Source organism: Thamnophis sirtalis, unplaced genomic scaffold (genome assembly GCF_051295495.1).
Source record: "Thamnophis sirtalis isolate CommonGarterSnake01/CBP01778 unplaced genomic scaffold, rThaSir2_p1.2 scaffold_6, whole genome shotgun sequence".
Lineage (NCBI taxonomy): Eukaryota > Metazoa > Chordata > Lepidosauria > Squamata > Natricidae > Thamnophis > Thamnophis sirtalis.
In genome coordinates, this window is record NW_028261386.1 from 18646973 (window position 1) to 18778492 (window position 131520).

Here is a 131520-nt window from a genome sequence, read left to right on the forward strand (position 1 = left end):
GCACAAATGGACCATGATCAGTGTACCAGTAGCAAAGGTAAGAGTAACCCACCACTGGATGTTACCAAGCAACTGGACAGCACCCTGATTGGACCATGTGACTGTTTGGGAAAAGGGGGGGGGGGAAATGTTTACTTTTAATTAGGTGAAAACCACAGGAACCTTTACAGTTGGTTTTCACTAGACCATGCCAATATGATCTATCCAATAAAACTGTATTTTAAGGAATCTACCTGCCTCAGAGTTCTGTTTGCTATGAGTATAACTTGGCACCCTGACACTCCCCTCTCCCATTTATGGACACTGAATAACTGGCTGGCTCTTGTCATAACTGTACTGCATGACTTTATTCTTACAATTCTGTCCCAAGAATGTTGACTTTAAAAGATTCAGATTCAGATTTAATTTATTTGTATGCCGCCCTTCTCCGGGAGGGACTCAGGGCGGCGAACAACTCAAAAGGGGAAAGGGGATACAAACACAATACACATAATTAAAATACACAAGAGTCATATGGCCATACAAGTTGAGAGGGGAGGGGAACTCATCAACCCCAGGCCTGCTGGCACAGCCAGGTTTTGACGGCTTTCCGGAAGGCCTGGAGAGGGGTGAGGGTCCGAATCTCCGCGGGGAGTTCATTCCAAAGGGCCGGAGCTGCAACAGAGAAGGCCCACCCCCGGGTAGTAGCCAGATGGCATTGGCTGGTAGACGGAACCCAGAGGAGGCCGACCCTGTGCGATCTAACGGGTCTGTGGGAGGTAATTGGCAGAAGGCGGTCTCTCAAGTACCCAGGTCCAATACCATGAAGGGCTTTATAAGTTACGACTAGCACTTTGAAGCGTATCCGGAGACCGATCGGTAACCAGTGCAGCTCGCGGAGGATAGGTGTAACGTGGGTGTACCGAGGTGCACCCACAATCGCTCGCGCGGCTGCATTCTGGACGAGTTGTAGTCTCCGAATACTCTTCAAAGGCTGCCCCATGTAGAGCGCATGTAGTAGCAGGCAGATTATTTTTATTCCAGCTCTGTGCTTATCACTTCGTCAGATTTAAAAAGATCACTGCAAGTTAGATTAGGTAGTGAGATAATTTATTGCACAATACTGACACAACATATTTCAATACAGTTTACACATGAGTAGTTTAGGGGAATCACATTTTGTTTTAGCATTGTTTGCCATTTTGACATAAAGAGCAACATCCACATTCCAATTACATTTCACTCTTTTCTTCTTCCCGATGGCATTTTGGCTGCAATTTTAAACCCATTTATTGAAACCCGCATTTAGATATAGGACTGCACAAAAAGATCATAAAGTATCAATGCATATGACTTAAAAAGTTTTAAGTATCTAAAGAATAATCATAACAGAAATTAATCACTGAATTAGTGTAATGCATTAAGGATTACACATTATTTATGCAAAGCGTTTATATCCAGATTATATTTTTATGCACGTTAATTTATTTGTATTGAAGGGTAGAGTGAGAAGAGGCTTTAAACTCACAAATCAACATAGTTGTAGGAAAATAATAATCCTGTGTTTTCAAAAGTGTTCTACAGTGATGATTCTGTTCTTTTAGGATTGCCGCCTAAATAATTTCTGAGAAAGACGTTTTTCTGAATAATTCTTAATTGCTGCTATGTGCAGCATCCCATCTATAAACACTGCAATGACTATGGTACAAGTTATTTTAATAAGTATACTAAGATTCTTCTTGACGAATTTTAGATTTTTTTAGATTGGCCAGCGGCTATCTAGGGTTGTTGCACCAACTACCTGGATGGCCCGATACATAATTAATCTCCAAGCAAACTGACTCTAAGCAAAAGATAGGCAGCTAGCATGCTAACCCCTAACCATAAGCCACACAGGTTCTCATGTATTTGCTACTTGTGCTTTTGCTGGTACCCTCTTCAATCTCTGGTCAACAACTATGCACTGCATAGGAGCCCTTGCGATTAGCTACTGGCAGTCACCCAAAGTAACAAAAAATAAAAATGTCAGGAAAGAAAAACCTGATGGGACTACGTAGGTTTGATGGGGACTCATCAAATATTTGATGAACATCAGGATTCAAGAAACAGAAAAGCACATTTTTTCTTTTATTCCTTTTTCTAGAAATTCTTCAGCCACTATATTTTCCTCCACCATGGTTCTCTGAAAGAATTCTTCCACCATCTGTCTTCTATACACTACTAAAATTCTCCTGTTTGTGCCATTCAGTTAAAGAAAATGGCACATTAATTATACCAGAATAATATTTGAATAAAGGTAACTCAAATCTGCTAAATTAAGGGGTATGTAAAATATTGGGACCCATTGCGCCTGTGGAATTGAAATTTACCCATTGTTTATAGCTGTCAGGCGAAAGCAATTGGAATCACTTGTGAATAGGCCCAAGTAGATAGTTTATTGTTGATCACTTATATTACAAGAATCTCGCCAAACTGTCTGCTTTCCCTTGGGAATGGCAACTACAGACCTAAGGGTTTGACCTCAGACATTTCCTTCTCCAGATTTCTAATCTGGAGATTGGGGTGTGTGTGCTCCAATTCCACCAATGGTTCCACCTCATTACCATTTTTAGTTCCAAATTTCTGGTTGTTGTAGCATCCATGCAGTCATATCATGTACTTTTGAGATGATGGTGATGGTGGGAACATCCAGCATGGGGATAAAATAAATATGGTCAGCCTAATTATGCCATGCGGAAAGAGAGGGGGGGGGGATATTATGATCAAAAGATGACACCAAATATCAGGAAACATCAAAGGAGAACACAAATCAGATGGGAAAATTTACTGTTCATTCTGGTTACATCAGACTGCACTACCTTTCTCTCAAAAAATGACCCAACAGTTAATAGGTTGTCTAATAGATCTCCAAAAGGATGGCAACTATTGGTCCAATAGAATACCGTAAGAACATGTGAGACTTTGTCAATCAAAAAGAAAGTGAGCATATGTTGCTAGCTCATCCATCTTAATTTGGGTCAACCTAATATATCTTACCTTTACTGAAATACATTCTGCTAAGCCACACTTTAACTATTCTCTTTGAGTAAGCTGTGATTGGCTGAATTAGTGCAACACACTGATCCAAAACAGTAGTTTACAAACCATGGTAACAGAATCCACACAATCAGCCAAATTCAGCCAGATCACACTGTAGTTCAGCAGTTGAAGAAGCAGAGTACTATTGGACCAGGAGATCTGAACTATTTTTCATTCCTCCTGTTCACCTAACCTTTATATCGGGACATCAACTACTGTGATTAGCTCAGTTTCAGAACATAAATTGCAGACCCATCTCTGCAAGAAAACATGTATTTAAAAATTGTCAACAGGTAAAAGCTGTTGGTGTAAAGAGCAGGCACATTTTTGTAATCATTTCATTTTTTTATGAGGAATGCAATTTGGATAGCTTGAAGAAGCCATGACACACCCAACAAATGAAATCATTATTCCTTAGCAGGAAGATGGAAATAAATTAATTTTTAACAGATCTATACATACCCCAGCACAGATTTATAGTTAAAATAATAACTTTAAACACACTTTAAACTTTAAGAAATTTTTCAGCCATTTTCTTCTTTTAAAAAAAATCACCTCCGTACTCAGAGATACTTCATTCTTTTGTTCTAAAGGTTGTAACAATGAAATCATGAGCAGCAGACATGGAAGTTGTACAAAATAAAGTGCTGCTATATACTTCTGCCACCAGGTGGCTACATCAACAGCCAATTGAGTCTCTGCAGAGAGAATCTTTCGTAACATTTCACCCCAGCAAGATCCCATCCATTGTTTGCAAAGCAGTGCAAAGCAAGTGAGGCAGTTGGACAGTGGAGGTCAGCTGTGTGTAAGAGCCCTTTAAGCACCTGTGTAAGCAACATGATCCTCCGGCTGTGACTATTCTGTAGTATCCACAAAAACATGCTTCCTTTTAGGATTTTTCTTCTTTGAAGCAAGAAGCATTGGGCAAATTCCAGTGAGCTCCACAGCTAGCTTTGGAGGACAAATTCTCCTGCAAGGTAAACATATTCCAACACATATCAGCAATACCACAGTTCACAGAACCCAGACTGGTAATACACAAAGGTGGTTACACACCAGCCTGCTCTCTTTCCTTCTCCTTGTGCTAAGAGCCTACCACCACGTGATCTTGAATTCATAGATTGGGCGCTTGCAGTAGTAATGGTTAATCAAGTGTTTGTCACACACCCCAATACATTGCTGGTCCACTGTGATGCCCCTGTCAGAAAGGTCCGTCACAATGCAATGGAGGAGATCGTACACATCTGCCACGGCTTCCCATGGCCCAAAGGACACATCCACCTCACAATGGTGCTCAAAAAGCTTGGCCTCCCCTTCACTCCTCTCAAAACGGAGGGAGTTGAAAAGTGGGCACTCGTAGGGTGTGATGGGCATCTCTTCTTTGAAGACGCAGATCTTTAGCTTAGCAAATCGAGCTTTCCTTTGCATTGCCCGCAGCTTAGCTATTTCAATGATTCGCTCTAGATGCTCTAAAAAGCAAAAAGACAAACAATGACTGAAATATGGTGAGAACGCCTTTCCAAACAAAATACTCTTGCAACTGATAATGATGAGAAACAAGATAATTATAGTTAAACCGCTGTCTTGGTTTTTAAATTAACACTCATCTAAATCCTTAGCACGTCTTAGCATCTGGTCTACCAACATACATATAACTTAAAATGGGGCTTGCTGCATTTAGTAACTCATCTCTTCCTTGTGTCATTTAAAGTGCTATCCACCTATCCTTGAGCCCACTGTTGGCATAAGCCGAGGGTGTCAAACTGAATTTCTTCAAGGGCTGGATCAGCATTGTAGTTCTCCTCTGAGGGCCGGCTGGGACAGATGCCTCCTGTAGCACCCTGCTGGCCAAAACGGGGCACCCGTGTGCCCCGTTTTCACTAGCAGAGGCACCGCAAGCCGGTCCTTTGCTATTTTCCAGGCTGGCCCCACGGGCCAGATCCAGTCCTCGGGCCTTGAGTTTGACAACCCTGGCATAAGCCTTGCTACCAATGAAAATCCCTATCCTGCCGCAAGTGCGCTACTACCAAATAGTGATAGCCTTATTGACTGTCTACAGCCCAGATTAAGGCAAGTGGCTCAGTTGTTTCCTTTCCCTCTATCCAAAAGTCAACTACCTCTTTAAAAAGGGCTGCAATAGGAAAGGTGGTGGGCTTTGATGGATGATGAGTAACAATACATCTCATCTCCTCAACACCACCACTACCTCACCTGTAATTGGAATTTAATGTTTGGATTTATCTTATTTGTGTCTGAGAGTGTGTATATACAATAGGTAATTAATGAATAGGATAGCATTTATTTGATTGCTATAACCATCCAACTTAGCAAATGACTGTGGGTGGTTCATAATTCAAAATATGTTACAATTAAAATCTTAAAAACATTTTAAAATAAAAAAAGCAATACAATACAAAACAGTAAACAGTAAAAAAAACCATTAAAACATCTAATTCAAAGAACACACAAAGCAACTCCATTACTGGAGGTTTTCAAAAATAGATTGGGACAGTCTAAGACTCCTCGAGCAGGGATTTGGACTAGACAACCTCTGAGATTCCTTCTAGCCTTATGATCCTGGACTAAGGTCCTTTAGTCTTGGAAAGCCTGCAAAGCAAAGCAGGAAGGAGTGTTGCCAATGTATCACACAACTCCTTCCTCCCTATCTATTTGTTACACTATTTTTAAACATGGACTGAGCTTTCTTGAAGAAGAACATTAAACCCGTGTTTAAAAATAGCCTCTGCTAACAGTTAACAAGGATGCAGAAGGGATGCCCGTTGCAGTACAGGTGTACAATCTCAACTATTAGGAGGTACACACAAGTGCGCAGTGTGGTGAATAGAAAACTATAACGGCATCATACAGCATCCCTCCATAACACCTGTCAGCTGCTCAGAAGGTTGATTTTTTTTAATATTGATTTAAAAAAAAATCTTTTATGGCACTAAACATCTAAAACTTGATTAAACTTCACATGATAGGCTATGAAGTGGCAGTGTGAAAGCCAGCTTGTATCTGTATTTTATGCACAGTCACTACGAGCAGCAACCATCTGGGATAAAGGATAAAGATCGACCCAGAACCTACCAAGCTAAAGGGGAAAGCCTAATTTGAAAGAATTGAACTGTTACTGTCTATCAGTCCACCTAGATAAATCAGACAGGAAACATGAACAGATGAGCTAATTACATTAATAGAATCTTGCACGTCTAAAGGTACAAAACTCCCCTGTCCGATCAATTAGGCTGGGTCCTTCTTACGTTCCTTCCTCTGACCCATTAAGTCACTGGGAGCTCCTCCCTCTCTTGTGTGAAATTTCCAAGGCAGCATCTCTTCTCCTCATCACTTGAGATCATTCTCAGAATGGTCCTTGGGGGACAGTGCCTTGGGATAGGAAGACACAGGTCTTCTCCAATCTAAAGAGGCCAATAGTTTCTAGTTGATTCTATGCCTTACACTCATTTGACAGAACAATTACTTAAACCTATCAGTTTAGACAATAAAGGTATTGTATTTTTTGGAGTATAAGACACACCTTCCCTCCCCCCCTAAAAGTGGGTGAAAATTTAGGTGCATCTTATAGACCGAATATGGGCGTTTTTGGCCTCCTAAACCCTCCGTGTGTCGTGTTTTCGCTCTCCCTGGGCCCCAGAAGCACTCTGCAGGCCAAAAATGAGCACCTTTTAGGTGAAAATGGGATGTTTGGAGTACTGCAGAATGCTTCTGGGGGCCGGGGAGGGTGAAAACGCAATGTGCGGAGGCCAAAAACTATTTTTTCTTGTTTTTTTCCTGTAAATTTAGGTGCATCTTATAGTCCAAAAAATACGGTACTATGGCTTGTTGCCTGCTTTAACAGGAATATACTATTTTAAAACCAGAAGAGCTTTAAGCTGTTTTAGGTTTGGATTTGGGATCAGAATGAAACCAGAATCATGATACTGGAGAAAGCAAAGGATATATGTTTGAGATATGTACCCTGACTAAACATAAGTAGGAAAAGTCCCTAAATTCACTAAAGTGAGCAAGAGCCAGAGAAGAGATAAAATAAAAGGTGTAAGATGTAAGGTGTAAGAAACTAGCCCAACATTTATTATTTTTTAATTTTTCATTTCTGAACTTCTAAAATGGTGACTTGGCAGAAGGCAATAAACCACCACAATGGCTACATTCTCAATTTACCTTTGTAATAAGGCATTAAGCCCAGGAAAGCCTGCCGGACTTTCTCTCCTTTCAGGGGCTGGAGCTCTTCTAGACTCTCTAGCAATGGTCCTATGGAATAATACTGAGCTTCCTTGTAAACAGACCTCACTCGTTCTCTCGGAGGTAAGTCACCAGATCGTAGAAAATTAAGTACATCACTAAAAATAAAAAGGAAACAAACAGAACTGCTGAAATAGTGGCTCCCTCTTCTCTTGTGAGAGATGTTATTGAATGTAGCAATTTTGTTTCTTATTATTTAAATATTTTAAAAGCAATTAAAAACTCATCAAATAGCACATTTTCATTTCAAGTTCTTAAAAACATAAGACTGCAAGCACCATTTTTAAGGGCCATTTCCTCTTCACTTGTGCACAGGAAAAAGTACCTATGATGAAGCTTGAGGTCAAGTATGTATGGACTATTTAAAGACAGAAAATGCAATACATTGTTCAGGTAACTAAGACCTATAAAGACAGTTGCCTGAGAATAAATTGCATTGAAAGTTGCAGCCTAACATATTGAACAAATAACCTGAACTGAAACTACGGACAACTAGCAATATTAAGAAGCAAAAAATGGATTAAGTGAAAATGTATCTAAAACACTACTTTCTAAAACACAGTACCTGTTGCAACATGGATGTTACTTAACCATGCACCTAAACATTGTTTTCTAAAACAGAGTAGCTGTTTGCAATCTGAATGTTACTTAAGGAAGTAGCAATCCTTGGCATTTTACATATTTTCTGTGGGCCTCACTCTGAAGAAAATATGACTGCAAAGGAAGAAGAGGTATAGGGATAGGATACAAAATTAACCTACTGGTCCAAGTACTTTATGGGGAGAAAAATAGCACGTCGTCAAATATTATGTACCCAAAATATGTTCCATCTCTGTCAATAAAATATCGGCCTTCAGCATCTGTTGGGATGTAATGCCGGCCACTGAACATGGCTGACAACATGGTGTCTTCATGACGTTTCAGTGTTGACAGCCTGGTCATGAAATGGGTGCCTCCAATGTTTAGTGGAACTACTTCAGGGAACTGGAAATAATAAATGGCATTGAAAGTTAGATATGGCATGGAGAAAACAGAAAAGTGTTTTCATTCTCACGTAACACCAGAATTTGGATCACTTAATGAAGTACAGGTAGTTCTCAATTTAAAGCAGTTTGTTTAATGACCATTCAAAGTTACAACTGGTGCTGAAAAAAATGACTTATGACTATTTTTCCCACGACCGTTGCTGCATCCCCAAGGTCACATGATCAAAATTCAGACACTTGGCAACTGTCTGATATTTATGACTATTGCAGTTTCCCAGGATCGTTTGATCACTTTTTGCAAACTTCTGACAAGCAAAGTCAATGGGGAAACCAGATTCATTTTACAAACCATGTTAGTAACCTAACAACCGCAGTGATTCACTTAATAAATGTGGTCCCAAGGAAAATGAGGCAAAATGAACTTAACAAATGTCTCGCTTAGCAACAGAAATATTACACTCAATTATGTTAGTAAGTCGAGGAGCACCTGAATAAAACCTTCTAAGGAAAGTATATCTGATTCCAATGTTTTCTCTTAGACAACAATTGTGGATATAACAACAATTAACAACAGACGTAAGACTGCAATAAGAAGGGCTGCCTTAGGTGATTTCAAAAAGAATTAGAGACAATTTTAAAGGGTTATCAATAGTTACAAGTCCAACAGCTATATTTCATTTGAGATCATTTGTGGAATGCCTATTTTAATCACAATGCAGGAATAAACATTGTGGGAAACAAAAGATAGGGAGTTCCTAATAAATCCTATTTCTATTACTCTTAGAAGCAAGCAGGCAGGCTGGCTTGAGAAAAAATAGTTGTTTAGGCAACTTGTGCACAAACCATTTAATAAAATCATCACAATTTTGAATTGTGCTGAAACCCAACTGATAATTAGTGTAGCTGCGGTATAGTTAATGCAGTATCAATCATGTGAATGTCTTTGCTAGCCACACTGCTACAATCTGCATAAATGTTTCTAGATCATAGGTATCAAACTCGCCATGTCACGTTGCCATCACGTGACATTTCGCAACATTTCCCCCATTTGCGGAGCTGGAGTGGGCGTGGCCTGCACATGATGCATCTGGCCTGCAAGCTGCCAGTTTGACACCCCTGTTCTAGATAATCCTCAAAATAGGTCCTTTATACAGCATTCTGTAGTAAAAGCACCCATGTAACATGTGTTTTAACATGTTTCACCAAGGGCAGGTCTGACATTCCCAAGAAGAACCTAAGCAGGGTAAAAACATACTGTAATTGGGCACAGCTGCTAACTGAGCATCCAGAGACAAAGCATCCCAGATGTATTCCTAATTTAAAGATTAATATGCCACTTAATAGCGATTGCTGGGGTTCTATAAAGCAACCCTATTTCTTGAAGTATTTGGTGACAAAGGGACTAAATGCTGGACTAAATTGATCTAATTCAGATAGCTGCAACTTTTATGTTACCATGAACATTGAAACTTAACTCATGTAAATCTCTGGGGAGAATACAGGATCAGGTTGTATACAGATGAGACAGAGAAAAGGAACATACAGAAGATTCAAAGATCTTCAATAAGAACGACCAGTATTCTCAAGTCTATTTGTCTATCTGCAATAGCAAACTTATCTGTGAATTTAGGAATTTTTTACCCATTCCGAATACTAATAAAACAGATTTGGTAGTCACACCTTTCGAACTACCAAGAAAATGACAGTTGGTCTTACCTGAACTATTGTTTTAGGAGGTTTGCAGGATTAGCCAGGACTGGGTATTGTGATGTCCAATTGGCCTCGAAACAGAGTTAAAACTGAAGCCACGCCTCTGTGCTCCTTGCTTCTGGTTCCCAGTTTCAACAAGTCAAGTCCACTGCAAAACACCTGAAAACAAGTCATAAGGGGACAGGCCCTACCCCCTGAATTCCCCAACTCCTGGACCAACGCTAGGGTGGGAACCTGGCTAATCCTGCAAAACTCCCAAAACAACAGTTCAGGTAAGACCAACTGTCATTTTCCGGAAGAATTTGCCAGGACTGCGACATACCCAAGTTAACGTCCCTCAGGGGGGACACTATTGTTCCTGGGCTCCTCATGCGCTACCACCTGTTGTAATATCCTACGACCAAACGCCGCATCAGCTGATGCAAAAGCATCTAACCTGTAGTGCCTGATAAAGGGAGACGGGGACGCCCATGTAGCAGCCCTGCAAATCTCCGCAATAGGCACCTGTGTGGCCCAGGCCACCGAGGTAGCACTCCTTGTGGAGTGTGCTGTCATGCCCTGGGGCACCAGAAGGTGCTGAACCTCATAGGGCAATGCAATGGCCAAATTGATCCACCTCCCTATAGCAGAGGAGGACACCCTCTTCCCCAAGGAAGATGGATAAAAGGAAACAAAGAGTGCCTCAGATTTCCTGAGGCTCTCCGTGCGCCTCAAGTAAATGCGCAAGGCACGCCTGACATCCAGCCTGTGCCAAAGGCGTTCCCTATCAAGAGACGGTTCCAGACAAAAATCCGGTAACACCACCTCCTATGATCTGTGAAAAAGGGAGTTAACCTTGGGAATAAAGGTCGGATCCAGTCGCAGGATGACCCAATTATTTTGGAATGTGCAAATATCCGACCTGGAGGACAACGCCCCCAGTTCGGAGATGCGATGGGCCGAGGTGACCACCACAAGGAACACTACCTTAAGGGTCATGAACTTCAGGTCAATCGTCCTCAGAGGTTCGAATGGTGCTCCTGTCATCGATTGGAGAACTGTAGTGAGGCTCCATGTTGGAAACCTGTGGACTACCAGGGCAGAGATTCCCGCACCCTTCAGGAACCTTTTAACTAACGGAACCTGGGAAAGTGGAAGGAGCCGCCACCTGCCTCCTAAGGGTGCCATGTGAGAGCCCCTTATCCAACCCATCTTGGAGAAACTCCAAGATGTGCGGTACCACAGCCTCACAGGGATTCACTCCCGAGACCTGGCACCACTCTGCAAAGACCCGCCAGGTGGAATCATAAATCCTGGTGGTGGAACCCTTGCATGAAGCCTCAATGGTGGAGATTACCCTCTGTGAAAGCTGGGCGGCCCTCAGGCGCTCCCACTCAATCTCCACACAGCTAGCTGCAGCCACTGTGGCTCGGGATGCACCAGGTTCCCCTGCTTGAGGTCCACATCCCTCCCCGGGATCCTCCACAGGTGTGACACCAACAGGCACATTAGGTCCGTAAACCACACCCGTTGTAGCCAGTAAGGCACCACTAAGATGAGTTCCGCCCTCTCTGAGATCACCTTCCAAACTACCCCAGGGAGAAGGGGAAGGGGAGGGAAGGCTTAGAGCAGACTCTCCAGCCACGGAATCCGAAGCGCATTGACACTGTCCGTCCCCCAAGTCGGGAACCGAGAGAAAAACCGATCCACCTGAGTGTTCTGTGGTGTGGCAAACAGGTCCACCTCTGGATGGCCAAACCTGGAGCAGATGGTCTGGAACAGTTTCGGAGAAAGGCTCCACTCTCCATGGTCGACCATGGCCCGACTGAGCCAGTCAGCTTGATGGTTGTTCACTCCTGTGATGTGCTCCGCCCTGAGCGATCGAAGATGCCTCTCCGCCCAGGCGCCAAGTGCCATTGCCTTGGTTTGAAGAGCCCTGGAGTGTGTGCTGCCCTGTCGGTTGACGTGGGCCTTTGCTCCCACATTGTCAGTTAGCACCAAGACGTCCTGATCCCGAACATAGTCCTTGAAGTGCTGCAGTGCTAAGTGAATCGCCCGCAGCTCCATCCAATTTATATTGTGCTGGAGGTCCAACCAGGTCCAATGGCCCTGCGCCATCCGGGACTCCAAGAGAGCTCCCCACCTATACAAGCTGGCGTCCGTGGTCAGGATGAGGCACTCCGGCTCCCTGAACTCGCAGCCCTTGTGCAGCGCCGGGGAGAGCTACCACCTCAACAACAGCTGTACCTGCGGCGTCACCGGAACCTTTTCCTCGGAATTGCTGGAGTTGGACCTCTGATGCGGCAGGAGATGCCACTGGAGTGGCCTCGCATGCAGACGAGCCGAAGGCACCACGTCTATGCAAAAAATGGATTTCCCCAGCAAACTTGAGAGCACCACCACAGGAACGAAACGCTGACTTCTAACTTGTCTAACTAAAGCTACCAAACTAATCTTACAGTCGTGGGAGAGGAACACCTTCCCCAACCTGGAATCTCTGATAGTCCCCAGGTGAAGAATCCTGGTGGTGGGGACCAGGGAACTCTTATCTAGGTTAGCTGAAAAACCTAACTGTTGGAGCGTGGACACCACTAACGAAATGTCCTCCTTCGCACGCTCAAACAACGACGCCTGAACCAAGATGTCATCAAGATAACATTGGATCCTGATGGCGCGCTCTCGGAGGGAAGCCGCCACTGCAGCTAGTACCTTAGTGAAAGTCTGAGGCACCGACGCCAGGCCAAACGGTAGGGCCCTATACTGATAATGCCTGCCTAAATAGGAGAACCTGAGATATTTATGATGACCAGGGAAGATGGGGACATCTCCGTCAAGTCGATGGAGGCCTGATCACCGCCAAGATGGATTTAAGGGATGCCATTTTGAATCTCCTATAGAGCAAGTGAAAATATAGACATTTTAGATCCAGTATCGCTCTCCATCCCCCCAAACTTTTCGGAATGACGAAGAGGTTAGAATAGAATCTTGACCCTTCTTGGTCCGGTGGAACCGGTTCCACTGCTCTAATGTCTAAGAGGTGTCGGATCACCTGCCTCATGAGAGAGCGTTTATCCTTACTCTTGGCGACCAAAAACATCCGAAAGTGGTTCGGGGGAATGGAGAGGAACTCCAGGCTAAATCTGATGGTGTTCAGAACCCAGGCATCAGAAATAATCTCAGCCCAGGCGTCAGCAAACAGGATCAGTCTGCCACCTATGGGTGGGGTCGCTATTGACCTATCTGCCCCGGCAGTAGGGACGGCCACCTGCCCGCTGAAAGGGCCTCTTCCCCTGGGGTTGGAACCTAGGCCTATCCCTAGTGTAGTGCCTATCCGACTGCCTATCTGATCTTGGAAAATACCTGCTGCTTTGTTGAGCTTCCTGATCTGACTGACGATAGGACTGCTTCCGAAAGTAAGGTGCAGATTTTTGCTCCGACTTCTTAGCAGGCGTGGGCATGACCTTCTTCTTATTTTTGTCCTCAACGAGGATCGGGTCCAATGGGGCACCGAAAAAGGATCCCCCGGAATAAGGTGATGAGGCCAGATGCCATTTCGCCTTGTTCTCAGCTTGCCACCCTCACAGCCACAGGAGACACTGGGAGGTCACCGAGGATGCATCGCCCGGGAGGCATACTTCATGGCATGCAGAGTGGCATCAGCAGAGAATTGTGTGACAGCAAGCAGCTTGTTGAGATCCTGATGAGTACGCACCTCCTCTGGAGGAATCCACTCCTGCATCTGTTGGAGCCAAAGGATAGCCATGCAGCTGAAGAACGACACTGAGGTAGCTGCCTTGATGGCCCACGCAGAAGACTGGAATGTTTTGCGAAGAGTCAGCTCCGCCTTCTTGTCATCGGTCTTCAGGTAGTCAGCCGGACACCACTGTAGACATGGAAGCTAATGCCACCACTGGAGGGTCAACTGTGGGCACCTGCAAAGCCTCAGAAAAACTAGGCTCCATGTTAAAAAAATCTCCTATCACTGCTACTAGGGTTAGGAAATGTCCCACTGCTTCTTAACTACTTCTAAGAACAACTTAGGGGCAGGGATATCTTCCTTCGCTGGAGGAGGCTCTGAGTAAACTCATTCCTCTGGCTTCTTTTCCAGGCCACCTTCCTTGGCACCTGATTTGGCACTCTCTGTCTCATCCAATTGCACTGTGGCCCTGGCCTTGCGCAACACTGATTTGAACAAATCCGGGGGAAACAAGCCTGAAAATGCTGGTGCTTCAGGCTTTGAGGGATCCTCATCATCGGACATATCTACTTCTCTCTGAACCTGATCCCCAGCCATGGAGCCTTCAGTAGCCAGAGAAGGAGAAACTGGCCGGCGCACACCTGAGGGGGAGGGTCTTGGCCTGGCCTGGACATCACTGCCCTCCCCAGTGGCTTTTGCCAATTGCCGGGCTCACAGTTCCTTTCTGTAACCCAGTAGAAATTCCATGTGAAATTGCAGAGGAAATAAATCTCTGAATGCTTGCAGGAAGCTGCTCCATGTCTCTAATGAAGGAATCCTCCTCCCCCACCTGTGCACAGTCATCACGCTGTGGAGCCAAGGATGGCCTAGTGGGACTATCCCCCCTGGCCCCGCTGCATTGAAAAGGATCCCTTAGATTGGGGCCCTGGTCTACCATGGGAGGGGGAGGGGAAATATCCCCTGCACATTCCCTGAGATATATTGGGGAATCCCCCCTTGGAGGTGACTTAGACCTAGATCTAATGGGCGATCTGGACCTCAGGGGAGAACTAGGCCTACCCCTCTGTTCAGCCCTGAACACCTGCTTTTCCAGGGCCCTGTGCCTCCTTTCTTCATCTCTCTGTAAAGCCTTGGAAGGCTTCCCATCAGCCATGGTCTTTCGCAGCCTTACAGAAGCTGTGGGCCTTTCCCGGATCCCACTGGAAGTTCCCTCCTCAGGAGACAATTGGGGGGGGGGAGGGAATCAGGCCTCTCCACACCATCTGCCATGATTCAGGGTCAGGAGCTTCTCAGGCTCAGCCCACCTGACCAGCAGCACAAACCAGCTTTCCCCAGTCACTCATGGCCTCCAGACGATGATTGCAGCCACCAGTAGACCTTTCCGGGCCCCTTTATAAGCCGCGCGGCTGCTGCACAACGCGGCACAGTGCGCGTGATCCCCATCATCCCGCACCGCTCCGGGCCTCTTGGCCTCACTTTGGGCCTGCTGTGGAAGGGATTGCCCCCAGATGGTAAAGATGAGATCAAGACCCCCATAGCAGCCTCTGCCCCAGCCCATGCGGTTCTCCGCAACACGAGGCCCAAAATGGCCAGCATAATGGCGTCCTCTAAAAAGCCCCAACAACGAGTTTAAAACCCTTACCGGCGGCCAGGAGCCAGCCACGCCAAGGGAAGGCTTCCAAGAAGCAGATGGAGGCAAAAGGGGGAAGGCAGGGAGGAGGATAATGCAGGATGGCACTGGATTGTTTTTTGGATTTTCAGGAACCAAAAGCAACTCATCCTTCTTCGGCCAGACAGAGTTGAAACTGGGAACCAGAAGCAAGGAGCAGAGGCATGACTTCAATTTTAACTTTGTCTCGAGGCCAATTGGACATCACAATACCCAATCCTGGCTAATCCTGCAAATTCCTCTGAAAAACTGACTAGGTCTGAGTACTGGTGTACTCAAGTTTGGTTTAGGTTTGGTTTAGGTTTGGTTTATTAGATTTATATGCCGCCCTTCTCCCAAGGACTCAGGGCGGCGTACAACATTAAAAGAAACACATAACACAAAAGTTTTAAAAAATTAAATAGAATATCCCAAACAAACCCAATTAGAATTGACAATAACATTTTTTTAAAAAAATTCAAATTAAAATTAACAATGATCAATTATTTTGTTTTGTTCAGGCCAGGCTGGCTTGCTGGAAAAGCCAACATTTTAGGGCGCGTCGGAAGGACCGGAGGTCATGGATTATACAAAACTTCGGCGGCAGCTCATTCCAGAGGGAAGGCGCTCCCACAGAGAAGGCTCTCCCCCTGAGGGTCGCTAGCCAACACTGTCTGGCCGACGGCACCCTGAGGAGGCCAACTCTGTGAGATCGCACTAGACGGTAAGAGGCTACCAGTGGCAGTAGGTGGTCTCGCAGGTACCCTGGGCCTAAGCCATGGAGCGCTTTAAAGGTCATAATTAGTACCTTGAATTGCACCCGGAAGACAACCGGCAACCAGTGCAGGCCACCTAAAAGGGGTGTAACATGAGAGCACCTAGGTGCCCCCATGATAACCCACGCAGCCGCATTCTGGACCAGTTGAAGCCTCCGGGTGCTCTTCAAGGGCAGCCCCATGTAGAGAGTATTACAGTAGTCCAGGCGAGAAAGGATGAGGACATGAGTGACTGTGCACAGAGTATCCCAATCCAGGAAGGGGCGCAACTGACGTACCAGGCAAACCTGGTAAAAGGCCACCCCCTGGTCACGGCTGTCAGGTGTTCTTCTAAACTAAGCCGCTTATCCAGGAGGACGCCCAGATTGCGGGCCCTCTCTGAGGGGGCTAAAATTTCTCCCCCTATCATCAAAAATGGAACAAGATGCACAAATCGGGATGACGGAAACCACAGCCACTCAGTCTTGGAGGGATTGAGCTTGAGCCTGTTCCTCCCCATCCAGATCCGCACAGCCTCCAGGCATCGAGACATCATGTCGAGGGCATCGTTTGGGTGGTTTGGGGTAGAGATGAAAAGTTGGGTATCATCAGCATATTGATGATACCGTACCCCAAAACCACGGATGATCTCACCCAGTCGTTTCATATATATGTTGAACAGGAGGGGTGAGAGAACCGACCCATGGGGCACCCCACAAGTGACACGCCTCGGGGTCGATCCTTGCCCTCCAGTCAACACAAACTGCGACCGATCTGACAGGTAGGAGGAGAACCACTGTAAAATGGTGCCCCCCACTCCTAACCCCTCGAGTTGTCGCAGTAAGATACCATGGTCGATGGTATCAAAAGCCACTGAGAGGTCTAATAGGACCAGGACAGAGGAGCAGCCCCTGTCTCGGGCCCGCCAGAGATCATCAACCAACATGACCAATGCCATCCCCACGCTGTATCGGGGCCTGAAACCCGACTGAAACGGATCCAGGTAGGCAGCTTCATTCAGGGACTGGGGAAGCTGATGTGCTACTGCACTCTCAACAACCTTCGCTACAAAGTGAAGGTTGGAGACTGGACGATAGTTGGCTAAAGAAGCTGGGTCCAGTGAAGGCTTCTTAAGGAGGGGCCTCACCACCGCCTCCTTCAAGGCAATGGGAAAGAACCCCTCTCTTAACAAAGCATTGGTAATCGCCTGGAGCCAGCCTCATGTCACCTCCCGGGAAGCCAAGACTAACCAAGAGGGACATGGGTCCAGCATACAAGTGGCAGCACTGAGTCTCCCCATAATCCTGTCCATCCCCTTGGGGGTCACAGGATCAAACCACCCGAATGATGAATGAATGTTGCTTACTATTTTACTTCTATGTATTGTTTGTGTCTATTGTCTGTATACCCCCGCCCCTCATTTTATGTAAGCCACCCTGAGTCCCCTCAGGGAAAAGGGCGGCCTATAAGTATTAATAAATACTCAAAAAAAATAATACTCAAACTCATCCCAGATGGTCTCCACAAGATTCATCCCCATCGACTCGCCCAAATCTACCCAGTCAGAGTCCAAGCCTGTCCGGATCTGAGCGATTTTATCCTGCAGATACTGAACAAATTCTTCAGCCCTACCCTGCAAGGGGTCTTTCCCAGCTCCTTGGTTAAGTAAGGAGCGGATCACCCTAAACAGGGGGGATGGGCAGTTATCTGCAGACGCGATAAGAGCGGGAAAATGTTGCTGTTTTGCCGCTTTTATCACCACTAATTTAATATGAATTCTTACTAGTGTTCGATCAGATTCGGACCGGTTGGCCCTCCAACCACTCTCTAGTCTTCTTCATCTGTGATTTTCCTTAGATTCCAAAACTAAGAATATTGTTCAACATGTGGTAGGCCAGCCACTCAGCTAAAATCAACTTCCTTGAAAACTCTACTTAACTTAGAACACACATTTGGTAGACTTATTCTTAGATGCAAAGAGGCAGCTTAACACCGTGGTTACACTGCCAGACTGGAAAGAAGAAGTTCACTCTCAGCCATAGAAACTCATTTGGTGATTTTGAACCACATATTTTCCATCACCTCAGTGGATTGTTATTGGAAAAAATGGAGTGCTATTTAAGATGCCTGGAGCTTCTGAACAAGAGACTGGATTAAAGTCTAATTAAATAAAAATAAATACATTTGAAACCTAGAAGATATGGATAACTTGGGAAATTCTTAGTTTTCAGAATATTTAAAAGCCAGGACAAACATATTCTTAGGATTTAAAATATTGCTATGTATGTATGTATGTATGTATGTATGTATGTATGTATGTATGTATGTATGTATGTATATATGTATAAATATTTAAAATATTGCTTTAGTGGAGTTATTTATTAATATTCCACTTTTGATCAGAATGAATTATAATAATAGCCCATCAATAAAGTATACTTCTATTTTCTTACAATAATTATCTCTAACTATCACCAAACGTTTTCTGGGTAATTTAAACCAAGCCACTAGCACAAGTAGCCTGAACACAGAAGAAGTTTGAAAAAGTAATTCATATTCAAAACTGCTCTAGAGAAACTCCACTGGCAACTCCAACAAAGAGAGTATTGCTATGCTAGCTCAAACAGAATAATGTACAAGGATACAGCATGTATTAAGTCACTCACCTGCTGAGGAAGCAGGGGTAGGGAGTGCTCTGCCTGGGTTGCTGTTGGAGTGGCAGGCTCTTGAAAATCATCCTCTGCATCTGAGCTCGACATGGCATCGCCCAGGTGTCCACAAGATTTGGTCTGCCCCGTGACTACAACCATCCCTCTGACTCTTGTAACTGGGTCTGCTTGGCTGGCAGCCGTGGCAAGGCTAATGGGAAGTTAAGAGCCATGTTCATTCAAGAGCCTTTCTTTTAAGGAAGTCTAATAAGAATGGACCACTGTGGGGCAGCAGGCACTCAGGGATGCTCCACATTGGCTGTTTACAGGTATCACTGCTATTCTCAGGAAGTGAATCACAATCAGTATAGTTATTGTGGCTGCAATTATCTACAAGCTCTGAGGGACATGCTGTGGGAGGCCCCGCATTTGCACAAGAGCACCAGGAAACCTTCCTGTCGGATTTCATAGCCAACCAAATCCCCAGTGGAAATATGCTTCACTGACTAGCTGTTCAACTTGCTTTTAGTTGCAGGACTGTTATTTGCTTTTCCAAAATCAACTTAACAATTGGGAATACCTGTTGCTGAGTAGCCATTTGGTAATCCCCAAAGTTGTCAACCACAGCTGCTCTCAGACTGGGCAGACTGTTTTTGAGGGCCACTCCCCTACTGAAAGTGGTCCCAAAATCACAATACACAAAAGGAAATATTCCTCAGCCAGTTCTTGCAATAATCAGTAATTCACAGAAATCTACTACCATTAAATAGAATTTTATCATACATCGTTTGACAGAAATGGTTTCCCGGGAAAACGGTGTGTGTGTCACAACACCATGTATAAAAATGTGGGCTGCCACATTTAAGTAGCCGATTTCTCCAGTTGTGATCAAGAAATGGAAACAGAAAATTAAAAGGGGGGTAGTAACCTGAATTTTTATCCCTGCATTCGGAGATTTGTGATACTGCTTTTAATTAGCGTTTCATTTTCTTGGTCACTTCAAACTTCAAGACACACAATGGAGCATAACATCTGGACTGCAAGTAAAGAGCCCCGGAGGGAAGGAGTTTGTTCATATGTTTGAAATAAAAAATAAATTAGCTTTACTTTGAAGATGTATTTCTTGGACTAAGAACAATCTATGCTGCAGAACACACTTTTTAAATCTCTGAGGGTCATAAAAACTATTTTTGCTCCTATTCTATAGCATCTAGGAATCATATACTTTTCCTGAATAGCAGCATAAAAGAGAAGCTAATCCAAGTTTATTCTTACCCTAGAAGCAATATAGAATATTTGTTCTAAACTGATTTTAAAATTATATCATATAATGGATTTCATGACATGAAAAAAATGTTCTGCCAATTTGCAAGCCACATACCTATTTGATTTGTCATATAATCTTTGGCTGGTGCTTCATAATTTGTGTAAATTAATAAATCTGTTTGTATCATTTGCAGAGTGGATAGTCATATTAGTAGGAGGAACAGCAGAGTCTTTTGGCATTTCAAACTGTTTTATAGCAGCTTTAATGGGCTCAGCCAAGATCCTCTTTTCCTTTTTGCTCTTACTCAATCTTATTCAATTAGACACAACAACCTACAGATCTCTTTTCCAATTCACAGAAAGATCTTCATAAATCCATCCTACAATAATAAGCCCGCTCTGATTCTTAATCTTATTGAATTAACCCAAAAGCATTAAGGGATTATTAAGAACTAAAATACAAAGACTGAATTTGTACCACCTTTTTCCATCGGGTAGATCTTCATCCTCTTTGGCTGCTTAAGGAAAGGTGAATGCAGATCATAACACCCCTGCTGCTTTATCCTTAGGGACTTGAACACAGGTGGGTCTTTTTATCTTGTTGATGAGAAGAAGCCTAATGCTATTTCTTAGCTGATGCTGCATGAGGTGCAAATTACAATTACTGTAAGGCACAGCTTTCCTGGTAGAATGGCACCCAGGCTAACCATGGGACAAAAAAGTATCTGGGCTGCAACCTTGCCTTTAGACCAGGCGTGTCCAACTCCAGGCCAACAATCCACATGCAGCCCTAGACAGCTAGCAATGCAACCTCACAAGATTGTAAACTTTTAACATTTATGTGCATTCATATACATTATATGCAGTCCAAGATAATACCTCTTCACTTCTTGCGGCCCAGGCAAACCAAAAGGTTGGACACGCCTGCTTTAGCCTCAAGTTCAAATTTCACACGAAAGCTAAACAAATATTAAAAGCAGTGCAGCCCAATAAAGACAATATCCTTTGTTCCCCTATCCACACACACAGGCCTCAACTTTACTGCTCCTTGTCCAGGATAAGGTAATGGTAAAGGTTCCCCTCTCACATATGTGCTAGTTGTTCCCGACTCTAGGAGGTGGTGCTCATCTCCGAGCCAGCACTGTCCAAAGACATCTTCGTGGTCATGTGGCCGGCATGACTAAACACCGAAGGTGCATGGAAAGCTGTTACCTTCTCACCAAAGGTGGTCCCTATTTTTCTACTTGCATGTTTACATGCTTTCGAACTGCTAGGTTGGCAGAAGCTGGGATAAGGAATGGGAGCTCACTCCGTTACCTGGCACTAGGGATTCGAACTGCCAACCTTTCTGATTGACAAGCTCAGCGTCTCAGCTACCGAGTCCCTTGTCCACTATACTGAAGTCTTAATAACAACAGAAACAGCCAGCAGCTGGTCTGGCTCCAAGCTAGCCTCGCCTCCCCTCCCCTGCCTGGAGCCCACCAGATATGGGGCTCTCTACAGCAGCCAACTTGTCCCTTGCCAGCAAAACCAAAGGTCAGGCTGCTTATAGTTGATGGGGATTGTCATCTGAAATATCTGGAAGTTTAAGGTTACACAAGAGAAGGGGCTTCCTTTTCCTCCCTCGCCCTCCATTCTCCGCCCAGTAAAGAAAACAAAATTTGCTTGGCAGAAGGCAGTCAAAAAGAAAAAAAGAATGGGGAAGTTTGGCCTTTGGTAAGGGCCATATCCCAAAGGGGAAGGTCTCTACCACTTCCACGATCCCAAAGGGCCCAGAGAGAAACTGGGCTTTTTCACCTGCTCCTCTTTTTTTTTTCTTTTTTTCTTTGTCCACGCCCCGAAAAGGGGCGGGGCCTCGGGATCACTTAGTGCTCGGGGCGGAGCCAGGTTGCCGTAGGAGCTTCTGAGACTGGCCTCCCACGCGCTCACCTGTTGGTCTGTTCGCCGATGAAAAATGGTGGCGATATTTGCCGCCACCGAAGCTGCTCTTCCTCGTTGCCTCCTGGATGAGCTGGAGTGATCTTTCGGCGCTCCTCAATCAAAGCCCGGCTCCCCAACCGCCTTTCCTTGCCCCGCAGGCCTCCGCCATCCGGGTACTTTGGGATTGACGAGAACAAAACAGATTATAGGCTGTCCAGTGGATGGAGTGAGGCCCAAAAAAAAAAGCTCCGCCCCCTTCCCTGCTACCTCCTCCAACTGGCTCCGGCTCTTTCTCCGTCTCCCATGGCGACGAGATGCAGCAACGGAAGGTCTCCGCTCCGACTCTCGCGCTTCTTCTGGTTGCCAGGGAGACGGGGGCTCACAACCAGCAGCCGAAGTGATGTAGGGAGAATTTGACTTTCTCCACCAATAAATAATGAGCACGTTTGTCTCTATTGTTCGCTACTTCAGATTAACATATCTCCCCCCTTGAAATGAAGTACAGCGATTCTCCTGTGGCGGAAGGGGAGATAAATGTTACAAGTGATGGGTGTGTTCAGACAATGCACTTAACTTCTTCAACCCATTTTCTGGGTTTGCACAATATACTGAATAGGTGTTTTTTTTTTGTTTTTTTTTTAAAGGGGGCAATTGCCCAGAGATGATGGTGGTGCAGTCTGTCCACTGAAATGTAATTTAGTATATGAAATTGCATGATTCAGGAAGTAACAGACATCATAGGAAGGGATCTTGGAGGTCTTCTAGTCCAACCCCTTGCTTAAGCAGGCGACCCGATACCATTCCAGACAAGTGGCTGTCCAGTCTCTTCTTAAAGGCCTCCAGGGATAGAGCACCCACAACTTTCAAAATCAAGCTGTTTCACTGATTTATTTTTCTCACTGCCAGGAAATTTCTCCTTAGTTCTGTTGAAAGAAATGTCCTTTTTGGTTCAGCTCCAAGTGGGGAAAAAGACACTGGAGACATGGAGGCTGCTTGGAAAGATGGTTTATTGTTGGACAGGGCCACATGGCTTGAGTCCTGAACAGAAAAGGTGATCACATGCTTCAATGTTGATGGAGAAGAAAAGGAAGGGCTGAGGAAGGGGCTTGCTAGGCTTTTATACCCTGTTCAGTCCCACCTCTCTGTTTCCTGTTCCTGTGTAAGAAATGTGTTCTGACTGGTTGTTGGACTCCCATGGTGCCATGCAGGGGGCTACTCTCTAGGCTGTGATGAGTTCTCAGTTGCCTTGTGGTCAGTTGAGTGATATCCCTTCCCCCTACAGCTGCAGTGAGGAGAAGTCTTTATTATGTAAAGTGGGCTAGCCTGGCCATCTTAATGGCCCATTAGCTGGGGATGGGCAGAAAGCTATAGGCAACTATTCTGTCTTTTAAAACGTGTTTCTTTTCACATCCAGAGAAATATTCTGCCTTTTCAATATTTCCTAGGATATTTCATTTTTCTGGGAGAGGGCTGGATGATAACTTCCCACAGTTCTAGGTTGGGTCTTTCCTTCATTAGTTTCCAAACATTGTTTCTTGTCTTTCCTTCTGGAGCTTTGGAAAATAAATTGATCCCCTATTCTTTGTGGCAGACCTTCAAATATTGGAACACTCCTAGTCCTTCTTTTCACTAGACTAGACAAAACCAATTCCTGCATTATTTTATTCAGAAGTACAAAAGTGGATAGTTAAAATATATCACCAGTAATTAAATTTAAATGTGGTTGGGATAAACACATGTTCATCAAAAAAGGAGGGGGGCTTACACTATGTATCACTTGGTCTTTTTCTGCATTTTCTGTTTCTATGAACATACAGATATGAACAAGACCTGAATTTTCAAATGGAATGAAAGAATAAAAAATATTTGATGGCAATTAATTTAGCTTCTATTTCAGGGATATTGTTGGAAATACTGTATTGTTAAAAAGAAAATATCTAGAATCAAAAATTTCCTGAAACGGAACCATGGATTTCACAAAGGCTACTTTCATTACAATTCACCTCCCTGGAATAAATTGCAGTTGCTCTTGCGGATTGGCAACAGATTAAAAGACAGAAAGAAGTGGAATTAAGTGGATTTTTTTTTCAAATGGGAGAGAGACACATAGTAAGATTTCCTCTGCGAATAGTGATAGTACAGTGTTTTTGAGCAGTGCATTACTCAAAGTTATCACTTAAATTGTTCAGGGGATACTGTTAGAAAGAAATATTGCAAAAGAATCTTTTCAAACTGGGTAAATAGGCTTCAAAATGACAAATGCAGTTCAATATAAAGAATACAGGTAGTCCTTGACCTACAACTGTTTGTTTAGGAACCATTCAAAATTACAATGGTATTGAAAAAAATTACTTATTACTGTTTTTCATGCTTATGACCATTATGGCAATCTCCTGGTCACATGATCAAAATTCAGATGCTTGGCAACTGTCTCATGCTTATGGTGGTGACAGTGTCCCAGGATCATGTAGTCATCTTTTGTGACCTTCTGACAAGCTAAGTCAATGGGGAAGCCAGATTCACTTAACCTTGTTACTAACTTAACTGAAGTGATTCACTTAACAACCGTGACAAGAAAGGTCGTGAAATGGGGCAAAACTCATTTAACAGCCATCTCACTTAGCAACAGAAATTTTGTGCTGAATTGTGGTCATAGGTCAAAGGACTACTTGTATCTATTGGCACAAAGAATCCATTTCTACATTAATGGGAAAGGATGGTAACTGATCAGAAATAGATATGACAGCCAAAGAAAGCTGTCAGTAGCATTTTGGATTGCTAGTTCAATGAAAATATCAACCCAGATTGTAGCTCTGTAAAAAAGAAAATAAAAACTAAGCAATTTCCATGCTTGTTATCATCACTAGGAGAGAACCTGAAAATAGAAATGTGTGCTAGGACTGAGATAGCATTGGTCACTCTTGTGGATAGATGACCTTTTTTGAAACCTGGATAGAAGTCCTGCACCTTTTCTGGTCCTTCTAAATCTTTCAGACTTATTTAATGCTAATAACAACAGTAGGTGTCTCAACTGCCTGTAAGGCCTGGGGATTAGCAACACTGCTAGTGCTGAAGGTTATGTATTGAAATTAAATTAACATGGATCAAGCTGTCAGTAGGGAAAAAAAGGCCAGCCTTTCACCTTACACCTGAAAACAGAGTCAGAGCCAGATACTTTTCAGACTATAATGAATTCAGAAAGGTCACCTTAAAAGAGTGTTGAAACACAGGTAAACAATTTGTTCTCACAGGAAAGCCTCTTTATTTTATGTGCCAGACAGATTTATGAGCACACGATTTTTGAAAAAAATAAAAAAGATACTTTGTTCTCGAGTTTTATTTTGGAAAGCTTTATTCTGAAGCTTGTATAAATTTAATTATTAGTACTCTTGTTGCTGTTACTATTGTAATGTCAAATAACCATATTTTAAATATTATTTTTATGAGTTGATTTGGTAGGATAACATTTTTTAAAATGTATGTTTTTATATAACCTCAAATTGCTTTTTCTCCCCTTTAATTCAGAAATCAGACTCAAAAAATTGCCACATTTAAAGCTTTTATTTTGAAAAATAAAATACAAAAGGCTGTTGGATTGTAAACCTTCAAGTTCTTTCTCGCATCTCAGAAACCATTTTTAAATAATTAAAACATAATTTCATAAATCAGCTAAATTGGTAAAAGGGTGTGGTGACAACAGGAACAAGCACCATTTCCCACAAATTAAAAAATGATTGCTCAAGGAAGGAAAAACAATACAGAGAGAAGAAGCGGTCTGCTGTATGGTGTCCTAATGATGGATGTGAACTACGTGTGGAGAAAACAGTTCAAAGGAGACAGAAAGGTGTATTTAAGAATTAACATAGACATTCTGTGCAGTGGTTCATTTCCTGTATTTTGTGTAGGAAAGCAAGGGCTAAACAGGCCATTCCTCATTTTTTCATCCTTATGAAGCCATGACTGCCAATCATCCCTTTGGAAGATATGCACACAGAGGAACCAGCATGCATCAAAATAGACACACCCTGCAATTCACGCATGAGGACTAATGTGTTAAGTTAGCAGTCTTATGGAAAGCATCTTAAAAGTTAATATATCTCATATCCTAAATCAATACTGAAGATATACCATTCAGTTTCTTCTGAGGTTTTTAAAACAATTGTGAAAATGGGAATCACTGCAATTTATAATGCTTGAGAGTCAATCTTGCAATGTATCTTCTGTATATTAGTGTCACAGAGATTAATAGGCACACCACAACTGCACGACTCTCACAACTCCAAAATGTTTTATACAGGAGATATTCCCACCTGGAGTCCTCCCACTTTAATGCCTTGCTCCCAGAACCATTCCCTACAAACATCTCCAGCATTTCAGTACAGCTGCTCTCAGAAGGAAGATAGACGTTTACATGTCATTATGAAATGGGGACATATTCTGAGGAAACAGATTTTTGTAGATTTTGCCATCGTGCTTTCTTTAAAACGACTCCAACATTCCTAGTCAAATAGAAAACAAAATATTTCAGTACATTTCTTCAGGATAGGGCAATGTCCATTGTACATGTACACTAATTTATTTAGTCTCCCAATCTTAGTACAATACATAGTCATATGGAACTTACATATTCTGAATCAGGCCCAAGACTGTGTCCAAGGTAAAGAATCTAAACAAAAGTTCCATGTGTGCCAAGAATGTGTAAATTAATCGTTAATCTTATCTGTTTCACTGTCCTCAGGGCAGATTTGCACTAACAATTGATGTCTCAATTTTTATTTAATAGTATTGCTCTGATTTGGAACAGATTATTATTATTATTATTTTGCTAATTTCTGGAATTTTGAGGTCGCTGTGACTGTTGGATTTTTATTTCTTCTCAGAGCATTAATCTCCATCTGGCCACTAGAGTAAGGCTGTTCTCAGAGGCCATTTTATCTTTATAGCTACTTCCAGGACTGGTCCTGTAATTTGTCGAATTTACATGGCTAGTCTAGAGGATGATGCAAAGCGGAATCAGCCATAGAAAATACCTCCATGTACTGAGTGGACAGGATATTTTTACCTCTCCAAAGAAGAACCAAGACTGTCAACCAACTCACATATTTTCCAAAGTTAGCAATATTTTGTTTCTGGGAAAATAGAAACGCTATTGTGCTGTTGCAGTTTTAAACTACCCTTTCCCCCCAAAGGGCCTGATGGCTGCCTACAAATCAGATCGATCTACCATTACTAACAATACAAAGTGGTATTTTAAGCAAATTATTTATCTTCCTTGCTAGTAGTAGTGATCCTCCAATTGGTGGCAAATAAGAACCCAAATAAGAGAGGTTCCACTTCAAAGGGTGTCAAAACCTTTAACCAACTCACAATTTAGAAAGAGTGATTCTCACAAATTTGGAGTAGGCAGATTTATTGCAATGAGCACAGGATCAGGTTGCAGAATCTTGAAAACTGGTTTTGTACACTTTGTACATTTTGGCTCTCAATAGCATGAATGTCTATTATGCTTGATTTTTTTTCTAACTGACTCATTTAAAGAGAAGGATTCTAACTACTTATTCAATACCAGAATTAATAGTGGTATAATAATGATAATAATATCAATAATGTATAACTGCTCTTATTCTGCAATATTTTGGAAATTTCCATTTTTACTGCCAGAACCAGAAAATTCCACCGAAAAGGGATTCCATCCAAGAAACGCCACCATATTTGGCTTTCAAATATATCAACATTCAAGGTTCTCTTCTTCACCAACAAAGTTATGCTAGAATTCACATGGGCACCCATTTCAAGAGGCCTTGTGACAAACCGTTTCTAAATAGATTGTGCTCGAAGAACGAGAATAAGGTTGTGCTCAAAGTAAGTTACTCTAGTCATGATGGGTGGCATATAAATGTAATAATTTGATTTAATAAATAAATATTATATACACTGTGAAACTGTTGCTAAAAGCAAGTAAAGAGGATGAGGAAACGAACAGTGCATTTTATTAACTATTACATACGTTAAGTCACAGCCACTCTTCTAGTTCACCGCATCAGTCTATTGGGAGGAAAAAGGAGGGGGATAAAGTGTTATTTTTCAAATGTATATTGAAACTATACTTGAATTCAAAATATTTTTATCAACTTCTAATACTGGAACACCATTACATCACCTTGTGGAATTAATGGTAGTGCAATAAACTCAGGATAAAGTAGACTTCTTTCTACAATGCAAAAAGACTTTCTCCCCACATCAGAGTAATGTATACTAGTACAGATCATTTTTAAAAAGGGGTAAAACAAATTCATGGAACATAAACCTATGTCTCCTTGTTCAGACACCTAGGCAGAAATTACATTTCCATTTCCATTACCATATGTTTAAAGGCAGAATATCTTAGAATTTCAGGTCACTGGGACCAAAGAAACCTGCTTCATGTTAAAGCAGAGCAAGGGCCTATCTAACTTAGCTTTGGCTAGAATCAGACTTCAATCATAGAAGAACATTTATGGAACCCACCCCCGCAACCCTGCCCACACAAGGCAAGGGTAACTCTTTGGCCTTTTGGCCACTCATCCAAACTTAGTTGTTATGGACAGATTTTAGCACTTTAGAATTGCTACTGCCAGGAATATAGTAGTTATATTTTTATTATAATTATGTATGCAATTCTGTTATGGTACCTTATTGCATATCATTGTTACTGCAATGGCAGCAGAGGTAATCTGCTTGGAGTTAAACTTAGCTAAAACAGTTTAAAATCTTTGAAATGAAATTCATTACCAGACAAAAAACAAGTTTGCCAAAATGCCAACTTGGGTTGAGATAATTCTAGCAATGAAGACCTGGCTGATGGCAATAAAATACAAAGGCGTTGTAGTGTATCATATAGTAATATCAATATATGATATTACACTGCCTTGTGGTACAATGCGGTTTATAGCTGAATGTTTAATTTGTGGGGGATTAAAAACTAAACATGAGGATTAGAGGGGTAATCCATGGAATTTGGCATTCTATTTTCAACAGTGGTCAGCCATATTTCTAGGAATATCACAAACCTGAAGAAAATGAGACTTTCCTGATAGCTCTCATCTTTTTGACTTAAAAGGCTCTTTTGCTAATGTTTTCTGATTCCTTCAGTTAATAGAACATGTAGGGCTTGTGGCCAAAAGTTGTAAGGTGAAAATGTCTTTGGAGTGCTATCAAGCAATAGCAATAGCAATAGCACTTAGACTTATATACTGCTTCATAGTTCTCTTATAGCCCTCTCTAAGTGGTTTACAGAGTCAGCATATTGCCCCCAACAATCTGGGTCCTCATTTTATCCACCTCGGAAGGATAGAAGGCTGAGTTAACTTTGAGCCAGTGAAAATTGAACTGCTGAACTGCAGCTATCAGTCGGTTGAAGTAGCCTGCAGTACTGCACTCTAACAACTGCGCCACCTCAGTTCTTCTATCAATACTTCTTCTAAATATTCTACCCCTTCACATTCTTTTAGTTTATTCCACAATCAGCATTCTACAGAGGCTGAGCATAATCAGTTTTTACTGGATTGTTCAGCACCTGAATTTTTATTTTATTCTTGCTCCATGTGGATTTTTTTCCAATCACTGTTTCCCTAAAATAATTAGTATCCTTACAACTTTTCCAATCAAATGCAACGAATAATGGAAATAATCTCTTTAACCGGTTAGCAACTTAAAATGCAAGATTTGTAGAACATTTTGGGGGTATGAGATACAAAAATTCAGAATTAAGGATCGTTGGAGAGAAAGACCACCACACAAACCTGAGCAGGAATAAATAATTTATGGCTGCAAATTAGTCAAGCACTGGCCAGCCAAGCCAAAGCATAAATTGATCAAAAAACAAACGTGCAGAGCTAAGCCAAATAGCTCGTTTGCACATGAGACAGAACAGATCTTGCAGGCCCACAAACAACAGCAGCTTATCAGTGGGAATTCTGGTGCCTGCAGCCAAGAAAGCGGCTGTGCTCTAAAAAAAGAAGACAAATAGCACATACTACTCTACTTTATCAACTCCTTCTTCACTTTAGCTGGATATGGGATTTCCTTTCTACTGTCTTCCTTAGCTGCAATGAGAAGAAAGTCAATGTTCACTGGGGATAAAATTGTTCTCTCATTTATTGTTTCAGAGGCTATTCCTCCCACCCATGAAACTAGTGTGTAATTGCACAAAATGTGGGTGAAGTTGCCAATGAAAGCTAATTTAATATTTTTCCCCCTTTGGCCACACTAAAAGGCTTCAACTTCCCTTTAGCCATGCCAGCTGGAGATTATTGATAATTGCAGTCCAACATTTTTGGACTATGACATATATCTTAATACACTAAAATGGTCCAAAGAAATCTGGTGGGTACCAGCTTGGGGGAAGCTATAATAAATGGTAACTGAGGAATGTACAAAATAAGAGCTTGCAAAATGTTTTTATACATTTTTAAAAACAAACTTGGGTGTGAAAACAACTCAACTCTGCAGGTTGAACCAGCTAGAGATCATTTGACCAGGTGAATTTAACTTACAATTTTGATTGCATTCAACTGCATGGCCCTTGAATCAGAAGGTCATTGATGTTACTAATATCAGGGCTGTTACACGCTGGCCATGCCCCCGCCTGGTTTAGCGAAGGGGGAAAAAGTCCCGATATGTCATGTGATGTCACCATGACGACGTAAGTTTGACACCCCTGTCCTAGATACTTCATGAGATGAGGGCCCCAAGAATCCTTACCTGTGGCACTTCTTTTAGGAAGTCCGGAAGCTGAAATTCACCTTTATAAACCTGGGAGGAAAGAAAACAAAGTTTGAAACAGAAACCATGTTCCAAATATTAATACTTTTCCTGGGCTGATTACACTCAATACCTGGTTGTGGTCCTAAATATCTGATAGAAATCAGATTATTGTATTACACTAAGTATTAAGCTGATAGAGAGGGGCTGCAGGAAAACAGAAGGGAACAGCTTACATATATGACCCAATCCACATCACACTCTTTCTCTTGGTCTTTTGAAGTTCAGGAGAGGCTTTTATAAGGAAGAAAGTCCTATAAAGAGTACTTGATAAGGAAAGATAAAGTATCATCAAAACTGGATTGTTACAGCACTAACAATCTTTGATTCCCCAGATAAGAAGCTTTTTTTTGGGGGGGGGAGTCAATAGATGTAGAGATTCAAAAAAGGGCAAGGAGGAAAGCTCAGTCAACCAATCTCTGTAGAGTGGTAGTAACAGATCATAGCCTCTGAGTGATCTCAAAAACTAAGATGGATAGTCCAAAAGACTTCCTAAAAATCTAAAGCAGACCACTGCCTTGTTACCAAAATAATACTTGAGAAGGATAAATTTATAAAGTCACTAAGAGCTGAGTTCAACTCATCAAGTTAACTCATTTTTCTTAACTACAAGAGAGTTGTTGTTACAAAACCATGTAGAGTACTTTTACTTGCACATTTCATTCATTCTCTTTCCAGGTCATTGCCCAATTGTTAGATAAGCATTAGATGCTATTTTTGTATCCAATTAAATGCATTTTTACAACGTATTTACTATTGTATATTACTGTTACCTCTGTACTGTTTGAAATGTTGCATTTATCATGGTTCTTTTAGCTGCAAGACTACAGAGCAGGGGTGTCAAACTCATGATGTGTTGTGACATATGACAACTTCCTCCCCTTTACTAAACCAGGAGTGGGGGTGGCCAGTGCATGACACATCAGGCCCATAGGCCACAAGTTTGACACCCCTGCTATAGAGGAACAGAGAGAGAGAGAGAGGAGATATCCAACCTCTAAATGAATTGGATCTTAAATCCCAGAACAGTTAGGCAGCAAAGCCAAAGAGAGTTAATATCCCAATGCACATGCACATCATATAGGGGGAAACTGTGCTATGCCAGACCCATTTGAGTGGGAGGATGCTAAATGCAATCCTTCTTTGAAAGACACAGCAGTGACTTGCACATTGACTTCAATCCCCCAGTCCCATTTGTATCTTTGGTGGTTTCCAGTTTTTTTACTACTGGTTTGCACACGCTCGCGTGTGACATTTCTGCGCATGCACAGAAGCATCTGGGCAGGTGGGCAGAGCCTCTCGCCGCCACCGCTACCAGTTCGCCCGACCCAGGCTGAACCGGGAGCAACCCACCTCTGATTTATATACTTCCAAAAACAGTTGTCCCTTTTTTTATTTGCCCAACACATTCTACAAAAGCACCTGAACTTTGCAATAGCACCAACCTCATTTTTTAATTAAAATAAGATACACACATACACAAATATAACTTGCAATTTACCCTTCTTGTGTTTTCAAGGACTTTCTGATCCGGTTTCCCATAATTTGGTGGGTTGCCATAGGGGTCGTAGCCAAGCTTCCCCAACATCGGTGCGATCACTGGCATATCATGTAGGACGTCTGAGGGGATGTTTCCAACCCATTTTGACAAGGCTTCCACATTAACTGGCTTAATAACTTGGTCCGTAGATCTTTCAACTCTGCTCCAAAATATATGCATGCATTTATTAACTGATACAGTTGCGTGAAAGGTATCCTCACAAAACACTGGGATGCAAGCCCTACCTGCTTTTTATTAATCTTGCCCATTGCAGAGATAGCATATGTTCGTGCACGAGTTGGATAAAACTGAAGAAGCATGTTTGGAATCTGTACTATCCCCACTGCTATTTCATATTTTATCATTTTTGTTTCTAGTCATTGCCAAATCCCCAGTAAAGCATAGCCCTATAAATTGTCTGCAGTTTGAGGGGCTTTTGGATAAGGTCAGAATGGGTGGGAGGGAGGAGAGGAAATCCTATGATGACCTGAAGCCATTGCAGTCATGGGCTGGACATAAGAAGGAAGCAATGTCATTGGGTCATAACAACAGAAGAAAGACGTTGCCAGAACATGTTCCTTACATGTTGCTTGTAATATGTGCACCATGTTAAGTGCAAGTCAAGAAAGGCCCCTTGATATGAAAAAGGGCCTTCCAGATCAGAGCATATCACATATGCATATTGAGGGGAAAGTTAAGCAATCACTGCAGTGGTTAAGTGAATCATGTGGTTGTTGAGTGAATCTGGCCTCCTTCATTGACTTTGCCTGTCGGAAGCCAAGTGGGAAGGTTACAAATGGTGACCACATGACCCCAGGGCACTGCCACTGTCACAAATTCGTGCCTGCTGCCAAGTGTCCAAATTTTGATCAGGTGACCATGGGGATGCTGCAACAGTTGTGAAGTGTGAAAACCAGTCATAAATCACTTTTCTCAATAGTTGTTAAGTTGAGGACTACCTGTATCGGGTAAAAGAGCATGAAGATTGCCTCCTTGAGCAAACCTCTTACGTTAAGAACAAGAAGTCCATCGGGAGAGCAAAAATAAAATTTCAGGAAATGCAGAAACTGGTAGTAAAGGAATAATAGCTCAGAAACTAGGCAGTCACTAAAACACGGGTGTCAAACTCAAGGCCTTGGGGCCAGATCAGGCCCATGGGGTGCTTAGATCTGGCCCCTGGTCCGCTCCTGGAAACAGCAAAGTGCCAGTCTGCATTGCCTCTGCCAGTGAAAATGGAGCTTGGAAGGGCTGCACGCAGCCCTCCCGAGCTCAGTTTTCACTGGCAGAGAGTCGCAGGAGACTGTCGCAGCCCAAAACGGAGCACGGGAGCCCATTTTTGCTGGCAGAGCCCTTGGGTGAAACAAGTGACATTGAGGTAGCCACATCCACCCTGCCCACGCTCACTCACCCCCACCCCCCAAGGTCAAACAACTCTCAATGAAATCGGGTTTGACACCTCGGGTTTAAAAGCAATATTTTTATATGAAGAAATCTGTTTTTTCCTGATTTCCTTAGCTGTTTTTCTTTAAAAAATTCTAAAAATGTAAAGCCATGAAAAATTTAAGACAATATATAATCCTATTTAAATGTTGTATTGTGCTTGTTTGCTCTTCTCAGTCTTATTTATGTGATCAAATTAAACCGAAAAAATTAAGTTCCAGGCTTTCTTAGAGTTCAGTAGTTCATATTTTCATTTGTAACAAAAGATTTTTTTTAAATTAAGACTTAATAAATGTACATTATTGTGTAATTAGAATTAGAACTTTGCATTTAATAAATATGCAAGAATGATAGTTTCTAATGAGTAAAGCAAGATATAGATAAGACAGTTTACGTTCCTAAAGCAGATATGTGAAGGATAAAATGAATACAATTATTGCATATATTTCCATTTTTCTTCCAGAAAAAAATGAGAAAAATGGTATTTTTTACAGCAACAAATCCAGAAATTTTATATCCCTATTGTATCGCCTCTAAGTGATCTCATTTCTCTTTAGCAGGAGCGTAACCTGAGGCTTTAGCATGTCGCTTCAGAGTCAGGAACATGGTTCTTACATCATCCCAAAATCATCATTAATTGTAATTTGGAAGCAACAGGAGGACAAATTTATTGTGATTAAAGAGCAATCCTGTTAATTGGATTGGCCAACATGAGTTTAACTACAATTTAAATTAAATTATTTTGCTTTGTTAGATTTATATCAAGCCTCCCCCACCCACCCACCCCCCCCAGAAACTGAAGGCAACGTACTAGGGCTGTCCATTTGGTCCCCTGACCAGCAACTCTGTGAGATGGGTTGAGATGAAAGAAAGCAACCAGGGTTACTTAATGAGTTTCCATGGCAGAGGATGGATATGAAGAGGGTCCTATATTTTAACTGTAAACCTTGGTCCATATTAACTTGGGTTAACAGTAATCAAATGCAGCTTGCTGCACAATGCATGCTAGGTCTTTAATTGACCTGGTAACAGAAGTTACGTAAACATACCCTGGCTTGTCATTGAGAAAGGACAGAGAGTCATTACTAACAGCCTGATTGAATCTGCATTAATTTACCAAGAATTCAGGATTACCTAATGAAACTAATTGTCACATGTTTTGGACAGATGGAAGAAAATTCTTCATCTCAGTATTTCATTACACACTGGAACTTCCCACCAAAAGTTTTTAATGGACCACCAACCTCGACAATTTTAATGGACACTTGGGCATGTTCACAATAAAAGAAAGGGAAATATGTAACTATGGCCAATAGCCATGAGGGACTAATTAAACCTCCATGTTTAGAGTTAGTTTTATTTCTGAATACAGCTCCCACGGCAGAGGTGGTATTCAGCCAGTTCTAACAGGTTCTGGAGAACAGGTAGTGGACATTTTGAGAATGGGGAGGGAATGCAGTATCCTTCCCCTGCCACGCCCACAAAACCACACCAACAGAACCAGTAGTAAATATTTTAGAATCCCTCCACTGTCCCACGGCATCTGGTATGCTGACTATAGAAGCAGAGGTGTCTGGTATTTGGATCTAAAGTAAGAAAGATGCTTCAGATTCAGCAGCTCATTAAAAAAAAAACCATGGAAACTCTGGAAAAGACACAGCATCTTGAAGGAGGCTCCAACAAGCACAGCAAAGCACCTTTCCAGCTTCAGATCCACACCTGAGTTAGCTGAATTTCTGCTTCTCTGCCAATAGAGAAGAAAAGAGCAATCAAGCCTCATCAGGTAGGGCTGGAAAAAAAAATCCTATCTGAAATCCAGGAAGTCTGCTGCCAATCCCTGTTTTTGAGCCAGACAGGCAAAAAACATGACTTAGTATTAAGCTTCTTCCTCTTTCTCCGAGAAATCTTCACTCTCTAGACTTCAAACACAGGACAGCAAATAATATTCTCTCCCAACTCACAACCCCCCCCCACCCGCTACATTCTTCTTCAAATTGCTCTTGTCTGTGGCTCTGCTGACAATAATAAGGAGGGGGGAATCCGGTGTCGGCTGCTTCCTTTAAAAAAAATGACATTCTCCCCACCAGCTCCAGCTGTTTTTTATTAAGAAGAGGGCAAATGCCAGAGTTACAGTGCTAGTTATGGCAAGACTCCATGCACTCAGCCTGTCCGCCAAGAGCCACGTTGGCAATGTGTTTCAGCCACAACGCATCTCGTGCTGCCTTGAGTTACTGCCAGTTCAGGCAGCTTCTTTTCACATCAATGTCAATCCAGATTTGTTTTCTGCTATTGTTGTTGTTTTTTTGGGGGGGGGAGGGGGGTTGAAATGAAATTGTACAGGACTGGCTTCATCACCCAAACCATAACAAACAGAAGCTGGGCAGCAGGGATCCACTGTGGAGGTTCAAAACGCCTTCGAGTAAGGCTTGGACAATCTCTGCGTACTATTCTAAGTAAATATTGCTCCATAAGAGTGTAGGGGGTGCGGAGAGAATGAAAGGAAGACGAGGAAAAGAAGAAAGAGATAAGGAGAGGAGGATGGAAGGGAGAGAAAGAGAAGGAGAGAGGGTACGAAGGAGAAGAGGAAGAGCAGGAGTAGGAGAAAGGGAAGGGAAGAAGGGAGGAGAAGGAGGGGAGGAAGGAAGAAAGTAGAGGGAAGGAGGAAAGAAAGGGAAAACAAGGAGGGGTTACAAAAGGAGGAAGGGATGGTAAATAAAGCAACCCAAACTGTACATTATAACTTATTAAATAAAATAATAAATGTATAAGAATGATAAATGTAAAGAAGAATAACAATTATGTGAATGTATACTTAAAATGGTACGTAAGAGAATTAAAAAAATAAAAATTCTTTGGAAGAGTGTAGGGGGAGCAATTGGGTCCAATGCAATGAGAGGACAAATAAATTGGACTGCTAAGGTTATGAAACATTTCTCCTTACCCTATGTGTGCATGTACACACCCATTGCACAACCAGGGTGCAAACAATTTTCATTTGTTAAGCCTTCTTTTTAAGTGGTCTAAACAGCAAGCTTCAAATCAGTAGATTAATTGGGAGTTTATCAAATTTTCTCTTTTCATCTCAAAATAGGGGGAAACCTATCCAGGGAGGCCTAATTTTAGGGGAAAGGGGGAGGAGAAAGGAGAGGATTATGCATTACAAACCTGTGCAGAGAAGCATGTATGCAATCAATAAGAATTCTAGCTAAAAGGAGAATGGCTTAGAACAGTCACACGTGATACAATGCTGTAGGGAGTTCTGGTGCCTTTCGGATCATGAATAATTGAATTATCCAAATAGAGCTGATGACATTGAAGAATTACCCCTACCAAGAAGAACGTGATCAACACAAAGTAACCAATTACACAGCGCTACAATTTTCCTGCATGTCGGAATGAATGATCCAATTAGACTCAATTAAGAAATCTGCAGGCCTAGAGCTGCAGGCTGCCCCTGGACAGTCTTTCTGTAGCCCTTAGGGCTCCCTGAGACCATGGTTGGTTGCACCTGGTGGCCTAATTCTCTGCTGTTGTGCAAAACACACACAAATATAATCACTGTAGTCACTCATATAGTGATGCAGCAGGAATTCCCCCTGCCATTTTGGTCAAGTATATACATTCCTTATGACCAGCTGTTATTTTCTTTTCACCAGTACCACACTGTGGCATGTAAGTTGGGGCTGATCAGTGGCTTCAATGCCATAAGCAGTATTTACAGTTAGCATCTAAACCAGCAGTAAACCACCAGGATCAATTTTTGCCAATGGGGCCAACTTTTTCCACCTCTCTAAGAAAACAATCAAGATACTCCTGTTTGGTCCAGAATTATGGATTAAACCGTAATGATTTTAAGGATATTTTTAAAAGGATTTTAATTATTTATGTTTTCTTTTGTCTTTACTGTGTGCTGCCAAGTACTCATTATGTAGGGGAAAAAAACCCCACAGAGCAATTTCTCTGTTAGATTAACTCAAATTTCACAAAATTCCTGCACGTTTTCGTGCTTCAAATTTGAAATGATTTTGTAAAATTTTAGTTTGTACAATAGAAGGGATTTTGTTTTCCCTGTGATTGACATAGCTGCTATTGTTTTCTATAAGTAAAACTGTTGATGTGAATGTTTAAAACTACTCCCCATCTCCTTTTAAAAAAACAGCCTTGTGAAGAGGAGAAACAACATTTGAGATCTACTACTTTGGTACTTAACTATCAGGATATCTCTCCTGTTTTCTTTTGTTCTAGTCTGCTGTATATTTGCACTGCTTAAGACAAATAACTACAAAGAAATCAAAGTGTCCTCTCTCTCTTTCTGCACCGCACCAGCATTTCATATTCTGTTTTAAGACTGCAGATGAAAATCAGAAAGTAAAAGGAGGCTTGCTTGTCCTTCAATCTTGATCCGACTGGTGAAAAAATAATTCTGCTGCTTTATCTTACCAACAATAAATATTCATAGTCTTGAAGCCGGTCACTCCCAACCTGCATGCTACAGGATAGTCATTGTTGATCATAAGGAATACATGCAGTGAAATGAGGAAAAGCCCGAGCTTCATCTACATCTCTGCTACATCTATGCATGAATTACTGCCCTTGTTTTATTCTTCTATTTAGCTTCCGCTGGGGCATGAGAACAGTAGGTAATTTTCAAACGGCTAAGCCCAAGTCTCAAGGAAGTCAGTTCCATAAGAACAACCATTTCTTTCTTTCAAGAGCAGTCTTTCCTCCATTCCTCTCCCCACACCCCCACCCACACATACACACCAACCCTGTGAAGGTGGTTGGACTAATGGGTACCCTTTTGCCTAATTTGCATATAGTTTTAAAATAATGCCATTTTAGAAACAGGGAATTTTTCTGCAGTGGAAAATGTAACAACAGAAAAATGTTCCGTCCCACACCCCTATCCTCGAGGCTTTCTGACATGAAGGGTAAATTCCTGGCATCTGTGCATGAGAATTTGTCCTAATTTCAGAAATGTGTGGTAATGACCATAATTTCGGGGAGGGGGTGGTGGCTGCAGCAGGGAAATATTTCTATTTCTCTGAATTTTTCAGGATGCATTTTTGTTATTGTTATCTGTAACCCTGACCATAAAAAAAATATCTCAGCCCTTTTTGAGTATTTTAGAGGAAACAAACAGCTGGACAAACTATGTCCAACTCAGGACTTTTTTAAAAAAAACCACTCAGGAAGAAGCAGACTCACTTTGATAGGGACACTCCCCCAGCTTTCCCAATCATTTCTTCGTGATGCAAAACTGCAGGATTCCATGGGATGTGGAGGAACTTGAGGAGCGTCCTGAGCCACTGCTCGGGGTGCAAGACCAGCTGCTCATAATACATCATCATGCAACGGTCAAGGCCAGCCTCCAAGCACTGGTTGTACATGATCTCAATGGCACGGTTCCATTTGGTCAGGCAATCCCTGTAGCTACTCAGATCAAAGCCAGCAATGGTGACCTTCCTGGAGATCATGGAATGAACGGAGGCTCGGCCATCTCTGACCATTAAAATAAACTTGGCATTGGGGAAAATCCTGGCCAGGTAAGTTAAAGACTTGAGGGCAAAGGGGTCCTTGTTGCACAGGTAAGGCGCTGGCTCTCCATGCTTCACAATAATTTCCAAGAGGAAGGCCTGCATGGCTGAGTCCAACACCTCGTCTGTGACACCCGCTTCATTGAGCCGCATTTTCTCTTTGCTTGATCGGGCCCACATCTGCTTGATGGCCAAAATCCGAGGGATGACCCGTGTCTCTTCTCCACAACGGATGTCCGGGTGAGCATCTAGCATCGCCCGCATCAAGGTTGTACCACTCCGGGGTACTCCCCCAATAAATATTAAAGGCATGTCTTTGTTATAAGCCTGTGTGGCATTTTCCTTCGTGCTGTGGCTGGTTCTTGTGGTTGCTTTGGCTGGCTCCAGTCGGGACAGTTGGCTTCGCTCCTCTATTTGGTGATGGCATTCCATAGCATGTTGCCCCAAGTAGAAGACAGTCACTGAACTAATCACCAGGCAGACCACCAAGAGGTTCTTCTTGAGTTTCCCTACCATCTTTTGTAGAGAAGCCACTTCATGCGGTTAGAGGTGGCTGGCCAGCCCAAGTCACTGCCTGTGTTTCATGCCATGGAGAATGTGATCCCAAGAGATCAAGACTTGCTGGAAAAGAGGAACAAATAAAGGAAACAAAATAAATCAGAGTACTGTGATTAAATGCAAAGAACTTCTCTCCTCCCAAGCAACATTCCAGCTATTAAAATAATAACACTCTCAATCATCAATGATCAAGAGTTGATGGGATCCAGTAGTTACAACACAAGATTGTAATTTTGAATGTCTATGGAACTTTTCAGTCATCCATGTCATGGTTGTCCCAAAGGTGTTTTTCCAAAATGCAAATGGACTTTCTTTGTTTTTCGTTGAAGCAAAATCGTTGAATTTGCTTCTCATCCAAGAAACGTCTTCAGTTTTTGGGATAAGAAGCAAAACGTCTTCAAGGAAAAACAAAGAAAGCCCAGTTTGCCTTTTGGAAAAGCACCTTTGGAATTAAATTGGGAAGACCCAGATTCACCACTATCATCACCCCACAAAGCCGTGAAAAGACCCAAACCACTCATGGAGTTGTTGTGAGAACAAAAATGAAAGGTAGGGGGGGATGTAGAGGAAACATTTACATATTATCTTGAGCTTGTTGGAAAGTCAGAATATAAAGATAAAAACTAAACAAATACAGTGGTATCTCGGTACTCGACTGCTTCAAAAGTTGTCAAATTTGGTACAACACATTTTGACCTAACAATGTTTCCCGGTACTCATTGTTTGTTTGGTCTTGATGCACTGTGGCAGGAAAAGGGGAACAGCCACGGACCACAAACGGGAAATTGGCCATGTAGGGAAGGTCGCTGCAGAGGGTGGACAGGAAGTCAGCCATGCTGGGAAGGTCACTGACATAGGGAAAGAGACAAACAAGAAGTTCTTCCCGTCCAAAACAAAAGGTCATGTAGTAAGTCACGTGGCTCATTTGGCACTCATTGTTTTTAGTACTCATCGTGCCTCCTGGAACAATTAATGAGAAATACAGAGGTACCACAGTAAATTATTTTCAGGAAGTCCTGGACAATAAGAGACGGTCACAGCTCAAGGGCACAGCATGTGGTTTAAAATGAGGTCAAGGAACCTATACCACAACAAAGTTCATAGAGCCATAATCCTCATCATCACAATTAGGCCATGCTGGCTAAGGATTCTAGAAAGGAGAATCTCATCTATTCTCAAGACAAGAAAGCCACAAGTTTTTTACATTCTGGTAGCCAGAACTGTAAGAGCGGAGAATGCTGGTTTAGATCAATACATGATCCAATTCAATATATGCAGAACCACAATTTAACTAAATAATATGGGTACATACAACAGAATCAACCACAACAAACATAGTCAAGCTTAACACCAACAAAATTTAGCATGTTATTAAGTATCACCCTAAAATTCTCCGCAGTTGACTCTATGGAGATGGTTTAGTGCATCCACCTAATTTGTGTGTTTCAGGACACTAATATATCAGGCAACAATACAGTGATTTGCAAATTATTCTCTAAATTAGTGTTCTTATCTGCTTAAAGAGGATGACGTGGACATGCTTGGAGTAAAACTAAGATTTAATTGCACTTGTAGTCCACCAGCCGAAACTGACATTACTATTTTTGCTACTAGCAGAGGGTGCTGTACATGGCAATGTGCAACTAAGGCTGGAAACTTCTCTATACTTCTTCTGTTTCACTAAAGAGCATTATGTGCAAGATTTTTACTGATCAAAGACACACTAAGGAGTGGAAGTACAAATCTGTATGCTCAGCTAATACAGTGTTTTCAAATTTAGCAACTTTGAGATGTGTAGACTTTAACTGGCTGGAGAATTCTGAGAGCTGATGTCCACATATCTTTAAGATTTCCAATTTTTTTTTAAAAAACCTGATCTAATAACAAGCAAACATGGAAACAACAGAAAAAATGCAGAGCAATTTGCATGAAAACAAAACTTATGTTAGAAGAGGGTGAGATGGGCTAAACAAGAAACATCAAGCAGGGATAACAATTAAAAATAATGAAATTATTTGTGATAAATCTGAAGGAGGAATATTAGTGCAATGAATATTTTCAAGAGCAATGTGGTATAATTGTCAAAGAGGGGTAGTAAAATATATATTGTAAATGTTAGTGTACAACAGTGACGTGCGGTGAGGTTTATGGCTGGTGAGGCAGTCCTCTCCCCTGACACCCCACTGACTAAAGCGCTTTTTTTCGCCCACTTGAGCTCGCAGCAGCCCACCTGAGCTCTGCCGCGAGCTCAGGTGGGTGAAAGAAAGTGCTTTAGTCAGTGGGGTGTCGTGGGAGAGGAGAGAATGCCTGAGCATTGCATTTATTAAAGAAAAAAGAAAAAAAGGAAATTTGAAGGAAAAGAGGGAGCGTGTGGTGGGGGTGGGGGACATCAGAAACACAGAAAGAGAGGAGGAAGAGTGAGTGCGACGCTGCAGCTTTAAACAGAATGACAGAGTTGAAGCCTCTAAAAAAAGTGCCCTCTACTATGAGGCAGGAGAACTGTGTGCCTCAACTACCTCGGGATTTTTTAGGCTTTTAACCCTCACTTAACTCTGTTCGAGCACCTAAAAAGTCAGACTAGATGAGGCATGCAGTTCTCCTGCCTCATAGTAGAGGGCGCTTTTTAGAGGCTTTTTTAAACAGGCAGTCATTCACTGTGTGGCAGCAGCTAGCTAGCCTAACCTCAGCACTCGCCTTTTCCCGTTTACATTTTTTTTCCTTTTCATGATTGACAGTGGTGAGGCTGTGCCTCCCCTGCCTCCCCTGACTGCACGTCACTGGTGTACAAATAAAAAAATGATAAAAGAAATCGTCAGAAATATTCAAACTGCTGAAGTTGTAGATATAAATGAACAAGAAAAACATTAGAATATGGATGTGGTTTGCTAACAGAGTAGCTATATAACTTATTTAATGAGTTTGTAAAGTTCATCTCTGGTTTTGGATTAGAAGACAGTTGTTATTGTTTCTCTGTCAAAGGAAACTGTCATAAGTATAAATACAAAAACCTCAGATTCATTTGTTCAGTGTGAGAAAGCGTCAGGCAATTTCTGACCAAAGGGTTCAAAAATGACAGTGTACAACACTGAAGAAATACAGACCTCTTCTGCATTAAGAAATGTATGAACATAATTTTAAAGTCTCTTTACTTTTTTGCTACTTCTACTCTACTTTTACTATCTATAAAGCTGTGTAATAAACAGCCTATGCTTGAATTATGGAATGTTTTAGAATCAAAGGTCAGCTGCTGAATGTGATAAGATTATTTATACACTGGGATTCAGCATGTATAAGAATGAATGGAACACTTAGCAAACGATTCAATACAGAGAAGGAGAAAGTTAAGAATGTGTGAAGTGCTCTTTATGGTTTAACGTATTTATGGATAAATATATAAGAAAATATTGGGAATAATGAGAGATGCGTTGATTGGAGTTATGCAGCAGTATATAGCTAGTGTAGGAATTAAGAGTTGCCTCCTTTAAGAAACTACCTCCTGGGAAATGTAGGCAGAGGCTGTCATATGGGAAATGTAGTTCCATGACATGTGATCACATCTGTGTTTCTCATTGGCCACTGGAGCATTCTGCCTGCGTGCAGAGATTATAGCCGGTCAGTTTAAACGCCTTTGTGAACCAGAGTAGTAGTGTTTGTATCTCCGCTCAGCATGGGAGTGAAATCATCACCTTTTTATACCACGTGATGGGACAGATTATGGAAAGTCAGAAGTATCTTAACACTGAACTGTAAGTTTTGCTATTAAGAATGCCTGATAATAAACTTGATCTGAATGAGATTCCTAAGCGTGGAGTTAAATGCATGCCCCAAGCAAGCCTACAACGCTCGAGGCAGAACAGTAAAAAGATGGTGGTTTCGCTCCTCAAGAAGTAGTCAAAGGCCCAAGGGGCTCCCCATTTGCCCTCAAGACACAACTTGGAAGGGGCATCTTTGGGATGGTTTGTGTCGACTGGCCACAGGTCCCAACCCAGGCAAATGTCTTCGTAACCTCCACTCTCAGTAATGGGAGAGCATCCCACTCGAGACCGTGTCAAGAACACTTCACGAATTCAGCAATCAAACCAGTTTTAGGAGCAAAGAAGACAATGACTTGGCCTTGTTGATAGAGGACAAAGAATTTCTGAGGCTCATGGGCAAGGAACTTCAACAGGAGGCTACCAAGAATTGGATGGCTCTACTACCCTTTCGCATACCCAGGCAACGGCTTCCAAACAACCATGAGTAAACTTTCTCTCACCTCTTCAGTCTGACTCATGAACAAGAAGTCTGCAATGAAAGCTCATTTAGTGGAGTTCATGGACAAGATGGTCCAGAACGGACATGCAGATCTTGCCCCACCCCTGAGAAACGATGAGGAATGCTAGTACCTGCCATCCTTTGGAGCGTACCACCCACACAAGCCAGGCCAGATTTCAGTAGTCTTCGATGCCAGTGCACAATTCCGAGGCCTCTCTCTGAACAAAATCCTTCTCACAGGACCTGACCTCACCAACGGTCTGCTGGGCATGCTCATTCGCTTCAAAAAGGAAGCCATAGCCATCATGGCCGATATCCAGCAGATGTTCTACTCATTCCTTGTCAGAGAAGACTATCGAAACTACCTATGCTTCATGTGGTCCAGTGTCAAAAAGCACAACCAACAGAAGCAAGAATGGGAGATGTGGCGTGCCTCCCTGAGTTGTCTCCAAAGTGTTCCTGTGCAGTGCACATACATTCCCACCTAGCCTGTCGCTGCAACGAAGGCAATAGCAGCCATAGGCTACATCAGGCTCTACGGCGGGGAGAACGACATTCACATTGGCTTCATCATGGAAAAGGCGAAACTAGCACCACAGCTATCTCTCAACCATTCCCGAGAATCAACTCGCTTCAAACGCTTCTCCAGACGGAGAGCTCTTGTGTTTGGTGTAGCAGTGATCGTCCTCACCACCCTCATGGCAGAGGTGGCAGCTATCATTAACGCTTGGCCTTTGATTCCAGAATCTTCGGGTCCTGAAAACCCAACTGTCCTAACCCCTTTGCTGATCCAGAAGACAGTTGACTGGCCAGCACCAGCAGGGAACTTCATTCCCAAAGACATGTATTGGAACTCATGGTCTATGGGACTTGTGCATGGTCGCAATGGCGCTAGAGTCATGTCACGACCAGCAAACTTTCGCCAAGAAGCTCTACACCAGACCAATCATCAATCTGGTACTGCTGCTATGGAACACCAAACTAAAAGATTGAACCTCAAGCTTTGCATGCTGTGTGTTTACCTCATTGTTTGCACTGTTTGATGCAATGCCTTTGTGTAACTCAGTTAATTAGTTAGTTAAGTTTGCATGTTTGATGTTATGCCTTTGTTTATCTTAGTTAATTAGATAGTCAAGTTTGCATTGTTTTATGCCATGCCTTTGTTTGCTTTTAGTTAAAGTTCACTGATAGTGGAATTTATAATTCCAGGCAGGGAGTGTGCTCCCCCAGCAATATATAGCTAGTGTAGGAATTAAGAGCTGCCTCCTTTAAGAAACTACCTCCTGGGAAATGTAGGCAGAGGCTGCCTTATGGGAAATGTAGTTCCATGACATGTGATCACATCTGTGTTTCTCATTGGCCACTGGGGCATTCTGCCTGCGTGCAGAGATTATAGCCGGTCAGTTTAAATGCCTTTGTGAACCAGAGTAGTAGTGTTTGTATCTCCGTTCAGCATGGGAGTGAAATCATCACCTTTTTATACCACGTGATGGGACAGATTATGGAAAGTCAGAAGTATCTTAACACTGAACTGTAGGTTTTGCTATTAAGAATGCCTGATAAACTTGATCTGAATGAGATTCCTAAGTGTGGAGTTAACTGCATGCCCCAAGCAAGCCTACAATGTTCGAGGCAGAACAGGTGGTCAATGGATGTACAAGTAGGCCTTGACTTACAACACTTCATTTAGTGTCCATTCAAAGCTACAACAGATCTGAAAAAAGTGATTTATGACTGTTTTTCACAATTATGACCATTGCAGCATTCCCATTGTCAGGTGATCAAAATTCAGATGCTCAACAACAGGTTCATATTTATGATGGTTGCAGGGCCATGTGATCACTTTTTGTGACCTTCTGGCAAGCAAAATTAATGAGAAAGCCAAATTCACTTAACGAAGTCACTAACTTAACTACTGCAGTGATTCACTTAACAACTGTGGTAAGAAAGATCATAAAATGGGTAAAATTCACTTAACAAATGTCTTCCTTAGCAACAGAAATTTTGGGCTCAATTGAGGTTGTAAGTCGAGGACTACCTGTACAGGTCCTTTGGTATGTGTGATATCCCTTTGTTGGATGAAACTGAATTATTTGCAGCTAATGCTATCTAATTGTACGATGCAATGAGTTGAAAATGGATCTGAAAATTATGGTATCAGATTAAAATTGCTGCATTTACCACAGGAAATTTTTTGGGAGGTGAGAGATAATTGCAAGTAAATGATAACAACTACAGCAAGTGGATGAATTTGTGTATCTTCTCAAAATGTTTACTAAAGGTGGAAACTAGATGGGGAAATATTTAGATGTACCAAAATGAGAGGCAGCACATACTCTTTTGAGAATTGTCAAAAGAAACAAAATGTATCTTATACACTTTATTATATGGGTTCACTAGGTAGGTTCTTTAGGATAGGGCCGGGATGGCAAACCTATGGTATGCGCGCGCTGGCCAGTTGAGTTCAGCATTTTTAAAAGCCATTTTTCGCCCTCTCCAGGCTCCAGAGGCTTTATAGGAACCTGGGGAGGGCAAAAAGAGCCTCCCCTGCCCCCCCCCCCCAGGAGGCTTCAGGAGCTTCCCTGAAGCCTCCTGAGTACAAAAAATCGGCCCTATGAGCAAATCGAAAGTATGGGAATGGACTTCCGGTTTGCTCGTAGGGTCGGTTTAAGCCCTCCGGTGGCTTCAGGGACCTTCAGAAGGCTTCCCTGAATCCTCCAGAGAACTAAAAACGGCCCTACGTTGTTTTTAGTCCTTCGGAGGGAGCGCCTCTCATGCGCGCCTGCGCACTGGGCAGTCACGGGGAGTGCCTCTCATGTGCGCATGCACACTGGGGGGGTCATGTGTTGCATTATGGGTGCAGCATGCCTGCACACGACCCCCCCCCTGAGCTCCCCCCCTTATGGCACGTGAGTCAATAAAGGTTCGACATTGCTGGGATAGGGGTTCCCAACCTCTGGTCATAAACCAACACTGGGCCATGGCATGCCAGAAACTGGACCATGCAAACAAACGAAGTCCCATCCACGGGGTGCAGGCAGCATGTGAAACCAAATCCCCTCTGGTCCACAGAAATACCTCTCTCCATGGAACCAGTCCCTGGTGCCCAAAAGGTTGGAAACTGCTGTTCTAGGAGAAACAAAAAAGTAAATTGAATGTAATGGAAACGGGGGACTCAAGACGTATGTTGTGCAAAACAAGAAGAGACAGCAATAAAAATGAATGTGGGGTGGATGAATGTGAACTGAATACAAGAGTATGAAAAAGAACACTTCATAAATTTGTGTATCTGAGGTGATTTGATTTGAATTAAATTTGACGTTGAGGAGGTTTCATCACACACAGTGAGTGAATTAGTCTACAACTGCAAAACAAATATAGGAAAAACGGGAAAGGAAAGACCAGTTGAGATTAACTGGAATTGCAAAATTGGCAAAAAGAGAGAGGCAATACGTTTAAAGGACAAGAAGCAATGTACAGAGCAGTAGATGGATATGGGAGAAACCAAAAGGATTTTGCAAGGATAGAAAGGCATGGAGGACTGTAATGGAGGGCATGGGATTATCTGTATTTATTTTTCATTCATTCATTCATTCATTCATTCATTCATTCATTCATTCATTCATTCATTCATTCATTGAATTTATAGGCCGCCCAATCCCGCAGGACTCTGGGCGGCTTACAAAGAGAAAGAAAAAAGAAAAAGGAAAAAAAGAAAAATAAAAAATAACTTAAAATTCGCAACACGCATGCGTTCTAGTCGGGGCTGGACCTTTCAATAAGGTCAACAGCCCCAGGCCTGCCAGAACAGCCAGGTTTTAACAGCCTTCCTGAAGGCCATGAGAGTGGGCAAGGCCCGGACCTCTGGGGGTAGCTGATTCTCAGTTGTTTAATTTCTTTAGCCTCCTATGTCTAACTTCTTTTATGTTCTATGTATAATGTTACTAACTGTGGAAAGGTGCAACTGAAATGGGTATGAACAAATCTTTATTCCTTGTTCTTTACCACTTTACTAGATTGAAATGTGTCCCCAAATCACATTTGATCATTCTCCTTACACATAATTGGAAATAAGGCCTAGAGCAGTGTCAAACTGGCGGCTCACAAGCCAGATGTGTCATGCGCAGGCCACATCCACCCCAGCTCCATAAATGGGAAAAACATAGCAAAACATCACGTTGCAGCAACATGATGCCACAAGTTTTGAAACTCGCGGCCTAGAGGATGCATTTTGCCTTTGATGCAGTTTACAAGTCTCTGAGAAGCCTAGATATAACACATGATTAATAACTGGTTCTAAACCAACAGATGTATCATTGCTCCCCAAAACAAACTAAAAGTCTTTTTATCTTCCATTTAGAAGCAACCTTCTCCAGTTACACATAGGTTACAATCCAATGTTCTGGGATGGTGTCCAGGAAACCATAAATTCAGTCAGATTTTCCCTCTGAAGAGTAGAGTTGGGGCTCTAACCTCCCAAAGGAAAAGCCAATAACAGAATTTTGAGCTGCCTCCATGGGAGGCTCAGTAACTCCACCATCAGGAAGGCCAAAACGCAGGGTGCGGCAAAAGCCGAGTTAGGAGCTTTCCAGGAAAGGATGTGGTTTTGTTTGTTTGCCCCTAAGCCAGCAAAGATGCATATATCTGTTATTATTATTTTATTTATTTATGAAATGTATATGTTGCTCAATCCCAGACAAAGTTCTAAACAGTTCCTAAATTTTGCAAAAAAAGAAAATAAAAACAACATCCAAATAACCATTAATAAACATAAAAATCTTCCTATTTCACAACATGCCAAGAAAAAAAAACAGTAGTACCTATTCTTTTTTAACTTTGGTATTGGAAAAGACTGCTGAAATACAAGTAAGAAAACAAGCCAATAGATCATTGAACAAATCAATCCAGAGTTCTCACTCAGGACATAAATGGCCAGGCTATTATTATTCTATTTCAGACATGTTATGCAAAGGCCTCTCTGGAAAAATGTCTGATGTTAGAAAAAATGGAAAGAATGAGAAGAGGAGGGCTTGAAGCAAGGTGGAGAGACTCTGTTACAATGGTGACCTAAAAGAACAAGACAGATCTAAATCATCCTGGAGAAAAATCCATCTATGTAGTCACTAGGAGTCAAAAATAACTTAATGGCACATAATCAATCAAACTATCACTAACTACAAGGAGGGGACCTAGCTGCCAAGCACCAGAAAAATCAGGACAGAGTTCAAAGGGGTACAAAGATTTATTGTAAACTTGAGCTCTTTACAAGAATCTGAAATTAGCGGGAGATAAGAGTAGAAGGAATTCAAGGTGAGCTGGAGTTAGATCTCTTGTGGGCACGAAAAGGACTCCTGACTGATGATGCATTTGACTCCCTCCCTCGAACTCAGCCTGGTCATCTCCTACACCAGCATGCTAGGAATCCCTAAAGTATTTCCTCTAGAGCTGAACACATCCTTGAAGTCACCAGGGCTGTAATTTAATTCAAAGAAGTATTCATCACTGGCTGTCAAAATTAATGTCCTCTTAATGTTTGCAAAGGGGAAGGGGGAATGCAATCAGAGGGACATCAGACTCACATTTTCAATTCCATCTTGCAGCTGAAAAAAGGACAACCCCAAATTCCAACATGAGGGCCCTTTAAGGTGAAGCACAGATCTGCACTGTTAGAAGATGAAGGGCTAAAGCATTAAAGGCACCACAAGGGGATGAATTGTCTCATTTCTTGGATCACCCCACTAGCATGTTTTCATTCCTCACTTTGAAATTACATTTAATGGAATGTAGACCAACAAATTCTATGATACAATAAACAGTTACCAGAAATGTGTCAATCAAGAAACAAAATAAACCAAATAAGACACCACACATAAATGGAAGCGGGTCTAATCATTTAGAGAATATTGACCTGGGGAAGATAAGGGAGGATTACCATTTTATAGATGGCTGTTGTAAAAAGCTCTAGAGAAAATAACAAAAATGAAGACATTTATCCTTAGCTAAGAATTAAATGTTATCTAGTCACCAACTATCACAAAGTAATGGTGGAATGATGTAGTCTCTTGCAATAATCTGAGACAGTATTTTTCAATTTTCAATTTCAGATGTGTGGACTTCAATTCCCCATGCCAGGCTGGCTGGAGAATTTTAGGAGTTGATGTCCACATATCTAAAAGCTAGCAAGGTGGAAGCACACTGAACAGGGAGAACACTGGAAGGTGTAGCGAATTGTTGGATCTAGCTTAATTTCACTCAAGAATGTACTTTGCACTTGAAAGCTGCTGATAGATATTTAATTGGCAACTACAGCTTTTTAAAGAAAGCATCCCTGCTCAGAAGCAGCATGTTAACGGCTCGAGGCTGCTGTCCCCATTCTGCATTCCAGCCAACAGAAGCATCTGGCTGGCTACTCCTAAAAGCAGAACAGCCCAATGTCCTGATTAGCTGCAGGAGTCAAGAAATACCCATTCAGGCACAATCCGTATTCAATACCAGTTGTTGAAAAAATACAACCTGGGAGAAGGTGATTTTTAAGCCAGCTGGAGAGATTATTTATGGCTTCTATTTATTATGGGTGGGAGGGAAGAGTGCAGGTAAATTGTTTTGAGTTGTCAGCCTCTTTTGAGATGTCAGTAGGCAGTGGTTGTATCTTATCACACACCTCTTTCCCAAAGTAGAAACAGGCTTGATATCAAAAGAGATAATCAATCAAATTAAATTTCCCTGGCACAGAATGCTCTAAACTTCATGTACTATCACAAGAGTACAAGCCATCCTGGTCACAGGAGCCATTCAAGCCCCAGGGAACTGCCCCACAGAGCTAAGTCGGAGGTTTGACATTAAACTTGAAAAGTCATTTGTAGGGAAACAGTAGATGGAAAAGCAAGCTTGAACTTGCCACTCTGGCAAAGCAGAGGCAGCAGGAAAACTTCCTCAGCCCACCTTGGGGAATGGATGCCTCGGATCAGTCAACCTCAGCTACTGTATTTTTAACTCTTTCTGCAAAGATTTTTGGTGATTTGAAAGCAAATATCAACGCTGCTACTTTGCCCAATCAAGACTAAGGAATCCCAAGCAAATATTGTGCTTTTAAGAGCAGCCAGTTGGGAGTGCTCCAGGAGGCCCAGAGAACAGCATTAAGATAGTAGCCTTGCTTTATTCTCAGAACCTGATATTTCAATATACTGTCTCATAACCCAGAGGTTTCTTCATGCTTTTGATCCATGGAAGGGAATCAGTCCAATAGCCACCCCTACAAGATAGGAATAGGGGTTTATTTATCCACACCATTCATTTTCTAAAAGACAGCTATAGGTCAGGGGCAGAAGGGCATGGCCTCAATCTGGAGAAGATGGGAAAGATCATAGACAAGCAACCTTTCTCAGCTGTGGGGCACCCTTCATTTTACAGTTCAATCTTAGCAGACCCTGAAGACCTTCCAGTGGCCTAGGGGCCTCTCCGCAACAGGACAGGTTAATATGGTTCATCCCAACTCATCATGTTTTTGGTTTGGGTGTGATAGCGTTAGCTTGGGAATGGGCATGGTTCAAGAGCCACAAATGAAGGCCAGGGGGAAACATGAAACCAGAGATTATGCCACTTCAGTTCGGGTCACTCTATATTTTTTGGTGTCCTCGTTGTTGCCGGCCAATAGTTTCTGGGATGCTCCTAAAAAGACATGAAGATTATATAATCTTGCCTATATCTGGGGACCCTAAGATATTTCAAGGAAGCCATGGTGAAAAACACATAATGTAAGGCCAGATCATATGCCAAAGGGGGCCAAAGAAAAGAAAGCTGTATTACAGGGAGTCCTCAATTTACATTTAACAACATTTAAAATTACTATGGCACTGAAAAAAGTGACTTATAACCAGTCCCTGTGTCATGCCTCGAGGATATAGTTCGTATTTTTATTGCTGTTGTTCTTTAATGTGTGTTGAGCTCCATCTGGTAGCCAAACACAATCTTTCACTGTTGGGAAACTAGTTTGATGAAGTTTGACCCTATAGGGCACCCATATTCCTATTATCCCTCATTCTGGGGGGAAAAGGGACATCCTGAGAAGCCAGACTCCATTTTGTAATGTTCTGAGGTAACAGAAACATCTAGAAGAATCCAACTTAATTTTCCACATGTTCTGAAAAACAAATCTATCCTATACATGGCATCGCTGTTTCACCCTAGCCTGTTCTTTAATAAAGTATCAATATTTACGTTTAGAGTCTAGCTTATTAAAGGATAGCAGAGTTTAGCTGCATGTCGAGCTACACACAGAGTAATGTGTAATGAGAACAGAACACCTAGCGCTTACAACCGTTGCAATGACCCTCAGATCACAGGATCAAAATCTAGGCGTTTAATAACTGGAATGTGTTTAAGACAACTGCGGCCATTTGCAACCTTCTCCAGGGGCTTCCAACAAGCAAAGTCATGGGAGACAGCCAGATTTGCTTAATGACCATGGCAAAAAAGATTGTAAAACCAAATGTGACTCATTTAGCAGCTACATCGCTTAGCAATGGATGTTCTGGTCCCAACTATGGTTGTAAATCAAGAACTACCTGTATACTGCCAATCTTGCTTTTATTATAAATAAAAACATATATTCTATTTATGCGTGTGGAAGTGGCAATCTTTTTCAGTGGTAATGGGACCTGCACAAAGCACACAGGAGGAAGTATGTCATGAGCAAAAAAGTTTAAGAAACACTTACATTTTTAAGTGTTTTAGGCCAACTTCCTTCTTTGTTTTCACAATAACCAGTACAATTATTAGGATATGCCTCAAAGAAGGGCATAAGGACACCAACCCTTCTTTGTACATTTACTTTAAGATTCTTAGTATTCCATAATTCCACTGTAGAGCAGCATAAATGCAATGTGTTCTAATACAAGAATCAGTTGGGCGTGGACACAAATCCTTTTGCTTTCTTTGTTAAAAGCATATCCTGCTATCTTTATGGATATAAAAAAAAAAAAAAACCAGAAGTGGGCATACCTAACCAAAACTTGAAAAGCCAGAAGTGCACTACAATAGATTCTTAGGGGGTCAGTTAAAGGGATTAGTGTATTTGAATTGGTTTTATAGCTATCCAGAGGAGAAATCTATTTTACCATATACCAAGAGAGACCAAAAGCAAACTACTGTATTTATACAGGATTGAACAGTATGTGCAATGTCAAAATTTAGCTAAAGCTGATTCTGACACAAAGTCTGGATACCTTTATCTCTAAATATCAGCACACATGCTGAAAAAATTCCTCAAAATTTTACTTAAGCTTTAAGCAGCTAATCTAATAAGACCAATAAGATCGCACAGGATGGGCCTTCTCCGCGGGACAATGCCGGCTGGCGACGCCTAGGAGTAGGGCCTTCTCTGTTGCCACTCCAGCCCTGTGGAATGAGCTGCCCCCTGAGATCCGGGCCCTACTCATTCTCATGGCCTTTCGCAAAGCCATTAAAACCTGGCTTTTCCGGCAGGCTTGGGGCTGTTGACCCCTTGATTGAGGTCCAGCCCCCTCCTGATTGGGTGTTTGTTGTGTTCCCTTTTTAACTTTGTTGTGTCCCATTGTTTTTAATAATTCTTTTTATTTTTATTTTTTTTTCATTTCTGTAAGCCGCCCGGAGTCCTCCAGGATTGGGCGGCATAGAAATTTAATAAATGAAAATGAATGAAATGAAATCTAGGGTAGTGCTCCTCAGTAAGATTTTTTTTATAAAACTCTTTTTCTGCAGGAAAATATTTTAAAATTCTGTAACAGACACAGGTTTGTTAACCTGATCTAGATTTTTCCTTCCAACATCCCATGACCAACTCTGTTCCACCACTAAATTCAGATATCTAAACCCAAACATTGGGACCACCAGGAAGCAATGAACCAAGAAACTAATTTTGAAAATTAAAAAAAGTTTCCATCTGCATTTCTCACTTTGGCTTTACTAAAGGGAATTAACAATTTGGGGGTGGAGGAGGGCTGCCTGGATGTAGGAAGGAGGGGAGTGAACTAAAACTCTCTTCTGCTTTCTATCTGGATTATTATTACCTGACAACTTTGTGTCAGTCAGTCTGTCAGTTTGAATGTATTTTAAAAATGTTCAGCCATTTTTTTCTTAACTGAGAACTGCATTTAATATATCTGAGGAATTAAAAGTATAAGGTAGCATATCAAGCATATCAAGTTTAGGCCCCACAAATGGTTTTTTTTTCCAGCTTTTGTTTCCTTTTCTATCTTGGATAACAACAGTTTCAACAGTCAAGTTTCTTTTTCAAATAAGCATGTTGATATAAAATCCATATATATGACTTCATGCAATAATTTTTATAGTAAACCCTGCCAATTCAAGCATCTACCACCCCATCTATGTTCAAACCATTAGCAGCATTTTAACACCTTCTCCCAAAAAACTTTCCCACAACTATTTGAGAGAAACAGCAGAGAGTTCAATCGTTATTATGATTAAAGAACGACCTAACTCTGTACCATAAACATATAATTCCTTATAGAAGCAAAAGCTATACAACTTGTCCTTGGCTTACAACAGTTTGTTTACTGACTGTTCAAAGTTACAAAGGCACTGAAAAAAGTAACTTAAGAGCATTGTTCACACTTATAACCCTTGCAGCATGCCTGTGGTCACATGATCAAAATGTGGGCGCATGGCAACTGATTCATATTTATGATGGCTGCAGGGTCCCAACATCATGTAATCACCTTTTGTGACCTTCTGACAAAGTTAATGGGAAAGCAAGAGTCACTTAACAACTGTGCTATTACCTTTACTGTAGTGATTCACTTAACAAGTATGGCAAGAAAGATAATAAAATGGAGCAAAATTTACTTAACAAAAGTCTCACGTAGCAACAGAAATGTTGGGCTCAATTGTGATTGTAAGTCAAGGGCTACCTGTACCCAATCTTGAATCAAACAGGGCACTAAACTAAAAAGTTTGGTCTGGTCTCAGATGGTTTTTTGCTATAATATATATTACAGCATTGAGCAGGTGGTTGGACTATGTAATTCCCAAGACCCTCCTAAACTTAAAATTCAGTGAAAGTGATCACTAAAACTATAACTGGCCAGCTAAACTTCATTTTATTCCTGAAAATGGGTTCATTCCTTACAACACGCTTAAGCTAGTTCTTAAATTAACTCACTTTCTGGGTACATACAGGCAGACTAAATTAGTCAGAGTTCATGCAACATACTAAGCTGTAAAGAAAACAAAACAAGCTTTACATGAACCAGAATTCACCCTTTTGAGAAAAAAAATGTGTTTAATTTGTAATTGAGCATATGAACACAGTTGGCCTTTATCAAAAATCTGCAGCAATTCATCACCCAATAAGGCACATGCTTTTTTAAAAGAGAAGAACACAGTACATCTAGTTGTGAAATACATAAAATACTTCATACTTCTATAGAAATGAACTTAATGTGTCTGCCCTCTGAGAAACTCATGAAATTACAGTATCAAAACAGGAAGAATAAAATTCTAAGCTGTTTAGCCCCTAGTTACACTTTAGTCTTCAAAACATACTTTGTCCTGTTGCAGATTTACAAGTCCATATTATAGAAAATAACCAATAAAAAAGTAAGTACATACCAGATCTTGTTTTCTGGCTCAGCTAGATTTGAAGATAAGTTTGAAGTAGAATGTCTGGAACTAATCTATTAAGCCTATTTTTAAAAGACTAAGCATAGCATGCCACAGAGCACAGGCAGAGTACAATTTCTATCAAGGTACATATTTTCTGGTGAAATTTGATATAAGGATAAAGTGGACTTCTTTTCCACTTTCATCAGAAAAGTTTTAGGTTTTTTTTAAATGGAGGAACGTTATGCACCCAACGATACCAATTTTTTCCCCTCCTCACAGCTAAAGCTAGCCAAACAGAAAAGACAACATCAAGCTAAATAATCAATTTATTTTTCTGCCGTCCCATCCTTTATTTTCTGGACTTCAACTAAAACCTAACGGGTTAATAATGACTTTTAAAACGTGGCTGCGGGGAGGGAGAGAATGCTTCCGAGCATAAGCAAAAGAAGCTTCACTCTTAGAACAATTAATCAGTGGAACGGCTTGCCTCTAGAAGTTGTGCATGCTCCAACACTGGAAGTTTTTAAACAAGAGATTGGACAACCGTTTGTCTGAAATGGTATAGGGTTTCCTGCCTAAGCGGGCAGGGGGATCGGACTAGAAGACCTCCAAGGTCCCTTCCAACTCTTGTTATTCTCTCTGACAGCAAAAGGCTGCTTTCTGCTAAACCGGAGCACGTGCAGCGCGCGGTTCCTCTCTGTGCGCAGAAATCATGAAATCAGAGCTCTCTTCCTGATGTTGCTTTTCCTTCTCCGATGCGCAGGCGATCAAAAGCGGGGGAATAAAGGCAACGCAGTTCTTTTCCACCGGCAATTAGAAAGGAGAGAGAAGGAGAAAGACGGGAAACTAATAGCTACGGTTGCCGCCGCTGCTTAGCCCCGGGGAGAGCCCTTCTGCTCGGTGTAAACCCTGCCTGCGAAGCCCAGGGATCGCTTCCTCACCTACCAGAGAGCTTCGCAGGGGCCCCATCTCCCCGCAGACGGACCGCCCGGTCGTCGCTCGCTCCGCTTTGCTTCCTCTCGCCTCTTCCTCCAAGCCTCGCCAAGAAGCTAGTCCGCTCCGTCCGCAGAGGCGCTGCCATGGAAATCACAAGCATTCCCGGATAGGCCGATGTGTCGTCGCGCCCTATTGGCCGCCTCCGAGAGACGGACAGCAGAAGGAGGCGGGGTCCTCCCGCCTAGGTCTTTCCCCCAGTTCCTTTCAAGGGGGAGCGGCGGGGAGGTGTTTGTGTCCCCCACGTGGAACCCCCCAGGGAGGAAGGATGGGCTGAGTTCCCTGGCTTGGTATTGCCTATGCGAGATGCAGCGTTTCCTACGATGGGAGAAAGGAAGTACCGGTTAGGTTTGGTCCATATGGGTCAATCAGCGCCTGGTTTCTCCCCAACTTATGCTTGAGCAACAAAACAACCAGCGCCCAAGGAGTAATGCGAGAAGCGAAAGTTGGACTTTAAGGAAGTAGGTGAGAAAAAGGATTGACGTATCTGAACTTCGAGGCTGGAGAAAACCTGAGCCAAGGACTCTTGGTAGAGAGCCAAAAACACAAAGCAATGGATCGGTTGCAGAAATCAGCTCATACTGGAGGCTCAACTTATCATATTATGAGCAGAACTGCCTTTTGAAAAGGTCTCTAATGCTGGACAATTAGAAGAAAAGAGAAGTAAGCAACAACAAGGTGGATGGATTTAGTTACACTTGCAATGAGGGCACTTCTGGAAGACCTGAAGGACAGGTTGAGGACTAACATCCTGAAAAAAATCTAAGTAGTTGCTAAAAGTCAACACTGACTTAAAGGCACATCATCAAAATGCTAGTGGAAGTCAGCGTCACAATCTTGAAGTGCTGTGAGATGTGGATGGGGTGTCCAGCAGTGGTGGTTTCCGGGCGGTATGGCCATACCGGTAGTAGCCGGGAGCAGCGGCCCACTGTACCGGTACGGTGGCTCGTTTGGTCCACCCGCCTGCGTTCCATAGCATTTATAATGCAACTGGCCAATTGCACACACGCGTGCGGCACTTACATGACCTCTGCTGAGCAGCTGGATGTCGCAGGGTGGTGGCATGCACATGTGTGCGCAGCGCGCATGCCTGACTAGGACATCCGGCCCCATGTGTAGTGTACCAGTTGCGACGGAATTTGGAACCCACCACTGGTGTCCAGGGGCATAAAAGAAATTAGAGGCTGCAATCTTGCCACCCAATGCTCTGCCCTTTTTTCCTGTGTTCTACATGAGACACATGTTAGAGATGAGGCTTCAATTGCACAGGCACAACCATCATTTTTTACTTTTTTGAGACCCACTTTACAATTCCCTGGGGACAGATTGAAGGCTGAGGGATTCTATGCGGCAGTTGGATCTGGAGGCTGTTGGTGATTCTTGCTGGCAGATTCTTCATCGGAACCTGCTTATTCCTGCTAAAAGCCTATTTAGTCTCATTCTGCTACCCACCAGATTTTTGGGCTGGCCCATCTCAACTTCTTCTCCACTGTGATATTGCAGAGTAGACACTGGAAAAACCTCTCTTTTGTAGGAACAACCTCTCCTTGTAATTTGAGTGAGCCTGAAACCGTTGCCCTAATTTTCTTCCTTTGTCCCATTTATGACATTTACAACCAATTTCATTGTATAAATGATGTACGATGACAATAAAGGCTATATTGCAGCATATATGCTACCTTTTAACACTCCTTATCAATAAAACCCATTCCACGTTGAGCCAAATGCTGAATCTCTTCTTTTGCAGGATCAAAAGTAACCCTTACAGAGAATGGCTCAATTTTTATCAGCTGCTATCTTAGAGTCTACTACACATCCCATGGACTGCAAAAATCACAAACAAAGAAATCCTAGACCAAATCCAGATCTAGAAGCCAAGATTGCCAAACAAAGGGTATCACACTTCGGCTGTGTTATGCAAACTGATACACTTGAAAAGGCAATCATGCTGGGGGCGATCAGTAGAAAAAGGAGAAGGGGCTGCCCTAGTACCCATTGCTGTCTTCCTACCCTCTCACCTATGCTCCCAGTCTGGATATCTGTTTGGGCAGAGATTGTACATACACAAAATATCTAAGCAGTTCAAGCAAGAAAATGGTTTGATGTATCCAAGCTTGGCAACTGATCCTGAGACATGGGACAGCACAGAGCTCTCTGTGTGTATTCATAAAAACAGTTGCTGTCAGATTGAGGCTAAAACACACATATGTATATACTGTGTTTCCCCGAAAATACGACATGTCCTGATAATAAGGCCATGCCACATTTTTCTGGTGGGCAAAAATATAAGGCCTCCCTCGCAAATAAGCCCCTTGGACAACCCCCCACCTCCGACCAGGCAGAGCGCTGCTCACCAAGCTAGCGGTATCCCGAAGGTGCCAAGCCGTGGGAACTGGGGACGGCAAAGGTGATCGCGTTGCTTGGTGCCTTCAGGATACTGCTAGGTTGGTGAGCGTCGCTGTGCCCAGCTGAAGAGGGGGGTTGCTAGGCGGCTGCTCTCTTGCGAGCGGGCTCCCAAAAAGCCAGGCACAGCAGCCACCTGGCAAACCCCCTTTCCAGCCCGGCAGAGCACCGTTCACTGACCTAGGGGTATCTTCACTGCGTGAAGACCTGTTCATCGCCGCCCGGCTCTCACAGCTTGGCGCCTTCGAAATGCCAGTAAATGGCGCTCTGCATGGCTAGAGAAGGGGGTTCCATGAGTGGCTGTTCTGCTCCCGCTCGCGCGCCTCCCAGCCTCACGATGCCCTGGCCCAGCTCTCCCTGCAGACCCAGGGCACCTCCATTGCTGCCGCCGCCATCCCAGCATAGCTTTTTTGGCAGTTTCCAAACTGAGTCCAGCAGTGGCCGCTCTGGGTGTACGCTTTCTGGTTGTGGGCCAGCTGCTGGCAGAGCGTACAACCATAGAGCATACGCCCAGAGCGGCCACTACTGGAAGACTCGATTTGGAAGCCGCCGAAAAAGCCATGCTGGGATGTCGGTGGCGGCAGTGGCGGCGGCAGCAGAGGTGCCCTGGCTCTGCAGGGAAAGCTGGGCCAGGGCATCGTGAGGCTGGGAGGCGCGTGAGCGAGAGCGGAACCCCCCCTCTCCAGCCATGCAGAGCGCCATTCACTGGCATTTTGATGGCACCAAGCCGCGGGAGCTAGGCGGCGGCAAACAGGCATTCACGCAGCTTGGCAATACCCCTAGGTCAGTGAATGGTGCTCTGCACTGCTGGAAAGGGGGTTTGCCAGGTGGCGATCATGAGCGTGGTCGCTTCATGGCTGTTGTGTTGCGCTGCTGCGACAGCGCAACACAGCCATTCGCCCATGAGGCTGTGCCCGGCTCTTTGGGAGCCCGCTTGCAAGAGAGCAGCTGCCCGGCAACCCCAAAACAATAAACCCTCCCCTCATAATGAGGCCCAAGCCATATTTTGTATGCAAAAAGAAAATAAGTCCCTGTCTTATTTTCTGCAAAACACGGTATATCTACTCACACCCACATGCACAGCAATTCTTTTTAAATTCTCAAATGATTCCAGCAAAGTTGTTATGCTTCTAGAAGCAGCTGGCCAGAAGAGACAACTACAACGGAGATTTTGTTTTACTTTCTGCCACGGAAATGCAATTCTCCGCCTGAGTTTCTGACCCATGCATTTGTTAACATTGTGCTCTGTTCTGATCTGACACAATGTCATAGCCCTTGTACCCAACTAGCAGGAACATAAAGGGGAGATAAAATGTATACATAAATCAGAGAGAGAGAGAACTTTCAAGGAAGTTGCTTGTCATCTAATAGGCCAGGTAAACCAAAGGGCACCAGGGTGTTTTCAATATAAACAGATTTGATAGATAATATGAAAGGTTAAGAAAAGCAAGCAAGGGAACAAAGAGATAAAATAAATGGACTTTTCTAGAAAATGCAGAAAAAAATGTGTTTTAGAAGGCAAGGAAAAGCAAGTTCTCCAAATTTTGACTACAGATAGTCTTCGACTTATAACCATTCATTTAGTGACAATTCAAAGTTACAACAGCAATGAAAAAAATGGTGTATCTGTTCCTCGCACCTATGATTTGCAGCATTCCCATGGTCACATGATCAAAATTGGAGTGTTTGGCAATTGTTCATGTATTTAAGAAGTTTGCAGCATCTGAGAGTCACATGATCACCATCTGCCACCTTCCCAGTCAGCTTTCGATAAGTAAAGTCAATGGGGAATACCAGATTTATTTAACGACCATGTGACCCATTTAATAACTACAATGATTCATTTAGCAATTCTGATAAAAATGATTGTAAGATTGGGTAGGCTCACTTAACCACCTTGCTTAGCAAGGGAAATTCTGATCTCAGTTGTAAGTTGAGAACTGCCTGTACCTGGAAATGAATAGCATATTTATCCTACTTACTTCAGGAAACATGTAACTGATATACATCTACAATACAATACAATACAATACAATACAATACAATAGCAGAGTTGGAAGGGACCTTGGAGGTCTTCTAGTTCAACCCCCTGCCTAGGCAGGAAACCCTATACCGTTTCAGACAAATGGCTATCCAGCATTGTCTTAAAGACTTCCAGTGTTGGGGCATTCACAACTTCTGGAGGCAAGTTCTTCCACCGATCAATTGTTCTAACTGTCAGGAAATTTCTCCTCAGTTCTAAGTTGCTTCTCTCCTTGGTTAGTTTCCACCCATTGCTTCTTGTCCCACCCTCAGGTGCCTTGGAGAATAGTTTGACTCCCTCTTCTTTGTGGCAACTCCTGAGATCTGAATGTCATCTCCTATCCCCAGCTTGATAATATTGCAGCCATACCTTTTATAAGGATATGATACTTGCTGCTATCCTTCCTTTTTTTTTCTTGTCATAAGACAAATGCTACCTGTCTGGTAGAGCTGGTTGTACACAACAGCAAGATCCTCTGTCAGGATGATTTAGCATCATTCTAATAGTGCCAGGAAGAAAAAAGTGTTGAGACCTAAACCAAGAATGGATCTGAGAAAACAAACGTTACTTGTATTAAGAAACATCAGATGATAAATACTTGGTTGCAAAATGTGAGTAGGAAGGCCATTTTAAAAGTATGAATAGGAAGGAGGTTGGAAAGGAGGAAAAAGGGGGGGGGACAGAAACAAATGAATTAAAAAAGGATGAGATAAAGAAGAATTTAAATACCAAGGGAAGCAGAGACTGCCAGAAGTTTCTAAAGCTGGAGATCTGGGAGTTGAAATCCACACAGTTTCACATTGAGGCTGAGAAAGACTGCTTTGAAAGACAAGGTGGTCAGGTCACAACAAGCCTCGCCACACACCTCCCAACGACCGATAAGATCGCACAGGGTGGACCTTCTCCGAGTGCTGTCAGCCGGACAATGTCGGCTGGCAACTACCCGAGGGAGGGCCTTCTCTGTAGCCGCTCCGACCCTATGGAACGAACTACCCCCAGAGATCCGGACCCTACCCACTCTCATGGCCTTCCGAAAGGCTATTAAAACCTGGCTATTCCGGCAGGTGTCGGGCTGTTGACCTCATGACTGAGATCCAGCCCCGATTAGACTGGGTGTATGATGTGGTTTTCTTTTTTAATCTGTGTTCCTCGTTTTTTAACTTTTTTACTTCTTAGAATTGTATTGTTGTAAGCCGCCCGGAGTCCTTCGGGATTGGGCAGCCTATAAATTCATTCAATTCAATTCAATTCACCAATCGAGGATACGATCTCACACAGCTCAGTTCAGTTGCAATTAACTGAGTTACTTTTTAATGCATTACTTATTATATTATGGAGTGTTACCCTGTTTCCTTGAAAATAAGACCTCCCTGGATAATAAGCCCGATCGGGTTTTTGAGCACATGCACTAAAATAAGCCCTCCCTGAAAATATTGCAACACAGCAGCAGCCATGAGGTGACCACGCTCGCCACCTCCTACACCTCAAAAATTATAAGATCTCCCTGAAAATAAAGCTAACTGCTTATTTCGGGGGTCAAAAGAAATAAGACCCTGTCTTATTTTTGGGGAAACACAGTAGTTTATTTGATTAGCTTATGGTATAAGCTACTGCACAAACTCAAACAATTCAATAACTGGGTTAAATGTTGGTACAGACTGAGACGGGCATTTGGGAAGAGTCTATTTGTTTAAGAAGACATTAAGTGGACAAGAATGCATAGCAATGAACAGACCAGAATTGGGAGTCCACTTGGGAAAAGCAAAAAAAACTGTCTACCAGTGGTGGGTTCCAGATCCTGTTCCAACCAGTATGGTTAGAACGGGCCTGGCGTCATCCACATGGATGTGCGTGGCGTGCACATGTGTCATGTGATGCCTCCGCGACACTCCAGCTGCTCGGCGGAGCGTTGCTCAAGTGCTGTACATGCCATGCACATGCGTGGAAACACCAAAGGCTTTAAAGGACAGGTAAGGAGCTCGGGCAGACTGGTGGGCTCTCCGGAGCACTGTACCGGAATGGTACCCAGTGCCAGGCAGGCTCGGTTACGCCCGTACCAGGGCGTACCGCCTGCAAGCCACCACTGCTGTCTACTAAGATGGATATCAAAAAAATACCTGTGTCTATCAGAAACCACTTTGGTCCAGCTGCTTCTGTGACTACTTGTGCCTCACCTACTTCCTTAAAAGAACAGGCTGAGGAAATTTCTATCCATCCGTTTGCACCCCTCTTCTTGGTCATGCAACAGTAGGCTTCCAGGTGCATTTCAGGGGGTGATTGTCTCCCATACGGTAAACCCCTGATCCCTGGTGTGTGCTCCCTTCTTTCCCCTTGTCTTTGCGGCCATTATATTTACTCAGCCAAGATAGAAAAGCAAATTGGTCCAATGCATGAACATAGATTCTCTTTTGAAGTCCTTCCTGGCATTCCTAATGTAAAATTGAACTGGATCGCCACTAACATTTTAAGTAGGTATGGCATTGTCTTAAAGAGGCAAAGGGAAAAAAGTAGCACCAATTTTTTTTGTCTGTCTCAAGTCATGGCTGAACATGTTTACAGCCCAAGTCAGTGATGGTGAACCTTTTCAGCACCCAGTGTCCAAACTGGAAGGCGTGTGCATGCATGTGCATGTGCGTGCACAGGAGCGTCGGAAACACAAAGACCGACTGACTGGTGTGCATGCGCGCCGGCCAGCTGGTCTTCAGGCTTCCCGCACATGCAGGAGCGCTGGCCAGCTAGTCTTCACATGTGCTGGAGCACCGGAAACCTGAAGACCAGCTGCTCCTGTGTGCATGCCTGTTTTTGGCGGGTTTGGGGGCCATTTTCAGGCCATTTTCAAGTTGTTTTTCGGGGTGTTTTCAGGTTGTTTTCTGGTGCTCCGGTGCCCACAAAGACCAGTGCCAGAAACCAGAAGAGCAGCTCATGACATCATGCGTGCCCACAGAGAGGGCTCTACGTGCCAGCTCTAGCACGTGTGCCATAAGTTCACCATCATGGGCCTAAGCAGTCTTGTAGTATAAATTCATTGTAAGCACTTTGTACTGATAACGTTTTAAGTCTCTATACCTATAGCTCTCCCTGTTTTCCAGATTCTCTAGTGAAAGGAAACATCTCTATGAAAATATGTACTATGATGACACCCTTAAGGCACTATAATTAGAACGTAATTTTATATATGATTATCTGATTCTGGCTTCCACATTCCATCTACTTTTTACATGAAATCTTATTATTATACAGTAGATCATCATGTGCACTTTGAAGAAAACAAGCCCAGGTGTTCTCAACTTCTTAAGGAGCCTACGTGAAATGTAGATTAGGGTTAGGCTGATCTCTGCTGAAACCTGAAGCTCTAGCCATCAAAGACATGTGCAAAAATGTGCTTAAAATTGACATACCTACTGAGGAATTAGTTTTCAGATGAGAACTCAACTGAGTTCATAGCCTTTTTCACACAAAATTCTACTCTGGGCACCCCATCAGGGTTGTTGTTTTTTAAAAATTATCCTTACTGAAGTGAAAAAAAAGCCTTTTGAATGTTGCTATTGATTAACTGTTGGGACTTTAAAGTATTTGTTCATGCAATAAATTGCACAGAAGATTACTGTATATGCATCTGTACTCTGAGTCTCAGAAATATTCCAAACCAAGTGGTATTTAGTGGTGGTATTCCTTGTTTAATCACCACAATTAGGATCAAGAACTTGGTTGTTAAGCAAAGGGGTCCCTAAGTGAAACAGCAACTGTGCTTATGATTTTATTTCAGCATACCTTGGCTTTCCAAACCTGTGAAGAGTGTAAATGCACGGAGTGGAAGCAAAATTACTTTTACATCACTGTCATAATTGCAAATGGTGACTGTATGAGAGTAGCTAAATAAGGACTACAGTACCTGTATTTTATTCCCTGATCCAGAACATAAAATGTAATTCTGTGCATGGCTAATCAGCATATCAAAAATAACAGAGTCAGCATGCACAGATGCTCTTAAATACGCACCCCTTCTGATCTGTCTGCTGGTTTTGCATGCTAAGCTAAAACTAGATTTGTGGAGGGGAGAGGCATGTTTGTGATTCACGATTGTAGGAATTCTACACATAGTCCTTGACTTATGACCATAATTTAACCAAAATGTATGTTAAGTGAAACATTTGTTAGGTGTGTTTTGCCTCCTTTTATGACATTTCTTGCCACAGTTAAGTGAATCATTGCAGTTGATAAGTCAGTAGCACAGTTGTTAAGTGAATCTACCCCATTGACTTGGCTTGTCAAAAGGTAGCTAAAATGATCACATGACCCTGGGACACTGCAACTGCCATAAATATGAACCAGTTTCCATGCATCCGGATTTTGATCACGTGACCATGGGGATGCTGCAGTGGTCATAAGTGAGAAAACCATCATAACTCACTTTTTTCCTGCTATAACTTTGAACAGTCACTAAGTGAAATATTGCATGTCGAGGACTACCAGTATTGTCTGGTCAAGGGGCCAAGGTGGCGCAGTGGTTAAATGCAGCACTGCAGGCTACTGCTAGATCAGCAGGTCAGCGGTTCAAATCTCACCGGCTCAGGGTTGACTCAGCCTTCCATCCTTCCGAGGTGGGTAAAATGAGGACCCAGATTGTTGGGGGCAATATGCTGACTCTCTGTAAACCGCTTAGAGAGGCCTGAAAGGCCTATGAAGCGGTATATAAGTCTACTGCTATTGCTATTGCTATTGCTATTGTCTTAGCAAGTTGTCTGAACCAGACCATTATATTAAATTGCAGATAGATGCATATTTTATTACAATCATAGACTCAGAAACTCAGAAACATAAACTCAGAAACAAACAAACAAAAACAAAATCTGAGATAGCAAATAAAAATCATGGTCAAGATGTGACATATATAAATACTAAAATAAAACTCAGCCATGTTAATAAAGTCACATTAATCAAAAAGTCAGAACTATGGTCTATTAATATGGGTACTACTTCTATGTCTGTAAACCACTTTGATAGTTTTTAGATACATTTCATGTTTGTTTCTATGCATTTTTTTTCACCTCTTAAGTTACTGACGAGGTGTCAGGGAATAAATTAGAAATAAAAAAACATGGACAGAAATAAAAAGCATGGACAGCCACTTGTCTGAATTGGCATAAGGTCTCCTGCTTGAGCAGGGGGCTGGACTAGAAGACCTTCAAAGTCCTTTCATCTCTATTCTATTCTAAGCTCATCAGTAATCAGCCCACCCATTAAATGAGGAAGAATTCTCAAGAGGCCCAGATGACAACTATAAGAAAAATACAACACAGTGTGCCTTGTTTCCCTGAAAATAATGCTGATTATAAGGGTTTTACATGGCTTAAGGATGTCAAAATTGGCAGTGCAGTTTGAATCTGGGCAATGAGTCAGAGGCTGCTGAACGTATTTGCTGAGATTTCTCTTAATCCCCAGAACAAGTAGTTCACATCCTCCAAGCAAAGAAAGGCAAGGGGAGAGCCAAATATTCTTTGAAAAAAAGAGCTGCCTAATACACAAGCAACCCATTTTCACTTCATCTCAGTGGGTTCATCTCAGTTACTTCAAAAGATTGGGATATCTGGTTTCCTCAACACCCACAATTTTGTTTAAAAAAGGATTTTGACAAAAAGTATAAGTATAGAATGATTTCTACAAATCTTTCCCATTTGCAGATAGATAGATAGATAGATAGATAGATAGATAGATAGATAGATAGATAGATAGATAGATAGAGACAGACAGACAGACAGACACATACATACATACATACTGTGGATGGATGGATGGATGGATGGATGGATGGATGGAGGTAGGTAGGTAGGTAGGGAGGGAGGGAGGTAGGGAGGGAGGGAGGGAGGGAGGGAGAGAGAGAGAGAGAGAGAGAGAGAGAGAGAGAGAGAGAGAGAGAGAGAGAGAGAGAGAGAGAGAGAGAGAGAGAGAGAGAGAGAGAGAGAGAGATAGGAGTGGAACAGTGGCCTAGAGGTGGAGCTATCACCTCACAACCAGGAGGCTGTGAGTTTGATCCTAGGTAGCGGCAGGTATTTTTCTCTCTGGGCACAATGAGTAAATATCAGCTGTGAACTATGCATTGGTGACAGGAAGAGCATCCGGCCAGTAAACACTCAGCTCCATTCAGTTGCCCCGACTCCATCCCGATGCAAGGGATCATTAAAAGACAAAAAAGAGATATATAGATCCTTGACTTATAACCACAACTGAGCCCAACATTTCTGTTGCTAAGCAACAGTTAAGTGAGCTGTACTCCATTTTATAACTTTTTTGCCTTAGTTGTTAAGTGAATCACTGCAGTTGTTAAGTGAATCATGGAGTTGTTAAGCCAATCTGGCTTGTCCCATTGACTTTGCTTGTTGGAAGCCAAAACACATGAATGTGGGACACTGCAACTGCCATAAATACATGCCAGTTGCTAAGAGGCTGGATTTTGATCATGTGACCATGGGGATCTTGCAAGTGTCATGTGAAAACTAGGTCATAAGTCACTTTTATTCAATGCTGTCAAATGGTCATTAAACAAGTGGTTGTAAGTCAAGGACTATCTATAGAACTTTTTGTAGTCCAGTGATTCATTTCTAGGAATCGTTGAATTCAGTTTCCTTCTTATGCAAAATAATTATATCTGATTGTTCTTTAGCTCATTCTAGTTCACTTCTAGGCTAAATGACTTCAGGCTTAGTCTGAATGATCATAACTGTTAGGAATATAATCTAACAGTTGGGTTGGCAATATATACTGCTGTACTTTAAATCATGCTGTAAATGTGATGGGTCGCTTTTTCCTCAACCGACCATAAGATTGAGTCAGAATCACTGTTAGATGCTGATCTCATCTGAGTGTTTGGAAGCTGGCTGTTAAAGTGCCGTATAGTGATCAGCGTGAGCTATTGTAAGTTTTGCAACTGCTAGCAAACTTGGTGTACCGGACTGTTTGTATGATTATGGACTATGTTATTTGGATTATCCCTTAACTGAAAGACGTTGATGACTGACTGTCTTAACCATGTATGACTTGGACTGTTTGATGGACACTGATACCTCTATTTCCACGAAAGTAAAAGCCTATTTAAACTGCAGTGTCTCTGTATTCTGGTTTGTGTGTTCTCCAACACCACTCTCACAATGCTTCTCTGAACGCACTCGCTCTCCCAACGGGGAACTTACCTAACAATAACATTTCAACCTTATTAAGCAAAGTTAATATTAAACCAATGATAAAAATAAACAGAATGATTGTTGCTGAATTTTCAACATGTTCAATATTTATATACGTCGCCTATAGATTGTTTTTGTTGTTGTGCATTGATTTGTGAGGTACCTTCCACATTTGTGTGAGAAGTCATTCTGAAATCCGAAGGCTATATAACCCACTCAAAAATGGTGTGTGTGTGGGGGGGGGGGAAATGTCCAGGAAAAAATAATGAGAAATAAGATGTTACCTTGTGGTAAGATGGGAGAGGACAATAAATTTAATACATAAATAAATATTCCCAAGAAAATACCTTTTACATGGCCATAGTCACAACTGAGCTCAATTCACGATTTTCCCCCCTCACATTTAGTTGATTCCACTCTTCAGAGAATCACTGTGTAGTTATCATAATATAAGGCAATAATTTAAAAGTAGTTTTTAAATGTTATTTTTTAACAATGGACATCTTATCTTTGGAATTTCTAGGAATTTCTAGGAATTTCCTAGGAGTCATTTTAAGAATTTTTGCAAGCTTTTAATAATTGATTTTGCTACTAATAATTTGTGTTTTAATTTCAGCTATGATATTTCTTTTTTGCTTTAGAGGTTTATTAAATTTCAAAAAATAAAAAGCTAAAATAGAAAATTAGAATAAGACGAAATGTGGGAGAGAGGAACAAGAAGGAATGTTTAAAAAGTGACATAAAAAAGCAAAGAATAATAAGAAAAATGTTATACTTCCAACTTTTTCAACATAGATCCAGTTATAACATAAAATATACTTGTTTTATTTTAACAAAAGAAAAAGATACAAAACTAAATATATAAAGATACACATATCAAATGATCAAATAACAATAATGTATATATCATTTCTTAATTTAATAAAACATATAACCCATAAATGCATACTTCTATAATAAAAAAATCTATAAATGAACATTCCTTGCTTTCAGATTAGACATATATATATCCCCATAATCAAAAGATATGAAATCCCAATATCAAATTTTCATTTTCATCTTTATTGAGTAAAAATTCCAAAAGTGTTTTCTATGTAGATCAATTGTGAGGTTTCTGTGACTGTAATCATATTTTTTTAAAGTTATCTGTATATTCTCCCGGATAAGCCTATCCATAAATAAGCCGACCCTCAATTTTTTTATACATTTTAATCTTCATAACTGGTTTATCTGTACGTGGCACATTTTTTTCATGGCCTTTTCATTAAAAAATTGAGGATTGGCTTATCTGTGGATGGGCTTATCCATGAGTATACATGGTGTGCTATTTTTCCCCATACTGTTTAGATTACTCTATCATGTACTGCGCTATGCGCTGAAAGCTTTGAATAATTTTTTTTGCCCCAAATAAATATCAAATGGTGCAATAAAATATATACTTGGCAGAAGTTTCAATGAATACGATGACAAATGTCTAAATAAATATCCATGAGGCTTAGCAGTTAATCACTTCCAAGTTCTTAAGCTTAACATTTGGTATCCTAAATGTATACAAAATATGATTAGGTTTAATTGACAAGAACTTGCCACAATTAAACAGTATATTAACATTTAAAATCATTCAAGTATATCCAAAAAGCTTATTATTTGTTTATGAAAAATAAAGTATGAACAAAAAGAAAGAAAAGAAACCAAAAAGGAGATTAATCATCTACCATAGATTATTGTTAAAAGAGTCAAATGGTTTTTCAGATGTTTGTAGGGAGGGAACATAAATGCCATCCCTAAAGCTGTAAAGAATTTTGTCAATCTGAACTCAAGAGTTATACCAGTGTTAAAGCCATTAGTCATGAGAATGGATGTCCATTTGATAGAGGTGGGATTTATGTGTTGGGAAAAATCTGTTTGAAATATAAGGCTTTCAGTCAAGAATCTTAAAAACAAGTGAGTTGGTTCACCAATGTTAAATGAGTATAGCTTTAAAAGAGAGCCAATATAGTATAGTGGTCATTATACTGGAAAAATCCATCTTTAGCTATGGAAACTCAGAATGATTTTAGACCAATCATTATTTCAAGGCCAGCCTATCTCACAAATACTAATTATATCAGTAGGATTTTTGTACAATAATTTGCTTGCTTATATCCCATCTTTCTTTCAGGAGCTCAAGACAAGGTATACTTCCTTCTTCAATTTTTCCCCAACAAGCTTGTGAACTAGGGGAAGTAATAATTCAGTGAGGATATCAATCTAATTTATCAATACATATGTTACTGACTTAATCTTAACTGGTTGAGTTGGTAAAGTATCTTAGAAGCCCCAATGGCAAATAACAACAACAACAATAATAATAACCAGGAGCCTCATAGCAACTTTTCTAACTAGCTGATTTGCATTAAAAGGTATAACCTTTTGTGAACTACAGCTTAAGTATATAGATGGTCTTTGATTTACAATCATTCATTTAGCAATTGTTTAAAGTTATAGTGGCACTGAAAAAAGTGACTTACAACCAGTCTTCGTACTTGCATCCTTTGCAGCATTCCCCAGGTCATGTGATCAAAATTTGGGCACTTGATGACCAATATGCATTTATGATGGTTGAATTATAGCCAGGATCACCATTTGTAATCTTCCCAGTTGGTTTACAACAAAGTCAATGGGGAAAAAGGATTCACTTAACAACTGCATGATTTGCCTAACAATTGCAGTGATACACTTTTTGATCATGGCAAAATTGGACTTAACTCACTTGCTTGGCAATGGAAATTCTGATCCCAGTTGTGGTCATAAGCCAAGAACTACTTGTCTCACTTAATAAAAATTGACAGAAAAGTTCTTATCAGACTTCTGATTTTTGGGGGGCCACCATAGACTTAGTAGCAGTTAGACTTATATACCGCTTCATAGGGCTTTCAGCCCTCTCTAAGCGGTTTACAGAGTCAGCATATCGCCCCCACAATTTGGGTCCTCATTTTACCCACCTCGGAAGGATGGAAAGCTGAGTCAACCTTGAGCCGGTGAGATTTGAACCGCTGAACTGCAGATAACAGTCAGCTGAAGTGGCCTGCAGTACTGCACCCTAATCACTGTGCCACCTCGGCTCTTACTTACAATTATGCAAGGGACAGAGCTTCAAACATACAGTCTTGGCTCTCCTCTTTTGACTTTTTAAACAACTCCCCCCGCCACCCAAACAGATATGCTTAAATCAGGATTTACAATATTTTCTTTTGTCTTGACTTAAATGTTCAACCACACCACTTATTTCTGGCTACTGTGTTTAGAGGTGGACTTAGGGGTTTCATGTATTCTCTCACTACCACTTATCAAGATCTATCAATCAAGTCATTGTGCACATGTTGTTTGAATCTGCCCAATTTAAATTTATTTACAAGCCATGCAGTCCCTGTGGATTTGAAGCCCCGAACTGGTGAAAGACACTTGTCGTTTCCACGTTTCCAAGCTAACAGAACAGGAAGAGAACAGAACAGGAAGCAAGGATAGAACTGCTTATGTACAAATCTCATCATCTTCTGGCACATCTGCAGAAGAGCAAATAGGAACTTTGAACAAGGATTGAGTTATTTTAGGGATTTGCTTGCCTGCAGCTATAATCATTCACCACCCAGTTTCCTTTTAAGGAGTTTCAGCACCTGAAAGTATCGTTTGCCTAAAAAAAAGAATACATATCTCAAAATGAAACACACTTATTTTTCCTATTTGTTTCTTTCTTTATATACTTTTCACAAACCTAAAACACATGTTTCAAAAAAATTGATGGTATTCTACCAGGAGTTAAGTAGATGTTCAGCACTGCATTGGAAAGGTTGGCCAGACACTCCCATTTTATTTATATGTGCATAAAGTAATGTAGTATAAAGCAGGTCTCTTGTTTTTTAGATTTGTTGATATGTCCAAGCAAGCAAGTAAATCTAAGGAGGAAGGTGCCCAGGACACTCAAAAACTGAACACGGCAAAGATACTTGATGTTCTCCAGATGTTTTGGACTACAATTCCTTCTTGCCATTGATTACTGGATTCTTTCAATCTCCCAAATATTGGGAAGATACAGACTACTAGACAGATGTTTGGCAATGAAAGTGAGGGAGGAAGACAGAGGGGCATTGACTAAACAATATGCCTTTAGGTTTCCTTAGCAATTGGCTGTGTTTGTCCAGAAAACTGATCCCAGACCATGGTTTACATCTGCCAAAAGGATAGTGCACATGTTATGGCTAAGAACTAAGTGTGAGTCGACCCAATGAAGAGTGAAAGCCTCAGCTGAGAAACAAAGGAAAGAAAAACATACAGGCAGTCCTTGACTTACGATAGGTTGCTTAGCAACCATTCAAAATTATGACCAACCTGAAAAGGGGACTTAACAACCCAAATTCAAAGTTCCAATGGTTGAGTCCTCTCTGTGATTGCATGACAAACTTTGGCAATATGACCGTATTCATAGCCATTTGCAGCATCCTGTGGTCACATGAAAACCAGTTTTACAGAGTTTTGGCCAAAATTGGCACTTCTAGTTTTTGGCAAAACCACGCCCATAGTGAACCATTGGTTTGTTTAACAACCATGGATTCACTTAATTACCATAGATTTGTTTAACGAATACAGTGCTTTGCTTAACTGCAAAAAGGTTGCAAAATCGGGTCAGTCATATGACTGACATACAACGGTAATGGATAGGCTATTGTTAACCTATTAATGATCTGCTACTTTATATGTGATACCCTTTAGTAATAACAGGAAAATTGGAATGCACTTTCCTAATAAATGAACAAGTCCATAATGCCAACGTTTGTCCTATTGATGTGTAAAACTTTCCAGGTAGATAAGCATGAAAATTGTGAAGCCAACTGTAGCATCTGCTTTGTGATGAATTCAGGATTCATATCACAATAGAGAAGCATGAAAATTGTGAAGTCAACAGTAGCATTTGCCCTGGGATGAACTTCCGATTCATGTCGCACTTACAATACACAAAACATAAAAACAAAGAGTGGGCTTTTTTTTTCCTTTAAAAGTTTATAATGTAAATAATAATTCCCCTATGATGTACAAACAATTGGAAAACATATAGTAACAACACTGCGAGGTCATCATGGAGACAGTGGGAAATCTGCAGATTCTCATAGCAAATGAAGAATTTGGCCAATCCTTCCAGATTCTAAAATGGGGAAGGGGGTCTCCTGCAGTTTGTTTATACTTCTCCTATGTTAGGCTCCCCTCCTCTTCCACAACCATGGGTTGCTCCTCCTGCTCTTGTTCCGGGTCTCCAGGAAGCATGCTGGTGACTGTCTGGAGAAGGGATTCAATTTGCTCTTCTGTAAGCCTCTCTTCACTTTCTTCCACAATCTGCAAAGGACAATGATTTAGTATCTTACCAGTATGTCCTGATCACCCTTTTACATGCTAAATTCCAAGTTTAGGATGGACCTAATTCACAGAATTTGCAGCTGGTACAGCAAGAGATTGTCCTAAGACAATAAAGCTGACATCATGCAGTAGATGAACAAAAACCAAACAACTTTAACATTTAGCAAGGCTCAGAAAAACTCGGATAAAATTAAACCAATTACTACGAATCAGAAAACAGTCAACTAATCAGGTATTCTAAGGAACAGGCACAGAGAGGCCTCTCCTTCCCTGGTAAGGAAGGGCATTTCTACAGATAAGACTGTTGGCACTGATAAGAGCTTTCCCCACCTAGGCACTGAATGAATGCATTAGTCAAAGTTAGGTACTGTCAATATCTGGATACACCCTGGACTCAAATCTTATAATTGAACCATTTTATAATTGAACCATTTATCCTAATTTCTGGGCCTGAGCTCTATTGGCAGGAAGGCTGCACTGAACTCATTTGCAAACAATTTGCCCTTGTGGCTCCAGGGAGGTAGAAACTCTCGCTCATGTCCTCATACAGTGTCTTTTTATGATGCCCCAAGATGTGCTATGATCTCCCCAGTCATCTCCAAATTTGAAGGTAACACTGACAAAATTTATGTTTATTATTGTTTAAGGGATGCTTGTCCCACACTCACATATCACTCGCAACTGTGCAAAGCCTTTGATTAAAGATAGCATTTGATTGTCCCTATTGTTTCCCACCCATTAACAAATTGTTATATCAAACGATTTCTCTTTTTTATTGTAAAAGCAGATCAAGGATCATTTAATAAAGGTATTTGATTTGATCCTAATTTTTGGAACTCCTTTGCTTTTCCCCATCTCCTGCTTTTTAATATCCTGCCCAATGGAAAGTTTTAGAGAACTCAGGAACCTCTTTGGCCATTGGACTATTCCAGTTCAGCCTTGCTCCACTTGGGATGCAGCTTGAATGTACAGGGAAGCATTATTTCTTTCATGGAGCTTGGCCTTGTAGTGATGAAACAGCTGACATTTCCTAATGATGTTATAAACTATAGTATATTCCCAGAAACATCATCCATGACAAGCATGTTAAAGACGAGGGCTCTAACTAAATACAGTCCACTGGAGAAAGAAAGAGCAATCTACTCCAGTGTTCTGTCAAGAAAATCAAGTGGATGTCCACAACCAAGACAGCATCAACACGATTTTGAAGCTTGGAAGGCATGAAACAATCTACTGGGCAAGAGCGAAGAGCAAGGGCACTGGTGCTTATAATGTGTTGAATTGAAGCCAAAGGAAAGCCCAGCTCCTGACTGCCCAGAAGCAAAAGGAAAGGTTGAAGCAGCGAAGATATATCTCCCATTGGTCCATGGAATGTCAGACTATGAATTAAGGCAAAGTTGATGTCAGAACAGAAATGTCAAGAGTGAATATTCACATTCCGGAAATCAGCAAATTGAAGTGGACTGAAATGAGTCCCTTCACATCAGAAAAGCAATAGATCTTCAATTGTGGGTTAAAATCTCATTGAAAAAATGAGGCTAGCTGTTGTTGTTGTTATTGTGTAAGTCAGTGCTTGGATACAACCCTCCCACAAATGAGATGATATTAATCTGAATCGAAGGTAAGCCAGTTATCAAATGACAAATCCAGTATAACAGTTCTATGACAATTTGCAACACCATATAAAAAAAAAAAGCATAATTCTAATTACAGTGTAGAAATCTGAGATACTAAAGCTGCAAATAGAATCTGGACTGACAGGATAAATAGGTCACATATGAATGAATGAGACAGATAGTTCTGCTAAGAAAATTAAATGTTTACAGCACACGCCTTATTCCGAGAAACTAAAACATAACTCCACAGATGGCCATCATCAGACGGACAAGTCTGAAATCAAACTGACAATATATTCTAAAGGCAAAAATAAAGAAATTCTATACTGTCAGCAAGAAGACATTGTGGTGCTCACTATGGCTCAGATCACACACTTCTTGTTGCGCAGTTGCATCTTAAACCAAAGAAGACAAATAAAAGATCTGACTGGTATGTCAGTCTATTCATTTTGATACCGTGATGAAGGTAAAGTCTAAATTTAATGGATTAAAGGTTTGGTAACTAGAGTGCCTGGAAAAAAATCCATGGCATTATTAATGCTGAAGCAAAAAAAAACAAAACACAAAACCAACCCCAGAAATGCAAAAACAGTTGTCTGTTATGCAATGAAAATAACCGAAGGCAAAATTAAACACTACAAAAAAATCTGAGAATAATTAAATAGTAAGAGATATTTACAAAACGCAGAGAATTAAATGTATTCGACAGACAATCCTAGTAAAATGATGTCCACCACAAAGAGTAAAAAGCAGCTGAATGACTGAGCAACGTATCACTGTTCTAGGAGTTTTATTTTTTCCTAACCATGCATATCGTTTCACTGAAAACGATAAGAAATTTCTGATGCAAATACTCAGATCTGCCTATTAGATCTGCCTAAGAATAGCAAATGGAAATTCTTAGTCACACCACAAAACCACATGAAATCCCTTCCTCTTTAAACAAACAAGCTTTGGTCCCAGCTAATGCTCTTTATGGATCTACTCCTCTTATCTCAGAGAAAAACAAACTTCCTCAAAGGCAGGCCAAGCTGTTGTGATCTTTAGCTTTTTGCATCTAAGCTATCGAAATGACTCAGATATTGGATCCTAGAGGAGGACATTTTACACCATTGGCCTCAGTAGAGTTGTCCTTTCCTACTCTGAAGTCTTCTTGGATTCAAAGCTCCTGCTCAATTAGGAGGTGACAGCTGTGGCCAGGAGGGCCCTTGTACAATACGGATAGTCCTTGAATGACGATCACAATTGAGCCCAAAATTTATGTTGCTAGGCGAGACATTTGCTAAGTGAGTTTTGCCCCATTTTGCAACCTTTCTCACCACAGTTGTTAGGTCAGTGTTTCTCAACCTTGGCGACTTTGAGTCCTGTGGACTTCAACTCCCACAGGACTTAAAGTCGCCAAGGTTGAGAAACACTGTGTTAGGTGAATCACTGCAGTTGTTTAGTTAGTAAAACGGTCGTCAAGTGAATCTGGTCTCTCCATTGACTTTGCTTGTCAGAAGGACTCAAATGGAGATCACATGACTCTGGGATGCAAACTGTCTGGATTTTGATATGACCACGGGGATGTTGCACGTGTGAAAAATGATCATGTCACACTTTTTTCAATGATGTTGTACCTTTATGTTGCTGCGAATACAGGTAGTCCTCGTCTTACAAAAATTCATTCAGTGACCGCTGGAAGTTACAATGGCACTAAAAAAAGTGTCTTATGACTGTTTTTCATGCTTACAACCGTTGCAGCAGCATTCCCGTGGTCACCTGATCAACCTCCTGGCAAGCAAAATCAATGGAGAAGCCAGATTCCCTTAACAAATGTGTCACTAACGTAACTGCAGTGATTCACTTAACAACTGTGGCAAGAAAGTTGGTAAACTGGGGCCAAATTCATTTAACAATGGTCTCACTCAGCAACAGAAATTTTGGGCACAATTGTGGTTGTATGCTGAGGACTTCCTGTATTGTTGAACAACAATTTCTGGCCTTGGGAAGAACTCAACAGGTGGATAAAAGTCCCAATTTCAATCTAAACATCTGGGTGACTGTACAGCAAATCATAACAGCAATAATAACAAACTCTTCAGTAAGGTAAAGATTTGAGCTAAGCTGATAGAAATGATTGTTTTTCCCTACTTAACTTTTAAATACTTGAAAGAGAGCAAAATAGATACCGTATATACTCGAGTATAGGCCGACCCGAATATAAGCCGAGGCACCTAATTTTACCACAAAAAACTGGAAAAGTTATTGACTCGAGTATAAGCCTAGGGTGGGAAATTCAGCAGCTACCGATAAATTTCAAAAATAAAAATAGATACCAATAATGCCATTGCCCATTGAATAACATATACAGCCTGCCTGTGCCCATTAAATATACAGTAGCCATTGTAAAAATTTGCTCTGCATAACAAATTATTATGACACAATACCGGTGTATTCAATGAAATACTTCACTCACCTCATGATGCTGATGTCCCGCTGTGATGATGATGTCCCGCCTCCTCTGGTACAGTGATTCCTATCATTGGATCACTGTACCAGAGGAGGTGGGACATCGCTATGTGGCTGCTTGCCATAACAAGGAGGAGGTGGGACATCGTTGCAGAGCGGCAGGAGGGGGAGGAAAGGGAATCGTAAGATAGCCCTGCATTACATTAGAACGTGAGGAGGGGGGATGGTGCGGTGCACGCTGCGCGGCAAACTGACACAGAGGGAGGGGAAACTCACAGGGGCGCTGGGCCATTCACGAGCATCACCCAGCGGCATGGCCCCGCCCCTTTTTCTCCTCCATTCCGGGCAAATTTTTCACTGACTCGAGTATAAGCCGAGGCGGCTTTTTTCAGCTCAAAAAGTGGGCTGAAAAACTAGGCTTATACTTGAGTATATACAGTACAATACGTTAAAAAAAACTTATGCAAGTGAAACACATTGCAACATTGAATTATTTTCATCTACTTCAGTTAAAGTCAACAGCCTTGACCGTGTACCTAGGAGCTATTTTGGAATCAAAATATTTTTATGAAGAGGATTAAACCGAGAGTGATCTCTTGTTTTATTTTCCATCTCCTATAAACTAATACACTTCCTTAAACGTGGAATAAAGCAGATGGAGAGCTTGCCTTTTTGCTAAATCAATGACCTAAGAACTCCCACGTCTTCTACGAGAGCAGGCGCCACCTCAGAACATTTGCTTCAGCTATTCATTTTCTTCTGAAATGAACATTTTATTTGCTCAGGGAATCGGAGCAAAGGATGTATCAGTCAATATCCATTTATTATGCAGTTCTCGGAGGTTTGTTAGAAGGGAATGATGCAGCCTGGAGAGGAAGTTGAAGTGGGTGGGAGAGATTGAAAATAAACAGAGAATGTTGAGAGAAAGGGACCACATAGTGTTGGAGATCTTGATTAAGGGAAAGGAAATTTATCTAATTGACTGGGTATTTTGAACTTTGCACATTTTAATAATTCAGAATAATGGTAAGGAGGAATCAGTGATCAGAGAAACTAATGGGAAAAAGAAATGTAGGAAGTTCCTAAAAAAGAAAATATTTAAAAATGGGGATTGCCAGAAAAGCATGAAGTGTCTATTTTCCTCTTCAGAGCTGGTATATGCAAGTTCAGTGTAGAGAAGAGCAATAAAAATGATGAGGGGCTTGGAGGCTAAAGTTTAGGAAGAATAGATAAAGGAATTTGTCATGTTCAGCCTAAGTGAAGATGGAACGACAGGTAACACAGAAACAGCAGAGCTAAAGTCTTTTTTTTTTCCTCAACACTTTTTCAATGACAAAAGAACTAGACAACTGTTTTATGACAATCTAAAAGGCCAAGGTTAGAGTGAGACCGTATTTATATTTACTTTGCATGGGTTTAAAGCTTCAGGGATCAGACAAAATGCAGAGCATGAAAGAACTTTCTGATGGCCTGGTCCAAGGGTCGGCAACCTGCAGCTCTGGAGGCTCTTTCATCCCTCTGCTGGTCAGCCCCACAACTGATAGGGCTTTCGCTTAGGACAGGTAGAGGACAAAGGATGCCCGCTAGGAGGAGACTGTGATGGGGAAACAGACTTCTGGTCGGCTCCAGAATTGAATGGGGGGGGAGAGGGGCTTCCAGTTAGGACCTTTGTGGCTCTTTTGAGTGTTTAAGGTTGTCGATCCCTGGCCTGGTCAAATGTTTATGAATTACCTTGAGAAAATCAGAAGAACCAGTGAAATACCAAGAGGATAAAATTCCCATCTTCAAAAAAAGAACAACGGAGGATCTAAGAAATTACAGACCAGGTAGCAGAGCATCAAAACTAGACAGGTTCTAGAGTCAACAATGAAGAGATCATTCAGTAGAAATTTTTAAATGTGCTGGCTATCAGAAGATAAAATAGCAGCATCTCATTTTAACCAGACAATTTTCAGAGATGGTAGAGATTACTCTACATATAGTATACCTTGATTTCAACAAAAAATGTGATAAAGCACCTGACAAAATTTGGATTAAGTTAGGAAAGTGTGGACTTGATGACATGTTAATTAATTGAACATGTAGGGGGTTTAAAAACTGGTTGCCAGAACCAAATTGGCTTCTAGATACATTGCTCTCCATGACGATCTGATTTTATTGTACATATTTCTTTCTGTCATATTTGGACTTCTGTTGTGCATAAAATAGAAATCTCTCCTTACAAAACTGTAGCTATTTTATGTGTGTTGGCACAAAGGTCCAAAAACCACAGTCTGCTCCTGACCATTTTATTTTTACAATTAACCTGGATATAATTACTTTGCTTCAGCATTCTTCTATGGCTTCTTGTTTATTTCTTGATATTTATTTATTTAATTTATATGGCTGCCCAAGTCATTCTCAGTGACTTGGGTAGCTTACATAATATATTTTAAATATAATAACTTACATTACAGTCTTCTAATATATTTCCAGCAGTGGTGGGTTCCGGATCCCGTCACAACCAGTACACTACGACCAGGCCGGGCGTCTACTATATACACGCGTGCTGCTCATGCATGCGCACCCACCACCCGTGATGCTCCAGCTGCTCAGTGAAGTAGCGCGCAGACGCCCTACGCTGACTGCGCATGCGCAAATGGCCCGGTTGGGTCAAATACAGCTCAGGAACGCGGGTGGGTAGGTGGGCCCTCTGAAGCACCATACTGGAACTGAGTCTGTTGCTTCCAGCAGGCACCGGTACGCCCGTAGCAGGGCGTACCACCCACAACTCACCACTGATTTCAGGACAATTTACAATACATAATCAAATAATAACAAACTTTTTATAATAAAATGATATAATAAAATTCCAAAATCTAATAGTAACTCCTCCTGGCAGCTCCTTTCCCCACCTTTGCCAGTCCTTCCACTGCATCTGTTCAGGTGCTGCATCACAGCTGCAACCCCTTCACAACCAGAGTAAACAATAAAATAGGCTGAAGAGAAGAACAAAGGCAAGAAAAAGGATACCCAGACTAGAATTATATCAATCCCACTATTGGAAAATTGATAAATCTCCTTGGCTGATTTTCTATGTTCAAAGCAATGTTTTAGAAGGTGGCTTTGTAACTTACCAGCTGGATTTCAACAGCAGTTGCAGGCCTGTGGTTGAGTAGTTGCAGTTTTTCTGCCCTGTACCCAAGCAAAGGACATAAATATATATAATTTAGGGATTCTGGTCACAGGAGTGAGTCCACATCATAACAAAACCTTGTCCACAGAACATCCAATTTACTTACAGCCTGGCCTTAGCAGTCAGAAATGCAATAATGCGAGAGCTTGAAAATTGCCATTTCCACATCTGTAATCCATTGGAATTTACTGGTTTATAGGTTCTAAAGCCCTCAATGACCCTTTGTTCAGGAACATTTACAATCCACTGCTCTTTCTGAACCCAGATTTCAAAAGCTTGTTTCCATAGATTAGGGGTATCCAACCCTGGCAAGTGTAAGACTTGGGGCCAGCTGGCTGAGGAATTCTGGGAGTTGAAGTCCATAAGTCTTAAACTTGCCAAGGTTGGAGACCCCTGCCTTAGATGGCCCCAAAAGGCTGAAAGTGTATTTCAAAATCCTGTGCAGCACAATAAAAGCATTAAGGGTCAGTTTCACATCCTTGGTTACCAAGATAGTCAGAAGACAGGGGTGCCCAATTTATTTGGTATCAACAGCTGGGTGAATTTTTATCACTTTTACGTAAAACAATTATTTAAACCAGTTTGTTTTTTTTCAACCATGGATTCCTTATAAATTAAGTTTTTGTGAACAACATTTAAACTAAATGAAAACATAACCCAGGATGCATTTATAATTACTACTACTTGTATATGTCTGGGCTTTTTTAAAGGACAGAAAGAGAGTTCAGGAATTTAAATTATGGTGTAACAACCCAGAATAGAAATGAAATAGCAGAAATAGATGCTTGCAGCACTGCTGGAAAAAGACGAAGAACCTAATCAAACATGGAGAAGAATCTTTATTAAGGTATATATAATAAAAAGGGACAAAATATAATTATTTTCCCCATTTTATTGTGTCCATGGATTGCTTTCTAGGAGCCCTGTACAAAGTGATTAAATCCCTCTTAGGGAGAGATTGGTCAGAAAATCTTCTGATAGGCTGCTCTGAAGATTATTCAAGTAATCTGTTAAGGGAAATCATTAAAATCCACCTGAGATGAATTCCAACTAGAATCAATACTAGAATAACAGAGTTGGAAGGGACCTTGAAGTTTTTCTAGTCCAACCCTCTGCTTAGGCAGGAAACCCTACACCACTTCAGACAAATAGTTATCCAACATCTTCTCCAGTCCACTAATCATCTTTGTTGCTCTTCTCTGCACTCTTTCTAGAGTCTCCACATCTTTTCTACATCATGGCGGCAAAAATTGAATGCAGTATTCCAAGTGTGGCCTTACCAATGCATTATTAAAGTGGTATTAACACTTCACGTGATCTTGATTCTATCCCTCTGTTTATGCGGCCTAGAACCGTGTTGGCTTTTTTGGCAGCTGCTACACACTGCTGGCTCATATTTAAATGGTTGTCCACTAGGACTCCAAGATCCCTCTCACAGTTACTACTATTGAGCAAGGTACCACCTATACTGTACCTGTGTATTTCGTTCTTCTTGCCTAAATGTAGAACCTTACTGCAACTATGGAGGTCCTATTGAATTAAGTATTGTCTGGCTTGATCTGAGAGAAGTTTTACTTTCTTGGTCCTAAGGAAGCAGAAAGGGTCCTCAGGGTTGTGAAGGAAGTCACATGTATATTAGATTCACATTCTTCTAAATTGATTAAAGTCTGCGGGGAGACAATGAGTGGTTGAATCTAAGAGGTGGTACATTAATTCTTGAGTGAAGCGATAGTTAGGCCTGGGGTTAGGGATACAATGGTACATTTTCTTCTCAAGTACCCATTGTTGAACCAAGCAATGCTGGGTAATTTCTGATAAATTTCCAACTTTCCTTTTCTAGGGAGGACATTTGAAACTTTGATTCATAAAACACTGCTGCTATATTAATTGCACAGTTGACTTTTGGATGCAGTTCAAAGTGCTGGCCATCACCTATAAAATCCTTCACTGCATAGGGCAGGGGTGTCAAACCTGATTTCATTGAGAGTCGCATCAAGGTTATGTTTGATCTCAGGGAGACAGAATGGGCATGGCCAGCTCAACATCACTCGTGTTGGGCCTGTGGTGCACCTGTGGTGGCCTGAGCGCTCTGCCAGCAAAAATGAGCTCCTGAGCTCCACTTTTGGCTGTAACGGCCTCCTGCAACACTCTGCCAGTGAAAACCCTCCCGAGCTCCATTTTCATTGGCAGAGGCACTGCAGGCCAGTCCTTCACTGTTTCCAGGGCAGCCCCCAGGCCAGATCTAAGCACTCCATGGGCCAGATCTGGCCCATGGGCCTTGAGTTTGAAATCCCTGACATAGGGCCTGGGCTGGTCTTCAATGAACTTTTTTCATCAATAACGTTTGATAGGATTGTCATGTTCAGAGTCTCATCATTCAAGCAGTGTTATTTTGTGGAACCCAGGAAATGTGTTCTTTCTATCACTATGCCTGTCTCTGGAACAACATTCCCCCCCGTTCTCCCCCCCTCCAAATAGGAATCTAACCCTACTTGTCTCTGAAAATACCTCTTCCCTCCACACAGGATTAGGAGATTATCAACTCTTCTCAGTGCAATATGTTTTAATTTTTTAGCTTATTATTTGCTGTTTTTAATTTTTGGTTAGCCAGCCTAAATCGCGTGGCAAATCGGTGGCCATATATATATAATTTATAAATAATAAAACCACCCCCCTGCTCAGTTCAGGATCTCTTCTAACATCTTTAATACATGAGCATCCAACCTCTGTTTGAAGACTTCTAGCAAAGGAGAAGTAATCTTCTCACATGGCAGCTGAAATTTAGTCTGAATCTACATTTTTGTAATTTTATTCTGATGGTTCTGGTCACGCTCTCTGGGGCAATACAGAGTAAATTCATTCCTTTTTTTCCTTCATCTATTTTAAGACTGTTACTGAACAATGAAGAATTCTATATTTCTTCTCACTTGTCTTTTCCATAGGCCACACCCACACAGACTTTTTGACTGTGTTTTGTTTCCAAACCTATCTAGGCATCTTCTGAACTCATTGCAATCTGCGTCTACTCTATACAATGCCAAAACGGTGCCAATCGCATGGGATCTGACCAAGGCAACACAGAATGGAAGAGTTATATCTTCTCTTCTGGACCCTATGCTCCTATTATGGCTATCAAAAATAGCTTTTGCTTTTTTAGCAGTTGCCTCACTTTGCTATTTTCTTCTCACTAATATTGTGAATCGGCTTCATTTTTAGCTGCTCCATTTTGGCCATCACTATATAACAAAACTTGAATCTGTGCAAGAGGCTACTCCTCCTTATATCTGTTTTCTGATTTCTAAGATATTATTAGATGAACGTGCCAAAACCTGTTTTACTCTATATGAACCTGGACAACTGGATTACTTCTGAAATGCTGGAAGTACCTGTAAATATGACATGACAATTGAAGGCACAATGGTCTTTTTTTCTTTTTTCACTATATCAGCTAACTGGGGAAAATTATTGATAGAAGAGAATTTTTGTAGCTCAGGTTGCTCTGTGGGATAGTATCATCATATGTTACCTAGTCTGCTAATGACACATCTGCAAAAAAATAGCCAAGCTCAGGAAGCACCAAAAATTACTCACCTACCATGAAGAGTTTCTAAATAATATAAAGCACTATATACATCAACCTTCCCCAATCTGATCTCCTCCAGACGTATAGAAATTGCAATGCATTGCCAGCCAGCAAATAAAAATTATATTAAAAGATTGTTTTGTTTTTAAAAAAAGGAAAACCATATTTTTTTAGAGCTGGCCTTCCTATAACAATTATATTGTCAATGGGCGCCATCTAGAGGTACCAACTACTAATGTATGCTCTATACACAGAACCTGGATGACAGACCTACATGTATAACTGAGCATTGTAAACACAGATGGAGAATTTTCAGCCTCCAGATGTGATTCTCTGTAGCTCTTACTATCACTCAGCATTAGCAAAGCAAGCTGAGGCTTCTGAGAATTTTTGTTTTAGCAACGCAAGTAGAACCATGGATATCTAACTTGGTAAACATTAAGATATAACATGAAATGTTCTTCCATAGCACAGAATGCAAATCGAGAGCCCCCAACTTCAGCCATACGTTTTCTGGATGCCTTTATGCAGACTCCTCTATTTGCTGGAGAGGTCAGAAGGATAACAAATGGCAATGAGTGTGATGATATAATCATGCAAATATCATGATTACTTATAAAAATCAAGATCTCTGGGGCAGGTACTGAATCACAGCATTAATGTGATTATATCAAACTACTAGCTGAATACCCATGCTTCACTACGAAACCATGTGATTGGGCTAGCCTGCAGGCTGGATGATTCATGCGCTGGCCATGCTTATATAGGGCAACTGGCAGTTGGAACAGACTTCCTTTCAGGTGGGGAGGGGAAGTAGAAGTCTAACTCCTTAGCATCGACGCATGTTAATATAATACTGTATAAGGAAGAGTGATAATCTGATGGTCATTTCGAAAAACTCCTTTCTTAATGAGCACCTAGAAGCCAAGAGGAACATAAGTATTGAATTTCAAATTTGTAGGCTCTATATTTCTGGAGATTTTGTGATGATGCATGAGTGGTATTTTGCTTTTATATATATATAAGATATATTATTTTTTATTACTGTTGTCATTTTGGTGTCCTCACAATTTGCTGCAGACATCATTGTGGAAAATGGTAATAAGGATTATCAAAAACCATTACACAGATCAAGTGAATGCTCAGAAAGACAATATTGTTCACCATTGGAAAACTACTGTGACAATTCTTACAATTCTCTTCACAGCTGTTTATTTTGTTATAATATTTTTAGGCCAAAACAATTAGAATCAAACTAAATTGACCACAAATAGTCCTTGCCTAATTAACCAGTCACTTGGCAACTGTTCAAGTTACGATGAACTCCCTGAAAGGTACTTAACAACCCAGAGTCCCAATGGGAGTGGGCGGCATACACATTTTATTAAAGTAAAGTAAAAGTAAAGATTGAAGTTCCAATGTCCGTGATAACGTCAGCAACCCTCCTACAGTGATGGCTGTTTGCAGTGTCCTGGGGTCATGTGACTGCATTTTATAACTTTTTTTTGCCAGAAACTTTATATCCGTTTTCCAGCAGAAAACGCCCACTTCAAACAATGAGTTTGTTTAACGATTGCGGCTTAATCACAGTCGGAAGGCCCAACCACTTAATGATCACATAAAAATGTGGCAAAATCTGACTGATCACATGATGACTTATTAATGACCAGCACAACTTATGATGTTAATACAGGCTCAATTATGGTCATAAATCAAGGACTAGCTATTTTCTGAAGGATTTATGATAGAAATTGACTATTTTAAAGGATTTGGGAATAGAAAATAAATCTGAGAGAGAATTATTATATATTGAAGGGAGTTTTGCAGAGAGAAGTGCCAATGAGAAGTTTCCAGATCCATACAAACAGTCTAAATCAGGGGTGTCAAATTCAAGGACTAAGGGCCACATCTGGCCAGCAGGGTACTTAGATCTGTCCCGCAGGTCCCTCATGAACTCCATTTTTGCTCTGGCAGAGGGCTGGAGCAGGCTATCGCAGCTGAAAATGGAGCTTGGACGGCCGCGCACAGCCATCCCAAACTCCGTTTTTGCTGGCAGAGGGCGGGAGCAAGCCGTTGAGTGACATGAAGCTGGCCATGCCTCCCAGCCCCACCTCCAGATCAAACACACCCCTGATGCTGCCCTCCACGAAATTGAGTTTGATACCCCTGGTCTAAATGCTTGTCTGGTATTTCCGCTACTTGCCCAAGTAGTGAGATAACATTTTCCTCAGCTTTTAAAATGTAAATTTCTGAATGTTTATTTGCTTAATTAAAAAAAGGCTGTTGGGCATGTAGTGCCCCTGCTAGTCAGCAGAAGATAGATATTCCTGATAATGTGCAGACTGCCAACATTCCCAATGCACATTCTCTTAAAGGAGAAATGTTCTTTATTATAGAGCCAAGGTGGCGCAGTGGTTAAATGCAGCACTGCAGGCTACTGCTAGATCAGCAGGTCAGCGGTTCAAATCTCACCGGCTCAGGGTTGACTCAGCCTTCCATCCTTCCGAGGTGGGTAAAATGAGGACCCAGATTGTTGGGGGCAATATGCTGACTCTCTGTAAACCGCTTAGAGAGGCCTGAAAGGCCTATGAAGCGGTATATAAGTCTACTGCTATTGCTATATATGCAAAGATAGATAACCCCAGTCCCTCTTTCTATTGCTAATCTGTAATATTAATTTAAACCAATCAATTTTGTTTATAACCAGAAGGCCCAAAATCAAATTACAAGCATTAATTAAACTTGATGTTGGATAAAAGTTTAACAAGCAAAATATTTAATAAACATTATATAGTAGACTTAAATCCCCAGTTCCCTTATTAAGTACACTTAGTCCTTGATTTACAACAGTTTGTTCAGTGATGGTTCAAAGTTACAACAGCACTGAAAAAGTGATCATTTTTCATAGTTATGACCTTTGCAGCATCCCATTATCATGTGATCAAAATTCAGAAGCCTGGCAAGTGGTTCATATTTATGATCTTTGCTATGTCCTAAGATCATGTGATCAGATTTTCTGACCTTCTGACAAGCAAAATCAGTGGGAAAGACAGATTCACTTAACAACCAGGTTACTAACTTAACAACTGCAATGATTCATTTAACAACTGTGGCAAGAAAAGTTGTAAAATGGGCCAAAACTCACTTAACAAATGTCTCATTTAACAACAGAAATCTTGGGCTCAATTGCGATAAGTCAAGGACCACCTGTAATTTAATAAATATTTCCATTGCTAAGTGATGAAGTCATAAAGTGTGACTGCTTCACTTAGCAATGGCAATCCTGTCATTAACTGAATCCACAATCTTGACAAAATGATTTTAGGTTCCTTCATACAAGTCTTTTCAGATACAGCAATTATTACTTTTGCCACAGTTAACTAATTAATAAGAACTTATACTGTCTCATATTTGAAAGTACTGAGTATTTACTTAGGCTCTTTGAATTTAATCTTCAACTTAGATATAATACATTTTTGTATCATTAAATACAGTTTTACCTCAAATATTATTACAGTAAACTGTTACTTGGGATTTCCCATAGATAAGTAATTTATCACATTTATATGGCCGCCTATTTCACAAAAAGTGACTTTATGTGGGCCCTGGGCAGCACATAATAACATCTACTATTAAAACATACTACAAAGGCAATAAAAACAGAAAACATGAATAAAAACAAAATCACAAATGGGAGAATATCACACATATTACAGCTGACTTTCTTGCTCCCTACCACCAGGGGATCTCCTGGTGTGAGCTGAAAGCATTTTTATGAACACCAATAATTCAACATTATTATGAATAGTTGGGATATATTTAATCCAATGCAAACATTTCTAATCCATTGTTGCATGGTGTAAATTTTAACTTACTTTGTTAGCTTGTGATTTTTCAGTGCTATGAGGAAATCTCTTACAATCTCAGGACTCTGGAACTTGCATGGTGTCTTTGATATGTATTTCAGTGTCTAAAAGGGCAGAAAAAGAATTTTCCATATTATTCCCGCTGCAATGGAGCAGGCCATCTTCAGTTGGGAGTTATTTTTTTCCTGGTTTCAAATGCTGCAAATAATATTATTACTGTGGATGTCTAAAGTCAAAATGTTTTGCTTTGAGTTCTTTTTTCAGCGAGAGCAATGAGCTTGTGAAAACTGTTATTTATTTCATTTTAGTGGTCATGAACAGTTTTAGGATGGCAAAATAATCCACATCTGATAATACACTGGAGAAAGACAAGAAAAAATATGAGAATATGATACTAAGGCTTAAGAAATGAAATGTTGTGATGGACGGATGTAATAGAACTATAGGAGATTATTATGGCTCATCGTAGAGTCACTCAATATTCAGACTGGATTTGATTTTTTTTAATCCATTTATTAAGTCATTACAGGTAGTCCTTGTCTTATAACCATTCATTTAATGACCATTCAAACTTACAAAGGCACTGAAAAAAGTGACTTATGACCATTTTTCACATGACTGTTGCAATATATAATTAAAATTTGGATGCTTGGCAATTGTATTTATGAAAGTTGCATGTCCCGAGGTCATGTCATCACCATTTGCAACCTTCTGACAAGCAAAGTCAGTGTGGAAGCTAGATTCATTTAACGACTGTGTTACTAACTTAGCAACTGCAGTGATTCACTAAACAATTGTAGCAGGAAAGGTCAAACTCACCTAACAAATCTCAGTTAACAACAGAAATGTTGGGCTGAATTGTAGAAATAAGTCGAGGATTACCTGTATTATTATTATTTTGCTAGCTATAGTATTCCAGTAGTATTATAGAGATATTTTGGTTTTAAAAATATGAAAAATATTTCACTGATATATCCTGTTTTCAAGGATATATTTTATTTATGTATCCCGCCTTTATTTAATTTAAAAAAATTAAGCAAGGCAGTGAACATATCCACCATGTCTTCCTCCTCCTATTTTCCTCAGAATAAAAACCCTGTGTTGGGCTGAGAGAGAGTTACTGGCCCAAAATCATCCAGTTGGCTTTCATGTTGTATAAGAACATGAATTGTGATACTTCTTTGAATTTTCCTTTTTCTTTTAGTAGATAGCAGGGTGGATTTGATTTAAATCAAGTAAATTTAAATCAAGATTTAAAATCACTAGTAAAAAGGCTTGATTTAAATCATCTCGATTTAAATCATAATTTTCAAAGAGCAACTGTCATATCTGTCCCGCAGCAGCTCTTCCTCCGACCTGCTGTTGACTCAAAAGTCCCACTATTGCAGAATATACAGTGTCGTACTACATAACTAAGCTCCATTTCATGCTGAATAAACTAAATTATTAATGTATCTTAAATAGAAAACTCTTTAGATAAGATTTTTTCTCCAAAAACATTTTATTAAAATAAATTTGATAAAAAGAAAAAAAAATCCAATGTAAATTTTAAAAAATCTGACTTTTTTACTTAAAAAAAAAAATTATTGATTTTTACCCACTCTGGTAGATAGCAGAATTACAAAAGATTCCTGTTCATGAAAGTAGGCAAGTGGGATGGAGAAAGAAAATGCAACAAAGCACGAGATTTTTCCTCATGTCTTGTCTTAACTTACTTCATACGTGATTGTGTTCAGATTCTGTTGGGCAACACTCTGCTTGCTCTTCCCAGGCTCTTTGCACTGCTGCTTCAGATCGGTCAACAATTTGTAGACCTGGGAAGGAGGGAATAGCTTTAAACATCTCCAGAACTTTGCAGTAAATATGTGGCAGAAAACCACTTTAAAGTAGCAATATGGTAAAAGGCCATCTCGAGGACTAAAGTACCCTCCCACAATTACCTCCCACAGATCCATTAGATCTCACAGGGTTGGCCTCCTCCGGGTGCCATCTACCAGCCATTGCCACCTGGTTATTACCCGAGGGAGGGCCTTCTCTGTGGCAGCTCCGGCCCTCTGGAATGAACTCCCCGCAGGGATTCGGACCCTCACCTCTCCAGGCCTTCCAAAAAGCCGTCAAAACCTGGCTTTGCCGGCAGGCCTGGGGGTGATGAGTTCCCTCCCCTCTCAACATGTATGGTTGTGCGACTGTTGTTTACTTTTATTATTTGTATTTTGTTTTTTATGTTCCCCTTTTCCCCCCTTGAATTGTTCGCTGCCCTGAGTCCTCCCGGAGAAGGGCGGCATACAAATAATAAAATTCTATTCTATTCTATTCTCCTCCATGAAATATTTTTTATTTATATATTAAATATGTACACTACCCATCTCACTTGAATGGCTCTGGGTGACTTCCATTAAAAATGCTCGATATCACATATTCCTACCCATCTAGCTAGGGGTGCGATCCTACCGGTTTATCAACCGGTTCGCCAAGCGCACCTAACGTGCCTGATGCGCACTGCGTACATGTGCACAGTTCACGGGAAAATAACTGAGGAGTGGCAATCCACTCTGCCGTGCCTATCAGCTGGGCTAAAAAACCAAGGAAATATAGGTGAGTATAGCCCAAGGGGGGCCCACCTGAAGGGTGGAGCGAACTGGCTCGCTCTCAGCTGATCTTCGGAGCTACCGGTTCGCCCGAACTGGGCCGAACCAATAGAATCCCTCCTTTGCATAGAGCCTTCTGAAAGGCCTAAATAAATGTCTCTTTACCCAAATGTTGGGCTAAAGTGAATCTGGAGCCCAATATATGTGGATGCACAGATTGTGGGTGAGTTTTGTTTTCTGGGGCCTGGAGTTATTTTTATGTTGGTTTTGTGGTTATTTTGTCTTTTATTATGTCCCTATGAATCACCCAGGGTATTAGCCTTGCCAGGTAGTCAAGGCAAGAAGCAAGTCCAGAAGTTCTAACTTTATGGTAAAATTATATTAACAAAATCTTGCAAGCCTGAAAAAATATCTCTTCTCCCTCATCTTTAAAATCCAAGAAACCTAGAAGGGTCTGAGATGTATGGCATTCCCTCATTCCTCCTGCTGCCTCTTATTTGACAGTTGTCAAGTCTGGGGCTCTTCCTCCTGTCTCTCAAGATCATTCCTAAATACTATTACATAGTATCATTGTATATAAGATGGGCATATACAGTACTTTTTGGATTATAAGACACACTTTTCCTCCCCTAAAAGAGCGTGAAAATGTCGGTCTGTCTTATACATCGAATATGAACATTTTTGGCCTGCCAAGTCTCATTTTCGCCAAAAATGGGCCCGTTTTTTGCAGAAACAGGGTGCACATAAGGTTTGGGAGGCTTGCCCTGTGGAGGGCAAAAACTATTTTTTTTTCTTGTTTTCCTCTTCAAAATCTTGGTGCGTCTTACATTCTTATAGTCCAAAAATATGGCATGTTTTTTCATATATATTAAACACCTATAAATAAATATTACGAGACATTGGAAAATCCTTTCCAATAAGCCAATTACTTTCCAAACATTTAAACTCAAATTACCCCAGGCTTTAGACTAGTGAAATCTATTTTAGGTACATTCACTATAAATCAGTTAAATGCATCCTGAATAGCTCAAGAAAATGGGCAGAAAAACTACAGAAAACTACAGAAGCCTCCAACAATGTATTCAGCTCACGATTTTCTTTCAGTAGTATAATTGGAGCTTGCATTTGCTTCAAATATTCTTAAGGGTTCGTGATTTCAGCTAATTTGAAGGAGCTTTTTTGTTACCGCTATTAAACAAAGGAAATTAGCAATCCTTTGCAGATCTGTAATTCATCTGGCACAATCTAACAACCCTCCATTATGGCTACATTTTAAATTATGGCCACCCTCTTTTATGGCTACCCTTTAAATCAATTATTTATTACTGGAGATGGATACATTTTGAATGTCCTATTTTAACATTACGAAAGTTTAACATTTTATTGACAGGATCTATTTTCATTCAAGAGTAGGTTTCCCAAGGCGTGTTATAATTCCCATTGTGTAACAGTAACTCTATGATTTCTGTTTTTGCAATTATTAAATACAAGGAAGAGAGAGATGCCAGTCTTTTAAGAAGGAAATAAATGAGGAGACACCAATTAAGGTGTGATAAAACAAATATAAAAACACAAACATAAAAGGATTGGCCAGTCCAGAACACTTACATTACTAACCTAGGCTCCATCATGAAGGAGGTGGTGTATTCCTGCCCATTATATTGCAGCCTCAGATAATGGTGGCTGAGGGACATAGATCAAGTTCAGATCTACTGAATTACAATACTGTCATGAAAATAAAATTCACCCTATGTGTAACTTTTCAGAACACTACAAATCACATTACCTCATAATTGCTGAGAAGGGCTGCATTTCCATCTTTCCTATGGAAAAAAAATCCAAAGAGATTGTAAGTACAGTGATATTTTAACAGGACAAGTATGGAGAAGCCACCTTAAAAATCCATAACTTTCTTCTAAAAGTTGAAAGGAAGATGGGCACAGAGCTAAGCTTAATTAGAGGAAGGATTTTACTTATAAATCAGTTTTAAAACTGCATTTAATCTGAAACTAAGAATAAGTGTACCATAACTTGCAAAGACTATTGAAACCAAATCTGTTTACGGACTTGCCGGAGACCTGCCTGCTCTTGTTTTTTATTGAACTGCATTCCAATTAACAGCCAATAAACTCATTTTATTTTCAGAAAATGAGTAAAAAAAATCAAGATTCCTTTTTAAAAAAAAAATCACATTCACTAATCACAAATTAGCTACACATCCTCGGGACAATGAGTACAGCTGGATAGATAGGCAGCAGAAAATATCACTAGCATTTACAACGGAAGGGAATGACACTGTTTTCAGGTCCCCCCGTTGCAACATACTTAAAAAATACAATGCATTATGTCAAGCACAGCCGACTGTTTGAATAGAACCACCACACTCATCACTTTCAAACAAGTTCAACAACTTTTCCACAAACTTCCATAGGCTCTAATGTTGTCTTTACAATGTACTGGTTGAGTGGACAAGAAAAGGGAGCCCCTTCTGAAAATATGCTGAGTTCGAGTTCTCATTGCATTGTGTGGATACAAGAAAAGCTACAGCAATTATGTTCATACATAATCACGGACACAATCATTTCATGGAAAGTGTTTTTGTTGTTGTTGATGGACATATATTCTCTTTTGTTGGTGGTGTTATTTAATTCTTTTGAAGGTCTTTGCGTTCTATATGCATCTGGAGAAATCAGAGTCCCCGTGCCCAACCGCTATTGTAAGAAAAAATAATCAAAAAGGGTAACAGATCCACAGAAAATTATTCTCAATTGACCCAAAACATAGGAGATGAGTGAATTGGCTCACTTTAGAACAAATGTTGCATGGTTTCAGAGGATTTGAGAGGGTAATTTGGCCCGTGTCCTTGTCTGCTGGGTAGAACCACTGCCCACATGAATTTTTAAAAATGTTTTGCCATCTTTATCACTGCATCGACACTCAGCATGATGCTAGCTGATATTTTCCTCTCTTTGGCCACAATGCAATATACTAGGGAAATGAACAAAGAATTGTGGGATTTCTAAAGAAATAAGGATACTTCGGTCTGTAAGAAATAGTAGTTCCTCTCTATTTGTACCTTAGATCCCATTCTTTTCACTACAGCGATATGATGGGGAGTTTTAGCTTTAGGATAATTAAAATTAATATTCCCAAACATGCCCAATACATCTTTCAAATTAAATAGATATAATTTATTTATTTTTAAGCATTATATTTAGAGAGAAGGCTATGGAAATTTATAACATCAACTCTAAGACCAGCTGCAACATCAAGGGCTCATTCCAAGAGAGGTGTCTAGGGCAGTGTTTCTCAACCTTGGCAACTTTAAGTCCTGTGGACTTCAACTCCCAGAATCCCCAGCACAGCTGGCTGGGGAATTCTGGGAGTTGAAGTCCACAGGACTTAAAGTCGCCAAGGTTGAGAAACACTGGTCTAGGGCATCAGTGGCTATGTGGAATCCAGCACCATCACTAGGGCCAGGAACACAGTCAATTAGCACACAGGATGAAGGCCCTCCTCATCTAAACGGGGATGGGAGCATTGAGCCCTGAGGCACACACACATTAGGGGCCTCAGCCACAATCTCTTTCCCCAAATCAGCACTGACTGGAATGGCCCCAGGGAAAGAATGGGACCTTCATTGGTGGACCAGAAGGATACTATGAAACAAATATTATGACATCAAAAGGCAGCTGAGAGATCAACCAGGATGATATATACCTTGTCTCTAGAAGTAGAGTGAACACTGTTGTCTAAACTCTAATTGAAAAGGCTTCACATAATCGTGGGCCCCTTGGAGCTGCAATTCCATTTTTCAGCAATCTTCCCAAAAAGAGATGATTAAAGTGTGCCTAACTTGTTTAAAATCACTATGTCCAGCAATGTCTTTGAAAACTGGCAGATGTCCCCTTTCCCTCAAGGAGGATGACATGATCACATGGACCTAAGAACAGGTCACTTCCTAAGTAGCCTTCACAAGCCAGGAAGGTCTTCTCAAAGACCATGTCCACTTCCTTGGAGTCACAAGCTTGTTTCATCTAAACCCACAAGACAATGCCTCAGGTACCTCAAAAGTCAGAATCCAACTCCAAGCAAAACAAGTGACTTTATATATCAGATAGCTAGATTATTTGTCACAACGGCCTTGGTCTAGCAGCTTGTCTTTCCCACAGGAGGAAATAATCCTTTAAACAGGGTTGCCAAGAGGGCTATACAGACATAAGAACAGAGAAATAAAGTTTTGCCATTCTTAATGCCACAATATAACCCTCAACATATTGATGCTACCTAGTCTGGGTAATGTGCCCTTAGATGGATGCCCTATTCTAGGAACAACTGCCCAAACCAAATCCATATTTTATTTATTTTTTACTCCTGCTAATTAATTGGAAATAATCAAATAAAACAACAGTAACATATTTGACTTCCTGCTTGCTTGATCACAATAATGTCTATAAATTGCTTATGGGTAACTATCAATCAGAACATTCTTCTCAAAACTGCACTGAAATCCTATGAATATTTATTTTTTATTAGATCTTGTTCTCCCAGAAGCTTGGCCTATCAATATGATGCTGCAAGGGAGCAAGCAACCACCACTAAATTAACTGGGATTTACTTTTGGATATATAGTAATTACTTTTTAATGTGTTAACTGCATACTATTGCAAGGTTTTTAAAAATTTTTTGTCATATTTATGTGTATTTTCATTAATGCACAGAAGAGCAATGTGTACCTATTTAAATATACAAATATGATTGTACGTACAGAAAACTGTTTTCCTCCTATACAGCTTCTCAAACTTCTCAAAAAGTGGCAAAATAGATCACAAGTCTGGATTCAGAGATGGTGTCAAAAAAAGCCATGCAGAAATAAATATAGTTGTTACGTATATTCCCAGCAAGAGAATCTCCACCACAGCAGGCGGAAGTAAGCAACTGAATTTGGCCAATGCCAAAAAATGTAAATAGAGCCAAACCTGGATTTGGATTGGAGACCCTAGGAAATGTTAGGGTTGTAGGCAACACCAAGAAGTAATAATAAAAAGGTTAGAAAGCCATGACAATCTATCTACCCTGCTGTTGCCAAATCCTCTCTGGGGCTGCCTCCAGAGTGCTAGAATGCCCGGAGATGGATAGACTAACAATGGAAATAAAAGAAAGAGGAGAAATTGAATACCATTTGATTTGGGAACACATGGTATAATTGGTTAGAGAATAGAAGTAAAGCTTAAGAATGTAAAAGTAAATTAAGAGGAGACCAAAAAAGGTTAAATATATAGTGACGTAACAATAATAATGGCATATTGTATAAAATAGATAGGTACACGGAAGGAAAGGAAGAAAAATGTAAATAACTTGTATGTACGTATGAGATCTACTGATATCGGAGCCTTGCAAAGATTGAAATTGTGATATAAAATGAAGAAAAATGTTTAATAAAAACTATTTGGAAAAGAAGAAGTAATAATAAAAAGGTTAGAAAGCCTGTTTGCCAAACCCTTTCTGCAGGTGTCTCCATGAAGTCATCAGCACTGAGGCTCGACTCAAGCCTTTAATTTACTCCACCTTCTCGTAATATTGAAGGACTTGCTAATCATTAATATACATTAATCTGGTTCCCTAACCGTATCATTTCCAGGACTTGCACAAGGAAGATGAATCCTGAACTAACTAGCGGGCTACATTCGCACAACCCGCTGAACCGCTTGTTTTTTTTTTTAATAAAAACCAAGCCAAGAGGAGGAGTGACGTCTGCAGAAGGCCGAAGCAACCGCGAGGGCTTTAAACGAGCCGGGGAAACGCGTGTGTGTGCATGACCGGAAAGCAACGGCAGTTCAGACCCGCGCCCGGTGCTTCTCTTTCCTCCCTGCTTTTGAGTGAAATCCCGCCTTTCTCTTGTTTTTAACCCTTCAGTGGCGGGGAGGGGGGATGCAAGTCTTGGTGGCCTAAATAAGCCCAGTTCGCTCGCCATCTTACACTTCCATGTTGCCCTTGTAGTCCACGGGCAAGTCCGCACCGCCGTCAGCACCTCCGCCTCCACGGCGCCCTCCTTGCGCACCAAGAGGCCGGCTGGGTCCGCCCCTTCCTTCTCAGGCGCAGCAGCTCCTCCTCCGTGGGAAGGCTCGTTTGGGGACTGGCGCCTTCCAGATGTTCATGTCAACTCACTTGAGGGAGTGGGGAGAGAACCCTCTTTCTAGCAAGAATGGAAGCTGTATACAACTATATACTATACACACACACACACATATACATACACAATACACACACAAATATACACATACATACATACACACAGAGAGAGAGTATACACACAGTATATACACAGTGTGTGTGTGTGTGTGTGTGTATACATACATACATACACACAAACACTATATACACAGTATGTGTGTGTGTATGTATGTATACATATACATATATATATACATATACATATATACATACATACATACACACACATACTGTGTATATAGTGTTTGTGTGTATGTATGTATATGTGTGTGTGTGTGTGTGTGTGTGTGTATATATATATATATTTACTGGGATTTGAACCTGATGAGAGCTAAATAGCTTGAAATAGATCTATACTAGTCTCCCTTTATTTATTTATCAGCACAAATACATCACAAATGTAAAAAGGCAACAGTAAAATATTGGGCTTTCTGTCTGGATGGTCTCTTGTGACGAGCCGATGGACAGAGAATGAAAGCAGTTAGCTTCCTCCCATAATTGGGGCATACCAGGGGTTGTGACTTTAAATATATACCTTTCTCCCTGGCTCAGCTGATAACGGATCACAGCCTGTGGCTTAGTGGTTAATACATCTGCCTAATATGCAATACAGCCCAGGTTCGAGTCCTAGTAAGGGTATGGCTAGCTGTCACCTGCTAACTGTCACAAAGTCACTGTCTTCGGACAGTGCTGGCTCTTTGGCTTTGAAACCAAGCTGACCACCGCCCCCCTAGAGTCGGGAATGACTAGCACATATGTGTGAGGGGAACCTTTACCTTTACCTTATGTTACATTATTCATTAAATTGGTATAGCTGCCCATCTCATAAAAAGGGTCTGTGCACCCTTCTTATGACAATCACAATAATTATATAAGTACAATCATAAAAAATATTAAACAATTGTTATTTAAAATTAGAACATTAAAAACTAAAATAAAAAAACTGCAGGGATGAAGAGAGTAATTGCAGATAGACCTCCATTGATCACCACAATTGAGCCCAAAAGCGAGACATCTGTTAAGTGAATTTTGTCGCATTTTATGACCTCTCTTGCCACAGTTCTTAAGCAAATCACTGCAATTTTTAAATTAGTAACACAGTTGTTAAGTGAATCCGGCTTCCCTATTGACTTTGTTTCTAACAAGACACTGCAACCGTCATAAATATGAGTCAGTTGCCAAGTGTCTGGATTTTGATCATGTGACCATGGAGATGCTGCAATGGTTGTAAGTGTGATAAATGGTCATAAGTCACTTTTTTCAGTGCCGTAACTTCAAATGGTCACTAAATGAACTGTTATAAGTCAAGAACTACATAATAGGTGGTCCAATACCACTTTAATTTGAGCAATACTAAATCTGATTCAAGACTGATGATTAAAGGGAGATGTGCTGTCCGTTTTTTCAATATCTCAAGGATTGTCACACAGAAGATGCAGCAGAGGGTAAGAAATGAAATTTACAAAGAAGCAAACTTTAGCAGAACATCAGTAATCATTGTTGGACAATGTTGGCCATCTTTCTGCTGCTGGATGTGTTAGAGAAGGAGTGATATTGTTGCATCCTGCTCCATAAATCATGTCCTTTTCAACTCTTGCATTCTGTGTTTGTTTATCTCAGTTTCTCATCTCTACATTAAGATAATACTCATCCAGGCTTTGAAAACACAAGATAATTTATTTGACAATTGTAACTGGTCACTATGGAGAAATTAATGAAAGACAACTAAATATCAATCCCCCCCCCCTTTCACGTAAATTTAAGCATCTAATGCATTCTAGGACATACAGTTAGGTCATATCAACAATTGCAACCATCCCCATGCTACTGAATGATCTTGCCTAGCAATTTCATGGAGATGTTAAGAGGAGCAGTGAGTGATCCAAACCCTGAGGCACCCCACACAAGAGGGGCCTAGTGTTCAACCTCTCCCCTGCTACTAACACCAACTGTAACTGATCACAGAGGAAGGAGGAGAACCACTGCAAAATGATGCCCCCAATACCCAAACACCCACATTGATCCTGAAGGATAACATGGTGGATGATATATCAGAAGCCACTAGCATATCCAGAAAGGCCAGGATAGTTGCACCATCCCAATCCGGAGCCGTTCCACAGATCATCCACAAATGCAACCAATGTCATTTTGCTACTGTAATCCAGCATGAAACCAGTCTGAAAAGGGTCCAGATAATCTTCATCTTGGACCTTCTACACCAGAGTGCCCACCACAGCCTACAACCTTCCTAGAAAGGGAAGGTTGGTGACTGGATGAAAGTTGTCTAACATTTCTGGGTTCAAGGGCCTCTTGAGAAGAGGGTACAGCATTTCCTCCTTCAAGATAAATAGCATGATCCCCCCAAAATGAGGCATTAACTGCACAGTCCCTAACAAATCAGGAGGGTTTTGTCCACTTCTTCAACATCAACTACAAGTAGTCCTCAACGTACAACCACAACCGAACCTAAAGTTTCTGCTTTTAAGTGTAGACATTTGTTAAGTCAGTTTTGCTCCATTTTACGACATTTGTTGCCACAGTTGTCAAGTGAATCACTGTAGGTGAAAAGTTAGTAACATAGTTGTTAAGTGAATCTGGCTTCCCCATTGACTTTGCTTATCAGAAGGTCACAAAAAGCGATCACATGACCGTGGGACACAACAGCGGTCGTAAGTATGAACCAGCTGTCAAGCATCTGAATTTTGATTACATGATGCTACAAAGATCGTAAGTGTGAAAAATGGTTAAAAGTCACTTTTTTTTCAGTGCTGTTGTAACTTTGAATGATCACTAAATGAACTGTTGTAAGTTGAGGACTAGTTGCAGTTCAAACTCTTTCCTGATAAATTAATTTGGATGAGCCCTGGGCCCTTCCATGGGAATTTAACTCCAAATGAAACTGAACTACATTATTTGACAGATACTGAAGTTATTCTTCACAGCAGTCTATAAAAGCTCCCCAACATCTTACTCAAGAGAGGCCTATTCACCCAAAGCAGGGCTGCTGACCCCAGTGCAGCCAATACGCTGCGCGTGGGGCCAGGCGTCCTAGACGGGCATGCGCACTCTGCGTGCATGCGCACGCCACCGCCCTGCGACACCCAGCTGCCTGGCGGAGGTCATGCAGGTGCTGCATGCTGTGCACACGTGCGCAATGGGCCGGTCGCAGTATTAAACGCCCATAGAATGTGGGCAGGCGGGTGGGCCAAACAAGCCACCCTATCGGTACGGAGTCTATGGCTCCCCGCTACTCCTGCTACGGCCATACCGGGCCATACCGCAGAACCCACCACTGTTCCAGATGTAATAAAAGCAGAGAAGTCAGCTCACTTCACCCTTGACACAAACTAATACAGGTAGCCTTTGACTTATGATCACATTGGGCATCAGAATTTTAAGCAAGGCAGTTAAGTGAGTTATGTCTGGTTTTATGATGTTTTTGCCATGGTGGTTTAGCGAATCACTGAAGTTGTTAAGTTAATCATGCAGTCAATAAGCAAATCTAACTTTATCTTTATCTATGTTTATTTTGGGCTCGCAGCCAGCTTGAGCCGGGACTGATAAAGATATTTCCTTTGAAGTTTTGTCTGGCTGTCGTTTGTGAACGAGCGAAGAGGGGGGTCAGAACACGTATGTATGTATGTAGGTATGTAGGTATGTATGTATATAAACCATTCAGAGACCTTAGTGATTGTTCCGCAGATTACAAAAAAGACAATATAGGTGGAGTGGGTACTGACCAGAAACATAGCATACTAAGTTATTGTTCATCTCCCGGACCACTATATTAAAATTTTAGCTATTACAATTTGTCCCAAAAAGTTTGCTGACTGGTAAAAATAATTACCAGAAATATCCAAGAAAGGAACTTCACAAAGAGTCAAGGCATAGATGGAAGAGTAAAAGAGATTCAACCCCTCCAGTAATGAGGAAGCAGAAGTAGAGGAGAAAGAGCATGATAAATCAACCATGGACATGTTTAGATAATTTTACAATAGAAAATTAGCATTCAAGGGTATATTCTATAGCAAGGGTGTCAAACTCAAGGCCTGCAGGCCGGATCCGGCCTGCAGGGTGCTTAAATCTGGCAGATGGGGCCAATCTGGAAACAGTGAAGGACTGGCCTGCAGTACCTCTGAGCTCATGAGGGCTCAGGATGGTGGCAGGAGGCTATCACAGCTGAAAATGGAGCTTGGGGGCCCGTTTTTACTGGCAGAGTGCTTGGTCCACCCCCTGACAAGAGTGATGTCAAGCTGGCCATGCCACCCCTGCCCTCTGAGGTAAAACACAACCCTGATGCGGCCCTCAATGAAATCGAGTTTGACAACTCTGTTCTATAGCTTTCAGCAAAAGCAATCATGGGTAGAATTCAAAATGTAAATATGCAGAAGGCCAAATCAGAATTTTATCAAATTTTGAATCATAAGGTACCATATAACCGTAAAGTCTAACTAATGTGGTATCTATTTTGATGGCTGCAAATTTGTAATGTGATTGGACTGCATTTTTCCCTGCAAGGGATATTATTGACGAAAGTGCAGAATCCAGTTTTCAAAAAGTGCGAAACAAATCTGCTCCCTAATTCAGATAAAAATTGGAGATCACCCCACTCTAAAAAAGATGCCTATTGCCAGGCAGACGAACAATATATTTTTTTTTCTATCTGAATTCAGAGTTAGTTTAAACCAGTCTTTTGCTCCTTGCCTATTGTATCATGTTAGTGTTTAATTCCTTGGTATTTGGTTATCTTCTCAAAGTTGCTACTGTTATAAATGGACAGTAGCAATATGTGTGCATCCATATAAAAACATCTTGTGCACAGTAGCTTCCACAGTATGTTCTTAATTATGAAGATATATTGTATTCCGATAATGTCTTCAAGGAATCGGATCCATCGCTTACTGACTTTTAAAGCAATAAAAGATGGATTGTTAGATGGCAAGATAGGAAGCGTTAGGAAGAAGATGGATCTGGATCAAGTGATAGATTAGTGGAAACTAGGTTTTTGTTATATAATCATTCTGCCTTGTTCATTGAATTTAACAAGAGATCCAAATAACATTTTTTCTTCTGTGCTTTCTCATTTTTTATCTTTTTCTTGTCTTTTGCTTAACAGAAATAGGAAGATGGAATCAATACTATACAATGTTCTTTTTATTGGCAGAATCAATCTGGAGCTACTCTTCTTGATTTGCAGTCGATCAGAAGATTTGGCAACTTTCTGAAGTTTTGCAGTCTTATTTATTGGTTAGCTTTATATATTACTTTTTCTCTCAGAGCACAAGAAGATGTATAAAATAATCGTTTCACATTTTCTTCTAAACAACACCCTTGAGAAAATTAGTAATGACTGATTTGAAATCATTTAGTAAACAGTTAGAGCCAAAGGTAGACTTAATCCAGTCCCCTAATACTACTGCCAAATCGTAACCCGTTTTTAGTAGACACTTCAAGTTCAGACAATTGTAGTTAATGATACAGTTAAATAATTTAAGACTTTGGACTCTTGTTTGCAAGACATGGGTTATGGGATGATGTTCCCTTTTAGTGACAGAAATACCTATTACTTTGCTTATGTCAGAATGTGGTAAATTAAAAATGTTATGTTCAGGCAAGCTGGGCATTCATCTTGCTTCTGCCAAATGGCATCTCAAAAACTTGCTCTTTACTGATAGCAATAAGAAAAATACATTTCTGAGGCAAACCCAAACATTCACTTGCAGATAACCTTCTGCATGCTGAAATTAAGAGGCTTGGGGGGAATCAGAGGTGATTTGTGTAGGAAGAGATGAAAATCTTGGTTTATGGAACTAGGCTATGAGAATGCTGAATCCCTGAAAAATAAGGAATGCTGTTCCCTATTTTTAATTCTGTATTTTTCTTTTCACGCTCCAGCAATTGTTTTGCATCTCGTAATAAAACAAACAAGTTTGCTGAAGTTGAAGGCTATCCACTCTGAACTACAGCAAATGAGGAAGCAATTTCTGCCCTGCATTCATGACAAAAAAAGGTGGAGCCGGGCCAGTGATCCTTGGCAGGAGAACAGGGGCATTTTACTATGCAACATTGGAGCCTGTGCCATCTTGGCCATACCCTGCAATTTTGCCAATGTTGGAAGTGTAGCTTCTGTATTTGCACCATAGCAATAGAGAATGTTGGCTTAAAGCTGCATTTGAGAAATCCTGATTGGTAGAAAATGCATTTTCTTGCCAGTTCTCAATACAGCCACAAGAACAAAAACCCACTGTTCATTCTTCCCCCCTCCAGCAAAAAAAACAGTATGCTCAGCATAGTAACATTTTGACTGAAAATGCAAAGGGGCCAGGGTTGCTGTGTGCATGTTGGTATTGACTATTGAAAGCAGAGGGGCCTAGGCAGTGCCATTGTGAAGAGAATTGCTGTGTGCTTGGATTCTTTGTCAGGGAAGGTATTTACTATGCTTAACGTTTTGCTGATTACTTCAAAGTGTCTTTTTTTTAAAAAAAGAAAAACTCATAGACATTCCCCATTCATTAACAAGAATGTTTTAAAACACATAAACATTTCTACAATTTTCCAAATCAATTCAAACTTCTTTAACAGATTCAGGTCATATGCATAATTCTTGCTTCCTTTTCTTCTTTTCTTTTCTTTTTTCCTTCTTTTCTTCCTTTCTTCCTCCCTCCCTGGTAAAAGATGGGTATCTGCAGCAAAGGAAAGTTGTGACAAACTTTATCTGCAGAAATGTCACCTCACAAGCTTTTTTATCATCATTTGCCTGTGATATAAGGTTTACAACATGGAGCTTGAGTAAGTTGACATCCTTGCATATGCTCAAATGCCACAAAAACATATCTTGATTCTTGCATGCCAACAAAAAACAGGCCGGATGCCCTAGAGGGCTCGTTTTTTGCCATGTAATGGCTAAGAGCAGATTAGATGCAGCCTGGTGCTGATATGTTTTTATGCTGGCAAGAATTAACAAAGGATTGTGGGGTTTTTTTGCCCTCTGCTTGAATTAAAAAAAATAGTCTGAGAATCAAGTTGTATCAATAGACATCACTGACGGAGAAAAGAAACTATTTCTTCTTTGGTTTATATTATTGTCTCTGCACCTTTTAAAAAGTAGGGTTATTTTCTTTGAATTAAAGAAAAAGCAGGTTCCCAGGTTTTTCTATCTGAATTCAATAGAATAGAGAGAAAACATGTCCTAGAAAACTTCTTTTATTTATCCAGTTATTAGAGAGAGTCAGTTTGGTCTAATGGCTAAGGCTAGAAAGTGGGAGACGCATGAGTTCAAGTCCTGCATTAGCCATGAAAGTCAGCTGGGTGACTTTGGGCCAGTCACTTTCTGTCAGCCCGACCCACCTCACAGGGTTGTTGTTGTGGGGAAAATAAGAGGAAGAAGATGTGTTGGATATGTTCTCCTCCTTGAGTTATTTGGAAACATAATAAAGGTGGGACACAAACAAATAAATCCTTAAAAACTAACACATTTGTGAAATAATTTTCATACCTTTTAAAAATACAGTATCTCTATAATACTGCCTCAATACTATAGCTAGCAGTGTAGAAGTTTCAGGAAGTAAGCAGATAAGCTTTTCCACTTCTTTCCTTTTTAATGTTTTTTAAGCTTTTAATGTTATTTTATACTTTTCCTTATTTATTTGTGCACTATGTATTGAGGGAAGCTGGTTTGAAAGAGAACAAAGATGGTTTTTTATACTAGGCACTACGGTGATGACAATACTCTGACAAAGTAAATCATCTATAAGCTTTGCTAATAAAAGTCAAGGAACACAATGAAAAAATGACACTAAAATTAAATACAAAGAAGACCAACTAATCAAAATGGTAGAACAACCAGCCTTAGAATTGACCATGAAAACACTGAAAGGGTGAATAACTTCTTCCTTTTATGAACAATAAAGGAGCAAGCAAGAAATATGCCATTTTCTAGCTGTTGGTAGGGTGGCACTGAAAAAATGGGGAGGGATATTTTAGATGCTGGGATGTGTCTATTTCCATAAAGATCAGAATCATGCAGGGAATGTTTTTTCCTGCGACTCTATGGAAGCAAAAGTTGTACTTTGGAGATAAGACAGGATAAGTATTTGCACTTTTAAACTTTGGTGTCAGAGGCAACTGTTAAGAATACAGATAGTCCTTGACTTATGTTCACAATTGGAGCCACTGTGACTTTGAACAGTCACTAAGCAGATGGTTGTAAGTTGAGGACTGCCTGTATTAGAGATAGCCAAGAAAATGGATCATCAAACAAATCGACTTGACAACTCACTCAACAAATGAATAAGGCTCAAGGTATCATACTTTGGACACATAATATGAAGACCTAGCTCTTTGGAGAAGTCTTTACTATGGCCATGTCATGTGGGGGAATTCACCAGAGGAAGCAATTTGGAAGAATTAGTGGTAAAATGAGACCAGACACAGAGGCTGGACACTATAAGGGCATAGAAAAACCCAAAGAATTAGTACGAGATTGAAGGGTATGGAAAGACCCATAGAAATGTCAGAGTTGGACTGAATGGATAACATCATCCTCATCATCATATTGGGGAAGGAAAAAGATGAGAATGACCAGCAGCAAAATTGATGATTTTAGTTATAACAGCAGTGACTGTACCATGGAAGACTTGAGAAACTGTAATGGGACCTAGGAATAACATTGACAAACAGGATGAAGACGGTCAGATAAAAAGATATGAATGGGGTATAAATATAATTTGACAAAGTGCCTTAAACATGACCCTCCCTAGTTCTCATTAGGATATAGGGAGGGAAGAAGAGGCACATTCAAATCTGTAAGATTTTGCTAGTCCCAAGTTTGGTCTACCTGAGAGGACAGGTATCAATCTTGCAAGTACGAATGTGGTCAATTTTTCTATCATGATTTATTTATTCATGGTATTTATGTAGTGCCAGACATTTAAAGACTCATCCGTAAAATATAATCAAATAAAATCAATACAACAACCCTAGTAGCACTCAAAAAACCAGAAGCATCAACATACAGTGTCTGCTTTTGTACTCACAAGCTTCTTGGAAGCCACTGTAGCCCACCCACAAGATTGGTGTCATTGGCTGTAAGTGATTTCATTCTTCAACAGGCAAGCTGCAGCATTCTGTACCAATTGCAGCTTTCAAACAATCTTCAATCAATGCACGGAATCCATTACTTTAAAAGTGGTTACCTAAATGCTGCCTCCAAATTTTTTGCCTGTATATTCTTTTGCTTTCGGGAGCTGTGTGCAACCTCTTCCCTTCATTGTTTCACTGGGACCATAAAGCAAAAAGTTAGCCAAGGTTTCCAAATAGATGCAGAAGTGCCCATTTTCCGTGCCCGAATTGTAATTCTAGGACAGGTGTGAAATATCCAGGGTCCCCCCCCCTCTAATGTTTCATTGCAACACCTGTCAACAACCTTAATTGTTGTGAGGATGTTAAAAATGGAACCCAGAGTGGTATGCAAAAATATGAATGCAAAAGATTGGATCCTGCAAGAGGAAGTATGCATTAGCATCTTTAAAATTATATCTCATGAAATAAGCAAAACAGTCCAAATACTTAATTGATCATGAATTGTATTTAAAAGGCACTCTGTGGGCACTATAAACTCAACAAGCAAATCTTCAGTTTCTTAATTAAAAAAACTAGCAGCCGAATGAAAACGATAAGCTGGAATGTTACCGTCTGTTGCCCTCTTGTGTCCTGCATTGTAGAAATCTGGCCGGGCAAAACTATCCAAAATATGTTACTTTTTCCGATTTCTAATGTGTGCAAAATACCCACATACACAGCACTTTTTTTTGCTATTATTCTACGAAAACTCAGCATCCTCTGAATCTGGAACTTAAGTAATTTCTTAGGATGGGGAGAATATGAAAAATAAGCAATTGGGTGTCCTCTGTGGGTCATTGTTAGGGGATAGAGTCCCGTTTAAGGGGTAAGGGTGGGGGTGGGGGCAAAAGAAGGGCAGGTGGGCAGGACATCCCAGCTGGAAGCAAACCCCGCCTTGGGGGGCGTGGCCTATAGGCAGCGATCCCTTGAAAAGGAGACCCTTCACAGGCTGATTTACAGGAGTTCGGATAGCTGGTGGTTGCACACCCGGGAGGTGAGTTGATTAAGCCTGCAACGGCTGATCGGGTCGCAGTGTGGTGAGTCGGTCGTCTCTACGGATCTTGCACGAGTCACTGGCAGGGACCTCTTTGGAGCGAGCGAGCGAGCGAGCGAGCGGCTGTCTATGTGTGTCTGCCTGCCTGTCTCTCTCCGTGGGTCAGACTAACTGTCCGCTTGTTTGCAATGATCGCTTCCTTCTATCTGACAGGTTCTCCACGTTCTTCGCGAAAACCAGAAAGAAAATCCACAATCGTCCGTCATGGCAGCTGAGGTGAGTGGGGCATCTGGAAACTTTCTCCCCTCATGTCTCTCTGAGCGAGGAAACGACCTCTGCTTATCTCCTTTCCTGGCCCCCAAGAGATCTGCGTGGGGTGGGATGGGGTGGGGGGAAAACGAGGGTAGAGAACCGTTTCAGAGATTGGGCAGGTTCCGATGGGGCTGCATGTGGTGGAGTTGATTGATTGTGAACCACTTTCAAGGTTTGTTAAGGGCCGCAGAGCACATATCTGATTATGCCCCCCTCCCACTTTGGAGCTATTTCATACAGTTATATTAGCTGAGGAAAAGTGCCATGGTATAAAACATTGCATTTCTACCCTCAAAAAGCAAATAGGATGCAGCCGTTCTTACTTGCGGTATCCATATGCTCCTAGGGAGATCTGCTGTTCTCTTTCAGAGGCGAGAACTAGATAGATTTGATCCAGTCCAACTAAAGATTTTTTTTTAGTTGTTCTTATTTGTAGAGTAGGAAAGATCCTGTTTTTTGAGATTATATCTAGAACATTTTTCTCTAACTTGCTATATGGGGCTTGAGTTACACCATCTCCCCTACTAACTGAGTTATTAACAACTGAAGGGCATCTGATCGGAGGGAAAAACCCAATTAGGTAGGCAGGCTAACTAACTAGTATGTGAAATGCACTTTAAACAAAAGTCCGAGGCTGAATCATAAACATTTTGCAACCCCATTCTTCAGCAGTGAAGAAAGGTGCTTTATTATACAGCAGAGAGGATAAGAAATACCTTGAAATCTCTGGCCCTAAGGAGCTTTCATTCTTAGAATGATTAAAACTCATTCAAAATTAGATATAAATGAAGACTGTATATTTGGGAGTTTATTGTAAGTAATGAAGAAATACCTGGGGAGGTAATTGCACTAATTCATGTTGAAAAATTTAGAGTTTTGAGAACATTGTTGAAGGAAACAGATGCTTTCCAGATGATTTGCACAACTTGTATTTGAGGCGTAAAAAGTAGTAAAAGAAAGGAGCAGAACGCAGTTTAAGAGAGGATGGTAGAATGAATGACTGTCAAAGAAGAATGATGGTCAAACAGGAATATATGGCAGTTAGGGCAACAGTTGTCTGATGATTAGTTAAAACACATTTTTCACAGCCATGGAAGCATAGCTTTGTTAGGAATTCTGGGAGTTGTAGTCCAGCACATCTAGATAAGTTGATACTGTAAAAGTTAGCATGAAGCATCAGTTCATACATTATATTGGAAGGGCAATAGCTCAGAGATCAAGAATAAGCTCTGCCACCAGAAAGTTTCCAATATTCTTCCCTCAATTTTAAAAGATTAGTTAGCACACTAGTTAGAGAATTGCTGGGCTGGAGTGTACCAGCAGTCTTATTCTGTGGGGCTGTAGTTATACAATTTAACTTACTCCATTCATTCTTATTCTGCATTCACACATACATTCAAGCATATACTAATCAAAAAAGTTGGCTTGCATATCAAACATGGCACCAAAAGCCAACTGCGGAAATATTAACCAAGTTGTATATGGTGCAAATATAACTACGCTGAACCTTTAAGCTTCCTGTGTCATGCACATCCATTCAGCGGTTCCATATAATGTATTCCCAGAGTTGTAGAAGACGAGGGATATGAACTAGGGCTTTGGATTCTAGCACCCAATAATTTGGGAACTGAAGATCGCAAATCAGATGGCCAAGGTCATCTCGAAATGCATCACTGTAAATTAAGGGAACAGTTAATCTGAATGGAAAAGACAGCAAGATCATGAAATCCAGGTGGAGAAATCTGAACTGCTTCATTCCTAAATTCCATCCTATTTTCATAAAAGGACAAAATGATCCAATCTATCAAAAGCCATACAATGAGGGAGAAGAGAAGCGTAGGCCAAAATAGGTAAGGAATTGATGAGAGCACCCCAAACTACTTCGAATGAATTTAAGTCTTTGGATGAATAATACCCAAGATCAGTAGTTCCCAGGCTTCCCCAAACACTTTGCTGGGAATTGAAGTCCACCTCTCTTAAAGTGGCCAAGGTTGAGAAACACTATTCCTAACTAAAGGAAATGACAGATGTGATTTCAGAACCATTAACTGTAATCTTAAAGAATGGCCATTGGACAGGAAAAGTGCCAGAAAACTGAAGCTAAGCTAATTTTGTTCCTATCTTTAAAAAAAAAAGGGGGGGGGAGAACTATACCCAGGAAACTGGTCTGTTTGATATTAATACCTGGGAGAATCCTAGAAAAGATAATCAAGAGGTAGGTTTTCAAGCATTTACAGAGGATCAAGATCACTAGAAGCTAGCATGACTCCGTTAAAAAATAGACAAACCTTCGTTTTTTGTTTGAGAAAGTGATTAGATTAATAGAGCAAAGTAATACTCCGGATGTAATGTACTTAGATTTCAGAAGATGATGCATAGCATTTTTCTTAGTATCGATAGTTCCTATACTCAGATGATTGAACCCAATGCTTGGTCCTTAATAATATACCTACCTTATATTACACCAATCCATTAAGTGGGATCTCAGGGTGCTATCTTGAGCACAATGCTCTTCAAACATTTTCATAAAAGATTTAGATAAGGAGATAGGAGGAATTTTCACTCAGTACAATGCTGCAGGATTCAGTCAATATAGAGCAGAGGTCAAAGGTTCAGAAGGATATTTTAGATTTGAACATATCTAACAAAATGAATTCAGTGTTTAAAAAAATGTAGGTAAATAGGTTTAGATGGGGGGAAATGGATATATGTACAAAAAAAAGGAATTGTCTTAACACTAGTTTTGTACTCTCAGAGCTTGGTTGTTTTCTTGCAAACTTTTCATTACCCAACCTAGGTAACATTATTAGTACAAGTACTAGCTCCTAGTGCTAGCTCTCTACTAGCACTGAGAGCACCAAGGACACCTCATTTGTAAGAAGGATCTGGGTGTTATGTTAGATCATAGATTGCTCATAAGCAAACATGTGCTACACCTGGCAAAAGAGCTAACGCAACAGAGGTATGATAAGATTGTGGGGAATGATAGTTTTTACATTATGTTGCACTGGTTAGATTTCACTTGGAATATAGTATTGCATTTGCTTCTAGTCAACCTCAACATAAGAAGGGTGCTGATGAGCTGGAAAGGAGTACAAGTAAAAGCAGCAAAGATAGTGAGAAGCTTGGAAGCTAAATATTATGAAGAATGTTTGAAGTTCAGCCTAAATAACAGAGGCTTAAAGGGAAGATCTGATAGCAGTCTTCCAATTCTTGAAGGGCTATCATAGAGAAGGGATGTGGATTTATTATCCCTAGTATCTTGAATATAGGACAAGAACTGGTGGATGGAAGGTTTACAGAGGGAGACACAAACTTAAAATAAGGAGGAATTTCCTGACTTTGATAACTCTTAAGCAATGAGACAATTTGCCTCCTACAGGAAGTCCTTGACTTACAATCATTTGTTTAGAGATTGTTCAAAGTTACAATGGCACTGAAAAAAGTGACTTATGACCGATTCTTGCACTTATTACCATTGTAGTGTCACTGCAGTCATGTGATCGGTTTAGCTGCTTGGCAACTGGCTCACATTTATGGTGATTACAATTTCCTGGGGTCACATGATTGTAATTTGCAAACTTCCCAGCTGGATCCTGACAAGCAAAGTCAATGGGAAAGCCATCAGGGAAGTTCACAAATTGCAATCATGTGATGTTTCACTTAATGGCTGCACCATTTAATGCCAAGTTTTCCAGTTTCAATTGTGGTTGTAAGTCAAGGACTATCTGTATAGTTTTGGCTGTTAGATAACTGGAGGCTTTCAAGCAAATGTTGGACAGTCATTTGCTTGGGATGGCATGAGAATTCTTGCCCAAGATAGGGGGTTGAAGACTTTTGAGGTACTTTGGATTATTGTTATCTCCTTACTTCACAAAGAAAATATGTATGGCTAATAAGGCCCTACTACAAAAATTAAAACCTTTATTCCCTGGCAAAGTATAACAGAATAAGGAACAAATGATTCTTTTGGTGGATTTGCCAAGCCTGCAATTTCACAATATCTCTTTACTTAGCTAAAATTAGCGATCGGTATTAAATTGTCTTTGGTCCACTTCCTGTCCTGAGCAGAGAGCATTTAGAAGTGACAAATATCACATTGAAATGGCCTTACTTGAAGAAATACCCTCACCCCACCTCTTAAAACTGCTGGGCGAAGATTTAGCCTTCCTTTGGCTCAGAAACTGTCTCCTCTGACCAGTGAACTTTGACTGGCCCTTAAACATCACATGCTGTCTTCATGTTTACTTTGAGAAAACAGGGCAACAGATGCACCTGAATCATGCTGACAGAAGGCTTTTTGGAAGTGCTGCAGTGTACTGAGCATATCATTCAAAATGAACAAACTCTATGCTGTCAGGTAGCCAAATGAACAAGCTATATGGCGCATAGTCGATAAATATCTTGCCAGAGTCCTACATAGAAAGAAAATCTTGAAAGGTGTTTGGTGTGTATGTGTCGAATAGTTGGACTCTAGTGATAGAGTTGAATAAATATATTTAGTGAAAAAAGTTGTGCTGTGGTAGAAAACCTGGTGTTCAGAATTCTGAATCTAATAGGAAGCCTGTCATATTAGCAGGAAAATCCTAGCTGACTGGCTGAATGAATCTAGTTACTAATTGAACTAATTTTCTGAATTGCATTATACGTGCAGCGATAAATTAACCATATAAGCTCGTTAAACTGCAGAAAATCTAACCAAGGTTAAATTAAACAGAGTTACATTGTGTAGTGCAACCACAAGGGCCACAATCAATGAGTTTATGTATATCCACACAAAGGATAAAATAATAATGATTATGCAAGCAGTATTATCGGAGCTATTTGGCAAGTGGGTGGCTTTACAAATTGAATCAATTAAAAATAAACATTTACTTATACTTATTTTTAGGTGCTATTTACATGGTAAAATATGACAAAAGAGGGATTCTGCCTACATGAGTGAAAATAAGAAACAAATCTTCTAAAACAGTATCATGTGTTAGAAATGATACGATTGTACTGTCTGGTTAATGGGAGGAAGGATTGTTCTTTTTAATAATTTGACCATATGATTCATTCATCTTTTTTTAAATAGTAGAATTTGTGACAATCTTTTTTTTTGTTCCCAAGATCTTGACATTAATGCCTAAATGTAGTAAGGTGAGGATTTGTTAATTTTCAGGGTGAAAATGATTAACTAATGGGACAGTAACTACTTTTATGGTAATGGAGGAATGATCAGATCTTCTAAGCTCAATGTTTTCCAAGTCATTATTTCTTTTCTCAGTTTCTGAGAAACCATCATAAAGTTATCAAAGAGAAATCCAACCTAGAACTAAAGCCAGTAATTTCTTGACAGTGAAAACAATTAATCAGTGCAATGGCTTGCCTTCAGAAGTTGTGGGTGCTCCATCCCTGAAGGTTAAGAAGAGATTGGACAGCTATTTGTCCAGAATGGTATAGGGTTTCTTGCTGGAGCAAGGGGTTGGACTAGAAGACCTCAAAGTGCCTCCTGACTCTATTGTACTGTTATTGAATCATCACACTGAAACTTTCTACTTCCTCAGGATGCCAGTCCACATAAGGCCAGTCCTGATATTTGGCAGTATGCAATATGGATGTATAAATACCATATAACTGTGAGCTTCCTAAAATGCCCTTGTAATAAAACATTCCCAGCAAGCTGAAGTGACTATGAATGGTGATAGGGGCATGACTTCTATCTCAAAGATAATATAATTAGCATGCTGACCTCTTAGGATGTGACAAATAGTAAGATGATCATCCAGGTGAATCTATCAAGAACATTCCAACAGCTTTAGATGATAGATATTGCCTTCAGTTCTGATGGAGAATGCCAGCTCCCCCCCACCCCAAAAAAAGGCAAATAGTCAATATTTATCCATGGCATGGGTTGAGGGCGCCTACCTTCAGCAGCAGAAAAAATTGGGTAGTATACAAACATGGCAATGGAAGAAGTTATTATTAACTTTTATGATACATCGCTTTCCCCTTTTCCCCATCCTAGAGTGACAAACTTTATGGAGGAAGGATAGTGGGAAGTATTGACCCCATCATGGAACAGTTTAACGCTTCGATCGAGATTGACAAGCGCTTGTCGGAATTTGATATCTGCGGAAGCATGGCTTATGCGAAAGCTTTGGAAAAGGCTGGAATTCTGTCGAAAGTTGAGATGGAGAAGATCATCAGTGGATTAGAGAAGGTAAAGCTGTGGTAGAGGTAGAAAGAACTCCCAAGTAAAGGTAGCCTTAAGTACATGGGGCATCTCATCTGTAAGTAAAAGGATTTTGCAAAACGGATTTCCATCAGTATTTTATAAACTTAATAAAATAACAACTGATAATCGAAGCATTTCCCCCACACTTTTAAAAGCACGCATCCAATTTAACCAAGCACTGTGTAACAAGTAAATGTCACCTCCAAGCCTGTTGTCAGTCTATGCAGATACACCAACAGGACTTAGGACTGATATAACATGAGCCTGAAAAATAGGTAAGAAGAAGTAAGAATTAGTTAGAATTGTATTTTAGAATAGGCATGCTGTCATCTTGGTTACTCTCTGAACTGTAGAGAAGTTAGGTCAAAATGTAAAGTAATTTATTAAATTCTATGCAACACAAAACAGAGAAAAGAGCCGCAGGTCTGTTTATATTCATTCACTGACTTCCACAATAACCTGTTGTCTTTCTATTATTGCTGTGCTAAAAATAAAGAAAGCCCAAAAAGTTTCACAAGAAAAAACTAATTTTGTTTAGGCAATCCTAATGCACAACAAAGAGGAGGCAATAGAGAGACTGAGAAAATAAATTTATCAGATTCCTGTGAAGGAACTAACATGACACGGTCAAGTAAAAAAAAGTTGAGGCTTTAGAGAAATCTAGAGAATCTTGAAAACCAAAGAACTGGACCCAAGGCCACACCTTATGAACCCCAGTAGCTTTATAATTTTTATTTAAAGAGTTTAAAGGGATGGGAAGAAACAAAAAAATGTATATTGAATTGAATCCCTCTGATACTGGGTCACCAGGCACAAATCCAACACTCTTTGGCTTAATTAACTCTGCATGGAAATATGCTTTCCATCTTTCATTAATTAGAATGGGAAAGAGCTTTAATCTGGTCCAGAGTCTGTGAATACAGAGCAAAGAGTTTCAGTTTAGACTGAGAATTATGGGAATTGTAGTCCCAACACATCTGGAAAGTTGTTAAGTGCTGCTACTGTGCTGATGATATCATGGACATAGTCACTCCTTCCAGATCTCTGCCAAGAAGATTTCAGCTAGGACTTCTAAGGATAAGCCTTGCTATTCAGCCCATGAATGATCCATTAAGCCTCCTTTTTTCCCCTGGACAACAAGGACATTTTGTGAATTACTAAACAACTTTTTCTTTGACTGGTGCTATTGTAGATTTCTGATGAGTGTTCCAAGGGCAGCTTGATAATCAGCCGAACCGATGAGGACATCCACACTACCGTTGAACGTAGACTCAAGGTTCGTTTGGTTTATCTGTTTGACTGAAATTTTCTGATTTGAAGGATAATGTTTCTACAGTGGCTGTGTTGATTTGGAATATTAATAAATGTTCAAGCTATTCCAGGTAGAGCAATTGGTTGGTAGAGTAGGACAAAAAGGATAACAAGGAGTGGAGCTCTTCCAACCAGGAAAAAGAGTATGATGGGAGGTGTGTGTGTGTGAGATAAATTTGCTGAACCGGTTAAATGAAGGTGTGGACAAGAAATTAGGGCTACCTGAATTCTAGTTCCCCCTTATGCATGAAAGTCAGCTGGGTGACTGTAGGCCAGTCACTTTCTCTCATCCAATCCACTTCACTGGGTTGTTGTTGTGGGATCAGAAGTAGGAAGAAGGATTGTTGTGTTGTCCAAAGCAAAGGCAGGGTATACATCTATAAATGAATCAATGATCCCACTGAATCTAGAAAAAGAGCAACATTCTGCCCTGCGATGTGAGGCTGGCTCCAACCCTCCTATCTTTTCATAAGGGTCTAAAGATATGGCTCTACCAATTGGCTTCCCCCCTCCTCTCCCCAGTGAGGGAACGGTGCAATGGAGGTGATTTTTCAAGTAATAACCAATCCCACTTTCCCCCACTCTGCCCCAGCCCTCCCCATGCGTTCTTAGTTTTAATGTCTGATTTTTATATTCTAAATGTTTATGTAACTGTAAGCCAACCAGAATTACCTTATGGTAAGATAGGTGGCCAATAAAAAAATAATAAATTTATTTATTTATAAATAAGTGAATAAATTGTAAAGTTATAAGTAAATTTATTCATTTATTTATTATAAATAAATGAATAAATTGAAAATTCTGAGACATATACATGGTGTCAGGAGGCTAATCTTGGAAATAATCAAACTTTGCAACTACTTATAGGAACCAATGTCTTCGAAATATTGGAGAATGAAAACTTTTTTTATTTTCAGGAACTGATTGGTGATGTGGCTGGAAAGCTTCACACTGGACGAAGCCGGAATGATCAAGTAAGAATAATCTGAATGGTTCCGAAATAATTTTAGCTATATTGATATTCCAATGTTTCTCCTCCCCCCTTTCTGTTTCATCTTTCTGGGCAAAGAAATAGGAGATCTTCGGAAGATCTTGAAAATCTAAATTATTACGAAGTGTTAAAGAACATCAAATTAGTTTTCTTTGATTTGAAACAATACCAAAATAACCCCTAAAGTTTTTTGAACTCCATTATTTTAAAAACGTATGTTGGAAATGAACTAAAATTGCATATGATATAGTTACAGCTATTTGTAGTCCTATTTTGGTTAAATATTCATCTGACAGAAAAATGTGATCAAATATGATGATTTTAACCGGCTTATAAGAGGAGTTTCAAATAAATTCTCCCTTCATATTTTACTTCTTGCAATTAATTAATGATGGCTTGCAGGATGCAGAATTCAGAATTATTTTAGTCCTTGTCCTCCTCCATAATTTATGACAGCCTCTTTGTATTTGTAATGATAGAAGCTTCACTGTACTGGATTTGACAAGCAACAGATAACCTTTTGGTGGCGGTGTTGTCATTTGTATGATAATATCTTCACACAAATGATTTAAATGCCCAAGATGTCTTAATCTCTTCATTATCAGACATTCTAGAATAAAGAACGCAGGAATCCATTCAAATGAGGCTCCATTATACTGAGAATGGATACCTGCTAGAATAATTAAGTTTAGCACTGTCTCTAGCTATTCTAAAGGGATGTTTAAATGGTGCCTTCAAACATTACCTACTATCTGAACTCTACTCTCCAAAAAACATGTAGTACTTACAACCAAACTGAACCCAAAATGTATGTTGCTGAGAAATTTGTTAAGTAAGTTTTGCCGCATTTTACCCCATTTGTTAAGTGAATCACTGCAGTTGTTAAAATAGTTGAAGTCCACAAGTGGCAAAGTTGCCACGATTGGTTTCGGTCTCCTTTTTGAAAATCCAAATGTGTGCCTTTCTTACAGATAGTGACTGATCTGAGGTTGTTCATGAAGAGCTCCATGACAATGCTGTCTGTTCACCTTCAACAGCTCATTCGGACCCTGATGGAACGTGCTTCTACGTAAGCCTGGCTCTTTCTTTTAAGTCTAGTGGATTTACAGGCTGTGGTTGAGATCATCTGCCTGAGCCCAACTGTCTCTCCCACCATTCCATCGTCCCTCCATTAATAAAATTCCTATTGAAATAACCCCAAATTCACTCTTATTATCCCTGCTTAAAAGCATCAGGAAACATGTGAGAAGTCCCATCCAGCCATCTTATTCCCCCACTGACTGACCAGATGCTTAACCTGTGAGCAAAGCACCAAGTCCTTGAAACTACTATAGGTGCTCATATATACAATGAATGCTTCATTTAGTTACGAGGACCACCAATACTGTTTGCTTTCTTGTCATGGAATCACCCAGACTAAGAAGGTCCTAAAAGTTGTCCTGGACTTGGGGAATTCTGAAAATGGCAGTCCACACATTTTAAAGTTTTCAAGGTTGAGAAATATGGCGCGACATGGAGGTTCCATTTGATGAACCAAAATCTATCTATCTATCATCTATCTATCTATCTATCTATCTATCTATCTATCTATCTATCTATCTATCTATCTATCTATCGTATCTGTTTGTGTGTGTTTGTGTGTGTTTGTGTGTGTGTGTGTGTGTTCCAGCATAACTCCGGAACAGTTCGAGCAATTTCAACCAAACTTGGTACACAGATGATTTACTCTCTGGAAACAAATACTGTGGGCATCCCTAACACCCCTCAACATGTGTGACTGTGTGTTCCAACATAACTCTGGAATGCCTGGGCTGCTGAAATGAAAAGGAATGAATTATATCTATTATATCACAGTACGTTTGACAGTGATAGTGTGCATTAGTGTGATAGTGTTAGGATACAGCCTGTTGTGCCTTAACATGGCATCTACTATACAGCACAGCAGAGATGCCCTGGTAAAGGCTTCACAGTACTCTACCAGGGGCCGCCAACCTAATACAGAATTAGGATAAATAAATACCCGAGCAAAGCCGGGTTATCGGCTAATGACAAAAAAATTCCAAGCATACATATTCTCCCTGAATTAGTTTCATCATATCTGAGATACACGCAAAGCCTTTTCAGCTGAAGAAACCACACTGAGCTTTGTGTAGTTGTCAAGGGCTGAGCTTTGTGTAGGGTACAAGTAAGGGACAGGGGGTTTGCCCTATAGCTTCCCTCCAAAGCAGACCCTCGGGGACTGTAAAAGGACGCTGGCCAACTGCATAGGGTTGGTAGCTACTTTCTGACTTGGATCACTAAGATCTAATCACTGCCTAGTAAACCTCATTGGGTTTTGAGTCTGACCTGCCATTGATCACAACAAACAATTAATAGGCACATAAGCCTAGTTGCTTTCTCCCAGTAATTTGGAGATTGTTTTGGTTCATAGTAATAGAATGTGACAACTGGTATACATGGATATATTTTTCATCTGTGAATTCCTTCATCCATTACAAAACCATGTTTTTCCTTGTTAATGTGACAGGATGATTAGCTTCATAAATAATTGTTGGGTTCTCCCCCCTCTTCAATTGTCTCCTCGTTGTTAAAATGAAGGGTAAATCTGTAATGTTGTGATCTGCTTTTTCTGTTGTAGTGAAATGGAGGTGATATTTCCTGGTTACACCCACTTGCAAAAGGCTCAACCAATCAGATGGAGCCACTTTTTACTCAGGTAACCAATCCCTTAGCACTTTCTGGAGTTAACTTTTGTCAGTGCTTTGTCAAACAAATTACAGCCACCATCTATAACAACCGCTGGGGTCCCATGAAAATGGAAAATAAAAGGTTGCATCTGACAATAGACACGCTTTTAGTTTGGAATTGAACTTCCAGATTCAAAACCCAGATCCCATCAAATGTTGCTTTTAAAATTTTGAGTTTTTAAATGTTATGTATTTATTTTTCTTGCTTATAGTGAATGCTTAGCATGCTATTTCTTCCTTTGTTTGAGAAGGGCTTACATGGCTGTGTACACTATTTAAGTTAATACTTTTACATCAAATTCTGCAGTCCATATCAAGAACAATTTTGCTGCTGTAAAGATTTCCTATTATCTGCACCTATTAAAATTCTCTAACAAAGAACTACCCTCTCTCCCTCCCTCTCTTCCTTCCTTCTTTCCCCTTCCTTTTTCTCACAGTTTTGCTGTCGCTCTGGCCAGAGACCACGAGCGCCTGTTTGAGGCCAAAAAAAGGATCAACGTTCTGCCTTTGGGAAGGTAAAAGCAACCCCACCCACCCCCAGAAAATGTTTGTGGGCCAATAGAGGTCAAACTAACTTGCTGTGACCATATCTAAATCAAGACATTTTGATATGGGTGAGGAAAATAGAATAATTCCTCCCTCCCAATTGTATTTGCAAACACTTAGTTTAGCCAGTCTGTTATTGTATTCAACTCTGTTTCCAGAAATAGGTATATGCAATCACATAAAAACGTACATCTCACAGATTGACAAGAGAATCATAATTTGGATGCTTTGCCCGAAAGCAGAAGGACAAAGAAGAATGGAGGAGGAGGAGGCATGAAGACAGACATCATTTTTGACATTTCTCTGGCTTGTACAATCCTTGGCTAAATTTAATTGAAAAAAGTCACTTCTAATCTTTAAAATATTATTAGATACGAAATATTACATTTCCTATGTGGGCAGTAATTATACAAACTACTTGCAAACTATGATATAATAGGGATAAATAGCTGCTACACTTGATAGCATTTTAATGACATAATCTGCCTTCTGCATCATTATTTTCCTTAATAGTAGGGAAATGACTTTAGTTGCAAAGAGATCTTTCTTCACAATTCTCCTTTGAACTATATTATTTTATAGGTTGGGCATCAGCTTGGACCAAGAAAATACAACACAAAACATTGTTTCCTTGATCTGTTAGCCTTGAGATAATCATGGTGGCAAGGATCATGGATGACATTGGTTTAATACTGTTAGTAAACCTCGACTTATGACCAAAAATGGAGCCCAAAATTTCTGTTGCTAAATTAGACATTTTTAAAGTTTGTGTTGCCCCATTTTATGACCTTTTTGTCACAGTTGTTAAGTGAATCACTGCACTTGTTAAGTGAATCTGGCTTCCCCATTGACTTGGCTTGTCAGAAGGTGGCAAAAGGTGACCACGTGATCCTGGGACATTGCAACCATCATAAATATGAGTCAGTTACCAAGTGGCCGAATTTTGATCACATACTCATGGGGATGCTTCAATGGTCATAAGTGTGGAAATGGTCACAGATTACTTTTTTTCAGTGCTATTGTAACTTTGAGTGGTCAGTAATGGAACCGTTGTAAGTTGAGGACTACCTGTAATAGGGAGATTGACTAAAAAAATAAGGAGAAATCACTAGGGAAGGCCTAGATCAGGGGTGTCAAACTGGCAACCCATGGGCTGGATGCGTTCACACACACAGGCCACACCCACCCCAGCTCCGTGAAGTTACTCTACGTAATGTGACATCAACATGGTAGCGGGTTTGACACCCGTGGCCTAGGTGCATTATAATTAATAATGAAATACCATTCAAGTGCTTCACCACTTGGTCATTCACACGAAGGAAATGGAATGAAAGTGTGTGCAAAATGAGGAATGCAATTTAAGATTCCTGACTTGGGTTTCCAAAGCTAGACTGGCATCATTGACATTATTGGGGCCAGCAAAGCCAAGACCCTCTGACTTTGTTCCATAGGATGCTACTGAGGGAACTTCCAACACGCGATCACTGTGGAGCACTGCAGGGGATCTAGGGCATGCAATTCGGGCCCACTTTCCCCTGTGAGGTGCCTTTTCCCTTTGTAGATGTTTTAAGGATTCCTTCTGATCTTTCTCTCTCTTGCAGTGGGGCTTTGGCTGGCAACCCATTTGGCCTGGACCGTGAACTGCTCCGCCGAGGTGAGCTTTATCATGTCTCTGCTTGAATAAGCAGTTGAAATGTGTCCAGAAGGCAAAGGGATTAGAATGAGATCAAGGGTTAGGCACAAGTATGTTGAAGTCCCCACACAGAGTGATAAACATAATTCTTGATGTTTCACAGCAGTGGTTTTCAAACCGAGTCCTTGGTCCACCCACGATCATCGGCCAGGTAGATTAGATGGCTATCATCTCAGGGCCACTAATTCTTTTTTAACCTTGCTTTAAATACTTCCAAAGCCATTTGGGACTTTGTTCTTAAAACAGTTTGATGGGAGTGAGGTTAACATTCCTAACAAGAGAATTTCTGTCACTGAAGCATGGAGACATACAGAGGTATTAGTCCTGGGGACAAATACCTCTGCCACACCCACCCTGCCACGCCCACTATGCCATGCCACGCCCACCAAGCCACACCCACAGAACCTGTAGTAAAAAAAAGGATTTCACCACTGATACTTATGTTGAATTTCATGACTGTTGAGTCTTACATGCCAGCTTGTAGAACCTTTGGGTGGTGGTGGGGAACCCATGGATTTTCTTCTCTAAATTGGGACCCTCCAGAAATGTTGGAATCCTATTCCCAGAATCTCTGGAATTAACTGTACCCTTGTTTTTTTTTTCTTTTAATCACAGAACTGGATTTTGCCACCATCAGCATCAACAGCATGGATGCAGTGAGCGATCGAGACTTTGCGGGTAGATACACTGCTTTTGTGTTTCTTTTTGGCAGTCCATTGTGGGGAAAGTCGCAAAAGAATATGATTACACACAAAAAAGGGGAGGAGTTGAACAGGGGCATGCTTGTGTGATTCTCTCAAGAGCTATGCTGGCCCATGCATAGTAGGTCAAAAGCTGCAAACCCCAAATACATTAGCCAGAATGCCAGAATGTGGTTCTGATTTTGATGGGTGGGTTGAAGGGTGAAATGAATGTGTTAAGTCTTATAGGGATTGACAGTTTTCATGTCATCTCTTAAAACCCATCCAATCTCCCCCCAAAAAAGATTAAGCCAAATCACCCACAGTAGAATATAATTCTTTATTGGCCAAGTGTGATTGGTCACACAAGGAATTTGTCTTTGGTGCATATGCTCTCAGGGTACATAAAAGAAATGATACATTTGTCACGAATCATAAGCTACAACACTTAATGATAGTCATAGGGTACAGATAAGCAAATGATATTAGGAAACAATATCAATATCAATTGTAATGATACAAGCACAAAGTTACAGTCATACAGTCATAAGTGGGAGGAGATGGGTGATAGGAACGATGAGAACATTAATAGTAATAGTAATGCAGCCTTAGTGAATGGTTTGACAGTGTTGAGGGAAATTGTTTAGCAGAGTGATGGTGTTGGGGCGGGGGGGGGGAAGCTGTCCTTGTGTCTAGTTGTCTTGGTGTGCAGTGCTCTATAGTGTCATTTTGAGGGCAGGAGTTGAAACAATTTATGTCCAGGAGGCGAGGGGTCTGTAAGTATTTTCACAGCCCTCTTTTTAACTCGTGCAGTATACAGGTCCTCAATGGCAGGGAGATTCCAGGTCTCAACAAGGAATGGTTTTAGGGATACTTCTTAGTTTTACATCCCTAGATTATGCAATGATTGTTTTCTAGCCAGGGAGAGCAGCATACTTTGCTTTTCGTTCAGAAACAAAATTTAGACTTTTCTCCCCACTCTCGCTCCCCCTTTTTTCTTTTATCAGTGGAGTTTCTTTACATTGCTTCCATGATCATGGTCCACCTGAGCAGGTTATCTGAAGATCTGATTCTCTATGCCACAAAGGAGTTTGGATTCATCACTCTCTCAGATGCATATTGGTAATTTGGGGGCATCTCTCATACTTTCAAATCATTGTTCTAGCAGTCTCATTCTAGAGTCCAGTAACTTTGAGTATTGCATGGATGGAGACTCTTATCTGGAGCTCCTACAATTATAACCTTTTTTCCCTCCCCAAAATATTGTTCTACTGTCTTTTCACTGAGAAAGCAGCTTGCCGTGCAACATTAAATACAGCGAATCAAATGAGCACTGCGATCGTAAAACTTCAGTAATAAAACCATCCAGGAAGCAGAAGCAATTTGAAAAGTCAAGTTGAAAAGACAATACTGACAATATATTTGCTTATCAAGTGCCTCATTTAGCAACCAATGCAGAAATGAAATTTTAAGTTGTGGTCGCGTGATGTCTTGTTTAATGACTGCACTGATTCACTTAATGATGGAAACAGAAACGAATTCATAATTCTGACGCAGTCACGTGACGTTTCAATTACTGACTACAGTACCTAGCGATGGAGTTTCCAACAGTGAACCAGAGATCTGGGCACCAGGGCAGGGGTCTCCAACCTTGGCAAGTTTAAGCCTGGAGGGCTTCAACTCCCGGCTTAAACTTGCCAAGGTTGGAGACCCCTGCACCAGGGCATTTCCTCTATCACCCTCTTCAGTTGGAAAGCAAATAAGTAAATAACCCCACCTCCCCTCTGAACAGAAAATTTGTGAATTCATGCTAATAGTGCAGAATTATACGTTGCTTTAGAAGCTTGAGATATTTGCAGATGCATCATGATATTTATTTATTTTTTGGTTAAAGCACTGGGAGCAGCCTGATGCCCCAGAAAAGAAATCCCGATAGCCTTGAATTGATCCGCAGCAAGGCTGGCCGAGTGATTGGAAGAGTAAGTGCTCAGGTTTCATTAATACAGAATTTGTTTGTTTGTTTGCTTGCTTGTTTCTTCGTGTCACAAGCATCACAATTAAAAACACTGAGTTGGTGGAAATGCTTTAGTAAGCCAGGAATATGTTTGCAAGGGAAGTCGTTAGTCCTGACATATAAACCCCACAGAACTTCAGTCAGAACTAAAGAAGCTTCTTGGATGAGAAGCAAAACATCTTCAAGGAAAAACAAAGTCCAGTTGCCTTTTGGAGAGAAAAAAAAACACCTTTGGGACGACCCACAGAAGGAAGGAAGATTAGGATGTTACACAATTATAGCTCCTATTTTTAAAAGTTAAATATTCAATGTAAACTGAGGATGGAGTTAAGAGGAACCTGGGAAGAAAGCTAATGCAGGCTTTCTAAGAAAACAAGGATTCATGAAGCTGTGGGGTGGGGTGTGGGCTAGAATATTGATGCACGCACAAAAGACTGTAGCCTTTAAAGTGAGGTGAGGGGATTTACTGCCCTTGATGATGTCATGGCCAAGAACTGGGAATATTAACAGAGCTTTTTGGACCTCTTGCAGGCTACTGGACTCCTTGTGATTCTGAAAGGACTTCCCAGTACCTATAACAAGGATCTGCAGGTAAATGATGGGATTCTTTCCATCTGATCATCAAGGCTTGCTCTAGCTGCTGTTTCTCTGCATATTCAGCTGGTTTTAGACTATGTAGTTGTGATTCTGTAACTTCCTGCTGCAAGAGGAGAACAATGTTTGAATTCAAGTGGTTTGGGGCTAATTCTTTAGCTAAAGGTAGACTTTGGGCTGATAAGATCCAGAAAGCAGCTGGTGAGCACCTAGGCTAGTTTAGGCTTATGCTTCTTAACCTCTGCAAATTTAACATGTGTGGATTTCAGTTCCCATAATTCTTCAGCCATTCACAATTATCTTGTGCTTTTTGTGAGGTATAAATCAATCTTACTAATTTGATAACATTCCTGCTAACCATTTCCTTGGCTTACTTGCAAATCCAAAATTGTTTTGTTTTGCATAATTCATCCTTACGTCCATTTCTCTTTGTTGTGAAATAATTTTCTTTTTTGGGAATTTACCACTTTCAGAGAATCTTGACTTAGATAGGCTGCCTTCTGCTCCAGTCAGATCCTTTTCAGGCTACTCTAAGCTGACATAATTAGGTTGTGATCACACAACATACTTAATCGGTTTAAACATCCTAGGGCACCAGTGTCAAACTTGTGACGTCACATTGCTGTTATATGATGTTTCACGGTGTTTTTTCCCTTCGTGGAGCTGGGGTGGTCATGGCCTGCATGTGGCACATCTGGGCTGTTGGCCACCGGCTTGACACCCCTGCCCTAGGAGACATACGTGCATAAGATGCCAAGGTTGACTAATGTTTTGTGTGCCTGTGTTATGGCTAACAGGTTAGTGTGTCATGCAATCTAAAGTGCAAATCTAGAAAATAGCTTAATTCAATATCCATATTCAACATTAAGTGAATGCAGCCATTGAATGTTGCTTGGTTAGCAAATATAGAATTACATTTCTGACACATGGCCCTCGTGATCATTATTGGGGAGGATCTGTATGTGATTATTATCAGAATCGCCATGTTTGGAAGTGGTTTATCTTTTAGTACTGGAGCTTACTAAGGACCTTGTCATTACTGGAAACTGGCTACTAGGCTAAGGTGACCTTGAGTCTTACCCTTGGAGACAGCCCTTGTAAAAGGTGGAAGTTTCTCCCCATAGTATATTAGCTTCCACATGCACTGAAATACCAGATGTTGGGGGACAGATGATGTTCTTCCCCTACCATCCATTATCTTCTTAGGTAACCCTCTTTCAACATTTTTTTTTTACAAATAGGAAGATAAGGAAGCTGTGATTGATGTGATGGATACCCTGAGCACTGTGCTTAAAGTTACCACCGGAGTTATCTCCACTCTCCAGGTGAGCAGGATGGGTTATTCTATCAGCTACAGGTAAAGGTAAAGATTCCCCTCGCACATACAGTATATGCTAATCATTTCCGACTCTAGGCATGGAATGCTGTTACCTTCCCACCAAAGGTGGTCCCTATTTTTCTACTTGCATTTTTACATGCTTTCGAACTGCTAGGTTGGCAGGAGTTGGGACAAATAACAGGAGTTTACTCTGTTATGTGGTGCTAGGGATTTGAACCGCTGAACTGCTGACCTTTCTGATCGACAAGCTCAGCGTCTTAGCCACTGAGCCACCGCATCCCCTTTATCCTATCAGCTAGAATGGCTTAAATATTTTTTTGCTCCTTTATTCCAGCCTACAACTACTTTTGACACTCAAGGAGCAGAAATCCCAGTATGCTTTTGCCAAATTGAATGTAACTGCCATGATTTTTTTAAAAATAATGGTTAAAAATGCATCCATTCACTTTGACTAGCTAACATGTGATAATTATGATTCCTTCTCACCATTCTTTCATTCATTTGTTTAGATCAACAGGGATAACATGGAAAGAGCCCTGACCCCTGAAATGTTGTCTACAGATCTTGCTTACTATTTGGTGCGCAAAGGAGTGAGTATCCAAGCTTGTAGGGGAATAGAATCACTTATATCCATGTGCCAAGACCATGACTCCAATGGCACAGGATGTAGCTGAGCAAGAAATGGGCTGGATATCCTTTCTTACGACCCCGAATAAATATTGGAGAAAACTTTTGAGCCCGAGGAATTGCTGTCTATACTGACAAGTCTGTACCTTCTTCCAGTATCTGTTACTAAATTTAATGGATTTATAGGGCTGCCCAACTCAAAGAATATCCCAGCAGCAGTCCAAGAGCCTTCATAAATGATGCTGCCATTGGGTTTTGCATTTCATGTCTGTGTCACATTCTATAGTCCAGAAATAGTTGGAAAAGTCAGCACTGAAATGTCAGCTTCAGAACATTGGAGATCTTTTGAGGATAAAAATTAGACTGAAAAATATTTAAGCCTCCTAATTTTGTTCCCCTTGTATTCCAGGTGCCGTTCAGACAAGCCCACACTGTTGTGGGGAAGGCAGTCCGTTTAGCCGAGAGCAAAGGAGTGACTCTTAATCATTTATCCATGGATGACCTGAAGGGAATTCAGTATGTATTGGGTTATGGGAGCTTTTAAAGGCTTTCCTATAGTATGTAGATACTGCTTTTAAAAGCCATGGTGGCTCAGTGGTTGGAAGGCAGTATTAGTAATTCTGCCCACCACCAGTTCGATCCTGACCGCCTCAAGGTTGACTCAGCCTTCCATCCTTCCGAGTTGGGTAAAATGAGGAGCCAGATTGTTGGGGGCAATAGGCTGGCTCTATAAACCGTTTGGAGAGGTCTGTAAAATCTATGAAGAGGTTGATAAGTCTGTTATTGCTATTGCTAACTCTTGAAAACAAGGAAGAATATTACTACCTCTAGTAGCAGTTGGATATGGAGATAAGTCACATTTATGGAATGCTGAAGACTTATGCTATTAGTCATCTATTCTGGGACCCCACAATTCCATATCTTTTTTTCCCAGGGATGGAAATTATCCCTTGAATAGTACAACATAATAATGTAATGATAAAAACTATTTTATAAGTACAATCATAAAGGGGATAAAGTAAGCAATCTTTTGTAGTCAATGCTAAAGGAATAGAGGGTTAAGATTAAGTACCAGATCCATGTTCAAATCCCTGCTTAAACAGAAAATTCACAGAAAGGCCCATTGTCTATCAGCCTAATCTACCTCACAGGGTTGTATTGAGTCACAAATTGTGTTCCAGGCTGAGGGCCACATTTGGCTTTTTAGTTGCATGCTAAGGGTTGCAGTCTAAAACAATAGCAGAACCAGGCCAGAAATCTGACTTTGGTTTCATTTTATTTGCTCTTTATTTACTCTTAGTGATCACATTGGTATGAGCTGAGGAGACTGTACCCCAAACCTTGAGAGGCAGCACCAAATTCTAAGACAGTGGTTTGTTTGTTTTTAATTTGGCAACTTTCAGATGTGTAGACCTCAACTCCCAGTATTCCCCATCCAGCATGGTGAAAACTCTGTTCTAGAATGTGAAGTTGCATATCTCTAGCCTAGGTAAGCTAGGCTGGGTAGTCCACTTGCCTTGCTATGATTTGTTCATTCTCTAAGGCAGGAGTAGGGAACAATGACCCCTTTATGATCTGTGGACTTTTGACTCCCAGAATCCCATGGCTGGCTCAAGAATTCTGGGAGTTGAAGTCCACAGGTCATAAAGAGGCCATCGTTCCACACCCCTGCTCTAGGAGGAGCCATTGAAGGTGACAGTTGTTCCTATTTGCAGAGTTTCTGCGTTCTGTTTCTTGGCCAGATAAAATGTGTGAAAAGAGAAGCTTTAGGTTTCAAAGACTTGTCTTTCCGTAATATCTGACTGAAGCTATTTCTTGTTGCTCCTTCCAGCCCCATGATGGGAAGTGATATCTCACAAATCTTCAACCATCAGCATAGCGTGGAGCAGTATACTTCCCCTGGGGGCACCGCCAGGAGCTGCGTGAGTGCCCAGATTGAATATCTGAAGGAGATGCTGAAGAGACAGAAGGAATAAGTTTTGAGTGTGGGGAAATACTGTCCCGTTGCTGCAGGTTTCTGCTTAGCATGTTTAATCACAAGATAATAAATACAGTGGCATATTGGATTTCAGGAAAAACTGTGTATGCTTCTTCTTTTCTGTCTTTTTTTTTTTCTGTCATACAGTATGTTTCAACCAGGAAAAAATTACTTAGTTATTATTTCAAAAGTGTTTCCACTGGGAAAGATTTATGTAGTCACTTATTTTAATCAACTTATATAGCTGTCCATCTCAACCGTGACTCTGGGTACCTAACATAAAATTAAAACTCAATAGAAAACAAATCAATAACAAATATACAGTACATAGAGTGGTAACCAAGAACAATATTTTTTATCATTTTATTGTTTTTATTTACAATAAAAAAGTAGCCCCATGATGAGATAGGTGGCAAATAGTACCAATAATAATAGCTCCTTAGGTGCAATCCCCAAATCATTGGAACACCACTTAAACAGCATTGACAAATTCACCATCAGTCAATTGCGAAAGGCAACTTTACTTGGAACAGCTGACATCCTGCGACAATATCTGCAATACCATCAAACATCCACATCTGCCTATCCCACGTCCTTGAGAAGAACTTTATAGGCAGACAAAAATGCCAAATCCAGTCTGAACATCTGGCTAACTGTGCAAAGGCTAATAATAATAACAACAACAACAGCAACAACAACAATAGTGGGGAGGGAGATCATGACTATAATGAGCTGGGTTGGCAAAATATGTTAAAATAAATGGAAAAGATACAATAGGAGTCCAATCTTGGCTCATCAAAATACAAAAAAACATACATGGAGTTCAATGCTGAGAACCACCAGTAGCAATATCCTATTGGGCAAAGCTATTGTAGGAAGTTAAAACCCACCACTCTGCTAAAAAAATGAAATATCCTGGGAAATATTAAGAAGGCAGAATATTATATTTCCCTGGATAAGAAATAGAGAAACATGTTTTAGGCAGGAAACAGACTCAGTCTTAATAGCTTCCATCTTTGTCAATGGTCCATTAAAATGCCTGAGCCAGTCTATTCTACATAACAAAGATCTCCCCATTCAGCCCCAGTGTGATGGGATTAAGGCATGAGTATTAGCCCTTTACCCATCTCATCGCAGGTCCTGGGAACACAACCAAGCTTGGGACTCAAAAGACACACAACCTACAAAGTTAGCTAAGACACCCCCCCCCCCCATCCCTGGAGTCTGACAACCAATCAGAATAGATTTCTTACCCAGAAACAGGAAACAGAGAGGTGGGGCCGAACAAAGAATATAAAAAAAATCAGGAACTCCCAGCAAGCCCCTTCACTTCTTTTTCTTCACTCAACATCTTCGAAGCATGTGATCCCCTTTTTGCCTAGGACCTCAAGCCATGTGATCCTGTCTACCATTAAAACCATCTTCCCAAACAGCCTCCATGTTTCCAGGGTCTTTTTCCCCACTTGGAGCCGAACCCAGAAGGACATTTCTTCCAGCATTATCCTATTCATAGGAGAGAAAATGTTTATTACAGTGGTCAAAGTTCAAGGGGCAAAGCAGTTGGCGTCTTCAGGGTCAAGGTTTCCAAGAAAGCTTTCACAGTTCAAAGCACGTCAGCTATGATTCCAAAAAACCAAGAGAGTCTCATGCCAGGTGTTTCCCGACACAACTCCCATTTCTCCATCTTTCTTCCTTGAAATGTCAACCAGCATTCCATATGTTGCTAGTCAGAACTCTGGTTCACGGTTGGTAGTTTTGGATATAGAATCAGTGATGGAGAGTTCCTGATTTTGCCTTTTGTTTGGCAGATGTGTCCAAAAACTTCCATTCCTCCCCCAGACTGCCAATCTGCTCTCCTCCAGACAGCCGTTTCAGGAGTAATTCTGTGACTTTTCAGAAGTGAATCCACCAAGCCAAAAGTATAATTGGTGATCTTGATGTGGGTCCAGTCCAAAAATTGAGTGGTTTCATCTCTATTTCCCACCTCTCTGTGCCTGAACTACTTGTACTGTTCCTACTCCTTGTATGAAATTGATTGCACACTTCAGGGCACAATAGAAGGAGAGTAATCATTATAACCTGGACAGTTTCCCTGATGGGAAGGGGAATCAAACACTCAACAGCCAACTGAACAGCAATGCATTACTCTATGTAGCACCGCAGACACTTTAAACATTTCTCATACTGGACTCTTCTCATAGTGCTAAATAGGCTGAGATGTTTATAAGAAGAGAACTCATAAAAGAGAAAATAGATTACTGTTTTTGAAGACTTGAAAGACTGTACATTTACACTTGGTTGTTTCACCATAGCTTGCATAAGCTACAACCGAAGGAGTCCCAAATATTGCAGAATTGGTTCACATCATGCACTATGGCTTATGCAAGCAGCCTGGGGCCTCTCTAAAAGTTGATGTCAATTTATAATATTAACATGACATTAAATACAATGCATTAATCCTAATTAGATGAAATTTAAATCAAACTGTTCACAACAATAGGCAGCATCCAGACAATTTTGGCTACTTAGCAAAAAAGCTAAGTAGAATTAAACCTCAAAAGTATCTGAAATGGGAAACCACCAGGCGCTGTGGAAAAGAAAACCTCCTCCAGAAGACAGTAGCAAAGGACTGCCATATTACTGCTAGGCCAATTAATTACACCTTCACCAGAAGACAAGCTTGAACTCCAGGGATTTTACCTTTCTTCAGATCAATTTAATGTTGATCTTAGCTCTACCTATTTCTTTGTCCAGCCCTGGCCTGCTATGTTATCCCTGATACTCCACTCAATATCATACTCTGCTAATGAGATTTGAAGTCTACCTTTTAATATAGCTGCAACATTTATCTATACACGTTCAAATGACCTCGGATGTCAAATGCGCACCCTGAAAAAAAATAGTGTCCCTTTCTGTACTAAAGTCAGCTGTGATCTATATTAGATTGGTGAATAACAGACAAGTTTGGGGAAAAAATGGAATCCACACTCTATCAAACATTAATACAATCGAGCTAGTCCAGTGGTATTTCACCAGAAGAGACCTCCAGTCCTCTGCTCACAGTAGAATCCCTTAAGCCACCAGGCTTAAAATTTGGGGCTTGGAAAACCTGGAGCTACGCCGATTAAGGTCTGATTTAAGCGTAGTACACAAAATTGTCTGCTACAATGTCCTACCTATCGATGACTACTTCAG

General features: G+C 40.8%; 4 protein-coding genes across 9 annotated transcripts; 1 reads left to right on the top strand and 3 right to left on the bottom strand.

The window, feature by feature from the left end:
• Nucleotides 1-1072: 1072 nt before the first annotated feature.
• KCTD7 (potassium channel tetramerization domain containing 7) lies at nt 1073-22146 on the bottom strand. Its single transcript, XM_014059904.2, has 5 exons — nt 21939-22146; nt 18762-18954; nt 8135-8304; nt 7240-7418; nt 1073-4526 (listed from the first exon to the last, which is right to left on the bottom strand). The coding sequence occupies exons 2-5, from the start codon at nt 18903-18905 to the stop codon at nt 4150-4152; spliced, it is 870 nt and encodes a 289-aa protein (XP_013915379.1). The 5' UTR covers nt 18906-18954; nt 21939-22146; the 3' UTR covers nt 1073-4149.
• Nucleotides 22147-25475: 3329 nt separating this feature from the next.
• Nucleotides 25476-56764, bottom strand: TPST1 (tyrosylprotein sulfotransferase 1). Of its 5 annotated transcripts, none has more exons than XR_015696876.1 (7): nt 56607-56764; nt 38920-39869; nt 32233-32431; nt 30672-30722; nt 29953-30013; nt 27937-27974; nt 25476-26428 (listed from the first exon to the last, which is right to left on the bottom strand). XR_015696876.1 is itself a non-coding variant. In XM_087717298.1 (6 exons), the coding sequence occupies exons 2-5, from the start codon at nt 39762-39764 to the stop codon at nt 27957-27959; spliced, it is 1113 nt and encodes a 370-aa protein (XP_087573424.1). In that variant the 5' UTR covers nt 39765-39869; nt 56607-56764; the 3' UTR covers nt 25476-26428; nt 27937-27956. The 5 variants fall into 5 exon arrangements, 1 of the variants encoding a protein (XP_087573424.1); XR_015696873.1 differs by having other exon boundaries at nt 29945-30013; XR_015696875.1 differs by having other exon boundaries at nt 29945-30013; nt 56603-56749.
• A 15595-nt stretch (nt 56765-72359) lies between these two features.
• CRCP (CGRP receptor component) lies at nt 72360-97007 on the bottom strand. 2 transcript variants are annotated; one of them, XM_014059911.2, is made up of 6 exons: nt 96905-97007; nt 92712-92748; nt 90053-90151; nt 88347-88441; nt 80830-80887; nt 72360-73625 (listed from the first exon to the last, which is right to left on the bottom strand). In XM_014059911.2, exons 1-6 carry the CDS (start codon nt 96910-96912, stop codon nt 73482-73484), a joined length of 441 nt encoding a protein of 146 aa, XP_013915386.1. In that variant the 5' UTR covers nt 96913-97007; the 3' UTR covers nt 72360-73481. The 2 variants fall into 2 exon arrangements, with proteins under 2 accessions (XP_013915386.1, XP_013915385.1); XM_014059910.2 differs by lacking the exon at nt 96905-97007 and adding an exon at nt 96426-96787.
• A 10173-nt stretch (nt 97008-107180) lies between these two features.
• Nucleotides 107181-128425, top strand: ASL (argininosuccinate lyase). The gene is made up of 17 exons (XM_014075118.2): nt 107181-107273; nt 107487-107549; nt 113596-113790; nt 114998-115081; nt 116034-116090; nt 117079-117176; nt 118746-118823; nt 119292-119369; nt 121002-121054; nt 121709-121771; nt 122781-122895; nt 123668-123752; nt 124319-124378; nt 125623-125706; nt 126230-126310; nt 126757-126863; nt 128179-128425. The coding sequence occupies exons 2-17, from the start codon at nt 107538-107540 to the stop codon at nt 128321-128323; spliced, it is 1395 nt and encodes a 464-aa protein (XP_013930593.1). The 5' UTR covers nt 107181-107273; nt 107487-107537; the 3' UTR covers nt 128324-128425.
• The last annotated feature ends 3095 nt before the right edge of the window (nt 128426-131520 follow it).

Bases quoted from the DNA above. Each gene is read 5' to 3' on its own strand.
- KCTD7 (XM_014059904.2), bottom strand. From the start codon at position 18,905: ATGGTTGTAGTCACGGGGCAGACCAAATCTTGTGGACACCTGGGCGAT. The intron at 7,419-8,134 runs GTACATAATATT...TTTTATTTTTAG, and splicing joins AGAGATGGAACATATTTTGG to TGATGTACTTAATTTTCTAC. The intron at 4,527-7,239 runs GTAAATTGAGAA...TTTGCTTTTTAG, and splicing joins CTTAATGCCTTATTACAAAG to AGCATCTAGAGCGAATCATT.
- TPST1 (XM_087717298.1), bottom strand. From the start codon at position 39,764: ATGGTAGGGAAACTCAAGAAGAACCTCTTGGTGGTCTGCCTGGTGATT. The intron at 32,432-38,919 runs GTGAGTCTGCTT...ATTTTGGAGCAG, and splicing joins GGGGGAGTGTCCCTATCAAA to AGTTGAAAGATCTACGGACC. The intron at 30,723-32,232 runs GTAAATTGCAAG...CTTTCCTCCCAG, and splicing joins TCCTTGAAAACACAAGAAGG to GTTTATAAAGGTGAATTTCA.
- CRCP (XM_014059910.2), bottom strand. From the start codon at position 96,454: ATGACTTCATGGAGACACCTGCAGAAAGG. The intron at 80,888-88,346 runs GTAAGTTAAAAT...GCTTGGGTACAG, and splicing joins AAAAATCACAAGCTAACAAA to GGCAGAAAAACTGCAACTAC. The intron at 73,626-80,829 runs GTAAGTTACAAA...TGTCCTTTGCAG, and splicing joins CTGCTGTTGAAATCCAGCTG to ATTGTGGAAGAAAGTGAAGA.
- ASL (XM_014075118.2), top strand. The intron at 118,824-119,291 runs GTAACCAATCCC...TTTTTCTCACAG, and splicing joins TGGAGCCACTTTTTACTCAG to TTTTGCTGTCGCTCTGGCCA. The intron at 122,896-123,667 runs GTAATTTGGGGG...TTTTGGTTAAAG, and splicing joins ACTCTCTCAGATGCATATTG to CACTGGGAGCAGCCTGATGC.